At 39.1% G+C, this 120200-nt stretch overlaps 2 protein-coding genes across 2 annotated transcripts; one reads left to right on the top strand and one right to left on the bottom strand.

The window, feature by feature from the left end:
- The first annotated feature begins 15364 nt into the window (after positions 1 to 15364).
- Positions 15365 to 46048, top strand: SLC18A2 (solute carrier family 18 member A2). The gene is made up of 15 exons (XM_050898940.1): positions 15365 to 15485; positions 17210 to 17561; positions 25261 to 25319; positions 27282 to 27365; positions 30176 to 30268; positions 30710 to 30799; positions 30908 to 30951; positions 31027 to 31087; positions 36923 to 37018; positions 40284 to 40362; positions 40609 to 40660; positions 41114 to 41177; positions 42305 to 42424; positions 42989 to 43122; positions 45740 to 46048. The coding sequence occupies exons 1-15, from the start codon at positions 15365 to 15367 to the stop codon at positions 45845 to 45847; spliced, it is 1557 nt and encodes a 518-aa protein (XP_050754897.1). The 3' UTR covers positions 45848 to 46048.
- A 3215-nt stretch (positions 46049 to 49263) lies between these two features.
- On the bottom strand, positions 49264 to 115875 carry PDZD8 (PDZ domain containing 8). The gene is made up of 5 exons (XM_050899198.1): positions 114971 to 115875; positions 95192 to 95314; positions 89448 to 89550; positions 56216 to 56378; positions 49264 to 53873 (listed from the first exon to the last, which is right to left on the bottom strand). Exons 1-5 carry the CDS (start codon positions 115873 to 115875, stop codon positions 51676 to 51678), a joined length of 3492 nt encoding a protein of 1163 aa, XP_050755155.1. The 3' UTR covers positions 49264 to 51675.
- Positions 115876 to 120200: the final 4325 nt, after the last annotated feature.

Raw genomic sequence — 120200 nt, 5'->3', positions numbered from 1 at the left:
AATATTCGCTGGTGTAGAGCCATAAAGCTCAGTAAAGGACCTGAAAGTTGAAGGGAAGACGTTATGAAAATGGCTCTCCCTTAATTTAACCAAATGAAGTAAACAAACCTTTGGAAAATGAAAATGAGGAAATCAGATAATGAATAACTATAAAGGCTCATTAGAACTTAGACGTGCTCCCCTCAAATATAATTATGCTTAATATGATTTCATCAAATGTCACTGAAGAGCTGGAAACTCATAATGATGAAACACTTTTCGTTCCTTCTGCCCTTCAGTGAGAAGGTCTCATCAGGCTTTATAAATATTGACAATGACTGACTCTTCCTGCAGGGAAAATCTGGTGACTGGAAAACGTGGATACATAATCTAATACACAGCCCGGCCAGCGTCACACGCCGGGTGCAAGATCAGACTCTTGGCCCCACGCCGCACGGCTCAGCTGTGGTGCCTGCATCCCACACGTCTGCAGAAAGCTGCTGCTGCCTGGCTCTCGCTCCAGCACCCCAACTTCAGCCATAGATGGTTTGCAGGGTGACCTGCCGTACCTGGCACATGAGATCCTGGAGCAGAAGAGGGACAGCGATGCTGCCCCGTGCCTCTAGTAACGTGCTGCTGGCAGGCACTTAAGTAAGTGGGACCTCCGATGATGCTCAGAGGTGTGAAGGTATGTCATCTCTGCTCACATCTCATGTATCAGGATGCTAAACATACATCAGATCTGAATATCTAACTGTGGAACTTCCCTCCCCTAAAACATTTAAACTTTTCAGTGATTAACTAACCTGCATTGGATCAAAACTTCAATTGTGGTGAGCTGCCATGGAAAGCAGAGGAACTAGAGTGATTTATGACCATGGAAGAACTGGCCTCAAATATTTCATATGTGATTGCCTTTGTTCATACATAAAATCTGAAGGGGAAATTATATAAAACTATATAGGTTATATAAAGTTATATAAAGCCAGGATTGTATGACAAAGAAGATATTCCATGTCATGGAATCCTGATTTTACATAACTTCTCTCTTTCCTTTTCAGAAAGGTAGAAATGCTATATAGTAAAAGTTTAATACCCTTGATGTCATGCACAGAGGAATCCCTTCACTCCCTTTGTAGAAACACTCTCCTACTCACAGGCTCGTCCCTGGATAAAGATGGATGTACTGCAGGTTTTTAAATGCAGCATTCAGCAAATCACATTTTTCCATTTCATGGCTTCTATGGTCTTATCCATTATGTTGCATTCTGCTATATTAAAGAAAAAAATCTCTGGTTGCCAAACTAAGCCTTTTTAAGGCTTTCAGGGAAAGCTCTGGGCTCAGCTTAGTTTTTACAGTTCATGGCTTCTCAGTTTGAACAAATGCATCTTTTGACTCAGCAGTAGCTTCGTTATTTATAGTTAACTTTTCAACATAAAAGGGCTGAATCACTCCCTTTCCTGACTCTGTGGAGAAGCTTGGCTCCCGACGACCGAGTGGAGTCTCACCTGAGAGATCCTGCAAACTCCCTTCTCCATGAGGGCCCTTGCTCAACTCTTTTCCCACCTGCGTTAGGGCTGATAGCACTTTGCTCGCTGATACCACCTGCTTCATACTTACGCAACCCCCTTCCCTACATGCCAGACACAACTAGTCAAGATTTCTTGCCATTATATCCATTAATTACTGGATTGTTAACCATCTGACACCATGCCAACTTCACTCCTCTGTTACGTTAGTATCAATATTTGAATACGATGGCAAAAAGAAAGGCATAAGAAAGTACAAGCATAAGAAAGCATTTTATTGAACTGCTTTCCCCTGGAAGACCCATGGAAATCCTCTCGCCCATGTACCATTGACAGCTCATCTTAGGACTCCTGTGGCCCTGAGACGCTATCAATGACAGCAGATCTAACACCCCGGGAAAGATTTGGTCCTTAAAAGAGGAATCTCACATGAAAATGTGCAGCAAGCTCGCCAACGGCCAGAAGTTTCTTCACTGCTTGGAGCCTTCTGGCTCGTATTTGCTTCCTCTTTCACTGAGTGCATTTAACATAGCTTCTGCTCAGTCAGACTCGGAGTTCATTAATACTTTTGCTCTTTGTGTCCCCATGGAGAATATCAATAAAGACATCAGGGAAAGCTCGGTCAAATATGCTGCAACATAAAAGTGCAGTTGCAATGCACACATTGCATGAGGTTTCACATCTCTCTGTTAAGTAGGGTTGAATATAAAACTATAGAGCACACTTCATATATATGATGTACCCACACATACACATACATACGTTTATATATAAATGTGAAATTATATGTCCATGCTCATGGACCCCTGCACGTACTATGCAAAATTACCTATCACATTGAGACTGCACAAGGCTTACAAAAGCTCAAAGCACTGACAGAAAATAGGAAGTAACACAGCCAATTTTGATGGCTTCCAACACGAAATGGCAACCTTTGTTTTTCAGTTATGTCAGCACAGGCCAGACATTATGCGTACGGGCAAACCCTGCTACAGCTAATGGAAATGTATCCATTAGCAGCACCAATTTATTCTCTTTTCATTTTTTGGTTCTATAAAGAAAAATAAAATAAGAAGCAAAGCAGGCTTTATGCTAAGGTGTCCTGGTTTTGTCTAGGATAGAGTTAATTTTCTTCTTAGTAGCTGGTACAGTGCTGTGTTTTGGATTTAGTGTGAGAATGATGTTGATAACACACTGATGTTTTAGTTGTTGCTAAGTAGCGCTTATCTTAAGCCAAGGACTTTTCAGTTCCCCATGCTCTGCCAGCAAGCAGGTGTGCAAGGAGCTGGGAGGGAGCACGGCCGGGGCAGCTGACCCGAACTAGCCAAAGGGATATTCCATACCATAGAACGTCATGCTCAGTATATAAACTGGAGGGAGTTGGCCGGGAGGGGCAGATCGCTGCTCAGGCATCGGTCAGTGGGCGGTGAGCAAGTGCATTGTGCATCACTTGTCTTTTCTGGGGTTTCATTTCTCTGTTTTTTTGTTATATTATTTTTCATTACAATTATTGTTATTATTATATTTTTATTAGTAGTAGTATTATGTTTTATTTTACTTTAGTTATTAAACTGCTCTTATCTCAACCCACGAGTTTTACTTTTTTTTCCTGATCCCTCTTCCCATCCCACTGGGAGCGGGGAGGAGTGAGCGGTTGAATGGTGCTTAGTTGCTGGCTGGAGTTAAAGCATGGCATAAGGGAAATGCAATTTTGAATTTGAATGCATGGAATCAGTTTTGGGCACTGATCAGGAAAGAATCATTTGCTCAGTGTTTTGGGGGTCATTGGTCTGTAAGATAACGCAGTGCAACCCAGCACAGTCTAAGTTTGCCAGTGATGGTTCTCATAGAGCGTGGAGCTAATTAGCCCCTCTGAAATTCCTGCTTGAGCCCTTGTGGATTTCTTTCTGAAAAACCTCAGAAAGTCAATATAAAAATTCCTCTTAAAGCTTTACGTCTCCAGTTCACTCTTTATTTTTCAGTGTAGAACCAGGAAGAGTATCACAGTCTTGAAGATTATTCACAGCTCGTTACACTTGTAAACACATACGCTATTCTGATCTTTAGTATTGCTGCCATTAATAAGAAAAAAAGTAAAGGGTTTGTCCTACTTTGATTTTCTATTGCTAAAGTCAATGCTGAAGAAAAGAGGATGTGTAAGAACCCCAGCATTTGTACCTTCAGGTCCAGGCTGTAAGCACTACCAAGCACATGAATACTAGCAATGAAAACACCGTGGATTTCAGTGGATCTTCAGGGAAACCAACAGCTCTACTTACAAAAGAGCTAATGGTTGTACACCGGAGTCCTATTTTCTGCTGTTTCCTTCACTTACTGCTTCTTCCTTTCCCCCGTTCACCTCCTGTCCTGCCCTGCTTGCAATGTCCATCGTTTACTTCTGCTACCTCAAAGGCGTGCTGTGAACAACCATTATGAAGATACCCTCTGCCAACTGCAGCCCAGACACGCTGTCTCAGGATCAAGTCTTATACCCACGTTATAAACTCAGACTCTCACAATGATTTTCTTAGCAGACTGACAACATGTTTTCTCTTCGGCTGAGCAGTACCGTCAAGCAGCTGCAAAAAATTACAGGCTGTGAAATCTCTCTGTATTGTTCCCTCTGCTAGTGGTAAGGATCTGTTGGAGCTGAGTTTCCTTCCAAACGTGTAAACTGTGCTCCCCAGGAATACTCTAGCTAACTCCGCTCTAACCAGCCACTGTTGGATTATTTCTAGGCATTGAAAAGATTTTCTTCAAACAAACACATTTAGGATTTTCTAATAGCAATTTAAACCTAATCTGAGACTGTCTGGAAGTGGAAAATGACTTCTACATGCTGAGGATAGTGTTCCATTACCAGTAATTTATTGTCTTTAAGAGCATCACTGGAACATTTATTGACACAACAAAACACAGACATTTCTGGTTTATTGTAAAATCTCATTGCACTCAGCCATTTGTGACTAAGCACAGCAGTGCAATTTATATTCCCAGGCAGGGCTTCCTATTTTTCCAAGTGTGTTTAGACTCACATGAAGATTGTATAATCCAAGGGACAAAAAAAAATTTCCTGTTGAAAACAAATGCAAAACCAGAAGCACTCTTGATGGAAGAAAATCAAATAAGATTTTTTAAAAGGAATTTGGCTGAAGAAATTTACTACAGCATTTCCAGTAGTATATGCAGGTATCTAAGAGATTATGACAGATTTGATGAAGCAGAGGATTTCAGTCATTCTAGATCATAAATCACGTTTTTCTGTGTTAAGAATTATAATTCAACAAGCTCATGTAAGATATAAACTTAGTTTGTATCTATTTACCTGACTCTAGAACAGATATTCCAGAGAAATATAATTTCTATTAAAAGGTTACACAAAAGAGCACTGTTTAGATAGCAACTTTTTTTTTTAAATACGTAAATACTTATTGTTATTACTAGCACGTTTTAGGATCCAGTCCTGCAAAGTCATACCTTGAAGTCAGAGATTACACGTGTGAGTAACTGTTAGGGCTGTCAAGGTATTAGAGTAGAAATCTTCCTTGAATTTCATCCATTAGCAATGGGTGAAGGAAGAAGTCCATGGATGGTTTTAAGCTACTTTATATGCCCCACAACAGCCAAGTTTTTGTTCCAGGTGTCTATGGAGATCCTGAGTGAGTCACACGTGTAGCTGAGAGGTAAGCTCATGCACCCCACATTTCAATGGTATTTTACTGCAATATTCAGAACAAACTCAGAATCAATTTTTGCAAGAATTCAAAGCTGTCTAATGTCAATTTTTAACCTTCAGATCTTTCAGAGACAGTTGTGTGTATTTATTTTGAATGTATTTATTTCTTGGTACCTTTAACCAAACTATCCTTCAACCTGACCTCTATCACCTTTCAAAAGGGAAACCCATTGACTTCATAGGTTTGTCTGGGAGAGCTATATTGCTCCTACTTGCGGAGTTGTACCTCCTTTGTTTTTTTCTGATGTTCATTAGAAATCTTTTGTTGTGTTTGTGGCTAGATAGTTTTAAATAAAAGAAAACAAGCTGGTTATTCGATGACATCCTTCATGGAAGACTTTCAAATATAACTTATATACTTTAACTAAAAAGGCTGCATGAGGCTACTGGAGATTAGGTAAAGAGCATTACACACATTACACTGAGGCAGGAACTGATTATGTCATGGTTTTGTGACTTGTCCCAAATCATATGGGTTAGTGTAGAGAGAGGCAGCCGCAGAGGGCAGTTCAGACCGCAGCAAGGGCAGCCACCCTCTGAAAGCACCCATTGCTTTTCCCTGAGCTCTCAAGGAGCCCAGAAGGGAAAGAGATGGAATCATAGAATGGTTTGGGTTGGAAGGGACCTTAAAGATCATCTAGTCCAACTCCCCTGCCATGGGCAGGGACACCTTCCACTAGATCAGCTTGCTCAAAGCCCCATTCAACCCGGCCTTGAACACTTCCAGGGATGGGGCATCTACAACTTCTCTGGGCAACCTGTTCCAGTGCCTCACCACCCTCACAGTAAAGAATTTCTTCCTAATATCTCATCTAAATCTATACTCTTTCAGTTTAAAGCCGTTACCCCTCGTCCTATCACTGCACTCCCTGATAAAGAGTCCCTCCCCGTCTTTCCTGTAGGCCCCCTTTAAGTACTGGAAGGCCACGATAAGGTGTCCCCGGAGCCTTCTCTTCTCCAGGCTGAACAACCTCAACTCTCTCAACCTGTCCTCATAGGGGAGGTGCTCCAGCCCTCTGATCGTCTTCGTGGCCCTCCTCTGGACCCGCTCAAGCAGATCCATGTCTTTCTTACACTGGGGGCCCCAGAGCTGAATGCAGGACTCCAGGTGGGGTCTCACGAGAGCAGAGTAGAGGGGCAGAATCGCCTCCCTCAACCTGCTGGCCATGCTTCTTTTGATGCAGGCCAGGATGCAATTGGCTTTCTGGGTTACAAGCTCACGTTGCTGGCTCATATTCAGTTTTTCATCCACTAATACCCCCAAGTCCTTCTCCGCAGGGCTCCTCTCAACCCACTCGTTGCCCAGCCTGTATTTGTGCTTGGGATTGCCCCGACCCATGTGCAGGACCTTGCACTTGGCCTTGTTGTACTTCATGAGGTTCGCAGGGGCTCAACTCTCAAGCCTATCAAGGTCCCTCTGGATGGCATCCCTTCCCTCCAGCGTGTCCACCGCACCGCACAGCTTGGTGGCACAAGCCTCTCATCTTCTTCTTCCGTCTTTATTTTATTTAAAGCCTTGTCCTTCCGCAAAACTATAGCGATTCCCTCCAGACCAGGCAGTTAACATTTCTCATTGACTGCATTTATATATAACATATTACATACAGGTCTGAAGAGATTTTATTTATGCCAGCAATATAAATAAGGCCACACAAAAGCTTTTCATCTCCCAGCTAATCTAGTATCTTTGTTCCTGCATTAGGATTGTTTGTTTTCTCACAAGCTCTGAATGTTTCTTTGTGCTCTTATCCCGTAATTATTTCATTAGGATCCATAAGGCTGTTGCATCAGCACAGCACATTCAGCCCAGGTGTTGCTAAAATTATAATCTATGGGAAGCAATCACAGTATTCAGCAGCCTGCAGGTCACGCCTGCTCTGTGTGGTTGGCTTGTTTTTCATTATGAACTTTCCACAGGGTTTAATCCAGGATAATATATTTAGATGTAGGTCTGGCAGGCAATTCAAGGATTTTAGAGTGGATTCACTTTCCACAATGGATGGAAACGTTAATGAACGTTCTTAAACGTTAATGAAGTAGGCCAAATTTTTGGAGCCACTTCCACTAATGATGATTGTGTACTTGGGGGATTCTACTATAATATCATAATTCTTAAACATGGCAAATGAAACCTTGTTTTATTTCATTGACACTCAACTCGTCCTTTAGAAAGACAAAGTTACAGCTTGGTTTAACCTTTTTACACAAGCAGAAGCCAGCTGCGCTAAACCTGTGTTAAAGAACAAAGAATGACTCCACAAGAAGTCCCAGGCATCCCACCACTCAGTGTGGCAGCCCTGACGTGACTGCTGTGCCCTTGTGATGTGGTGTGCCATCAGGTGCCAACAACACCCACCCACCACGTGGGAACTGGAGGTCCCTTTACAACGGTGCATGGATATGGCTGAGCCAGCCAGCAGGTCCTGAAACAGTTCATCTTGGTCATGCTGGAGGATTTTGCAGCACACAGCCTGTCAGAGAAAAAGCAAGCATGAAAATCCCGGACAGGAGAACCCAACAGCCTCCTGGCCAAGAGTTTTACTAAGCCAGGACCCCTGGTACAGCTTTCAGGGTCTTATAACATACTGTGCCTTATCATGACAGCCCAGCAACTGAACTGAAATGCAACCAAGAGGTAGAAGTGCTTCTTCATATGTTTTACCCATCTTTCTCTCTTTGTTTACACATCTTTCTTTGTGCTAAATGAAGGTTTACAGATCTATGGGAGGTATGGAGCCATCTCTTCACTCCTGGCAGTTTCAAAGGTACGCAGAAAGAGGAGAGCCTGCCCTGGCCATCAGCTATTTCCTCCTGTTGGAGGGAAACATTTCACATAACTCCCTTCACTAACTCTTGAGTTATGTCTTGAATGTATACTTGGTTTGGGTTCACACAGAATATTCCCTACAACTGATTCAAGACCTAGCAAAAGTATTTCCCTTCCCAGTAGTCCTGCTTTATACGTTTCCACCTCTGCAGTTCTGCTTTGTGAACTTCTTTGGCTTTGTGACTGTCACTGTCTCTGAGCATTGCCTTTCTTCTACCAATGCCACAGCTGATGGTGAATGCATGTCATACTTCAGACTTGCCTTACCTCACTTTCGGGATCTCTTTCGCTCAGGAAACCCCTGCATTCATGCACTCAGCCTTGGCCAGTTCTGCAAAACTAATCGGTGCTAATGCAGGCAATGTGTTATATGCCAGCAGAAAGAGGAGGTTGAATCCACTTTCTGATGTAGAGCTATGTTGTGGCAAAGGGCTTACGATGTGCTTGAAAGCTGGCTAATCTTTCAACCAGTTGACAAATGTTAAAGGTGAACAACTACTTAAACCAAATAGACCTTAAAGCTTCCTGTACACTCTGAGTTACTGCACAGGCTGATGCCTGAGCTAAAAAAGCAGGAAGGTATTTGCCTCTGAAGCCCAGCCACTGAAGGAAAAGCTATTGCTTCCTTTCCCCACAACCTGCTCACCCTCTGCTTTGCCTTCAGACTTCTCAGGGCGTGTGGCTTGTGCTCCATTACCTGAGTAACTGATGCCCAGGGGCATCTTACACGCACACACATATATAAGCAGGCACACACACACACACACGCACACGCAACCATTTATGTGCATATGTCTGTGTGTGTATAAATACAAACACATACTACATTCTTATTACTAACCATATTTCTTAATATATGGAGTTCACAGTTTGTGCCTGGAGGGGACTGTTTTCTTGCAAAGCCACCTAAAAGGCACCAGTTTCAAAAGACATGTAAAAGTGGTCAATATAAACACAATTTACATGCAATGACTGAATTCCTCTAAGCTCCAGGGATAGGAAAGATTTTTTGTCAGATGCCTTTTAGTTTCAGACAGATTTCTGAAGAAAATAATTAGGTTTGTAAAACTGAGGCCAGCATGTCTACCCATTGATCATGGAGCTAACAGTGGGTTGCCCTCAGGGTTGTGTTCACTGCAAACAGAATGCCAGCTTGGAAAGAAGAGGTAAACCAAGGTGCTATTTAGCCTAGTTATTTTCCAGCTTTTAATGTGCTTGGCAGACCCTCTTTTCTTGTCAGAGCAATGAAACATGTCAGAGCTAGACCTCACCATCACTAACTTATGATCAGTAATACCAGAGTGGTTAGACAAAGCCTGCCACTGAAAACGCTAAAAATAGCTTCCTTGGTGTCCTGGTTTTGACTGGGATAGAGTTAATTTTCTTCTTAGTAGCTGGTACAGTGCTGTGTTTTGGATTTAGTGTGAGAATGATGTTGATAACACACTGATGTTTTAGCTGTTGCTAAGTAGCGCTTCTCCTAAGTTAAGGACTTTTCAGTTCCCCATGCTCTGCCAGCAAGCAGGTGTGCAAGGAGCTGGGAGGGAGCAGAGCCAGGGCAGCTGACCCGAACTAGCCAAAGGGGTATTCCATACCATGGAACGTCATGCCCAGTAGGTAAACTGGGGGGAGTTGGCCGGGAGGGGCGGATCGCTGCTGGGGCATCAGTCAGTGGGTGGTGAGCAATTGCATTGTGCATCGCTGTTTTTTTTCCCTTGAGTTTTCTTTCTTTCTTTTTTTTTTATTTTTTTCCTTTTTTTGTTATATTGTTTTTCATTACAATTATTATTATTATATTTCATTATTATTATTATTGTTAGTATTATGTTTTACTTTAGTTATTAAACTGTTCTTATCCCAACCCATGAGTTTTACCTTTTTTCCCGATCCTCCTCCCCACGCCACTGGGAGGGGGGAGGAGTGAGCAAGCGGCTGCGTGGTGCTGAGTTGCCGGCTGGGGTTAAACCATGACACTTGGCCATCTTGCAGCACGATGGCTCTCCTGACAGATCCTGAGGACAGTCATGTGAAATCCTCAGTATCATGCAGCTCTTGCTAATGTTCACTGTCAGGAAGGAAAAATATTCTGGGTGCAAAAAGCCAGCAGAGAAAACAATGATGTTCTGGGGTGTGGGACTGAAGGGGACTGCCTTTCCCTCCTCTCGTGTCGCAGACAGGCAATAGTAACACAGCACTGGAAGACAGGAGGAGAAATCAGGGCCAGTGCTGATATCTGACTCTCCTTCATCAGTTTCAGGTTTCTTTAGGTTAAATTTTCAAGCAAGTCTAAAAGGTGAGGATATACATATGAGGCATACCAGGAAACCATTGCACTGATCAAGCATTACTGGCATTTATTCTGCCATTACTTTAGCTACCGTACCCATATGTAGCTCAATATTTTCCCATATATAGCAAAATATTGTTTTCATGCTATAACATGCTAGCTTAAATGTTACAGGCTATGTGTTTTCTTCAGGGGTTTACACAGGGAGCAGGGTAAGTGGTGATTTTCTACTCAACCACTTCCCCAACTCCAGAATAGCCGAATGTTTTTTCTAATGTGAACAGCAAAATAGCTTAAAAAGTGAATTTTAGAGGAGGGATGTTGTACTGTAGAATAAAATTTCCTAGTTCTGGAACACTCTGAAAATTTCAAACCCTCATTGAAACTTTTACAATACTGTTCCCCAACCATATCAGCTTTGGGTTTTTTTTTTTTCCAGTGTGAATAGTACAGAGAAAACCTGAAGGGACTGCACCTCAGACTGCTGCTGCTACTGTGGGTCAAGACTATGTGTGAACAATATTTTAGAATAAGTACCCTAACTTGAAAACCTTTACTTTTTTAACAGGTTAAATTATTTACTGTATAGAGGTAGCCTATGCCATTATGTATTGTGGTCCAGGATTTTCTCCATGACACACCTATATGTCTCCTGACGTCTATCACTTCCCATAAACATCACAACAAAGCATCACCTATTTATCTTCATCTCTCCTTCTACTCCTCTTCCACTACAGCCTTCCTATATCTCTAAAAAAATGTCTGCATCTCCTGCCACAGCTTCTTGGTGCATGGGGAAATGGCTGCCCTATGTTCCTACATTAAAATTAACTTTGTTGTTTCTGTGCAAAGAGGAGCAAGTGATGTTTTACTTCTTCTTAGCACAGACACATGAGCTGTGTAATACCTCTTCTTCCCCCGCACACCCTTTCTCCACGCTGAGCCTTTCTAGCTTTAAAGATGAACCCCTCATAGTCTCAGACCTGGATATCACACACACAGTTGTTTAGCTAAATAAATGTCTAGCATTATAGATTAATTGATACATGACCCTCTTAAAAGAAAAATTTCTGCTTTTTTTCTCTCTCCTCTGAACATTACATGCTACAGTGAACAATCATAGATATAAATATACACATTCACACGTACACTTACTGTAGGCTATATGGCAGAAGATTAAAATACAATGCATACCCTCAATGCCTGGAGAAAAGGAGATGCATTATTCAGTGGAACTAACTACCGCACAGTCTTACTACAGAGTAATTAGTAGCATGACTGTCGGGCACAAAGAAAAAAAGTCTTGAAAGAGCTACAAACGTTGAAAAAGCTGACTAAGTATATTACTTGTTATTAGTAAAACATAAGCTGCCAGGTATGTCTTCCAACTTAAATTGTAAGAATTATTTATAGCAGGAATTTTCCCCAATAGCAATAACTGCAAATGATTAATTCATACAGAAAGCTAAGATAATTATGAATTATTGCAAATTAACCCCAAGCACTAAAAATGAATGTAAATCTTAAAAAGAGACAGCTTTAAAAGGGATTAGTTTTCCCAAAGAAGCCAGCAAGGTAGTGCATTTCTCAGCCTGGATGGCGAGAACCAGAAGTATTTTTTTCTAAATTTCAGCATTTAAGGAACCTGTAGGCAAACCAGCAAAATGTCACTTCTCCCCAGTGCTTGTAACGACATCGTGCTGCTTCCCATGACAGCATCCAGGACATCTTGCCACAGAGGAATTTTCAGCTGAGGTCAAAATTTTGACTGCTAATAAGTACTATTCTCCAACTTCGTTTGCAGACTGGTGATCATTTGCAGTATCATTGCCTGTGTGTTTATGGCTATTTTATTTGTTTGCATAGCTCACTTGGCTATGCAGGCTCTATGGCACCACAGAGGTGATTCAGGAGAGCCTACCATCCAGTCTGCCAAAGCCTGAGAGTCAGATACCACATTAAAACAATTTTTTTCATCACCAGCTTTATGATGCTCCGTGCCTTTAAGCCTATGCCCTAATGGCTTAAGGGTGTTTCACTCAGAGGGGAGTATTTGTAAGAAGTCCTCAAAATTTTGATTCCTAAAGTAATATATGTTTTTGGAACTCATTTCAGAGTTTAAAATTATTTCTTATTAAAAATAAAGTGATAATGTTATTAAATCTGGGTATAATAAGCACATATATACTTTAAAGGATAGTTAAAGCAAATAAAAGGTAGAGACTTAACAAAAGAGGTGGAGCTGACCAGCATTTTTCAAAGCATGATATTTTGCTCTACTGTTCTGTTGAAAGCTCAAATAACAACTGGAAAAAATCACACAGCTTTTCTTCCCTCCTTTGTGACCAATCTTAATTAACAGTTATATAATAGTAAAAAGTTCAATAGGAAAACCAAATCATCAACAGCTTCCCAAAAGTAATTGCTGATTTGGCTGTGGTCCTATTCCTTTTCTGCTTGTTCTTCAGTAGACACAAAGATCACTGATTAAAGATAAATGAATATTAGTGAAGAAATCATTATTTGCCTGAATACAGTTTACACCTGCAGAGCTGCAAAACTAGCAGGTTCCTGACCTGCTCACTTCCTAGAGGTAACCACAATTTCATCAGCTATATTAGTAAAGCAATAGTATCCATGCACAAGCAGGCATATTTACATGCAAATAAATGTATTCAAATGCTCTCATGCTTATCCATGCTAATAGTGCAGGCATGATGTTGCATATATATTTTAGCATTATTTATCAAACATTCAATTGGCTGAAGGCACGAGAAACTAGGACAGTAGAAAAGAGGAGTGATGTAAAGTCCGGCAACGCAAAGTGGCCAGATGTTCTCTGTGAGTGTCAGCACCGCAGCGATAGACGGATGAAGAGGAGAAATATTCTAGAAGAAAGGACTGGGAGGGGAGGCGGGGGGATGAGGAGGTTCACCTTGTCACGTAGATGATACGGAGAGAGAAGCAAGTTGCTTCTACAATCATGTCCCTCGTCAGAAATGGCTGGAAAAGCATCTTATTTCTCTCCACATGTACTTTCTGACAGGTGACAGAAACCGCAGCACCGCTGTCAGTTAACTCTCCTGTGAACTGCTGGAAATACAAAATACCCAAGCCCATGTTTTCCTGGTAGAACATTGCTATTGACATTTCACTGACATGCATCCCATATTAATGCTCTTTCTGCTGCTAATGAGAGCCGGTGTTCCCCTTCTCCTTCTGCACTCCACACAAGTTCTCAACTAAACGATGTAATTTGCTGTCTAAGTGCCTTCAGGATCTGATACTTGGAAGATGAAACATTTCTCCCCAGTCCAGTCCAGTAGAACATAGTTTTCTATTTCCTCTGAGTACAGAAGCAGAAGATCTGTTTTGGAAATTCAACTCCAAACATGAATGTGCCCAACTCCTGAAGTTGCTGGTTAAAAAAGTTCGGAAAAGACAAACCATTTATAAGTCCTCATTCAAGAATCAATAGCTTGTTAATAGCTTTGGGTGATATTTGTCATGTACCAGCATAGTAGGTCTCATATAAAAATAATACATGGTGGACATGTCAAATAAAATCAAAGCTACCTGCATGCAAACAAAAGAGAGGTGTGCCATCAGCATATCCTCTCCCACTTTTTATTATTTTTAGAAAAATCTGCATATAGCCAATAACACACTGTATTGAAAATTTACTCCCATTCCCAAGGCCTGTTAAACTTCATCCAGAGATGGATTAAGACCTAAGAGAGCAATTTAGACCATAACCATTTATCTTCTACTGTTACTCACATTGGCAAAATTCCACAGTGTAAATGTCTTTTGTTATTCCTGAAACGGGGTGTTTACAGCATGAAATGACTGCTGCCAGAGAAGCACCAGCATCAGTTTGAGCAGCGCTTCTTAAGAAACCTGCATGAGTAATGAAATCGCATCGCGTTGAAAATGGACACCACTAAACTGGTTAACATACACAGCAGGCAGTGTAGTTAAAGAAACAAATGATTTGCATAGCGGTGATGTCACCAGCCTGTCTGACGTTTGGTTCTGGGAGCGTTGAACTCATTAAGAGACTTCCCTCACCTTCAGTGAGCTTTACTAAAAGTGAAGCTCAGTGAAGACAGTGAAGCAAAGAACAGTTCACAAAGTTCATTACTGGGTGACTGAAAGAAAGCAGTGTATTATGTGATATGAAAGTGTTTTAAAAAAACATAAATCTTTGTTAAAACGTGTTTCTCGATCAGTTCAACGCAGTTAACCTCTTTTCTAACATAGATTGAGAAGAAAAGAAATTGATAATGATGACGACCAAATGCCACAGGCTGGGTACAACACTTGGAATTCCGTGCAGAGCAGACAAGAAAAGTGAGCACTTTAAGTGCCAAACGGTGCAAATTCCTGATTTTAGGAGAAGAATCAATCAGTGGCCCTATTTCGATTTGGCTGGCCGATAGGGCACGCTGCTCGCGCCTTTAAGGGTAGGAGCAGTGACTTTTTTCCCCTCCGCGTCTGTTTCGGCACATCTTAGCGGGCACACGGAGGTTTCGGCGCGGCCCGGAGCTGCAGGCGGGCAGCCCTACCCGCCGCTTGCCCCGCAGCATCGCTGCCCGGGGAGGGGAGAGGAGGGGAGCCCCCCCACACCCCCCCTGCGCCGCTTCCAGCGCTCCCTGGGCTCACACGGGGACCAGAGGTGCCGCCTCCTCCTCCTCTTCCTCCTCCCTCTTCCTCCTCCCCGCTCCTGCCCTGCCGGTTCGCAGCGGGCGGCTGGACGGGGACCTGCGCCGGGAGCGGGGAGCCGGGCCGGGCGGTCGGCGGCCGGGTGCGGCGCGGCGGGGAGCGCGGCGGAGGGGGACGGGGATGGGGGGGACGGGACGGGGGTGTCGCGGAGCGGGGCTGCGGGGCTCCCGAGCCGCCGGCACGGCGCGGAGCTGCCGCCCGGGCTCCCCGCCTTGTCCCGGCGGCCGCTAACGGCCTTTGTCTCTCCGCAGCGGCAGCCAGCGGCGCAGGGACGGGGACCATGGCTTGGGGGGAGTTCAGCCTCCTCCGCTGGCTCCGGGAGAGCCGGCAGTCCAGGAAACTAATCCTGCTGATTGTGTTCATCGCCTTGCTCCTGGACAACATGCTGCTTACGGTAGTCGGTAGGTAGAACGGTTTTTGGTTTTTTTTTCCCCTCCCGATTTATGCCAGAAGTAATCTCCAGTGACAGATGTACTCCCTGGATGCATGATTAATGCTCTCAAACCAAACATTTTCAAGCACTGATTTTTTTTTTTTTTAACACGAATGATATTCTAGGTATTGCAAACACACCGCCATACACATCAAAGTCTTGCTTTATTTCTATGTTAATTGCAGGATAAGGAATGGTACAAAAAGGTCTTCATAATTCTTTTTTTTCTACTAAACGCCACTAATACTTCACAGAATGACAGAGAGCAGTATTTTTAGCTCATCATCGTTTTCTCTCCTGTGGTCACGCAACTGAAACAGCAGGCTAGATAACATTGGAGATGCCTGTTTCCTTGCGATAGGTCCTCTTTCCCCCACATTGGTCTTAAAATGATAGGTTAATAAGAAAACTATCTAACTGGGTTTTAAGAAAAGCACTTCTACGAGTTGGTTTAATAAAATAATCCAAGTTTTGATCAAAGTCAAAGATGCAACTTTTACTGGCTTCAGTGGCATAGTGTCAAGATTTAGGAACCTACTCAAATAAAATGCTTGAACATTTTTCACTGGTAGTTTTAGAATTCCTCATATTCAAATGTGTATATGAATTTAAAGAAAAGGGTTCAGAGAAACTAGTGGTTCATGGATGCGCGCGGACACACATGAATGCACATGCTTCTCTCGGAAGTGAATCGGGCTGTGCAGAGCCGGCTCTCGGACGATGCTGCAGTGTCAGCTTCTGAATCAGACTCCTCAATTTCTTGGGGGAGTTCAGCTTAAAAGCTGATGCCACAGTGCAGACCTTAGCTAAAAACACATATATTTTTAGCAAGTCGATTTTGGATTTTTTTTACGTGAATATACTTTCTTATAAATTTATTAACATTTAATTACTTCTTCAGTAATATGTATGCTAGAAGCCCTAGAAATTATTATTGATTGCAGACTTATTGAAAGAGTAGGCTTTTTCAGGAAGAGATGCAAGACAAGGAGGGGTGATTCTGTCACTAAATTGAATGAACCTGACATATGTTTTTACAAATTCTGAAATGCTAATTTCTGAGATACATATTAATGCAATTAAATTGCAGCTAAGATGCTAAAGCATATAAAGAAGGTCCCTTCTGGATGATCTTTTCAATGTAAATTTTTTAAAAATAATGATACACAAACATCAACACATTAGTTCTGATTACTTAATATAGGAGTGTTACGGTTTTTTCCTTCTTATGGCTGTTTTTATTTAGAAATGTGTTTTATTACATTTTTTATATTTTGGTTTACTAATAGTTTCAATGCTTTTCTCATCTTTCATGTTTTCACAATCTAATAAATGGATTTGTGCAGTCATGTACAACAAAGAGACTCTTTAGACATGGGTTTTGATACTTCTTACGTTTTGCTTTCTGAATGATGTCTGTATAGAAAATCTTATATTTATGAAAGCTGGCAAAAGACTAATGTAAAAGAACTTTTTGTTTTAAACTGCACTTCTGAGTTACGGGTGTGTCTTTTCCCATGAGCAAACGTCTATTTCAGTTCTGTGTTTCCGCCGTTCAAAATCCTTACTAATGTGCTCTGTAGGAAAGCCTTGTATTTCCTAATCAATGGCAAGGCAAACAAGAAAATGTGGTGATTCCATTTACAGATAACCTGATAGTAAGATGCCAATATATTCTATTTGTTTTTCCAGTGCCAATAATTCCCAGTTACCTTTACAGCATCAAACATGAGAAAAATGACACAGAAATCCAGACTACTAAGCCTAACATAGTCTCAACAACGATGGACAACTTTCAGAGCATCTTCTCCTACTACGACAACTCAACGATGCTTACTGGAAATGAATCTGATAAGATACGACCCAGAGAGTTGCATCATACTCAGACAGAACAAATGATAGTAAATGTGACTCCTTCCCCATCTGACTGCCCTAAGGAAGATAAGGACCTGCTGAATGAAAATGTTCAAGTCGGTCTCTTGTTTGCTTCAAAAGCAACAGTGCAGCTAATCACTAACCCCTTCATAGGGCCGCTGACAAACAGGTATGTTATTTCTGCTACGTTACTCAGTTGGGATTTTATATTGACGTTTTAGTCCAGACTAGTACTTCAAACAAAGTATTTTGAATTCTATTGTGGCCCTGGCTTACTGGCCTTCTCACTTTATCTGGAGAAATATTTTAGTGAAATATGTTTGGTGAACACTTCTAAATGCCTACATCCTTTCCAAAATAAATTGGTAAGCTGCACGTGAGCCATCTGATACGTTCAGTATCATACACTTTTCCTCCAGCTCCTGAGACCTCAGGTTTTTATAGAAACTTTTGCTGAAATGGTGTTGAAACGTCTTCAATACAGTTATAAGGGGCCAAAAGACACTACAACGTAGTATTTACGAAGCACTGTGAATTGATGATATATCTGTTACACCTACATTAGGCAAACGTGATACTGAAACTGCAGGCAGGGTTCAGATCCCTCCCTTGCTCTGACAGAGATGCGCAGCTTTTGGTGCGATTCAGTGTTCAATGATTTGGAGTCGTCTGAGGTAAGAATGAGTGGGAAATTCATGTGGACTTCAGTGAAAAATGAACAAGTGTCAAACTTTGCTGATGCCATGTTCATCACCGAGTTCAGTGGATCACAGATTTCCATCAGTACATGATCTAGCCCAGCCTTCAAATTGTTCTCTCTGAATTCTTGCATATATATGATGTCTGGAACAAAATAGGTTTAAATGGTACTTTACAGAAAATCTATTTGAGTCAGGATCAAGGGTATAAGCACCGATATCAATGACTTACAACCACCCCCCCCAAAATCCGAGCACTAATGATGTTTACATGGAGATTAAAAAGTATTTATAATATCATTTAAATTTTTGATGTTAATAATTTGATTTTATTGTTAGCATTTTTGTGTAACTGTTACCCACAGAAGCAGCTGCAGTCCTCCTAAACAGAATATGAGATTAATCTCTGCAGGAAATAAACTCCAAATTGTATTTAGTCGGGTCACTAATTTTCATATTTCTTATTAAAGCTGGTTTTTTGAAGAAGAATTTTTCCTTTCAGAAAATAATATGCAGCAGAAACTTGTCCTTGTAAAACACTTTTGTTTAAGCAGTCAATGCCTATCATATGTGACAATACCCAAAACAACCAACACACTTTAGTGCTCGATATTTCAGGTTTTGAAGCCAAAACTACCTTTCTTAGGTCTTACAGCTTATATATATTTTTTGTCTGAGGGTTTAATCTCAATCTGATAGAAGAGTATCCAACTGAGGGCTAAGCGGCAGTTTGACTCACAGTGCTATGAATTCAAAACCTGTATTCAATCTGTGGAACTGATCTAAACAAAAAAGTTTTAATGAGATAGACAGTTTCATTTCTCTCTCATTTCACTTTGTCTCCTACTGCATACCACCTACACAGATATAAGTACACCATTGCAAAATTACTTTTCCACAAATATTGCTGCAAGTTGAGGAGGAAAACAGATTTTTGTTACCGGGATTTTCTGTATTGTTTTGTGAGGATATGATAGCTCATCCACAGGCAAAGTAACATAACGTCAAATAATATTTTCATAATAGTTCTTTAGATATTCTTCTAGATTTTCCTAAATGTCTAAATTAGTGCTCTATTGATATTTACTTTTCTCTGTTAGTATCCTCATTTCCACAACCTGCCAAACCAGGAGAAAGGCAATAACACGCCTCACGTTGTCGATGACTTTTTCAATAGCACAATTACGTCATACTGTAGATACGATCTCCGCTCTTTCTTTGGTAGACATCTGCCTAAGTAAGAGGGTGCACGTCCCTGCCGATGCCTCTCTGTGTGCCTGCGCATCTCGGGACCGGAGCCTGGTGCTGCCTGTGCCAAGGCACGGGGTAACACCTCTCCCCTGGAGCCGGCTGCCGGGACACGCGTGATACATCCTTCGCTTTAGCAACGGGGCAGTAGAAGTTCTTGTAGCATCTCCCTTTGCTGTTAGGAGCAGGGTTGGCAACACACCAGCGTGAACATTAGTGCTGTGAGCTGAGATTTCCTCCTGGAAACATCCTACAGGTTTTTGCCCTGGGCTGAGTGTGTGACTGCAATCAGAGGGGCAGGTTTGCAAGCTCAGATGCTCAACAAGTGCGAGAAGAAAAATCAAGGAGCACATCATCCCGGTGTCCTGTGCGACAAAGTCTTCTCTCATACAGCAGAAATAAGTGCCTTAGTGGCAAAGTGGCCCTAAATTAGATTTAAGGATTACTGGTTTTCTTTCAAGCGTTATTTGTATCTTGGTACCAGTATCTGCCTTTCTTCCGAGAAATGTTTAGTGGGAAGTATCGGTTAACACATTTATCAATTAACTGTAGAAGTCATTGGCAAAAAAAAAACCCTAAAGTTGACATTTCCTAACAAAAATGTATATGATCAGTTAAAAAGCAGTGTGAAAATTGTGATTATTATAAATGAAACAGAAAATATCTGAGTTATCATTATAAAGACTCTTCCTTACCACTGATAAGCTGTTTAGTGGTAATTGTTATTGCCATTATTACTTCTGCAAAATTTCAGCAAAATATCACAGCTTGAGGAGAATTGGTTGCTTAGTTCAAGATTAGTGTGCTCAGTTTGTTAAGATGCCCAGTGGGTTTCTTTTTCAAATAGGTAGCACACTGTGTTCATGGTTTTTATTTTTCAATCAAATATAGTTGTTCAAGAGTGGTGTAGATCTTTAATTGAGTATGGAGTTACTGGCTTTCAGTAGGCACTGACTTTGAGTGCTTGAGTTTGTACAGGATGCAACAGGATGTTCTATTCATATGAGTCTGTGACAATAATTACTTTATTTTAGGTTTTCTGGAAGTTTTGTGGGCTGTTTTTCCCTTTTTCTATAACTACTGGAGGTGTAGATTTTTAAAAATAAATTTCAAAATTGGTTTCATTCAAGAACTAAGTTCTGCTAAAAATATTTCTTATTTAAAGCCCAGCTCTTTCCGTGGAGTACCAGACAGAACACACACCTGGCTTAGGGAACTGTTTGCAATTCACGAAACAACACAATTTACCCTTGGTCTAACAAAGTCCTAGCAAAGGAAATGCTAAGTGATGGCTTTGCCATAGGATGTCAACAACACACTTCCCACCGTGGCACAGTTTCAGGGCAGAGCTGATTAGATTTTGTGGCTCAGATGCACGTTATGTTTTTCCTTGTAGAGAAATTGGTGAGAAACTATACAAACAGCACAGCAATTGATACAGGGCACTTTGTGAGGAGGATGCACTGGCAAGGGGAGAACGAAGGCTCTGCCTTATCCTTTCCAGTGAAGAGAGTGGACAAAAGCCTGCTGTGCCCTCTGTAACTAACTGATGTGCTCCATTATTTTTTTCAAACTCTTGCCAAGCTGTATGAATGAGGCTGGGCCTGGCTGTGCTAGCCCCACAATCCACTAGAGCCAATGAGTGTCTCCCCTGCCATGTCTCTCTCTCCCTTTATTATCAGTTTGAAAAAATACGTAGTTTTAACCTTGTGCTTATCCATATTGGCCTCAAAAATCATTAAAAAATGGACAGATATTTTTTGTCATCATTTTTACACCAGCCTGACTACAGCTTGGAACTTCTTTGCATGAGAGAGAGAGCAGCTAGGACCATGATATGTTCATGACCAAGGTACACACAAAGAATGAGGCAGAGAAATAAATAGCATTTGTAACTACTTAGTTACAGTTCAGTCCCTATGTAAGCTTTCCTTTCAGGTTTTGGCAGGTGATGAAATGACCAGTTCTGCAGGTTGGAAAAAGCCCCTCTGCCTACCTTGTGCTACAGCACGGAGCATGGAGGTGGAGAGTGCATGGACCACACTCCCTGTCCCTGCTGACCCAGCACGTTCTTCCTTACCTTCACATACATTCAGCAGTTCATTGGTTCATAACCTCAAGGAAAATATTCTTCTTGCCATACATCCTCTCCAGTCTTCACTGGCAGTGAAGAAGGTAGCCAGGCTGCCAACCAGGACAGACTTAACAGCGGGTGCTCACAGTGGTACTGGTGTAGCTGTGTAACAACAAGGTTGAAACCAGTGGATTTGCAGCACTGTAATGGATGGATAATTAGGCTCTAATCATCCACAGCTCCTAACCTGGTCAGTGTAACCTTCATTTTACAGCTGCACAGGACCAATCGATCAGTTGTCTTATTGTAGGATAACCTTGTTAATGGGTGTAATCCACTTCCAAACAGTCCTGCAATCTGGGGCCGACGTGGGACTGAAACGGAGTAATTTAGGTCTTCTCCATCAGTGGCAGCCTTTCCTCTCCCTCCTTCAACTAATGACTCCAGCTTTTTCAGAGGTCAGAAATACTTGTAGGAAGCACTTTTAGCTGCAGGTAGCCTTGGTGAAACATGCTGGACTCTGCTTCAGATTCTCTTGGAGGGTTTTGAAAGGAGTGCCCAAGAAAATTACATGCTTGAGCGTGGTAACAAGAAAAAAGAAGAGAGAAGACAGGCTGTAATATTGTTTTGTGTTGCACACATGCAGAGGAACAAAATGTAGAGATAACTGTGATGGAGTATGCCATGTCATGGCCGAGAAGTAGAAACTGCATATTCACAGGTTTCACACGGCAAGAACATGAATGGCCCAGGACCAAAGGACAGAATCACTGAATAGTTGGCTGTTACAGGTAGTGCCTCTCCTTTTTGTGATCATTTATGTTATATAGTGTACTTGTTCAGCAAAAACTCTCAGTCTGTGCTCTCTAATATCTGTTGGACAGATCAGGGAATGCAGCTGCAGATCGGACATTTGTGGTAGCATAACTGCCAACTAATTAGTGCTGCTATTTCAGGAGGAGGCAAGGTTTGCTAAGAGGCAGGGTTTGCTAAGATTATGCAGGAAAGGACAATCTGCATATCTAACTAAATGTGAGCTGGATGTGGGTAAGACTGTCCCCTGAGCAAGAGCAACCACGACTTCTAGAGGTTCAGCAGTCTCATGCAGAGGCAGCACACTGGAATCGTGCATCTCCAAATTGTGGGTGAAGCTCCGGGCAATTTTTAGCTTTTCAAAGGATTATAATAACTGGTTTAATTCAGCACAAATGCATGTCCTGTGCTGACCTGTATACCTTTGCATCATGTATGATGGATTGCTGGCAATGCAGGCTTTGGCTGAAATGACTAGCTGTGCCCACACAGAGTCTAGTTCTGAAACAATTAGTTTCTGTATGGAGGAAAAGGTATGTGTTAGACCTCGGTATGTGTGATAAAACGTCACGGTCTGCTGGGTAGCAAGAGTAGGACTGAGTTCTGCTCCAGTTCTGCCCTCATCACCCTCTGCTATGTATCTCTTCACACCTTGCTGTGACCCTGTTTGTCCAAGATAAAGGAAGAATAATATCTGTGACTGCAAAAATTAAGAAAAATGCTTGAACAGTATTTCCTTGAGCATTAAAAGTGACTTCCAAAATACTTGTTTTCTTACAGCCTTCAACCACCAGAAACTTTCCAAGTGTAGGAAGCCTATTGGAAGAACTGAAATCTGCTTTAGCTTGATAGAATATCATTTAGAACTAGTATGATAGACCTTCTCTTTGTTTACTCATTAACGTTTATGGAAAATCTCACAGCTCATGTCTCTGATCTAGTGATGGAAACGTGAACGTGGGAGCCAATTTGGATGGCATTTGTCTTCATGCAAATAACTGAATTTTTAACTGAATTTTGAGACAGCAAATTGCTGTCTCATGGCCCCTGTGTCAAGTCTAAGAATTGCTTGATTTCTGTACTGAAATTGGACTTCTCCCCCATAGTGTCCATCCTAGATACCTCTGGGATGGCTTTGAGAGACAGAACCCTACTTTACTTTGCAATGGAAGAAGGCATAAGGACCTTCAACTTTTGCTTTCATACCACAGAGAAAGACAATATCGCTCACCAACAGCAGTAGCCATACCTGCAGGAGGTTTTTTTATCTGTACTTCTATCAGTGCTTTCTTTAATTGAAAAATTCAAAATCAAAGCAATTATGATTAAACTCTCTGTGGCCTGTTCTACCTGAGCCCACTGGGCAGGGAAGTGCCCACTTCAGCTCTGCGGCAGGCAAGAAGTTGATAACAGATAATTTTTTATTTCCTCATGTACATGGAAACGTCAGTGGCAACTAGCATCCCATTGTATAATACCTACTATACACACAGCAAGAGAAGAGAGAGGCTTAGAAAAATCACCCACTTTAAATAAAGCAGACAAAAAAAGGTAGTAGTATTCTCTTACAGGCCAGGTATCAAGGTGCTGAGAGATTAAAATGATTATCATAAGGCCACAGAGATACCAGTCCGGTTAAGTACCACACGAGTAACTGGTCTCTGCTGGATATTTGTAACACTCACTTACAAATTTCAACTAGAAGAATCTGCGCACTATGTTTTTGTCATATTTTAGTGTAGTGATGATATTTAAGGCAAAATTGTCCTTCATTAGAGCTTTCTGTAGCATGTAGAAATGTGCATGCTAGATTTTTCATTCACAAACCTCAAACAAATGTTACAATGAGACATATAATAAACATTGACCCCTGCACTTCAGAGAGTTTTCCAATATTGAAGGTCCTTAATTGTATAAAAATTATAGTAACAAAAAAATAAAGCTCAGAATAATTATTTTGGTTAACCTATGTCGCAACTGCTATTGTTAAAAATTAAAAGGGCCATTATAGACTCTTCCATTATTTGATTGACCTACTTCAGCCAATACTGTCAATATAAATGCCCAATACTGTCAAATCATTGGAAGTTGAAGTCAATCAGTACTCCTTTGAAAAGCATCATCCATTGTTGAAGAATTTGGCCATTAAATAATGTCTTTGCAAATACATTTGAGATGCACAATCCTACAAAAAAAGAAGCCGTGAACAAAGTGTGCTGAATAGAATATACAGACTGTCTTCAGAGCTACCTGGGTAGTGTTTTTGATTCTAGGGTAGACTTTTAATGGCATGAAAAATAGTATATTGCGAAGTTTTTGTTGAAATTTCAGTTTTATCTGCTCAAAAAATGTATTTGCTTTCCAGACAGAAAATTATTTCCTGGAAACTTGAAAATACTTATAGCAACCAGGCATTTCTACAGACTGTTTAGAGCCCTAATGAAGAAACGGGCTGATGACAAAAGCTTTGATCAGCTGCATTTTTACTCCTAAACCCATGGAAAGCAAAAATATTATTCTCAGGCTCTTTGGGACTCTTCCAGTGCTCCTGGCTGAGGCAGAACTCCTAACAAAGCTGATGACAAATTTTTCCAGTAAAAAAGCCATTGGTTTGACCGTGTCTCATTATAGTCATTGTCTCATAAGGATGGAAATAGATGAGCATTGAAACACTACTGCGATATTTCAAAGTTCAGCATGCTCAGACAAATCTTCCCTTCTCATATCCTTGGCAACCCCATGGAGGCCCAGAGGGGTTTTATTGGGAACAATTATGGTGGAACGAGAACAGGGCAATCAGATTCTAATGAGAGAAGGATTTCTTCCAGGGATTTCAGATACAAAGTCTGCTGTGCCAGATGAAAAAGGATTTGTAACATGGACAAATTTGATCGTGTGGTCCACAATAAATAGTTCAAAGCCTACCAAGGAACTACAGGTTGGGGTTTTGTGGTGTGTGCACTCATGTGAGTAAGTCTGACTCAAAATGTCAGTGAGACAATCCCAGAAATGTGAATGTTCATTTTGTTTTCCAGAATAGGCTACCAGATTCCACTGTTTGCTGGCTTCTGCATCATGTTTGTGTCAACAATCAGTAAGTGTCCACATCTTATTTGGTCTGGCCCAGATGCAACTTTTAAATAAATGATCCATAATAATTATCACTAGGAATTCTTCTTGTTGATGTAGAGGGACTGATTTCCAAGGAAAATTTAAGGGTGGCTGCTCCATGTGGATGGTGGTGCTGATGAGATTTGACAAGTATGCTGTTATGAATGTGCTCTAAGGAATTCACCACCTTCCGTCCTACCTCAGCTGGTCTCTTCCTTAGCTGAACCTTTCTCTCAGGTTCTTGTAATCTGAAGCGGTGCTCAGACAGTTTTAAACTGATAGCCATGGGAGGGCTATTTTGCAGGGTCCTTAACAACTAGCTATCGTAGGGGCTTATCAGAAAGATCGTGAGGCTGCAGTGGCTCATGAGTAGAATATGAGTCAACAGTATCATAGCGTTGCTAAACATGTGGGATGTGCAAACAGGAGCATAGCCTGCAAGTCAGCTGAGATCATTTGTCTGCTCTAAATGACACTGATAAGGCCTCAGCTGGTGTTTTATGTTCCGTTTTGGCATGGCACTTAAGGTAGTGGCCCAGATGGAAAGAGTACAGAGGAGAACATCAAGGATCATTAGAAGCCTGTGAAGAACAATGAAAGAACCAGGTTTGCTTCAGAAGGCGGTTGTAAGACGTATCAGAGTCTATGACAAAAAGGAAGGGAACAAACAGTTTTCCATGTCCACTGTACATAAGAGAAGGAATAATGAGCTTAAAACTGCGTCAAAGAAAATTTAGGTTAAATATTAGGAAAATATTTCTAACAGCAAGGGGACTGAAGTGCTGGAGAAGACTACCTGGTCTTAGAGTCTCTGACAACTCTGCATTTCAGGAACATGTTAGGCAAATTTTGGTTGGGATGGAGATAAGAGTAGTAAGCCTAATTCATGACAAAGGGGAGTACTGTTGATTTGCTAGCATAGTTTCTTCCTTTATTTTTCTTGATTTTTCTCTGTCCGCATGAGTAGGGATTTTTGTAAGACCTGGTGAAAAGCCCGAGAGGCACAATGCCACAGGGCGGGTGGGAGAAGTGCATGTGGATCTTGTGTTTAGTTGGTGTGTAACAGCTTCCCCCAGCTATAAGCTGTCTGGCAAAATTCCTTAGGTGGCCAACAGATAGGAGCTGAAAAAAGTTTTTAAAAACTCACTGCAGATTTAATGACACTGACCATGACACAGGCTCTACAAGCAGAGATGTGCTTGGGTTTCTGGGACACTCCTGCTTTCCAGTGTTGTGGATGGGGAATTTAGCTGGACTGATGAGCGCAGCATCCAGGGGCTCTGTCCCAAAAGGCAGAGTGGAGCCCAGGGTAAAATCTCTTGGGGAGAGACAGAGAGGCACCTCCTCAGGTGCAATTTCTCTGGTGGTCTGCTGTTGGGAGGATCAGGAATTTGCTACAGCCCTTGAATGGGTTGAGTTGGCTTCCCTGCACCTTCAGCCAGCTGTGCTGCACAGCATCTGTTGCAGAGCTGGCAACACCGGGTAAAACCTCCACCCATTTACTTATTGGAGGAAACATTGGTGCCTGCATGCATGTGGGTGCATGTGTGTTAAATCCTGCTTTCCCTGAATGCCTGGAGCTTCAGACTGGGCAGCCTTAGATGAAGCGGCGTGGAGGCAAGGCTGGAAAGAAAGGTCTTATTACTTCTTCTGTGTGCAGCTGAATCAGAGCAGGATGTAATCAAATCCTAAGTAATTATTTAAAACTGCTTGTGTGCTTGCATTCTGTGTTACCAGGAGGCTTAGACACCTGAGAGCAATTCAACACTGACACATCTAAATGCAATAAGAGAAAATAATGCAGTTAGCATTGAAAGTGGCACAAGCCACTGTAAACACTTGACTAAATGGTATGAAGTTTTTGTGACAGTTTCAAGAAATCTAACTTTTTAACCTAGTTAGAGTTAACCTGATTTTAAAAATTTACCTCTGTTTTTTTCGGTAGTGTTTGCCTTCTCTGGAAGCTACACATTACTGTTTATTGCCAGGTCCCTTCAAGGAGTGGGTTCCTCTTGTTCTTCGGTGGCAGGTAAGAGAAGAGATGATAGAGTAAAATGCAGATCACTGATTCTGTCATTTTTTGTCATTTTCTGAATTGTATTTTGTCTGCAGTTTCAATAATTAATACAAAAATATTCAATTAAATCAATTTCATGTTTTTTCTGTCCCTTTCATATAAAGTAGCTCAAAAGCAAATGTCTTTTCAGACTTCCTTGGTATTTGGGTTGCAGTAAGGTAGAGCACTAAATGAACTGCACTCTCCCTGGGACTTCTGCATCTGTGTCTTCAACATTTTAAATTCATTTTAGCCATTTTAAAGGTCATCAGGAACTTATGTTGGTACTTATTATAGTAGGGGTAGCAGCTCTGTCTGTTACTGAAATTTCTGTTATAAAATGTTGTTTTCAAGGACTTACCATGCTGTCTGTCAGTTTGGACTCAGTTTACCTATACCAGATTTCCAATACAAGGTTATAATTTTTAAATGAGTAGGTGAAATGGAGTATGGATTTTCAGCCCAAATTATTCAACCATTTCTGAGACTGGAGAAAATATGATTTGTTAATGTTAGAACATTTCACAATCTTTCCTTTGAAAAATTTCCTGTGATGGCAGCAGGAATATAAATTTGGCTTGGGAAGGGAGGTGAAGAGAGCTTGTTGTCAAGAATGTGTCTTTTGGCTTCCTCAGGAAAATTCCCCCTTCCAAGCTGGACTGGTCTATAAGCAGCGTTCACATACGCTCGATAGAAACTTCACAAGAATTTGGCAGCTGGATTCCTCCTAGGTTCCTTTTGCAGGGATTTTGCTCAAGCCCACATCTGGGCAGCACTGCTTGGGGCAGCTGGGAAGATGCAATGCCCCAGACTGAGCATTCGAACTGGGAGCAAGAAGCACCTTATGCTTAAGATGGGTTTGAAGCTGCACAGCAAGCACTAGTTAAGCAGAGAGATTTAAGCCTGGATGAGTAGTGGGAAGAGTGGGGATGTGGCTAACGGAGCGGGCAGGGACTGGGATGAGGAGCCAGGGATGCGGAAGGCAAAGACAAGCAGGAGGGGTAGAGACAAGAAAATCCATCTTTTCTCCTTGTACCAGTTAAGGTTACAAGTCAGGCTTTCCAAAGGGAAGACATGCCAGAATCAAAATTATTGTTCAGGTTTAACTCAGTCCCTGTGCAAGTGTGCACCTTGAGATACAGCTCTTAGACAAGTATGTGACTTTTTTTCACAGACAACCTACAAAACAGAGCAGAAAAGGCCAAGAGACCATCTAGTCCACCCCCTTCCTGAAGGCAGGATCAGCTTTGTATCTGTCATTTCTCATGCATACTTGACAGGCATGTTCTCAGAAGCCTCCAGAAATGCCCCCAGCATCTAGCTTTGTGCTTAAGTACCTTTACTGTCAGAAAGTTTTTTTTCTGACATCTCATCTAAAGCCTCCTTACTGTCATGTAAACCCATTTCTCCTTCCCATACTTGAGAGAACATGAAGAACAGTTTCTTTATCTTTGTGGCTCTTTTTCATATTGCAAGACTATTATCACATCTCACATCGTTTTTCCCCTTTCTAGTTTTAATTTGAAAGTCCTGCAGTTGTCCCTCACAGATATCTTTCTAAGCCTTTTCTCACCCTCATTGCTCTTCTCTGGATAGTCTCAAGTCACCCCCACCTTTCTTCCTGTGCTGCACCAAAACCAGACCCAGCACTCAGAAGCAGCTCTGACTTCTTACAAGGGCCAACGGCAGTGAGAGGCACTTCACGTATCTCACAGGCAAAGGAAGCTTTCTGTAGTATTGCTGCCCATCAGCTCTTTACCCCCCCCCCCGCATTTGTGCACGTAATCATTCCTACCCAAGTGTAAAACTTTGTGTTATCTTCTTTGTATTGCCTCCTATTTTTTTTCCAGAATATTTCTCCAAGTCTCACAAATGCATTGTGAATTCTGATATCGTTCTCTAACTTGCTCTTCAACTGTTCATGCAAACAATTTGATGTCATCCACGATTTTCTAAGCATGTTCATCCGCACAGGACCTCTGCTCTTTTGGTGCACATGATGGATGGCATTCACTTAATGATCAATCATGCAATATTTTGTTTTCTTTTTCTGGCTCACTGTATAGCTGTGGATGCTATTAACTGAGTCCTACTTAAACCTTGATTTGAAAACAGGATTATTAATTTCTATGAGGACTCTTCTGCAGCATTTACCTCTACAGTGTCTGAATGCTTCACAGAAAACACAAATAAATTGGGCTTCATGTTTCCTTTTGTGAAATGAAGGCTTATCATCAAATGCAGAAGTGAAGCATGTGAAGATAAAGGTCAAAAGAATCCTTTACTTTTGGACACTGAACTTGAAATACTCATTTTCAAAGTAATCAGCTCTGCATAATGCCTCATGCCCAGAGCACAGCTACGGCTGGGAGTCGTCACCAGACCTTTGTGTCAAGTGCCCGGAGTATAAATAACAGATAGTGAATACTTGTCAAAAGCTTTGTTTCACCTAGTTGAAAAGCGTCATCTAAAAGCTCTGTGAAAAAGACAAAAAATCTAGCAAATGAGGGCATCATTAAATTACCTGAGCAATACTGTATAATAGAACATGGTCTTAGAGACCATTTACATTCGCCAAGCCTCCTTTTTGCTTCAAGGTAAATTCCACGTGGAGGGGATACATATATATATATATATATTTGTATTTAGAGAGAGAGAGACCTGCTGTCATGTCTGTGTAATGTTTAGTAGGGCTGGCAAATGATGACTATAAACTATAGTACACAGCTGCCTAATTTTGTGTTGTGCTTTTTTTAAATTTTTTATCTTTATTTTTATTTCAGGGATGGGTATGCTTGCCAGTGTATATACAGATGATGAAGAGAGAGGCAACGCAATGGGAATTGCACTAGGAGGCCTCGCTATGGGAGTATTAGGTCAGTGAGATGGAGGCTGTGCTGGCAAGAGACACCACCAGAAACCACCCCCCAGCCTTCCCCAAAGCATGTACTTGTGATCTATGAAAGCAGCAGAAGAGTCTCATCAAGTGCAATGTTATCGTGCCGTCTCCAGATAAGATTCATGGTGCATGTTAAGAATAGTTTTTCCCACAGAAGCACATTTCTTATGCGGATACATGTCAGACAATAATCTCTGAGATGTTTGGGTTTTGTTTACATGGAAGAGTATTTTGGGGAGTGAAGAATATGGTTATTGTCATGATCAATGAGCTTTGTGTTTAGGTTGTTTTTTTTTTAAAAAAGGAGCCTTTTGGTCGCTGAGTGCCAATAGCAGGATGCCCGAAAGCTTGCAGAGAGTGTTTGTTCAGAGTCAGAGATAATGGCTTCACAACTGTGTCCTTTCTTTCTCCCTGGCAGTGGGCCCACCTTTTGGGAGCATCATGTATGAGTTTGTGGGGAAGAGTTCTCCTTTCCTGGTGCTGGCAGCGCTAGCTCTGTTAGATGGAGGTCAGTAAATACGAAGAGTCAGTATCGCCATGTAGCACATCCCTTTCATATTGCTACTATCTAACCCCCTTCTCGAAGAAATGTTACAGTATTGATTTCTTTTCGCAGCCGTTCAGTTATTTGTTCTGCAGCCATCCAGAGCACAAGCAGAAGTAAGTATTAAGGTAAAACACTCTAGGCAATGGATGACAATTAGCCTTTCCTAATCCCAAGCTTTTGTTTCATAGAGTCAGAAGGGGACACCGTTACTGACACTTTTGAAGGACCCGTATATCATTATTGCAGCAGGTACCAGATCCTTCTTTTTTTTTCCTTTAAACCAACTGTTGGTGTTATACCTGGCATCCTGGAATGCCTCAGGCTGAGCTGGTTGAACAATATTGTCATTTGCTGGTTTCATTTACATAAAGCTCAAAGAACCTGTTGGTAATACAGGATGAATATACCAGTAGAAACATAATAGGCAGAAAGTTTGAAATGTAGGTGCTTTTCCAGCTGAGAGGACGCTAATGACTTGCGGTTGCTTGCTAAGGCAATGAGATGTGGCCAGGAAATTTTCTGAGGCAAGTGAATAGGGCCAAGGCTTTCAGAGGGAGAGATTGCCAGCACATCGCAGGCAGGCGTAGGGAATAACACTGAACTTTGTTTCCGTTTGAGGAGGGAGTGTGTTTGGTCTCTAGAGCGTGGATTATATTTCAGAAAAGGTCTGGGTTGAATGGTGAATGGCGTTTGGTATTACATGTATTGTTTGTCTAATGAGTCTTTCTGTCTCAAGGGAAGTTTGCCTTTTTGTGTTGCATTTTGTTGAATGTTTATTCTGAAGTCTGTAATTAAGCCTGGTCCTTTTTAACGTTCATAAAATATTTGAAAAGAGATTGTAATTTTTACAGTTTTGTTCCTTAATCCTAACTTGCTTGTCCAAGAAAGCAATTCTTCCAGGCATTTTTGGGGTTTGCTCTTTCTTGGTGGTCTTAGGGAATGACCATTACCCTAACTCTTTGACTAGACACTTGGTCAAGCTGTGACTGAAGTTACACAAACACTTTTGCTTGAGAAATTCTTGGAGCATTAAAAGACCTTTTCATAGAATAAAAGTATTTGAGGGAAAAGAGTAGCAAAGACCATACCTGTCATAAGAGATCAGATCTATCATTCATCTAACTCAGTACCTTGTCTCACAGTGCTTAAAGCAGGTGCTGCAAGGTAAGGTTCATCTAGCATATAAAGTAGATTTCTGGAGAATAATGTAATCCCTGCCAAGGTCTAATCCATGACAGAACTTGGTTTAGACCACAAAATATGATCAGGGGACTGATTTCAAGGAGTACTTTGCTTGACTAAGACTTAGCTGCTCATACCAAACTAGTCTTAGCCAAGGAAGAGAAAAGGTACCAAAGACCATGGATCCCACTATTTTGACCATGTCCCGTGTCTGCTAAGAGCAGGGATGGACTTTGTTCCCATTTTCTAACACATTTGCATGGCATTCAATTTCTGCAGCCGTTTTCTTCTCTGAAGCTGTTTCAGCTGACGTTTCGGGGCCCTGTAAAGCAGGGCTGCACAAAGAGTCTCAGGGCAACAAAGTAGTGAAAAGATTCAAGGCTGGGTAGCCTGGAATCAGGACACTGTGTGTCAGACAGACCTTACCTTTACTGCCTTGGCTCTTTTTGCCTCTTGCTTCCCTGCACGTGCCTGCAGGCACTGCCAGTGCCTCCTGTTTCCCCTTCCCATCTTCGATTCACAGCGGCTGCGCATGACTAGAGGAAGGGAAAGGACGGATGTACAGAGGGGTAGAAACGTGGAGACCCTCTCTGTTCTGATCCCTCCTGCTCTTGCCAACTGCTCTGGTGACCTGTCCTGCTCCCACCAGGCATCAGTGCCCAGGATCTGAGAAAGTCCCTCCTGTGGGTTACTGGTGGGGTTAGGTACAGCACCCAGGGTCTCTGCCTCCCAGGACAGAGACTGCCCAGCACTCTGACAGTATGGATGATGTTGATGTTCTCTAACCTCAGCCTCTTCTTCCCGTGCTTTATTTCCCTTGCAGACCAAATTTGTTTTTTTCAGAGCTGAATGCCAAATACCAACTAGAACTTCAGCCTTTTTTCTGGCCTACCAGGGCACATCAGTCCAAATGCAGATTTCTTAATGCACTAGGAACACACTGTTTAAATGTTAATTAATTGCTTCAGTTGGGAAGTTGTTGCTTTTTACAGTGAAAAGGGTCTGAAAGTTTCATTTGCTCTCCCTTACCTCAAGGAGTTTGGTATTTTCCTCGCTGTGTTTTCTAAGATGGGAACTTCTGATTCTGATACTAACGGGGAAGGGTGGGTAAGTGGTTGGTTGGGACGGCAGTTAGGTCCGTGCTCTGACACCTTGAGGCAATCAGTCAAGGCGTCACGCCACATTTCTCTGTATGTAAGCCAGGATAATGTCTTCTGCTTCACAAGGATGCTATGACTGTAAATATCCCACACTGTGTATGATGTTCAGATACAATGATTAGAGAGGAGAAGGTTAAAAGTCTCATTGGGTTTGCACTGCTCAGGGAGATCAGAGGTTTTGAATGGCTTTTAAGGCAGTTAACTACCTCATTAAAAAATTGATTGCATCTCTAGTGGGCTGACTTGTTAACCACAAGTAAAAACCAGGGACATTTTAGGTGTGCTGCAAATGGACTAGCAGTTTAAGTGTCTTTTGCATTCTTGATTTAGGTACACTAATTTCACAGTATAAATTCAGATTCAATCTCCTAAGCGTGCGTCATTCATACACTTGAGTCATAGTTGTTTGTATTCTCAAAGTACAAGCACTTTCTGACCAATTTGGCTTATCTATAGCACAATATTACTCTTTAACACAAGGTGTCTTGAACTCAAGCATGGTGCTCCTCTCTCTTCTTTCCAAAAGTGTGGCTTTTCCCTTGGTAACTCATGTTGCCTGTGAGTTAATAACAGTGACTGTCACAACAGACAGGAGGCCAGTGCTCTCACTCGCTGTATATCGCAGTCCCTACAGCCAGTCCTGCTGCCTGGTCACCTTCAATGCCAGCAATAGCTGTTGCAGGATGTGCTGTGGCCATTCCTGCTGAACATCCACTCACCAGTCACGGTGGGGAGGTCACAAAGATGTGGGCATCAGAGGGACAGGACCAGATGATACGGCAAGCTCACATGAAAACCTCTGCAGGAGGAAGGAAATGTGAGCAAATACAGACTGCCTCCTATATGGGTTGTGTCAGAGGTGATGCTTCAAAGTCGGTGCCATCAGTACTCACTGACCCAGGCAAAAGAAACATTACTGACGTTTTTTGCACTGCTGGTAGGAGCTCGATGAATGAAGTCAATGTCATTCTCGCAGCCAGACCTCACTAGCAGGGATTAAAGAAACTTTAGGTGCTACCAGGTGACAAAGTTGCATTGACAGACAAGTTTAAATTATCAGATCCAAAAACCAGAGTTGAGACAGATGTCATCATGAGCACATGGGTTCCTGAAAAGGTGTGCAACAGCTTTTCACTGGTTACCTGCTTTTTCACAGAAAAATACCAGTGTTGTCTATGGCACTCCGCCAAAAGCCGAGGGGGTTCTCAGCTGCAGAGATGGGACCCAGCTGGAAGGTTGCAATTTCACACCTTCTGGCCAACGTAGGCTGTTTAATCTAATTTAAAGAAGAAACAGTGTAGGATTTATGCCTTTGAGATATGGCCTTCTAAAGAGAGGTCAGCTCCATGCAAGACAGAGGAAAAAAATATTTTATCTTCTTTTGGGGAAGCTTTGCCAAGGTAGCACAGTCTTTATTGGACTTTGCCCTGAGTTTGCAGAGTACCAGCTCAGGCTCTCACTTTTCTTTTGGGGCACATCCTCGAGATCTGAAGTACCTTTGTCACCAGGTACCTGACTACTTTGGCAAGCTCTGGTGATGCTTCCTGACCTAATGAGAAATAGATGCAACATATGCGTGCATGCACACCTGTTTCTCATTTCTTTGTGAAGTTTAAGAGTAGAATAAGACCTTTGCTAGCTAAACCACCTCTGTTAGAATGGCCTTGGACTTTGTGTGGCCTGAAATGTTTTTCCAGCGTCGTTCTGGTTTTGGCTGGGATAGAGTTAATTTTCTTCTTAGTAGCTGGTACAGTGCTGTGTTTTGGATTTAGTGTGAGAGTAATGTTGATAACACACTGATGTTTTAGTTGTTGCTAAGTAGCGCTTCTCTGAAGTTAAGGACTTTTCAGTTTCCCATGCTCTGCCAGCAAGCAGGTGTGCAAGGAGCTGGGAGGGAGCACGGCCGGGGCAGCTGACCCGAACTAGCCAAAGGGGTATTCCATACCATGGAACATCATGCTCAGTATATAAACTGGAGGGAGTTGGTCAGGAGGGGCAGATGGCTGCTCAGGCATCGGTCAGCAGGTGGTGAGCAATTGCATTGTGCATCGCTTGTTTTTTCTTGGGTGTTATTTCTCTCTCTTTTTGTTCTATTCCTTTTCATTACTATTATTATTATATTTTATTATTGTTATTATTATTATATTTCACTTTAGTTATTAAACTGTTCTTATCTCAACCCATGAGTTTTACTTTTTTCCCCGATTCTCCTCCCCATCCCACTGGGAAGAGGGGAGGAGTGAGCGAGCGGCTGCGTGGTGCTGAGTTGCCGGCTGGGGTTAAACCACGACGAGCATCAAGGAAGCCACTCGAGCGTGGCTGATTTGGGCTCGGAAGAGGGCAGCCTTGAGGTGTTTAACTAACTGGGGCTACACTACAGACACTACACTAGTGGGAGCTTGCAGCCGAGTGGAAAAGTTAGCTTTAGATATAACCTTTCATCTGTAGGGTAAAGCAGTGCTGAACTGTTGCTCCTTGCCCCGGGAAGGGAGTGAGCCAGCTAGCCTAGAGGTTCATTTTAGGAATTGTGGATACACAGTCTAATATATTCTGACAGGTTTGAGCAAAGAATGACATCAGTGCTCATTTTGTTTTGAACTGTATGATGAGGAACTTGTTCCAGGAGAAATAATATTTCTCTGACCTCAGACAAATTAAGTTTTTGTTGCTTGGTTTTTGTTTTTTTTTAAAAAGAAGAATTTGGATGGCAAATGACTGTAAGAGCCTAGAATATTTTCCTAAATTTCAGAGATTATAAATATTAGGAAGAAAAGTGGGAACACAAGTTTGAGGTTGTCACTTCTAGTGACTCCCAAACTCCCTTGAAAATCATTTTGCAAGGGATTAGCAGAGGGGACGTGTCCTGCTGCCCTGCATTAGGCTTTGATTGCCTTGGGTTTTTTTCAGTAAGTGGGAAAGGCATCTTGAATCCAAAGAAATACCATGGGGTTTAATAATCCCTGCACTAAAGCTGAAGTGCACTACTGAGGAAAGATGAACTTGACACAAACCCACTGGAGTCTCGATCTGCAGGTGGTGGTGTAGGGCAGAGCTGAGCTGGCGGGCAAGACTGAATCAGCACTTCCACCACTTGTTATCCTTTGCGTCTGGGTGACTAAAGGTCCAGAGATTCAAAAGAGATTTGGAAGCATTTGAAATTCATAGGGCTGGGCAAGCTCAGCCAGACCCATGCTTTGCTGCACGGACTTACAGGCTGCTAGCTATAGGATCTCTACACAAAATTCCCTTTTGTAGAGGATAGACATCTCTGTGGTTGTCTCGTGGTATTTTTAGGATCGAGACCTCCACATCCCGTTGTAGTCATTCTCAGGTGATGGAGGCATAGGGTCAGAGCCTGTGCCTCTTACACAACAGGGCTCTGTTTTTGCCCCAGGAGACTAGATGAAGACCAAAAGATTGTAGTTTTAGCTAATCATTTGTACAACAGTCAGACCTCATGAACTTTCTAAATGTCATCAAGCTCACTGCAGACTTTCACATTATGAAAATAGCTTAACCTTTATTGTAGAATTTATAGGAGAATAGAAATATATAGAAAGTTAGTCTTCAGTGATTTTACATTCTGTTCTATTTAACATTAATCAACATTTGATGAATGACAAATAGGACTGTAAAAACACAATGTTTTTTGTAAAGCATCCATTCTTTGCATGGCTTTTTGTTCATAGTCAAAAGAAATAATTACTACTTTTTTTTTTTTTCCTCCTCTTCTTTCTCTAAGGATCAATCTGCTTTGCAAACATGGCGATTGCTATGCTTGAACCAGCATTACCGATCTGGATGATGGAGACCATGTGTTCAAAAAAATGGCAACTTGGTAAAGTACAGTATATTATTTCCATCACTATATTTTGTCTAATGACTGTCTCAGTTCTGGTCCTGTTAATGATGGTCTCCTTACATGCTTCAGGGTAGTCATTTTTTTTTATTATCTCTAAATTGTCAGTGTTATACCCACGCAATTGTAAACAATTTGTTTGGGGTTTTTCCCAGAGGGAATCCATCCTTAGTTCCTAGTTTGAATTGCCAGGAGCAGGCGGCCACAGAAATCTGCAGCAGGTGCACTGTTTGGTGCAGAGCATGCTCATGCCAACACATACTCCTTCCAGGGCTGCTGCTGGTAACATGTGGAAGAAGGATGGACTTTCCTTAAAATGTGGCTACCAAGGACATGAGGAGCACTTTCCCTTGAATTTGATAGATTTGACACCCTTTTAGTGGTTACTTAGTCATCCCATTCAACAGAAAGCAATGGGAGAGCCCCAGCTTGGACTACCTTATAACCTGTAACAGGGACACAGTCTCAGGAAACCAGTGTCCACAGGCAAACTGGGAATTTGTCCCATGTATCAAGTTAGACTAGAGAGTAAAATTGGGGCAGTTACTTTCTCTTTGCGGTGAACAGGAGGGGGTAAAAAAAAAAAAGGAAAATGGACTAACTTCCAGTGAGTGTCAGACTGTGTGCGGGAGGTTGATGTGAATTGTCTTGGGTGGGGGGTGCCTGGCCTTCGTGTGCCACTACGCATAGTGCCGATCCTCTGTATCGATCTGACTGATTTTTACCTTTTTAATAGTTTCTAGGAAAGAGTTACTGTTACAAACCCAACATATATCTATTTGATAAAGTTAATGAAGTGTTCTGTGCTGTGACATTTCATGAGGGTATTTTTTAATATCAATATATGGCATTTGAAAGAAAAAGAAAAATCCTTCATGAAAATGATGTTCGGCTAGCATCCGACTAATATCCCTACTCTATGTTAATGTTGGTGTCCCTACACCATATACAGAGCACAAACCCTAGTTCTAATTAATGCAACTCAGATCTAGGGCAGCCATAGGTAGCAGTCCTTAATGTGCTGCTGTACTGTTGAACATGGTAGTGACTGCTAGCCTGTAATATAGCAAAATTAACCCACAAACTTAGATATTTTAAACCTCACGAAGAAAAAGGAAGATTGCTTATCTACCTCCCTCAGTAGAGTTTCATATTACTGGTGCAACAGAAATGAGATTTACAAATCTCTTAGTTGAATAGAGGTTCCTAGAAGGAAAATACTCATTTTAAATTAAGACTAATTTTACCCCTTAATGATATAAGTAATTGACTCCATTACACTTTGTCTGATTTGACAGCATTAATTAAAGTTTTTAAGCCTCTTAAATTATATCTTGAACTGCAGGGTTTTAAGCAAATGATTATCTTATGCAATTTGGAGATCCAGCAGTATGAAGCATGATCTGAAGTAGGTATAAAGAACCTTGATTTGATCAGTTAATGTTACTGCGCATAAAGCTTATTTAGAAAATCATGGTTCTGCTTCAGTATACCACGGCTCACACACCGACCTGCGAGTCTTATTTAACAAGCCTTTGCAGTATTTCTTTTACAGTTGTCAAGGTCTGCTATATGTGACCATTTGGTATAAAGAGATAGCTCCAAGCAGTACAAAAGTAGTTGCGGTTACACAGGTGAAAATGTTTCCCCAGTATCGCCATTGTAACCCACAAGGATTTTAATCACAGGATATTGCTGTGCTAAAAATTACCTCTTGATTTTTTTCTTATGAATATCAGAGAGATAGGAAGGAAGATGGATAGGCAGGAAATGAGAAAATCTATGTTGCCTTGGTGAAAGATGAGGAGCATATACACTTAAAAGAAATGGTTTGATTGTGCACCGTAATGTCACGGCTGCCGTCTAAATCTGAATTACCTGATTGAACAGTGACCAAATGGAAGGCTTGTCGTGGCATGCACTAGTTTGTCAGACTTTCTCAGGTTTGTCAAGTTTCCCAGTTTTATTTTTGTTAAGAAGACGCAAAATTTAACAGGAGCAACAGAAAAATACTGTGTGTTATTTCTTCCAAGGCACGTGAACCATTCGACACCATTGCACAAGGATGCAGCATTAAGCACAGCCACTCCATTCCTGTGCCTCTCGGATATTTTTCATACAATGTCTTCTCCTCAAGTGCAGTCCCTGCTCTCACACACGCCTGCATCACCCTCCCTGGTGCTTTCCAGGCAGCATCAGCCAAGGCAATGGCACACCATACTATTTATTAGCATTTCTTCTGCAAGGCAGCGGCTTCCTTTGACATTTCCCCTCCGGCTGGGTCCTGCCCTGTGAGTTACATGTAGGGAGAGGATGAATCCTCAAGTACAGACTGTAATTGGCTTTTAAACCAGAGATATTTCTGGCCACCGTGCAGCCAGCATCTACTCCAGCTACAGCCGCTGCTGTGGAAACCTCAAGACTAGAAAAAATTGCTGGTCCCAACAGTATGTTTTTCCAAGTGGATGTGGGGGAGATGGGAGGGTCTGGGTACCCTCCCGTCAGGGTCAGAAGGAATTTACTCAGGTGCTCTCATCTGCAAGTCATTACAGATAATTAGTTTTTAAATTTAAACCAATAACTGATTTTTTAATTTTTTTTAGATTAACTTTTACTGTAAATATATTAGCTAATAATTTCAAAACCATGTTTTTAAGGTTTTTTTTCACCTTTACATTATTGATATATGCTTGACTTCAGTCGCTGCTTGATCAAGGACCATATCATGGCATTACAAACTCGCCTTAACATGAGGCCTCATGGTATTCACAGGCTTGGAGGGGGATCGTGACTTGCAAAGCCACAGCAGCAGTTCTGCTGTCTGCTCCTCCAGGGAGGGATTCACCCACCCCTGCCCGTCCTGGGCTTGCTGCATGTGCTAAGCATATGCTCCATAAGCCATGCAACCGCGAAAGAGTTGCTTTCCTTGACCTATCCCAAAGCTTATTGTAGTTAGATGTAAACTTTTTGCTCTTTGTTGTTCCGTCCCCTCTCCCATACCAGTTCTTGTAGCTGATGCTGAAAAACTCTTTTCAAAGGCATCCCATCGGTCCCGCATTTCATAGATGATGCCCTTAGATTTCATGAGAAGGCTGCAACAAACCGGATATTTGATTCTTCGGGCTATGCACAAAGACTCTATTAGATGTGTTCAAATCAAAATTGCAGTGTCTGGAATTTATTAGTTTCTTCTAACACTTCACTAAAATCATTGCTGATAAAACGTCTCATTCGTATTTTTCAGGCATTGCTTTTGTTCCAGCTAGTATCTCTTATCTCATTGGGACTAATCTTTTTGGGATACTCGCACACAAAATGGGAAGGTATGCTTCATTTAAAAATACTAATAATCTTCCAGTATGTTCATGTACCATTTCCAGTGTTTCGCAGGGCAGTTTATTGGTGATGGAAATTATTAAAGTTTGTTCTATAGTAGCAAAATCACTTTTTTGAACATGTTGCTACTTTGGTTGTGTAACTCGGCACTTCAGACATGACTTCAAAACATTCAGGATCAGCTCTAACATCTCAGTATCACTGATCTCTGAGTGATGTTTCTTCTTTGATAGGTGGCTTTGTGCTTTACTCGGGATGCTAATCGTGGGAATAAGTATTTTATGCGTAAGTAGAAGATCATGTATCTTTCAAACCATCTAAATGTTCGTGTGTTCATCTTCAAGTATGTGCTTTCCCCACGAGATTTTGCTGAAGTTTCTGCTTTATGATACATTATTAAACAATGTGTAGTTAATAGGTTCCAGATCAGAGTTTTGAGTGCTTTCAAATTTCAATGCTTCAATTATTTTGAAGGAAGAATAGCTCTGAAAGGAGGAGGATGATCCTTTTTTTTTGAGCTGTCACTCAACAGTTTATTCTTGCTCATAATAGTAAGTGTGTCGGTGGTTTAATGCACAGTTGTCTGAAACAGTAGCCCCGAACAAGGATCAAACTCTAACTTGCACATCTGTACCAAGCGTGCCATAACTACTGTGAGAATTTATCTTAGAAAAAGAAAACTAACCTCATTAGCATGTGCAGTGTGACTTAATTAACTGCCTGAAATTTCCTTTATAGGTACCGTTTGCTAAAAACATTTATGGGCTTATAGCACCAAATTTTGGAGTTGGATTTGCCATTGGTAAGAAAAATTACCATGACTTCTTACAGTCTGTTGGTTATGTAAAAATGATTTTATATGAAGTTACATGGAAAATTAGTCTTGTTGCCATTCTGATCTGACAGTAGTGAAGCCCGAGCTGTGGCCCAAACTGGTAAGTAAAGCAAGAAGGATTAAGGCACGGTGCTCAGGGCAGTATGAACCAGGCTGCTGTTAGACAAGCTGGATTCTGAAGTCTGTCCAGAATTGCTTCATCGACCTAAACAGATCTTTCAAACTGTCCACGAATTTATATACCTTGTTTTCAGAAATAAAGCCATGCACTACCCAAAACCCACAGCCTTCCCTGTCGTGGAAAAGAATTTAAATAGATATTTTCATAGGGGGGAAAAAAAAAAGTCTTGAATTTTTATTCATCAAATAGGAATTCCCAAGCCCACGCGCATGTACTCTTTTTCAAGTAATACGTGTGAACTTTGCTCGTGCTGGACCACGCAATCAGGCTGGAGTGGGGGCCGTGGCTTGTTTTTTAGCGCTTGGCTGGTCAGCAGATGTTCTGGGACATCTTCGCGCACAAGGGATGTGTAGTTAGGAAAGAAGTTACAGGCACAACTACAAATCCCCAGTATCTCAGCAGTTTTTTCTTGTGCCGTTTCTTGCTAGCAATGAAAGTGTGGCTCAAAAGACGTGTTAAAACCACCGTAATAATCTTCATTGACTGGAAGGTAATGCAATCTTGTAGGCCTACAGTAAATGTAAGTTCATACAAAATAACTTTCCCCTAAATGAAAGCTACTTTGCTGGTAATATGAGGTAAGGGCCTTTGCACGGGCAGTTGCTGGGAAGCATTTGATATGCTTTAAGCTCGCATCTCTCTTGTCCTCTGGCAAGTGTCACATGTACACACCCATGCATGTCCATGCGTGACCTCAGACACTGTAAAGATCATAAAAAGCATGGATAACACAGTTATTGAAGAATAAGATAATACAGGTTTTTAAGAATTTAAACTTATTTAAGAATAAGCATCAGTTTAGTTGCTTTTTGCATCCTGTTTTAGCACATAGTTGGCCAAGACATTAAAAGGAAAAAAACCCCAAACCATCGGCAGTATTTTCCTGAAATACGTTTCCCTCCCTCATGACCAGGAATGGTGGACTCCTCCATGATGCCAATTATGGGCTACCTCGTAGATCTGCGTCATGTGTCGGTCTATGGCAGCGTGTACGCAATAGCTGATGTTGCCTTTTGCATGGGCTTTGCTATAGGTAAGTAAGCCCAGCCTTTTCCCACCTATAATGCATAGTTAAGAAAAAAAGAATATGCTCTGATGCCAAGCGTGAATCCCAGTGGCTTTCGCAGGCTTTCTGAGCGGGGGTTCTTATTTTCTACAAGAAATCAAAGCAGAGGGAATTGTGTTTGGCATCTCTTCCCCTCTGCCGCGATGCCGTGCTCAGCTTCGTTAGCTGTAAGAGGTTGAAGGTGTCAGGCACTGAACACAAATAGGATATCCCTAGGAAAGAGGCCTTGGAACATTTAAAACTAACACCACAGCTGTGCTCCTAATAGTCTGCGAGGGGAATAACTCCCCACTGACTCCCTGCCTCCTTGAGTGCGTGATACAGATGCCCCTAGGAGCATCTCTGCATTTCTTCAATGAATGTGGAGTATAGAGCCAGGAAAGGTTTATGTTATAATTGCAAACATGTCTTTACATTCCTCAAATCAATTTGTAAAGCGGGAGTTTTATATATAAAATTACTGTTGTTTAAAGTGGCTGCTGCAAATTTTGTGTCTGAGCGATGGTCAGAAAAGGTTTTTATTTATACAAGGTCCTTCTGCTGGTGGTGCCATTGCAAAGACCATTGGATTTCCATGGCTCATGACAATTATAGGGATTGTGGATATCCTCTTCGCTCCCCTGTGCTTTTTCCTTCGAAGTCCACCTGCCAAAGAGGAGAAAATGGTAAGCATAACATGGTTTCTTTCTTTTGTTTTTATTTTTGGGTTTTTTTCAGTGAAACAAATGATAACTTATTTCTGCATCTTTGCCTCTAACTTCCACAAAATGGGGCCAGCACAGTTTATTTCACCCTCATCCATCATCTTTGGAATGAACTCCCCCTTCTTTTTATATCCAAGATGTATAAAGAAAAGCTTTTGATTAGTTACATGTTACAAAGTCACAAATTCGATTATCATGAAACAGGGTCCAGCAGACATTAATCTGCAACAGCATCTGCTGTGGTGGAGTCAGTATAAAAGGCATTTTTGTTTTCCTTGAAGTGCCAGAACCATATTGACCAATTTTGGTTTATTCCCTTGTGTGCCTCAACCTATTTTTTTTTTTTTTCCCATGGTCCTCTACAGTATATTTTGCATCATATTTTTTCCTCCTCCTTCTTCCATACAGATCACCTGCCCTTACAAATTAATGGCTTCTCTTAACCTATCTGTACCACGGGTCTTATCCTGACTCTTTCTTTGACTATAACTTTGCCAATGACTTAATTTTCTAGAGCAGTCAGTGCTCCCCAGCCGCTGTATGGTGTGTAAGAAGAATGCTGCTTTGCCAAATCAGCATCTTGCCCAGTCCCCTGCAGCCCGCAGTGGGTATCTAGGGACAAGTCCCAGAGCAGGCGAACGTGTTGTGATACATCCCTAAAATTAGGGGCTAAGAGACCTAAGTCAAAAGTGACACTGTGATTAACAGCCTTTAACAGACTTTTTCCCCATTGATGTTCACATTTGCGCTCTCAGTAAATGTAGAAGTCTGCTTTCCACAAGACCTGGAGTGAGGAGTTTCCCTGCTTATTCGATGAGTTCTGCCCCAGGACACCCACAAATGTGCCTGCAGGAACGTTTCACTCCTTCACTCCTATTGCTCACTGTTTGCTTGGTCTGTCACTCAAAAAAGAAAAAAAAAAAAAAAAGATTCCTGCTTTGGTTTTGGTAGTCCTTTTCCTTCATTTCCCCTCCTATACTGTTCTCATCTCTCCCTTCCTTTCCCATTTCTGTAGCTCAATTTGCTCTTTCATATAACGTCCTTCATCTGCTCCCCCACTCTGCTGTTGCAAGACTTGCTGTTCATATAGATTTATACGAGATCAGGTTCAAAAGCCCTCTTACTGCAGGGGGGGATCCATTGCTTTGCTCACTAGGTTTCCTCTGCTCAGCAAGAAGATGGGAAACTCCCAAAGGAATTACAAGGCAGTGCAGTCAGTAGGCAGAACAATCCCTGTTGTGATTTCCAGGGCTGGGAAAATCCAGGAGAATAAGTACCAATCTTTGCTGCAACATCTGTTACCAGCTGTAGGTCTGGCCCACCCAGTGCTCCATCTGTGCTCATGCTGAACAAGGTTGACTTGGGCCCAAAATGTAGTTGCTAGTTGTTTATTTGGGTGAAAAGAAAGTGTAATTTTGCATGGCCATGGTCTTACTATGCAGTGCCACATCTCTGCAAGGTAAGAACAGAACCTGCTGCGTACGCTGCTCGCGCTTTGTACTGGCATGAGCAGAACAGAAGGTGGAAGAATGAATCTTGCTGAAACAGTGGTGTACATGAGGCCAGGGACCTTTTTGTTTTGCACATATTTGGACTGCAGAATCCCAGAGATTCCAGTTAATCCCTTGTCATGACCTTTACAGAATGCACTGAATTTTTTTTTTTTTTTTTTTTTTACATTGACTAAGGCTGAGGAACAGAAAGGGAAAAAAAAAAAAGCTGCTGTTGTTTGCTAGAGATATGAAGTTTATCCTGTGCTTCCTTGGTCACTGACAGGGTTTCACTTGTAATACAGTAATCACTGAAGGGACAGGATCTCTCCCCACAGCTTACCTTCCAGTGTCTGCCCCCACCCCTGCAACATACCTTTAAATGCAAAGTGACTTTATTGCCAACCGATGTGCCATTTCTTTTGGGCTTGAAAAGAGTCAAAAGGAGGGTCCCTACTTTGTGCTCTTTGCCTAATTAATTAAAAACCAAACTTAATCACATTCAACATGAAATATGCTACACAACTGCTCCGAGCACGGATTCCGATTGTCCTAGGAAAAATTCATCCCAAAGAATGTAATATTGGAGCTGGCCCCTAACTATGATAATGACTTTTAGCTTGCCATGGGTGTCAAGTCACAGTATTTGGACCACCACTCTCAGCAGAGCCCGGTTATGCTCTTCTGGAGCTCCACAGAAAGGGGTGAGAAAAGAAAAGCTAGTAATGGGGACTGAGCTTGAGGCAGTAGGGCTCCTCTTGCTCATTCATCCAGCTTTTAATAGATGGAGATTAAATATAGGAGAGGTAAATTACTATCACTGGAGAGCAGGCAGATGTATTTCAATTTAATACATCGGCTGAAATACTGGTTCCAGTAAGAAATTGGCTGGTGATGTCTACAGGGCCCAGATCCTACCTCATACAGACCTACGGACTTGATTTACTCTAATTGAAATCTGCTTTCAGGGAGGAGAGGTGAATCCCTGAATGGTGGAGGCAGCCGGATGGCTGGGTGGTGGAGTCAACCACAGACCCCAGCTGGATGCTCAGCAGAAATGCCGATATTCACATTCTCTTTTCTTTTAGGCAATACTCATGGATCACAACTGTCCTGTGAAAACAAAAATGTATACCCAGAACAACATCCAGTCCTACCCCATAGGTGATGAAGAAGAATATGAAAGTGATGAATAACGTGAAGAGCCATATAACATATTTTGGTGTACAAAATGCAGTGTTTCATGTGAAACATCTCATCCAGAAATAGGTTTTAGTTGTACTGTACATTTAATAGTGAAATGGTCAAAAAAACCAAAGGTATATTATTCGTCGCCCATGGTTATAAAGCAGACTGCTAACCACCTCATAAGGCGGGGGAAAAGCTTTTATAGAGGATTTGTATAGTGTTAACCTTTATTTTGTGTATTTAATTTTATTGAATATTACACTATATTTTTTATTAAATGTGTAGTATAAATCTGTATAAATGTGAATTTTAACTATTTTTTAAAGTCAACTCATTGTCATACAATACTTCATATTTTGTTTGGAGTCATGAGTTACTGTCAAGAGCTTGGGTCTTTCTTATCTAATTGGAATGAAAAAAAAAAAGCAGAGCTCAAAGAAAACCTATCTAATTTGCATCCTTTTAAATTTTACCCTTGTAAGTACACCAAGAGGAGCTGAAGGCTGGAATTCAGAGTGTGGACATTGCTATCACTTTTTTGATCAACTTTAGGTCATACATTAGTAAAATAAAAGGCACCACTTCTTTGCCAATTTAAAAAATGAGCTCTCCCTGAACCACTCCTGGAATGTTGGGGAAAACAGTATTTTAAACAGATGAGTGTATTGCTATTAGTCAGTACTATTTAATGAAGTTTTAATTAGTTAACCAGTTGTGCAATATGAAGCCCCTAAAACACAGCACTGGGTAAACAAGTAGGTATGAATGTGCACTGTTCCTTTCCCTTAAAGGGAATAAGAACGGCATGAAGATACTTTTTATATTTCTATCTTTTGAATCTTTTATTTTTGACATCTCAACTTTATTTTAGATGCATCTTAAGTGACTGGTTAAGAAAAGCTGCAGTATTACAGTGTTTAGTCTTAGCATGTACTGAAAGTAAGCTGATAACCTAAGCAGTTAAAAAAAAAAGTTTTACATGCATTTGCATACACATCTAGAAATTCAATATATATTTATTTTTAAAAAATGAGTTAAAATATCAACTTTGCTAAAAATAATGAAAAAAAAATGACCAGTTTGTTGCCAGTATCTTAACATTTGGGGACACAGTCTGATACAGGTAAAGCACTGTATTAGGCAGTCCCCATCTGCACTGAGAAAAATCAGACTTTGAAAGAAAGCATTTTAAAACAATCCCAATGTCCTTATCAACCATGGTGTATCTTTTCATTTGTAAAATTAAAATCTTTATGTGCCTTCTTTCATGTAATTGCAGACGTTTTATGTACTACAGCATAGATACTATGTTTACATATAGTTTTGTAAAGCGTATATACTATGGTCAGAAAATATGAAAAATAGTGGATCAGACTTCAAGTATTGCTTTGTCAATCATTATGCATTCAGACCGCATTAAAATAAAAGTTATCTGAAAAGTTCATGATCTGTTGTAATAAAGTAAAAATAATAAAAAAAGAAAGAATCCCCCTCATGATTTGCCTTATGTATTGTGTTTTACTGTATACTGGGGGGGGAAGCTGACAAATATTTCTCGTCATGGGAAAACACTCCTCATTTCTAGGCTATTTGTAACTCAGGACAAACATTTTCACTCCAGGTCATAAATACAGGCAACTTTTTTAAGTAATCATGATAGCTTCCAAAATCAGTCTGCCATGTGGTTGCTGGGCTGAGATTTAACTTTTGGGAAACAGATAAGACCAAAATGTGCAGTACCAGGGGACAGCCCTGTATGTTCTTTAAATAAGGGTGAAGATTCTGAGAAAACATCGTAAGAGGCTTAAATGGTGAAAATGGAAAAAAACACAGATTTTTGTAGTGGTATATTTTCAATTGCATTGTTTTGAATATAACACAGATGGAAATCCTTTTCCTTCAAAGCTGAGAGGTGTTTGGAGACAGACATTAGTACAGCATAAACCAAGATTCTGTCTGTGTTGAGTACTTCACTGCCACTAAATAAGTAACAACTGTACAGGTCGATGACTATTTATATTAGGTTCAGATTTTAATGGTGTAGATCATTTGGATACTTGAAACTTTGCCCCAGGAGAAGTTATTTTACTTGCTTCACTGAACTCTTTTGGTCAACATCAAATTGTTAATCCAAATAAATCTGAAACTAATATACCAATGTTAGAATTCTAAATTATCACGACATGTTCATTTACTTGCCAGCTGATTAACCAATGTATTGCTTAAATTCACAAGTATAAAGAGTAATGCAAACATAGCAATTTATATTAAAAAAAAAAAAGCATAGAATGGCTTGCTTCATGGCTTGGTTTTGTACTTTTGACCACACCAAAATTGAAGAGTTCACGTTAATCTGCAACACAAAACGAGTATGAGAAGACGGCCCAAGGACAGATTAATTGATCACATTCCTCTTCTGCAGATGGAGCCAGGTTTCTACTGGGGCCTTATGGACCAGCATCTCACCACGGTTTGCTCAGTAGACCCACACAGCTCAGTCTGGCTCCCCCATGCTCTTGCTCCACTCCTGGTCCACTAGAAGTTAGAGGAAGACAGAATTAAGAGCCACAGAGACACCCATGTTTGGGCTCTCTATGCCACCTTTTCCCCCCAAACCAGATATTTAACAGTTGTTCTACATTTCGGATTTTTGGAGGAACAATTAGTCAAACCCTTTTTGCTGACAGTCAGGAAGTAACTTTAATCACAAAAAATACACACAAAACACCCCCATTCTGTCCTGGAATAATTTGGGTTCTTTCATGTTCTTTCATGTTTTGTATATTTTGATGTGTGTCAATTTAAGCGTGATAAAGTCACTTAGTTCATTTGCTCCCACTACTTAGTCCTCCCCTGTAGCTGTAAACTTCCATACATGTTTTATTTCAAATTTGAGGTAAAAAACCCAAGGATAGTGAATTACAAGGCAAAACTGATTAGATAAAAATGAGCTAGTAAACAGTAAGGATTTGTTTAGTTATTATTCATTAACATTTTCTGAAGGACAGGGCAAGTCAGAAGAACTGTTCTTGGACAATTTTTTCCCCTAACGTAACTCTGGTGGTAGTCACCATCACCAATACTGCCATTCAGTTATTATTTGTGCAGTGCTTGGAGGTCTTAAAAAACCCCCACAAACATCCTTAGCATTTTATAAGATTCTCTGGCTACATAAAGAATCAAATGGAATCACCATTTTGAAAGAAATCTATGTCTACTACTAAACTGTGCAGAATAAAAATAAATGCATGCGCAGATAGAAAGAATGCATAAAAGCCCAATTAATCCAGCAATCAGTAGTTTTATTTAATGCAAAATGCATGTTTTTCTCCCAAAGATCTTTCCTTTAAGTAGTTGCTTTAGATAATAAACTACTGCAATACAAATGTTTAAAAAAAATATTAACACAATGCAAAGAAGCTGATAATTTAGCAAAACTATTTTATTAAAGCTTATTCTCATGATAAAATAATAGCCAACAAAATCATATTAGGCAGATCTTCTGCAAATGTGTGCAGCTGCTACCTATTCAGATATCATTAAGTCAAGATATTCTTGTTTTCTGTGGTATTCTTTATTTTCAGCTATTTACAGTCAAGCATGAAGCAAAGATTACATCAGGAATGTAGTATTACAATTTTCCCCTCAAGATTCACCGTTTATTGTAATTAATGCCTGATAGGAATTTATGTTTTCCTTCTTATCACTAAAATACAACTATTTTGCCCTTTTCCCATTCAGTATATTTAAAAATATTGCACTACGTTTAATTTGTCTTACAATCATCATTAGCAATACTATACGAGGAAAACTATATCCAGCTTTTCTTACGCACTGTATTACACAAGTCAATTTAAAACCATGAACGTGTTTTTGAAATCAGTATTTGCATTGTTTTCACAGTTCCTTCATGTGTACCAGGGTTTAAATGAAGTACCTGGATATATTTGAAAACCTCTATAGTAGTCCATAAGAGCAAACACTGATGGAGATTGAACGCAGATCACCGCCAATGATAAGCCACTGAGAAAATGGAGTGGGTAAGTCTTAATATGCATCTCAAGCAAGTATAGGTTACATAACCTTTAGTCAATAAGGGAAGCTAATTTTGTGCGATTATTTGCTGAAGCTTAATTTCAGAAGTGTGTCACATGCCTATTTTAGCATGGATAGTGTTTTCCATACATCAACTAAGTAAGTATCAACTGCCCAGTACTCACAAAAAAGTGCAAGTAGTTGCATGAGTGGAAGTAACTGTTTTGTTTAGAAGTAGAAGTATGCTTTTCCATCTGTGAAAACCACAGCTTCTTAATTTTGCCCATCACAAAATAAACAGAAGCAAATTTAATGGAGAAGTACATTACAGACTGCCTGAAAATTTAAATGAGTTACTTCACCATCTTAGATTCAACTCCATTTCCACAAAGGTATTTTTTTTCTACTACCAGTGATAATGATACCAGTACCTAATACAGTACCTAAAATAAAGATGATATTTTATACACCATTTCTATACACAGAAGATGAAACAAAAACATGTTTACAGGAAATAAATAAGAACAACAGCCTTAGCCAGGTGATGCTAAGATCCACAGTTTACACATAGCACAAGACCAGATAGTTCTTTTCAAAAGCTGCTGGCTGAAATTCTTCCTCATCTCTACTGGACTCACTTCTTTTGACTCAAATAAAACATGTTATATACACTACAGGACATTTTTCTGACAAAGGTGATCCTTCTGCTCAGACTGTCTCTTCTGTCTGAGAAGCTGAATGCAACTTACCACTATATGATTACTCAAAAGTGTTGAGAGAACATGTTTAGCTATTTTGTAAAATATTTTGTACCTTAAGCTTTCTGAAATGATAAAGTCTGCAGCAAAATATTAATTTTTTTTTTAAATTACTTAAACCACCATTACATGCTTTTTCATAGAATGCAATGAAACCTCCAACTCTTGTGAAGAAGATTTTTCCTTTATCAGGTTATCAGATAATACAACACTTAAACATATAATTTTGTTCTGGAAGGCAACCAGCCTCTTATGTCAAAAATATTCCCAATTAAATTACTAGGAGATACTGGTATGCACTTTGATATCTAGTATTATTCAATCAGGATACAATAGCCCAAAGTTCTAAGGAGGATTTTTTTTTTTAGCATAGTATTACTATATTTCATGTTAATTACAAACTATGAAAAGTTCTTGTATTTAACAAAAATATGGAAAACAAATGATATGCAATGTTAACTTTACTAAGTATTAATAACAGACAAAATGAAAGACCTTTTGTTTACTTTCATGATATGTTTGGCAAAAAATACACAACTACCTAGAAGACGTACAATAACTGTGATCAACATTTTAAAGCCTGGTCCCTCAGTGACTTCTGTGTCAGTCATCAGCTTAGGCATGCAACAAGGTTATAGTTTTTTTCATCATACAATGGAAACTAAATTTTGAAAATCCTGCTAGTTTCCTGTTGAAAACACTAGCTGGAAAAAAAAAGGGAGGGGGACAAGTAATACATTAAGGACACCACACACGTTAATGTGAAATGGTAAGGTTGCATAATTAGAAAAAATAAAAATAAGTTATTAAAAATAAATTTTCAATATAAACCCCAAAATGTAGTTTTAACCAGCCTGTTTAACAAAATGATGGTGCTGTAGCTGGAGAAGAACCATTATTAGCTGTACTCGTACACAGGCAAATAACTGTGGAGAAGCAGGACATGTACATTATACCAGTGTTTTAATTTAATTTGTGTGTGTTTGTAATTAAGTGCAAAGTATTCTTTTAGTCCATTCCTTCAAAGGCTAAATATGTAAATATCAGTCTACTGATTGAGGTGGATCAACTGGTTCTTCTGATATGATGTTGAATGTTGGAGCCTCTGTCAGACTGACATCTTCGTTATCCATTTCTTCTGCTACATTGGGTTCCTCTGAATCTTTAGTCACTCTTTTGGACTGCCGCTCTAATGACATGTTCTCCAAAGACTCTATATCCTCAATGCCGGCTCTGTAGTGGATCATCAGCAGCGTAAGGGCCTGTAGTCTTTCACCTGACTTAGCCAGCGCAGCAGAAATCAAGGCTTTTTTCCTTGCATCGGTTGTCTCTTTTTCTTCTTTAACGAGTGAATTATTATTTTCCAGCTCCTGGTCTATTTCATTCTGCAGCTTATCCAACATAAATTCTAATTTCTGAAAACGCTCCTCTGTGGGTAAGCTTCTGTAGAGATCACGTCCAATTTCTTTAACGGCAATGAAGACGCTGTCATCTAGACCACCCTCCTTTCGGACCAACTTTATCCCAGTACCTCCTGCACGTTTTGAAGGACTGCTTGGCCCACTGATTTCAGTATCGCTACTTTCATTATCAGAAGTGTTTGGTGTGTGCTTTGGCGAAGGTTCTACCACCTCTGTTCCTTGCTCAGAAAGGCGAGCTTTGGGGACTTGACGAAGGTTTAACAAACGGGTGCTTGTATTGATGATATGCCTGGTCAAACCTGTAGTTCTGTTAACAGATTTAGATTCTGCATCAACACGAGAGGATGCAGCTTGGGGAGCTTCCTGTCCTTCTGCTCTACAACTTCCCACAGTTCGATCAAGTCGCTTTTCAGCTCCTACACAAAAGGGCGTCTCAGTTAGACATTTTTCTTGACATTTTTTATGGCAAACGTAAGCACAGAGCATGCACTGCGAAGCCGCTTTAGTCCATACTTTCTTTTTGCAGTAATCACACCAAGTTGGATTCTGAAACTGAGTATCTTGAAAGTTATGCTTGTTCTCCGTAAGAACAGTTTGTCCCAAGTAAGGATCCTCTTTCTGAACTGCACGAGCTTCTTCTTCCAAGTGACATTCCCTTTCTTTCTCCAGGAGAAAGTTTGAATCATCTATTTCGCCTTCTTTTAAGTATTTGAAGTGTAAAGTTACATCGCCATAACAAAATTTTTCATTGAATCCCTTATGGGTTGTCAAATTCCGCAATGCTGTTCTAGTGACTGCTGCTTTAGGTGTAGGAGCATCCAGTTTAAATGTTCTAATATATTCCATTGATGATGTAGCTATACAATCTAAAGCAATTTCTTCAAGTTTTATGCTTGCATATCCTAAGCAGATAAAACCACCTGCTTTGAAAGGGTCTCTGCACCACAGTGCAACATTAAGGTACTTATGGTATCCTACTACTTCAAATAGACAGGAGGATGTTCTCGTCCTTGGCCATCGGCCTTGCCGGATTTTATAAGGAATTTCTGGTGATTCCCATGTTTGATGATCATCTCCACTATCTTTGTAACTACGTGCGTTTTCTGAAAGTCCATCTTTTAATGTATCTTGTTTTGGTGCTGTTACTACTTTTGATACCATTGGGTCTTCTACTTGATCATTATTCTTTACTACCTTCTCTGTACATTTATCTCCGTTATTTGTAGGTGGAGGTGGCCTCTCTGGTTTTTCAGAAGATACACATCCAGTTTCTAACAGATTCTGAGTTTCACTAGTAGGCAAAATAGGCTTACTTTGTGGCCTAGGTGGCACAGGAGGCTTAGTACTGGATCCTTGTGACTGTTTACCCGATTGCTGTGATGCATCTGAACCCTCATTAGTTTTGGGTGTTGCCACTTTAGCTCCATCTTTTTGTTGCATTTTTGATGTCGTCTGACAACTTCCTAAATGTAGTTTTCGATTCAGAATCGGAGATATAGTTCCAAGTGGTTTAGCAGCAAGTATTACTACTGAACGTTTGGGACTTGGAGTTGTTGGCAGATCTTCTTTTTGGTCAGGTGATTCACAAGCTAAGTCCTCAAATTCTGAATCAAAATCTCTGTTATCAACATCAGCTGATAAACTAGCTTGGTCATCTTCTGGCTGTGTCAAGAAAGCAGTGTCTTCCAATTGTCCAAATCCATCCTGCAGTGCTGAACCATGCTGATTATACCCAACAGGCCTTTCATAAAACACTAAAACTCTGTCCCCAGCCTGTCTAATAAGCTTCAACACTTGGACAGTTGATGTGATTTTAACACCTATTAAAAAAAGACAAAAATTGTTAAAATTTTAATTACGAGAACAATCAAAATGGCCAAAAATAGCTGACAAACATTTAGATCTTTAACAGTGGTAATAATACTGTTGCTCACTAACAGAGGAAGTCAATTATGACAGATGAGCTTAACTGAAAGGTAACAGATGGATCCTGTCCATTTTATTCATACAAATATATCACTTCAGGAGCTGGAAAAGGTACTAACATAAATACTCCAGTTTGCTGTTTGTTATTAATGCTGTAATCTTATAGAGTAACGTTGATTTTATATGCTAACATTTTTAACCATGGTCTTATTGTAAGTTTGGACTTCTCAGCAGCATGCATTTGACAAAGGATTCAAAAGAGATGGGTATCTTTAAATACAGTTATAATTAAAACAGAAGCAGCCTAACAAAGAAAATAGTTCCAGTATGTTAACAAAATACAGGCGTGATTCTCAGCGTGGCTCAACGGTGAACTGAATCATCTTCCTCATCAGAACTTTCAGAGTCATTTAACACTATCTCCAGCCTATGGTAAGATTCAACAAATTACATGCAAGCCAAAATATCTTAATGAACACACAGTCCAAATAGTCATGCAGGGGGTAAAAATTACTTTTCCCTTGTTCAAGAGCAATCATCAATTGCTTGTTTGAAGCAACTCAAAACCCTTTTAAATCACTGGAGCGATGCAATTGGTATTTAGGCAGTACCTAATCACAATAACTCATTGTAGTAGTTAAGTTCTGGTCTGTAAAACCTCTCAGGTAAAAACTTAAAAAAAAAATAAATATTAATGCAACTGTGCTAGCAGGGAGTTTGAGTAGTTCGTGTCGTAAGTGTATAAAGTTCTATCTTCATAGTATTTTACCACACTAACTCTTCTATAGTATCTTAATGACTTAGCAGAACCAAATATAAAATTACTTTACCTCTTATTTATACGGTTAATGTTTGGAGAAGAAATGTGTGTGCTGTCACATGCAGGGATATCTGGGATACTACATATAGCTCATAATTATGCAGTTCTTTCTGCATTTCTTTCTCTACCAACAACATGGAGATAATCTCCATATTCACAACATAACCCTAACGGAATTTCTTTTACCATTTTTCCCGTAGAGTGATTTCAGTTTACATTCTATTTTATCAGTGGTACCTACACTTATTTCTAAAGTGTTATTAATATACAGTGATATTTTCACTCCTTTTTAGTCTTTATAAATCCCTGGACAGTATAAAAACCCCAACAACTTTAAACTAAGCTACTTATGATTCCCACTCCATAATGTTTTATTTAGTCCCACAACATTGAGTAGAATGGAAGACATTGCATTATTTCTTAATCATCATGAACAGGATCCATCTGCTCCTTCCACTAAGTTGATTAGCCACAGTTTTTGTTAACGGTTTATTTGTCCTTCTGTCCACTGCCATATTCTGTAGGTCCCCTTCAATTCTCAAGTTTACAGCAGTAAGATTTCCAGTATCAGTTTCTGATTATGGTTTATTATGATCTAGTTCTCTGTTGGTGACAGGGTCCATATAAAACAGAAGTATTCAAGCTATACCTGAAGATGGTCTAATTTAGAATTGTAAAATATAAACTAGTATCAAGCCACTTCATAATGCCCAGGGATTTCAACAGAATCTTTATCAAAAAAACCCACAGTGCGCTCCCCTGCAAAAGTCAAGGGTAACTTCTTGCCTCAACGCAGCACTTATCTGCCAGTTACAACTTGGCCAAAGTCTTCAAATATGAGAACTTCAGAGTAGATTTCTAAATAATTCTTAGGCTCCCACATGTCAGAGCTGACAAAAATTGATACTAAAAGTATAAAAATACTATCGAACACTCAGCAGATCTTCTTGGGTCATTTTGATATTTCAGGCAATTACTCTATTAGTCAAAAATATGTTTATACTACTTGTTCCATACTCTATTTAGTACCTTTAGGTTCAAAGCTGACTATGCAGGCCTAGGATGTAAAATGTTATGGTTTTCTTTGTAAACTGAGCACATTTTACAACATCACTGGAAGAAACTAAGTAGAGAACGTCACAGCATCACTATTAGAGCAGTTAAAATATATTTACATTCAAATTTTTATTCAACTTTATTTTGGCTTTTACCTAGCAAAGAGTAAATAAATATGCAAGAAAACAAATCAAGTGAATGATAACCTTAAGTGGCCATAAATACATAAGTGTTAGTTTCTATCATCAGTGCCAGGCATAACTGTAACTGTTGTGAAAGGCAGTCTAGTTGAACTGTATGCAGACACGTCCTCCCAGTTTGCAAGACGACACCTATTTTGAAAGCTGACATATTACTCACTGCCAATTGCTAGAAGTCTGTCTCCCCTCTGTAGATCAGCAGCTGCAGCAGGAGAGTTTGGAGTCACAGTTTCAATGACAACATGCCCTGCATCTTCTTCCTTGGATTGCACAAGGCGGAGCGTGAGCCCAACACTTTGCAGGTTCCCTTTCACTAGTTCTGCCTAGAGAGAAAGAAGTTAAGAGTATGTCAAATTAAGCTGACTGCAAGGATTCATGTTACTAATAATTGTTTAAATAAAATTATACAACTGATATTATTAAAAAAATTACATTAGGACATCCATTGACTTCATTAAGCAGATTATCACATAACAGATTAACTGTCTGCCAATCCAGTTTACACCTTTGGAGAAAGATGTAACCAAATGTTACCCGTTCTGAAGAGCCAAATATGCCAAAACTAGAAAGCAGTGCAAGGAATTGTCAGCAAAATAAACGTATTTATAAAAAAGTGTATGTGTGTACACATCTGTTCAATAGTTTATATACAATTAATAACAATACTGAGCTAATCTATGCAAATACAAATCAGCAGGAAAGGCAATACATGGCTCATCTTTGCAAAAAGCCCCAGCCCTAACAAAGCTACAACGAAACACAACTTCATCCTCCATTTTATTGGGAAGAAGTTTTGTTAAAAGGAGCACTGTACCATCAATCTAGGTATCACTTTGATCATACCACATTTGTGTTATAAAACCTGTTACTATGAGTAGCTCTTCAGTAGTCTATACAAAGAGGTGTTTGGAGTGAGAAAACTATTATGTACTTACACATTGCTAAAGCATATTTAGAATAAATCTAAATTAACAATAGCCTAAGAAGTTTCTTCAAAGACTCAGAACTCTTTCCTCATATTTATCTTGCAAAATTAATACAAGATAAAATTTAACTCAATCTCAAATATCTTATTCTTTAAAAAAAAAAAAAAAAAGACTGAGGTGCAATCTCTGTAGTAGAGTTTCCTCCCACACTCATGCATGGATCTCTTATAATTTGGAAGTCTCTATTAAAACACAAGGATTTGGAAATCTTTTTCCAACCTTAATCATTTAGAGCAAGACTTTCAAAGGAACCATCATAGGAAAATTGAGATTTGAGTACTTAGACTCTGTGGCAAATCTCAGAAATAATGGTATATACCATTAGATATAAGAATATATCTAGGTAGTGGTCAATTGTTTACACACCTCAGTGTCTGCGATCTTTGGCAACTTTTTTCTTAATAAATACTGTCCTTAATGAATTTAAAAATACACTTTTTTTTTCCCTAAAGCACATTCCTTCTGGACTGTTTCAAATGACTGTCTACTATCATTCCACCAAAATATATTCTATTTGAAAGGGGAACTCATAGTCTATGTTTCAGCTCCAAGGACAGAAATTTAATTTGCTTTTTTGATTCCCAAGAACAGAGAGACAGACATTGTTTGTAGAAAACCTCCAGAGGAAATTTTCTATTTGGTTTCAATTTACTGAGTTTAGGTAGACAGTCTTCTCCTCCATCCTTCTGCATTTACTTTGTTGCTATTCAATTGTCGATGTTTGAACTGTCTGGAGTTCACCTTCCTCTTTTGAGGATGCATTCGTTTGCTTAGTTTTGTACAATGGCTTTCCACAGATGAAGTGGATTACTTAACTTCAGTACATGACTCTCCTTGGCTGCATGGCTTTCACTCCTTTCCTATAATCTTAATAGCACCACATCTTGGTTTTTTGTTAATTGTTGTTCAGTTCTTTATAGAAATAAAAATGCTACACTACTTAACAGTTTGCTTAAGAACAGCATTGAGTTTGAAGAAGCAGATTTGCATTAACTTTCTAAGCTTTGTCACTAATTTTCTGCATTTCCCACAGTCACTTAAAGATAATATTTTCTCTGAAACTTTGTTAATGCCTATTGTGAATACCCAGTAAGGTATGTAACATTAACAAGACCAAATATAAGCTTAATTGCAGTTCCAAGATTCAAGGTTCTTCCATAATGCAAACAAGTAAATAGTTGCCTACAGAAACAACTGTGGTAGGGTTTTGGGGGTGGGGGTTGTTTTAATTAAGGCCGTTCCCATTTATACCAAAGAAACTCTGATACATAATTAAATTTTAAAAAGTTAAATAATAAACTCTTAAGTGTTAAGAAACAAAGAAAAAGTATTAGAAATACGTGTGGAAGAAAAGAGAAACTTTTTTTAAAGAAAAAAATTACTCTTCTGCTTTAGTCCTTTATTTATATATAACATGGCTTTAAGTTAGCAATTCACAAGTATTGCATGTGCTGTATGGAAACAACATGAACAATTACTACAATTTCAAGCAACACTAGCTGAATATTTTAACTGTCAAAAACACAAATGACATTAATTTGCTGTGGCAGCATACAAACCTGCAACAAAAACTCCTTCCAAAAATCACTTCCCTATGCTATGTAGCTCTGCATATTATTATCAGACAATGAGACAACTATTATTTCTGAGATTTGCCACAGAGTCTAAGTACTCAAATCTCAATGTTCATATGATGGTTCCTTTGAAAGTCTTGCTCTAAATGATTAAGGTTGGAAAAAGATTTCCAAATCTTTGTGTTTGAATAGATAACGAAACTATCATAATGAAGATCAGAAAGTAAATTCCCACTTAAGGAATGCTGACAAACATGAATATTACAAAGGACCGAAAAGCAAACTATAACCATTTTTTGCCCTAATTTTTGTTAGTCCACTGAAGTATAAAGCTCTTTAGTGAGAGAATTTCAGGAAAGAAATGGATGTTTAGACAGAATGGTAGAGGAAAAAAAAACAAAACAGGATGATTTTCCTCTTAACACTAAGTTATTCTGGCCATTTAATTACACTCCTTGAGGGATACATCTATTTTGATATATGGTTTCTTCTGAAATCTTACATTAGTTCCAGATCTTAATGCCCAGAACTGGAGTTAATTAATAAGACAAGATGTTTAAGTCATGGCTCATCCAGGACGGACAGTCTGTTAGTTTTGCATCACTGCAGAAGAAACATTGCTGTAAGTTTGTTTGCAACATGAAATAACTCTTGTACAATCAGTCTTTGAGCAGATCAGAAAAACATCCAACTACTGAAGGAAGCTAGCCATCGTAACACTTTTACAGGAGTCACCTCAAGCAAATCTACTTTCTTTTACAGTCGGGTGTTTTCTCACCCATTCAAAGAGTGGCATAAGATTTCTTAAGACTCGTTCTTCAGAAAGCAATGGGATTTATTTGAAAGAGAATGTCACAAGGAAAACAAGAGCTGGTACTGCAACATCTAGCGTTTTGAAGAAAGGCAGCAATGACCTCTAACCACTGTTAGTACTTGCAATCATGGCAAACTGCGTGATGAGCAGATATGGGGAAAGGGCATAATTAGACAGTAAAAAGGAAAAAAATGTTACCGAAAGCTCTTTCTTGCAGAGTTTGTCAGTACAGACCCTCATCCTCTTGAGCTTCCTTTGAATCCAAGGACTTCTTTGAGCAGATCTCAACAGTGGATGACTTAACAGTGAAAATATTCTCTACTGTAAAAGACTAGGAACCTCTGAGGTGATTCCCAGCATTTCACCCTTTTCGTCCTCCTCCAGGGCAAGGCCACATAAAAGAAACGAGGGACAGCAGGGACTAAAGACACTTAGGTATCTCTGAACACTTGGCTCCCATGCAGGGACACCGACTGCAATGCGTATGACTCACTGACGGCAAGGAGACTTCCAATATTCTAGCAGTATCTGATGGAAAGCTGGTTTTGGAAGGAGAGAGCCTTTGAACATAACAATCAAAGCTCATCTCAACTTTTTATTAACTTTGGCACAGTCACAAGCTTTCTCACGAAGTAAACTGGTTTTATTTATCAACCCAAACCAGATGAATAGTTTCCTTGATTTTTATTTCTAGCAACTCCAAGTTTCACCAGGTAATACCACAATATCTCAGGCTAGCTACAGTGCAGGTAAACACTGTTTCAAGCTCTCAAACACCCCCCACCCCAACAAGTACACTCACAAAACCAAGCATCTTCATGCACCCAGCACAGCTACTTTATGCCTTTCTGCCTCTCCCTCAAATTAAAACTTGATAATAAACATGAAGAGCCAAAGATCTACTGGAACATGAGACATCAGAAGGACAAAAGTCAGCTAAATGACACAGAGGTTAGAAGAAAATTGTTGATAATGAAAGAACATTTATTATCAAGGAAGTTTCCTGCAAGGGAGAAAAATTAACAGCTGTGCCTAGGAGAAAGGAAAATTTTAACCAACTACCTATACCATATTAAAGCAAGTTTATTTTAATTTGATCTAATTAATAGCTCTGGTTTACTAGTTCCTGCAAACCTTAGTAGTTACGTAAGCAAGGAGAAAGCAAAAGCAGATAACACTACTTGCTTGTCAGTGACAGGCATACATTCAGAGTAATCTATACTGAAAGGGTTAGAGCTAAACAATGTCACAGAACTTAGAAAATGTACCTCTTTGTAAAAAAAGTAAGCAAGCCCCAGACTACTTATGAAATACGTGTTGAGATTAAGATGCAACAGAACAGGAATGACTATCTTGGGAAAAAATGAAAAGTAGTAATTTCCTTAGTGTTTTATTATTCAAGGAAAAAAAACCAAGAAGAGGACACAAGATGTCCATCCACTTTAAAATTAATAAAACATTTTGATGTGAGGCTGTGACTGCCTGAATTTTACAGGAAAAAAGTCTATAAGCATCGATTTCACAGTACAGGCTTTAGTTCATTTATATGCATCAGTGTACAAGCCACTGCAGAGCACAACCCCACCACTACTTTCAGTTCAATACTGGAAGTATGCTCTGGAAATACAATGCAGCAGAAAATTATGTTGTTTCTCATAGCCTTTCCTTACCTCAGCCGTGTCGTTCTGAAAGCCTAGCAGATGTTGGATGTCAGTGAAAATCAATTTTTCCAACCTTTTTTAACACACTGATACTGAACTCCACAGCTACACAGTGATCATTCAGAAGTTTATAGCTTGCTAATACCATTTAAATGGCCAAATATTTACACGAGTGTCAATGCAGTTTTAATCTTCAAATGCTTCATTAAATTATCAGTCTGAAAGAATCTGCAAATGCAAAGGGATGATAAATAAACATCCCTCTTATAGGCAACAGACAAATGTTATGCCATCTCATTTACTATTTACTTCCAAAACTGTACCTATGAAGTTAGGTTATTTTTGAATACAGAGGTAAGAATGTCATCAGTAATACTGTCGTCTCATAACTACAATGTAAGTTAACATTAGATATAGCACTTCCATTCAGAATTTCTAAGACAAGACATAATAAATAATGTCCATTAATAAATACAGAGATGACAACATCTGGAACAGTATGTATGACAACCTCTTACTAGCAGTGCAACATCATTCAGTTAAACTTTAAAAACTATTAGATGCATACAAAAATAAAGTCACAAAATTAAGCCACAGTATGATAATTAGAGCATAAGATTTTTGCTTTTAAACCAAAATTACTTATTTTCAGGAACTAAAAAGGAAATTTTTTTTTGAAAGCTTAATTTTACTCTGTAACTAATATTCCATATTTGCTTAACTATTTGTAAGCATTAACATAATAAAGCTTTATTAGAATTTAATAAGCATGTCACATTCTTTTGAATAAATGCTAAGAAAAGCTTGATCACCCAAGCACACATAAAAAAATCTTATTTCATTGACTTTACATCAACGAAAGAATAATATTTTTACAAATATTTCTTATTCCCTATCAGTGGTATGTAACATGCTGTATGTGTCACAAATTGACACCATGTCAGTGCTGTACTGTAGCTAAAAACCTTATTTTTCCAACTCATCAGAGTTACTACAGTGGATCTTAGGTATTCTTGCAAGGTATGGTCTAATGTGTTTTAGGGAAAAAGAAGAGATAATGTCTATGAATATGCCTGTAAAGTATTACACTCTCCTAGACAACACTGCATGCTGAGAGGAAAGGAAGGAATATTTCATGTCAGAAAAAAAAAACATTAAAGTACAAAACCAGGAAGCAGTTCCTTCTATTCTGAAGACTCAGATATTTGTATTATTAAAAAAAGGTTTTTGGCACATATCTTTAAAATATGGACTTTAACTTTTTTCAACCCTATTATTGAATGCAGTCATATATGACCTGCACAGTGAAGTGACTGCTAGATTATTTATACAGGCTAGAGAAGACAGTGAAAAGAAACAGGTATCACCAATCTCACGATACACTCCTTAGTAACACTAGACTCAAAGGAAAAAAAGGAATTTTTTTTAATGCTCTGAGAGGATTTCCATCTATGCTTTAGAGAAGAAGTAGTTTTATTTCTCTTTGTGACACAGCCCCGAAGCCCAAAACTACGGAGCCAGATTAGCATAAGCCCTTTCCAACCTATTCTCCAGCCCTCCTGTCCACGTGGCAGGATAACCCCTGAAGTGTTCTGGGGAAATTGTCAAGAGAACCATCTTGCATAGAAAGTGTCTGATGTAGCCCAAGGAATCCGTGATGACAGAAACACTTTAATTTCCCAGGCAGAGAGAAAACTGCCAACAACAGAAAGGGGAAAAAGTTTTCTGAGCATTTGAGAGCTAGCATTGTTCTTGGGATGCCTAAGTAGTTCAGTAGTCAATAAACTATGTACTGATTAACAATTATAAACTGTGTTCACTATTACATCTTATATGTACGTAGGTGTATTGATACATATGTACATTCACACAGTTGCACAGAAATCCATTAAAAATTTGTTTCATAAACTTGTTAAATAGGCTGGGATTCCCAAGCGACTCCCTGGTTAGTATGCATTCAAATATACTGCAAAAACAGATACAGACTCAAAAAGAACAAACCCAGTAACTGGCTACCTAAAATTGGACATGTGCCTCCATCTCCTTAATCTTTGTATTTCCTTTAGCAGGTTCAGACATGTGAAAACATGTTGACAGAAGATTTAAAAAAAAAAAAAGAAAAAATCAAAAGCTACATTAGTATTTATAGAATAACTAGACTACACAATGTGACAAACAAAGAAAGGAAATAACCTCTGTAATAAAATTAACTCTACATAGAAAATTGACTCTAATATTTATTCTCCTCCCCACTAGAAACAGGCATTAATTACAAACCACTATTAAGAAAAGGTTGAAGGTAATCTAATGCAAAAGATTATATAGTGGCTACTTAAAACATCAGTATACATCACAGCTAGAAGCAATACTGTATTCTAGGAAACCAACATATACTAGGAAAACACATTTACAAACTTGGAAATTAGCTTACTGATTTCTGGATTATTTTTTTTCAAATCATTCATAAAATGTGTTTCCTAAGATTGCTTGAATAAAAATCTGACTTTTATTGTTTCCATGATTGAAGCTAAATCTTAAGATCTAAAGTTGTTACTATTCCAAAATCTGTATCAATACTCCTATGACAATAATTAACATACTCTTTCTTGCTATGTGATGCTTCCCCCATACCAAAGAAACATACACCTTTAATATCAGGCTTGGTTCAAAATTTTCATGTATTTTTTCCCCCATTCCCAGGTTTCATTGATTCAGTTAATTTCAAAAAAACATGTTTATTTGTTTTCCCCTGCTCCATTTTTTTTAATATCTTGCCAAAACATATTAGACAAATATGTTGAATGAACATGTATTTGTTCTAGATATATTAGAATGGGGGGTAAGGTGGGGGTGGGGGTGTTTGTTTTTTCAAAATAACTTAGTTTATAAATATATTTAAACATTTTAAAATATATATATATAAAATAAAACTTTCAATAAGAAATTAAAAGGAAAATAGCGGCTGCTTCTGAAAAAAATTCGTTTGTCAACCAGCTGTCCTGAAGGTCCAAATTATTGTTCTTGCACAATTCATTTTACAGTATACAACTGAGCAACTGCCAAAAGGATATTCTTCTGCCCATTTTGCTTGGAAGAAGAAATTGGATAAAACCATTAAAAACTTAACATGCAACACCAAAATAAGTTTGGAAAAGCAAATAACTGCAGAATGAGCTTTCACTATAAGTAGAGACCACCAATAAAAATAAAACTTCATGGCAAACAGGACTGAGTTACAGTGAATGTAAAAATACGAAAGTTTTATCAGAAATCTGCCTCTACAGGGATATTACGGAATTTATTTAGGTGCATAACCACATTTTCTTAATCCATCCTATACCACTTAGTTTGATAGTTAAGCCATCCCTTGCCTCTACCCAATGTCCACTGTAGAGTTTGCAGTAGGTTTCTGGACCAGGCTGATCCTTCAAATTTTAGACAGTTTTAATTACTTGCTTTTTGCTTTACCTGGTATTCTGGTTTCCTCCACTGCAGCTCTTACTCTGCTCTGAAAACCCATGACTCTAGAGAGGTTTTTCCGTACTCACATAGTTGTCCTCGGCAGCCATGCACTTGCCTAATCTGTCGTCCACTAAAAAGGTCAACCTTTCACATTAATCACCTTTCACACCAAAAAAAACCTCGGAAAAACTCATTCTGTCTTGAAAACAGTCTTCACCAGTAAAACAAAGGAATCACCCAACACTCAAAATCATCTTGAGAATGAATATTCACACAATTTTTCTAGTACAAATATTTGCAATATCAGAAAATACGTCCTTCAGCTTGTTTAGGTTTATTCAACATTGTCAGTTTTGCAATTACTGCATTTTTATATATATATTTGCATTCTATATCATATCGGCTCAAAATGCTTGCAGACTGGAGTATACACAACCAACTGAAACACCAATTACTAACTGGCAAATCAGGTACCGATGGCACTACTGATCATTCATACTGTACGTAGCTTTATGGGACTGCCTAAACCTTTGTGCCTTTTTGGGTGTCCCTGAACAGATACTAAAATCATTAGTTTGTGGACTCTTCATGTTTCCTTGAAAGGAATTTTACAAAATTACCCACTTCTAACACAACGGATTGTCTCAGGCGTTCATCCACGACCACGAGTATCTGTGCAAGTTTAGTGTGACTGCCACGGACTTCTCAAAGGGAGCTTCGGCCACTCATTAAAGCAGAGGAATTACATAGCCATTTCAAAAGGTACAGTTTAAGTTCAAATGCCAGAAAATAAAGCATTCAGAGAGAAGTTAAGAAAGAAACACTGGAGTCCTAATAGCACTGGACCTTTTAAAGGCCTTTTTTAAGTTGTGAAAAACTTAGCTCCAGAAAAAATTTTTTTTTTTTTTTAAATTGTGGTTACTGTTCTCCCACTCAGCAGATGATGCACATGACATACACACCGCTTTCCCATTTCTTCTCCCCTTCGCTAAGAGCAATAAAAACCAAAACCAACCAACCAAAAACCCCCACAAACACACACATGAAACATCTTTGCCTTCAAAGACTTGTTACATTTACTGGCATCTGGAAATGGCCAGTAAGTAATCAGCTCTTATGCTCTCCTGTGACTAAAGCATAGAAATGTATATGCTGACTTTAAACCTGTTAGTCTGTATTCTGATGTCAGAGTAGTCGGCACAAGATGAATTAGCCCACTCTGAGTTTAATGTTGAGACAGCACCAAATCTTAGTACTGATAAGCTGGTACTGCTGAGTTATTTCAGGTAGGTCAGTATTATAGTGCTGTACTGCAGTGCGGACCTACCTTCAGTTGCTTTGAGAGTGTCTAAGATTTTCACTATTCTCCACTGTTTTTAATCTCTTCTTGCCCATTTCAAGTATCTTTAAGCATAACACAGAATTTTCTCCAAGCTGTACCTGAAGCAGTTCTTAAGGGACAGAATTTCCCATGAATGGGTACATCACATTTCAGCCACCCCAATTAATAAAATAATTAAAAAAAAAAATTAAGTGTGGCACACACTTCCTATTTAAACAATCAAATAGCATTATTAATGAAAAAGTCTGTACAGCAAATGTGTCACAGAAAGAAATCAGGCTTATAAGCCACAGACTCACTACCTCTGCTTTCTTAGCAAGGTCTGGAATAGTCACCAGCTTTGCTTTTTGTGAAATATTAGGAACAACAGATTTTTAATGACAATAAAACAGTGAAAAAAATGGAAGTGGGATGTTAGACTTTTTGCTGTTAATTTTTCCAGCTATGTGAATTGTGGTCTGTGCATGGGGAGACACAACTATCTCAGATGAAAGTTGCAGTTTTCATGTTTGGGGTTTTTTTTTTTTTACTTTTAGGAAGAAGCATATTTATGGATAAATTTCTTGAGATTTTTTTTACCAGTTGTCTTATATAGCAAGCTAGTGGGCCTCATTATTTTCTGTTCTACATGATATCTTATAAAAACCAAAAAATATAAGTTACAAAATATGATGGTAATTTCTTTCTGAAGTGAGTTACATATTGGACCAAGATCATATTTAAAGTAATAATTCATTAAGGCCACAATACTGCAAATGTTACACACATGTCTAACTTCACCATCATGGGCTATTTGTCTGAAATAAATGTGACAAGTCATGGTAGTAAAGTTAAACATCTGCACGTCCGCCTGATGAGCACTAAAAACATTTTGACATCAGCAAAATCCAGAACAGGCTAGTTGCTGAACAAAATAAGAAGCTACCTCTTATTTTCCTCAGTACTTCTGACACATTGCAGGTACTCTTCGACTAAGCTACTACTAAAAAAGTGCACCTTCCAACTGTACGGTGAAACAGGTTACATGACATGCAAAAAGTAAACTGTTTGGCAATTATCATGAATTGCTGAGGCATTCTTACTAAACAGCAATTACAGGAGTTGAATGGAGGAGTTAGACAAACAAGGCAGCAGAAAACCTGCATTTAATTTCAAAGCGTCAGAAGCAGGTAAAATGCAGACCTTCAGTTTTACGTGGAGCTCTTTGGAGAGCAATTTAGTACAAACACCAATGTAGCTCTAAGTGCTCTTACTCACTGACATCCTTTTAGTCTTTATTAAACCCAACTGTGATGACTTCCTTTGGCCCTGAAAAAATGGAAAAGATTGATTTTTTTTTTCCAAATCTTATATCACCATTTATGTCTTTGATAGAAGAAAGGCTTCCTCCAATATTGCCTAAGCATGACTCAGTCATCATACAAATATTTCATAAAAAAACAGTCTAATAGCAAATACTGAAATAAGGTTACTGAAACTGGATATTAAAAAGAACAGAGAAAGTTCATTAATACCACCATGTGTGACACCAAACCAATAAAGTTTACCTCATTAATGGTTTTCTTTGTATAAATTTGTTATGAATTGCTGCAATGCAAATTACAGATAGAGGGGATTAATGAGAACATAAGAGTTTATGCACTGTGAATATGTGCACACAAGAGAGGGGTCAACCCAGGGTTTTGTTCATCTCTGAGATGGAAGCAAAGAAAATGAAAAAAAAATTTCAAGTGTATATATTAAAAGCAAACCCTCTAAAACAGCTACTAATTACTTATACTTATCTTGGAAGTACCTAATTAATAGTGATAAAACAGTTACTAATAATCTTCAGGTAATAAATTCAAAATATTAGACTATGAGGTAAAAGTTCTTTATAATGGAAACAATATTCATGGTGAAGAGTTTTCTTCTCCACACAGAGAAACTGCTCGGCAATTTTGACTATCACACCCAGCAGCATTAACCACCTGATTACTGACATGGATGTTGCCATCAAAACTAGAAATATGAAAAGCTATTATTCACTGTAGTTACAGTAACATGCATCACAGATGCTAGTTTTCATGGAAATAAAATACACAATAGTACTTTCTAATGCATATAAATCATAACTCTTAGATCTCACTAATGGGTTTAAGAGTCACATTTTAAAGGGCTTAAAAGTCACATTTCTGACGGAAAAATGTTGATGGAAACGATAAGTGCATTATTTTATTCTGGAGCAGAAGTGTCTTCTTTAGAGCAACAGCAATGCTAATTGCAGAGTTACATCTGGAGTACATTGCATCTTCTGAAATGAGCAGGAGCTTCATAAATACTCCTTGCCCAGGAATCTTCAGCAAAACCCCTGGATTTGGGAGGGGAGCAGAATCCCTGCTGTAGCTCTGCTCTGAGGAAGAGCTTGGTGCTGCCAGAGCCAGAGGCAGTGGCAGGACCGGCGAGTACCAGCAGTCCCAGGAGAGGCCAAAGCAGCAGCAGCACTGGTCTTCCCGGCTCTCCCCCAGCCCTGCAGCCTGGCTGACCGCTTACACTATCCTCAACTCTAACAGGATTATCAGATTAAGCTTCGTACCAAAGTTGAGGAAATGAAGCAGTGTCATTTGACTTATTAAAGATGCCACATATTTAAACAGTTACTTACACAAGAGTGTGCAAAAAGTATGTAAAAAAACTATACTCTTACAAACCAACCATTACAATTCCGGGTAATACAAATTACACTCTTAACAACATAGTCAAAGCAACAGGGACCTCACTTCTACCTAGAACCAACGTAATTATACAATTCGAAATATCATAGGACTTAAGGGAACACAGTTTGTTATTTCTGCACTGCATAAACATACTATCTTCTTGACAACTTGCATTTCTCATCAATATTAACAGCTAGATGGCTATTAAAGAAAAGCACAAGCCTGAATAATATCCTGCGTGACCCAATCAGTTTTCAGACTCCTACGTTCCCACAGAACTAGCTAAACCCAAAGGATCTAAAGCAGATGTAGTAAAATGATTCATCATCATAACAGCTCTTCAGAGATTAAATAGAAGATCTGTCTGTATCAAAACGAAGCTCCTGTTGCATACAACACCCCAGCCCCACCCTTTGTGGTAAAACCAGAAGATCACTTTTCCTCTGAAATTCTACGTTACCAAGGCCAGAAGAGATGAGGATTTACATGTAGCTTATTCCAAATAATTGCTGTAAGAAGGCCAAGGTTTTGTACGTAATAATCTTTCTCTACATAGAAAGGCAGCCAAACCACATTGAGTTGTTTTCAATTAAGTTCTGGACAAAACACTGCAGTATAAACACACAACTATAAAACAGTAAAGATTTCCACAACCATACATCTATTTCTGGTTATTTTGTTGAACACATCACATCAATTTGTTTATGGTTATAGGGCACAAGTCGCTGCCAGGCAGTGAAACAGCAGCTCAGTGCCACATCTAATTAGTAGCACCAAGACAACAGCACACCTAGAAGCCAGATTTTCATACTGTTACTGCTCATCACTTATAAAAATTGCCACAACTATTAAACTGAAAAAGATCTTTACACCAAGTCAAATACTGACGATTCACTTTGCAGAAGAAATCAATACTCAGCTATATTTGCTTTGCACTTGAAAAATATTCTAATTTTTTTCCCCAAACACACATAAAGATCACTTCCAAATATATCTGAAGAATGATTTAGAAACTGAACATTAGCTGTAAATTGGAATCAACATGATATCCAACTTTGCAACCTAGCTTCTATGAACGCTTCATGCAAATCCAAAGGTCTGAATTTTTCATAGAATCATAGAATGATTTGGCTTGGAACGGACCTTCATGTTGCAGCTTTCTCTCCACATAATCAATGTGATCATAATTGGCTAACAAAAAGTAGGACTTTTTTCCCCTATAGTTAGATATCTGAATGACAAGAAAAAAGAACTGGTATAACTACTTAGACAAAGAGCTGAATATCCTCCATTTCTAGGCTATGAAAAAGCTTTATTACAATGGATGTCCAAAAAACAAAACAATCAAAAACCACTTAGCTATGCCACAAAGATTTCTGTTGGACGTTTGAGACTGGGATTGTGCATTATCACGAGGCTTAGTCATAATTCTGGCACAAATCTCTCCCATAATTTACCTCCCCCCATTATTTCTGGAGGTAGCAGAACATACGAGCTCTCCAGAAACCCATTTTAGACCCCAAACCACTAACACTGAAGCATGCAAAAGTGCTAAAAGAAAAATACTCTTCCAGAAACAGCTTATTAGGAGTCAAAAAAAAAAAATTACAAGAGGAGCAGGACACTACCCATAATGGAAATAAAAGTTCATTCATTTTGACTGGGTTTTTTTAAAGTATTTTCTGGCTCAGGTATGTAATATATACCAATTCCTCATCTCCCTATCACAAGGTAAGTGAAAGAATGAGTAGGAAATTATGTCAAGCTTAAAATCTTCTTCTTTTACTTCAGCACTCACTGTAACTTCATATACTCTGGTTTTATGCTCTATTATTTTTAAATTAGCAACAGATCTTATTGATAGCTGGTAAAATATATAAGAAAAATACCCAGCAGATTTCATAACACAACATCTTTCTATTTCCCTTTCCCCCTTCTCTCCTCTGCCACCAGAAACAGGGCTTGCTTGGGACTGCGACCAATTACCTTTCCCAAAGAATTTACAACTCACTCATTTAATTTAAAAATGAACAAAGAATTAGTCAATACCATAGAATGCCTGATAAATAAATATATTTCAAAAAATAAGTCATACTGAACAAGGGGGGGGGAGGAGAAGACTGTCAAATGCACATGCATGACAGAAGCTATCCTTAAGCAGATCTTACTTGTTTACTTAAAAGTGGTAAATATTTGTAAGGTGGTAAATATCTTTCTACATATTACAGGGATGGTATCTGCATCAGTTCTGAAACTATGAGTTTTTTGTTTCTTTGATTTTTTGACTTAAGTATGAATAATTCAGTTTACTTAATAATTTGAATGAGCTTTATCAAACAAAAAATGGAAAATTGCATCCAAGAAGTTGATGAAAACATTCTGTGCGATATAATTTGAATACCTGGTTACAGGCCATGGTACTACACTTTCTTGACCATCACTGTAAGGCTGTTGGTAGAGCAGCCCAAAAAAAGTCACTGTTCATAAATGGCCCATTCAATACTAAGTATTCAAAGTCTGAGGTTTCTCTTTTAAATTGATACTTTTTTAAATATTTGATTTGAAAACCTACAGGTTTAAGAGATTAGAGCTCTATAGAAAACCAAATATACAATATGATGAATGATATAATACCTTATAGTAAAAAAAGTTAAAAACATGAAATATCTTATAGCAAAGCTTCAGGATACAAAACTACAAATGTAATCATTAACTTGCTCTCAATTTGTTACACAGTCACTTAACTCCCACCGTAGTTCATGAGAACAAGAGATGTGTTAACTCAAAAAAATTGTTTGCTTTTATAACCTCTGCAACACACTAAAAAGCCCAAGAAAAAAGTACCCGAGAAATTATATTCAGTCAGTTGGGGGGGGGGGGGGGGGGGGGGGGGGGGGCGGGGGGGGAAGGGGGAACGGGACGACATGGGGGACGACGACACGGGGATGGGCCGGGGGGGAGAAGGGTAAAAACACTGCATATGTAGAGATGGGGAGGGAAAGGAAGATGGAGGTAGAAAAAAAATTAGATCTGGATTGGAGAACTGGGTGCGGTATCATGGCAAAACACTCCTAATTTTCCCATTCCTATGACCTCTGTCTATTAAAACTTTATTAATTTACACCAACTACCAAGAAACCCATAGCTTAAACTCAGATTTTCAACTACATGTTGAAAACTATTTGTATACAATGTTACACTTGGGTACTGACCGCCATACACATATTACAATATATTCTACCAGAAAAAAGTATGAAGTTGTCTTTTTTGCAAGACAAAAGAGACCATTTGGGAAGCTAAAAGAGCAAAACTATCTGTACGGTGCTTTATTTTTTACTTTGGAGTCTGTTAGTCTGCAATACCAGAAGAAAATCGTAATGAATAAACATGTGTGTTCATCATGCACAGCTTGCCCTTCTTGATGAACTCTCAAGGTTCACAAAAATAGCCTTTGACTTACGTAATTCAATACCATTTGAAGAGCAGCACTGCGAGAGAATTAAAACCGAGGTAATTCTACACTTTAAGTCATACAAATACCAAAAACGGACTGTAATTTACGCGTTTTTAGCAGAAGCATCATTGATTTTTTTTTGCCATTTTCATACAAGCACACATCTGAGTTGAACTGGAAACAATATTTTGCATACAAAGCAAGCCAACATTAAAAACAACATGCAAGGATCATGACTTATGTATGATGATGAAATTAAGTAATATATTGCTTATAATTATTGAAAGACCTATGGCTTTATTACATAGAGAGTGAACACGCTTGCTTCCATGGAGAATATATGGTTTTTTTGTAAGTGCCCTTCTCCATGGCAGCTGACAGTGCTGTGGTTCACAGGGATAAACACAACCCTGATGGGAACAAGTGGCAAGATCCACCCCTGCCCAAAGGTAAGTGGAGAGGGACAGGGGTGGTCCCACAGCAGCACCCTTGGCACTGCCGTGGCTGCCCTGTTGGGGTGGGTGACCCCGCTGTGGTGTGGGGCCCAAGAGCCAATTCACCCCTACAGAAAAGCAGAGATGTTGACCTGGGCTTGTTGCAGCTGTACATTGTTGGGGGAATGTCAACAGTAAAGCTCTAACAATGACGCAGGGCTAACGGAGGGACTAGAGCCAAACTGCATTGCCTCTTGGTTTAAGTCTCTGCCTGGTTAAATACTTACATTTTTTTTCAAACAGCAGTTCAAAAACCACAGATTTTGAAGAAAGCACGGTGATTTGTAAAAAAAGTGTTATACAGGTATATAGATACTCATAGGGATATACAAAGAGAGGTATCTAACTGCACATGAAAATGAGACTCTTTCAACAAATAATGAGACACTTTGAAATGGATATCAAACTTCTGTCTCCGGACTTAAGTGACACTTACTGAGTTGACATAACTACCTTAATACAGTATAACCAAACATAATTTTCTGAAATTGTTAAATACCAAAAAATTGCAATACTAACAATGACCAATTAAAAATTGTTACATTAGCTAACACCCCTAGCTAACAGTCATATTATACCAAGTATTCAAGATAAATGGCAGCAGTACTCAGAGAAGGGGACTAAAGGATAATGTTAGGGGAAGGGGTGAAGCAGTAGACAGATACTAAAAAGAGCATGCCTGCATGTACAGTCCACTCATTCAGGTTTTGCACATCAGCCATATGCTCTCTTTTACAGAGGGTATTGCTTTAAAGTGTTGCTGGCCAACTGATAGTCACTAGCTGCCTGCTTATTCAGCATTCTCAACTGCTATTCTTTGTTTAATAAAATATGCAGAAACGTGTGATACCTATAGATAGATAAACGAATGACTGTCATACAGTTCAAGTTCACGATCTACTTGCAAAATCTGCTGTGTCTTAAGTAATGGTTGGCTAACTATTGCTTTCCTATTTTGGATTTATGCTGTTGCCTCAACAGAAATTCCACCTTTAAAAAAAGAATCAGTTTATTCTACTGACAATAGAATTTATACTCCTGCACTTTGCATTTAGCAATACGTAATGCTTGAAGCTTACCTAGTAATTTGTAGGACTGCTTGACACCAGCCACCAAGAAGCACATAGCAAGAAAAAAAAAATCTAGCTTGAAGAATTCCTTTCAGAAGTTGGTAAAGTTATTCTCCAATAAAACTTAAAAATAAGAAAAAGTGCCAAGTTTCAATGTCAAAGATTTATTTTCTGATTTGATATAGATGGAAGAAGGAATCAGCTTGCACCTCTCCTGTTCTACAAGTGCTTTGCTGAAAAGGAGGCCCAGGATACAATCAGTCAAGACCTATATAGCACCTTTCCCTAAACTGTTCTTCCTGCAGCCACAGCAACATTCCTTGCTTCTCCTACTGTAGCTTTAAAATATTTATTTCAGCATCTGAAGAGTTATACAGTGGGTTGGGGGTCTGGCAATATCAAAAAAGATCTCTCTGCTCCACTAAATTATTTTTTTTGAACATGCAGAAGAGAGTGCTGTCCAGGACACATTTCCAATGCCTTTATAGGTTTCCACTTCCAGCTGTCAAAACAAATCCAGAAATGAAACGACTCTCTGTAAAAGTAAATTGCATGATCTTAGCTAGAATCAGATTCTTTACTTTCTGGTAAATCTCGTTTACTTTCATTCCAATTACTAGACATGAGAGAATATTGCTCTAATGACCTTTTACAAAATTACTTCCTCCTAGTGGCTATTTTTAAAGCTCAGGAATTAATTACAACTCTTGGTTATCTCAGTCATATGTAACCAAGACCGTGGTTCCTAACGCACTTTTGTACATCAGTTGGCAAGAACCTGAATGCCTTTGCTCACAACAGCGGCCAAAAGTTCATTCCTAGTTATTACAAACATATTTTTAGAATACATGTTATTTCAGATTCTCTTCCAATAGCTACAGCTTCAAGAACTATAGTGGAAATAGAAACATTTATCAAACGTGGCAAAAAACTCAGTTTGAAAAAAATTCACTGCTCAAATTTTGTTCGCAAGCAATAAAAATCCATTATAGAAGTTCCCATGGTTTGGCTAAACACCCATTGTAGCCAGACTACAGAAGTTTAATAAATGAAACAAAAATATTACATATTTATTATTTTCTCTCTCCAGCGGGTCTGTAAGCCCAGGCATAGCCTTGATGCAATTTCGTTACAGAGCTAAAAACTGCCTCCTGCTTGGACTGCCTGCAACACAAAGAAATTTTACTCCATCTGAAGCCATCCCTATAGAAACAGTCCTAGACTAGTCTCGAGACTAAATTACTCTTTTTATCAATTATTTTTAGGTAACTAGTCGAAATGAGTTCAGATAGCTCTGCTGTCCTCCCTCCCTGTGTAACAGTACAGTCTGTCACATACTATTTAGTGAGGAAAAAGATAAAATCTGAAGAAAAAGACTTTAACGACTAGCACTGCCTGTCTGCCAGGGCCTCTCTGAACAGGGTCCTGAGAAGTCTGAGCCAGCTTAGTCCTGACCTAGGTGGAGCTGGGACCAGATTACCTCCAGAGGACCCTTCCATTCTAAATTACTCTGACTCTAGTCTAATAACCAAACAGATACCTTGTCCAGATATCATTTAAATCCTGTTTGGAATTATTTCATATATATATATACACACACACACACACACAAAGAAATGCTTGAAAAGCAAGCCAATTTTTCTGCTGAAGCCAGCTGTTTAATGTTTCTGATAGAAACTCTCAGGAAACTTGTAGTTGTACTATAACATACAGATAACGTACATTAATCAGGTATTTTAAGGATTCCACACTAGCCAAATATTTACAGCTACTCTACTCCCATGACCTTACTACTCCTATGACTTTGTTGGTAATATTATTCTGTTAGACATCCTCTGCTCTCTGTTTATGCGGCTGAATTGATGCAGTTATTCATCATCACACCTGGTCTCCTGCACCAAGCTAATAGTCATTATTTGCTCTCCCTTACTACTATGCCTGCTTTCTCCTTTAATAATTAACAGATATTACATCTAAGTGCTGCTTAGAGAACTGGTTTAAGTAATACAATTCCTAGCACCTAGGGTATTTTCCATACTGCAAGCTTTCAAAGAAATTCCGGCTAACTGAACTCTTTTTCCCCAAGCACCTTATTTTTCCTTGCTGACACGGCTGCTTAACTAGCAAGGCTCTTGCCATGGCCTTCCTAAGCTCCCATGCTCAACACAGAGTGCAGTATTTCAAACCTAACACATCTTACCCCACCTAAGTGGAGAGCCTCCTTCAGGGCAAAACTGCATCCCTGCAATTCAGGCACATGCCTATCAGCCTTGAAACAACAAAACCAACCCTAGCAACCAACAAACTCACCCCTACCTCTCCCCTACTAACCTGTACTTTAACAGGACATCACAACTAAGAAAACTCAGGAGCACCCTCAAAATTCTCATCTCATCAATACTCAGCACTAGACTTCACACCTCCAAAGTAAAGCAACAGTTCAAAGACATAACAAATGACTACCAAAGTAAGTGTAGCTGCTTTGTTTTGGGTATCACAAGAAATCAAGTTACCTAGACAGCAGAATACGTTCACCTGCACATCATCGCTACCTGTTTCTTTTCCATTTTGAGCTATTTTATGGGATTTGAGTCATACATATTGGATCTATCCTGTCTTGCCCACAGTTCCCCCCCTCCCAAATACTTAACATACAGGCAGCTAGAGCCGTCCAAGTTTTTTTCCTCCTATGCTGATATGTGAAATGCTTTCTCTCCACAACCTCTAGCCCTTTACACAAAATGACTTCTGCATCAGCCTCACTGCATAATCTAAATCCATCGACAAGCAACCCACCTCCCTGCCACCCCACAGGAGGTAAAGTTTAACCCAGGCTTCAACAGCCCCTCAGTTACGTCTTTACTATGACCCCCATGAAGAGAAAAAAATAAAAGCTTGATGATCTTTTGCAGATAGACCTCTGTGCCATGCACAAGACAGTGACAAAACAAATTTTATAGGTTTTTTTAGCTCATTCGAGAGACAAAAGAGGTAGGACCAGCAAGCCAGCCAACACCGAAGACAGGATTTGCAATTTAACAGTTGCTCAAAGCATATGCCTACATCCGCTTTTTAGTTCAGATCAGGTGTGTGCTCTTGAGGCAGAACTCCAAGATCTCCGCCTACTGTGCTTTGATTTGCATTACGAAGCGCTCCTGGAACACACAAAGTGCATTCCCTCCAGAGAAAGCTATACCCAACAGTGTGCTCCTAACTCTAACCCGTGGTCAGTCCAGGAGGACAGAGCAGAAGCAGATCCCCGTAAAACCTCCACGACGCATACGGCATGGAAGTCATGTCCTCAGCCCCCAGGCTGTACCACTTACTAATGTAGGGGCAGCCTAAGCATCCTACTGTCATAGTTTGTTATATGCACATGCATTTTCCAAACTGTCTTTCCTTTATTTATATATACACATGTCCATAGAGAGGACAATTTTATCTACAGTTTATACATAGGTGTCAGATCCAAAAAATTATGAGTATACATGAGTTATACATGAGTATGTACAACATCTATCAACACCTTCATCACATGGTGTTTTTCATATTCCCTAAGAACAGGCTACATAAATCTATTTTGACTTCATATTTCACAGAAATACCATGTGACAGAATAGTAATTTATAATTTAAGCAAGTTACTTGTCATACACTTAACTAGTTCAAGGAAGTCATATATACTGTGTAGTTTTGTCTCTATCACAAATGTGCACCTGATTTAGACCAGTGGAAATCACTGGTTTGAAAGGGGGAGAGATTACAGTAGAGATCAATGACGTGTTTGTTTGTGTTATAAAGTTACGAACACTGTAATCCTTTGCTCACTTCACATGTAGTTCACATTGTTATGTAAAGTGATTGTATTTTTAGTTTACAAGCTGCTGTACAGTGCATGTATTTATATATATGCACAACTTATGTATATCTAATGTGTGTATAAATATATTTATACACTTGTTTAGATGTGAAAAACTTTATGGCTGTTTTTCTAATTAAAAAAACCTTTCTGCATATCCAGCTTCAGATTTCTAAGGGATTTTTTTGGTTTTGTTTTCTTCCTTCAGCTAGGGAAAATATATAGCTTCAATTAACATCAAATGGATCTGAGGGTGCAGAGACATAATACTTGTTCCAAACTAAGTACCTAAAAATGGAAACAGATGACATAAGTATAGATCTGAAGATACTGACTTTTGGTTAAAATATTTGTGAAGATATTAATAGTTCAAAGATTCTATTTATCTTACCAAAACTTTAATGCAGGCAGCCTTTTAACAGACTGCATTAAGGGAAATGCTCCATTTTCTAATGATGATTCACTACTGATTACTTCCGATACGTAGGTGTCCTTTGCAGAGCATCACTCCGCTGTATCTAACCTTAATACACTGGAATAACCTTTTAGTCATTTCATTTGTATGACGGGAATCGGCAATTCCATTTTTGATCCCCAAGGCTTTTCCAGAGCAATTGCTACGCTGCCCACTCATGTTACTTTCTCACTTCTATCTGCTGTCATTATAGAGCATTTGGAGAAAACGCACTGCACTTGCATTACAAAATGCTTGCTTATACTTTTTTTTAGTTACGGAAAGTATTTTTAAAATGCTTGGTCACCCTTAAGAAAAAGCAAGAATCACCACTTATCCTGCACTAATAATTATCTTAACGTGGACTTTTGCCCACAAGGCAAGATTTCACTCCTGCTGTTCTACAGACGTAGAATAGCCACAGTATTGTAACTAGTGAAAATTATAATGACAATATATAAATACTCCAAACACCATTCTCATTCACTCTGTGTTGCCTCCAGGTGTTGAGCTTCACCCTACTAGACCCAGAAGAGACTTGTAACACTGAGACAAACATCTAATTTCTGCTCCAGCTTGTGACTGAAGAGGGAGAAAGGAAGAAAAAAAAATGAAGTAATTTTGAGATAATGTTCAGTTAAATAATTACATTCTAGGAAGGTAAGACATGACACATGTAACAACACTGCATTACCTTGAGTCCAAGAATCCAAACTACTTAACTCATTTGACTTCATAAAAATAGCTACATTACATAAGAATGTACTCAGAATAAGGAATTCCTCCCACAAAATTAAAGGCTTTCTTTCAGTCACTCAGCAGGTTTTATGCCTATATTTTGACACTTGAACCACAAAATTTAAGACCACTAGATATCAACTATTTGTGTTGTAGGAAAATTCATTTCCATCCCATTGAAGGGCATCAAATATCTACATTAAGAACAGTGGGTTCATTAGTTAAATCATTAATACTAATAATTATTATCAGACTATATATTATTAATTAAGGATATTCTAAGAAATCTCCATTCCAAATTTCTTCCTGGTATTTAACCTGATTATGCTTTTGTTTAAGCTAATGTAATTGTTAATTTAGCTGGTGTAAATACAAAAATAAGAATCAGAACCAAGCAGCTGAGATTTATTCTACTAATGAGAATGTTTATATACAAGCCATTTTGTGCAAAGCAGAACTAAGGAATCCAATGCACTTTGCCCTATAAGCTCTCCTCCACCCTTCACACACTCTGTGAGAGAAGATATGCCGTGGCTCACACCAGACTACATTTGTGCCAGGAGTTACCAGCTTCCCACACGGCCTTAGCACCAGCTTTCTGCCACTGTTTGCCTTGGAGATGCCATTTTCATATCTTTCCATCTCTAGCTCTTTGTTTTCAGGAAAAATCTTTATTTTTGAGACTTAAACCAAGTTCAACCACACTTGAAAGAGGGGTAAACCATCTAAAATATTACTGGGTACAAAGTCACTTTCAAACAGACAAGCAGAGCAACTGCATAAATCAAATGGAACCAAGAGAAAATACATTACTTTCATCAATTTCTCACTAAATTGCAATGGACCAGTATGTCTATTTAATTAACATATACTTAACGTTCAAGAAGAGTTGAATACAATCTCTTCTAAAAACTCATCAGAACAGAAGGGTAACAGATGAAATCCTGACAGGAGCACAGATACATAGGGCCATCACTAGGTAAGAAGCCTGAATCATACAGAGAAGCAGAGAGAGACACACTCACACTTCTGATTATTTTTAAAAAAACCCAAAACAACGCAAACAGCTGCACTTATGCAACTGTAAGTGTAAATCACACTTCTAAGTGTATAGCATGTTGCAGGCCACAGCAGATGCGTAAAAAACCACCATCTTACGCCAGGTGCCTACAAGTGAGAGCAGCTCTTGCTGACCAGGCGCTCAGGACAGATAGGAACAGAGGCCTTGCAGATATTAGCAGATAAGCAAAATACATGCTTGTCCAAACTATGATGTGGCCACAGCTTTCACAATGCATTCCTGCTGGCTGCCCATGCTATTCATAATCCTCTTCATGATCCCTAAAGACTTGCAGAGTAACTGGATACCTTGTCCTATTGTCATCTAGTGTGCATTCTGAGTGGGGGGAACTGGGATAAAGATGAGAACACGAATGCCGCAATGCCACAAACTCTGATCAGCTCTCAGGGTGTCCATTGACTAAAAGCAAGCAGTTGTTTTGGGTACTTTGATGCATCTATGGGCATTAAAAGTGAGCAACAACAACAGCCAAGCAAACTTCTGTTACAGAAGTGACAGATGACCTACCAACAAAAGGACATCTTCAGTGACACAGCAGCCTGTAATAACCAACCTGTTCAGGACCCCTTCATTTCATACATCCATCTAAAGCCTATTCTTAGTGCTGAAAAACCCACTCGCCTGGTGACGAACACCAGTTAGTAAGCACCAATCCATCTACCTCTCTGCTGTCTCCATTTGCTCCCTGTATTACAGTTTATGTCACCTAAAACATCTCAGTTTCAGATGGCACAGTTCAGCAGCCAAACATATGCCATTATGTTTCACTCTGGCTCTTTCATTTTGCCAAAATGAGTTGCTAAAGAGTTGATATTACTCCTATTCTAGTTATGCCTTTTTCAGACTATCAAATGAAAAGCTGAAACTTTCCAGGAGGCCAATCTGCAACAGGTTTACTTCACTTCAAGGAATGTCTGCCATAGTTATCCGTCATTTTTAGTCATTTAGCAGGAGCTAAAGACTCCATCAAGTCTCCAAACTCAATCTGCCAACTTGGGTTAAAAAAAAAACAACAAAAACACCACAAACAACAAAACACCCCCGCCCCCCCCCCCCAAAAACACCAAAACAAAAACCACCACAAAAAACCCACAGAACACCAACAAATGAACAACATAACCAATTTGGGCAAAATCCTACTAAAAGTCAGTTAACTCCTCCTGGACATTCATTTGGACACAAACTCTCCCTACTCCTTCTCTAGTACAGCCCATAGCAGCAGTAAACAGTGTAGAGAACAATGGTAGATAAAACTCAGTAGCAGCATTTGACATACTGCAGGCGAGCATGGGAAGGTGTCAGACAACCCACAGAGTAAACCCAAAATTAAATGCAAGATCTAACTGCAGGCTCTTGATAAACTTCTAGTAAAAAGCTACTCAGTAGCTTTAATTGCTCAAACTTTGAAAACTGAACAGAGCAACTGAGTAAAGTGGTATTCAGAAGAGGAGTCTTCTCAGTAGTTGTTACTGCACTTCAAAGTCTATAAACAGGTAAGTTCTTTATACTTGGAACCAAGGGCAATACCAGATTATTGAAGGCACTAATGGGTCAGGAGTTAAACATCAGCTGTTCTGCAATAACTACAAGCACTTGCCTATCCTTTGACAATCTGCAGAAACTACAATGTAATTTTCTCTTACTTAATTGCAAGAGGAACTTCCAGATGATGAACTACTTGTGGGAGTAACTCAGACAAGTTACCACTGAGCAACTTGCAGTCAGAAATGAACACCCCTACACTTTTGTCATGTGTCAAACCCCTACATGTCTCTCACAGATTTTAGAAGTTAACTGGTTTTAGGAGAGCATATGAGCACCAAGTGGCAGTACCTCACTATTTCTTAACAAGTATTTTTACTCACAGCCACGGGCCCCTTTTCTGAGACTTTCTACCCACCCCCAGGCTTTCTTTCTTTGTGTTCTTACAACCTGGAAAACACATTTTTGTTCAGTAATTAAACATTCGAACACAGGCTCCCTCCTTCGTTATTTTGGGAGACGTATCCGTTCACCAATGGAAGGAAACAGCTTTCGACATGCCCAACAGTTTACTTGGTGAGGTCCTGATTTGGTAGGGAAACATTACAACATCACTAAAATCCATACAAGTGGGTAAATTAGTTTAAATCAAATTACTACTTCCTTAGTAGGAACAGATCCCAATCTCTCAATCTGAAAAGAAAAAACCTAGTACATTAAGAAGAGGTTAACTTTTATAAAGGTGCTCTGAGAAAACATATTTAAAAAGTAAACTAGAAGACCGAAGAGGAAAACAAACTACAAACCAATAAGAATGAAAACAGCTTATTTTTCCAAAGGTGGCTGTGGGTATCTGTGTTTAAAAGTAAGTCCCTCCCCTTCCACTCCAGCCATGTGCAGCAGCCTCCAACCTGAGCGGCCGGCTCATCTGGCCATACAGCTTTGCAATAGGATGTAACAAAATAGTTTAGAAAGTAATTCCAGAAATATACTGAATTACCCAGAAACCACTTTGTTTACTCTGGTCAGTAAAACACTGTTATCTCTCTTACAATAGGCCATACTGTTTATACAAACAAAGTTAGCTTTCATGCATCAACCATCTATTTATTTAGCAAGATCAGCTATCACTGTAAATCAATTTCTTTGCAAATGAGAAACACAGCTGCTGTAAAACCTACTTAAAACTCTTTTGTGCATCCAATATTTGGACATGCAGCAGAACAGATGACAAGAATACAAAAAAAAGTCATCAGCACCACATCTAGTGACACACTAAAACAGTGTGCCCATCTTAGCTTTTACAAGCATTTTTAAGGAAGAGGTATCGTTTAGTGTTTACTTAATTTTGTATTTTAAATACAAAATTGTAAGTTAAAGAGTATGACAAGAAAATCTTACAATTGCTATTCAAACTGGTTACTATCAGGAGGATATGGAAGACAGGCAACTAAAAGGTAACTCAAAGAATCTGTACTACAGGTTGGCTATTACATGAGTAACCTTCAAGGAAAAAACACAGTGAAAATGAATGTTGTTTATCAGCTCTGTAAAAAGCATTAAAAGAACAGAACTAATCCCTGATCAAGCTTGAAGTTTTATATAATTTTTGTCCTAGAACAGTCATACAGAGAGGCCTTACAAAGGTGAATTCACCCAACACAGCTTGTGCCTCTTTCATGACCCTTTCTGATGAATCAGGAGGAGGTCACTGCCATGCTTTCAGAGAGTACAACACCCTGCAAAACATCAACTTGGAAGACCCCAACTGAATAGACAGTATCACCAATAGCACCTGCAATACAACTCAGTTACAAAATCTAATGGAGATTTAGACTGGAATTAAATGGCTTCAAAACAGACTTATTTCACTATACAAGTATCTGGCTGCAGAAGAACTTCTCTTCCTAAGTCTGAGTACCATGGATGAGTTCTGTTGGCAGCTCTTAAAGTAAGAGTTAGGGATGGGGAAGTGCAAGCACACACAGAGCATTAAGCCCTGCTCATTATAGATTCTTCTCACTCAAGTTACTTTATCCATTAATCTTTTCATCTGGTATTTTAAATTTGAAACTCAGCAAGTCAGATTCATTGCAAGCAGTCAATCTCTGCAGCACTCCAGGGCACGCTGGGAAGGATCACAGCTTCAAGCTTGGACATAAGGAGAAAGAGGTGCATGTAAGGGAAGCTACAGGCTTGGTTGCACATGATGCATTTAGTACTGTCTGCTGCCAAATGCAAAAGTGTAGCAAGCTCTGCTTTCTGCCTGTCCCAGGTGAGGGTATGCATGCCCAAGGATGCAGTACATGATAGCTTCTGAACGATTTAAAAGCAAGCAAGAAGTATCAGATCAGGCTGAGACTAGAGCAATGACATCTGGTTCTAAACAACTATCTGAATATGCACGCACCAAAAAAAAAAGCTGTTAGTGGTTTTTTGGTTTTGGTTTTTTTTAATGTTCATATTCGATAGTCTCTGAACAGTAAAGAACTACAGTGCATGTTCACAGAAGGTGTCTCATTAAATCACAGAAAAGCTTTCTGAAGCCCCAAGTCAAAAAGCTTAAATGTTTAGGATGAGACCGAAAAAAATCCTGATGGCCTTCAAGTTTATTTGAAAGACGGATTACAGAATATTATGTAAGGCACAAATCTCAGAACTATTCCCCATTGTATTTACAAATATTATCAAATTTTACAAGATCATGAATTTTCATGAAAAGTGACATTTTCAAAAAGCTTCTCTTGCTTTAATCCTCCTCCTTTCTTTTGATAGGATTAAATGCTGAAATGGCAGGCTGTTAAATAAGCACACTGAAATGCCAACTGTGAGGCATTTAACTTCATGTATTTACAAATTAACGTTTCACAGTTGCTTTAAATTTTGACATTATAGTTTAGTATCTTCAGGCAACTCATTTCAGAAGGTGCTGGATTTGATTTACATTATTTCTCATTTTACATTCATATGTTACGGTACTGGAATACCTTTAAGTTTTCCTTAATCCCTGATAAAGGAAATTTAGTTTTATGAAAGGCTGAGAAATATTGCTTTGTTTTTATGAACAGGTACCAACCAGCCTGCCTACAGCAATTTCAAAGTTACCATTAAATCTACCTATAAAAGGCCATATCCATCAAGATAACCACACCAAAAGAAGCGGAGATCATGACCTATATATGTGTATGTATAGACATGCACCGAGTGCGATATTGAAAGACAGTGTCACTGGTCTTCCCCTTCAGTTACTTCAGTGCTGACCACAATGTTCAGAATGAACTGGAGAAAACATCAAGCAGAATTCCTAAAAAAGTTGTGAGATGCTTATCTTAATTCTTTCTATTATTAGGTTACCTCAGAGGATATTTGTGTGGTCCTGAGACAACTACTGCAAAAGTAAATCCTATGGGCTACTAGATGTGGTGTTTTAGATGGAAATTTTTACTTTGCAGAATATGAAATGCAGTTTCTGTATTGCTAAAGTTAGTATTTACAGAAGAGGTTTCCAAAAAAATAAAAAAACCCCACCACCAATAAAAAAGCCCCAACACTTACTACCTTTAGGAATACGAAACTGTGGCTATTCCTACAGTACCACCTCAGGCAATGTATTAGTTGAAACCAGAATTTAAAGGTATTTCCTCATATTTTTCTTTGATTATTTAACTTGATTATTTCAAGATAGATAGTGATTCTCTTGTGCTCCTGAATTTCTATAAAAAAGAAAGACTTAAGATAAAACTTGGAATGGATACATTTTGTTTTGCAGTTGAGCACCTCTACCCCATTACTTTACATTCATACAACCAATAAAAAGCACAAGCCATTTAGAGTTTGTACATGCTTCCTGGGTATAAAAGTATCAGAAGATACCAATCTATTTGCAATGGTTTCTACAATTTGTAGAAAACTAATTTATCTGTCAGAAAAATCAGTACCTAAGGAAAGGCAACATGACTACCAAGACCTGCACAGCAGTTCATAAGAAACAAGATTCTCATTTCAATACAACTATACTCTTGATTCATTCTTCTCTACAGTGCTGGAACCAGAGGAAAGTGCCAGCGCTTGCCACACTCAGGACAGCCAAGCATCCATACAGCAGTCAAGGCATTGCATAGTCTATGTAAAGGGTACTTACAGCTGCAAAGCTACCTCAGGTCTCTGTTACTAATACTTCAGGATCCTTTCTATGTCCATTCTTCTGCCACTTTTAAGGAAGGCAGACTATATTTTCCTTTTCGTCACAGAGCAACTTCAGTTGCTGCCAAAAAATTATGTTATTCTTTCACAACACTATACATGAAGTGCTGGCACAGGTAAAGTCAGAAGCAAGATTCTCACCAAGTGTAACAAAGCCAGGGTCCATGCTAAACAGATGTGCTCCAAGGAAAAATAGAACAATTTTTGTTTGTAGAAATCAATCTGGTATTGCTAACTGGCAGTTCAGTGGACATAACCATTCACATTTATGACACAGCCTCCATTTAATATCTACATATATCTAATTATTTAGACATATCTTATTATTTAGCCATAGAACACCTGTCTAGTAATCCAGTGCTGCTAATGCTAATTACTACATCCTACCCATACATAATTTTTACATAGCAATGCAGCGATTAATGTTAATTCCAGCAGCATGTACTACTAATTAAGAAATTTAAGAATGTTTACACGGTCACATGGGAATGTGCCAAATCACCTCTCTGAAGTCTTATTGGTGTTTCAGACTGATTTGATAAACAGAAGCCTGAGACACCTTTGTATTATAACAGACACTTCAATAATGCTCTAGATATGTTCAGTAACACAGCATTTTTTCAAAACCAATTTTGACACCTACTAATATTCCATAAATAATGGGATCAGATTAAAGTCTTGCCAAAATTCATTATGAAGTATTAAACCTGTCTAATCTTATCACTACTTCTAACATAATAAAAAGAATGAAAACACCAGGAAGTATAGAAAGTTATGAGAATTTTCCTCAGGAGCGTTGTAGAACATAGGCATGACAATACATCCTCTGATTCAGACTATGTGAGATTCTTATAAATTGGATGCTTTTAAAACACAACATATCTTTCTACTTTTCACTTCAACTTAGTCTATCATTTCTCCTCCATGGTTTCTGAAGTTGTTATTCATTCTAACAACTTCATCTCAAATAATTATTGCACATGTGAGCATTAAAAGAAGGATTTAATATTAGAAAGATATTAAGTATTGTAATCAGCTGCCTTGTGGTTAACATTGCATTAGAGCTAAAAATCACAATTAAAGATACAAGTAAACTTTCTGTTTGGAAAGTATCACAATGCTTTTTCTTTATAACTTCCTATTTAACTATTCACACAGTTACAATTTCTGAGAAAAATAACTAAGTTCCAGTGTTAAGTGTGTTGTTAACACTTCTTATTTTGTTGAGGATCTTTGGCAATACTTGTGCCGCCCAGTGAGATGTCCTAACGTTTTGTAACTCAACTTGCATATTTAACCTGATTTCCTAAGGAAGAGAGACTTCCATGATTTCACTACATCTGTTGAATATAAGTTGAGAAGCAAAAAGTAGTTCTGCAAGTTGCTAATTGTCAGTTTCCATATTCTACCATATCAAGATTTTCAAAAGCAGGATCTTAAAATTAGGCCGCCTATCTAGTGGCCTAAAGTTTAAGGTGATAGAGCACAGTAAATTCTTCACACTGACAGCAGAGCTAGAGATGCAGCAACTCAGATCAAGGAGTGTCTGCTCTTTGGCAGGCAGTGTTTGAATGATGCTTAATGAAGGACTGCAACACAGATGCATAGAAAACCCTTCTGTACGTTGCAGGCCAGATTTCCAAAAGCTTAAGAAATTCTAAAAACCTGCCATTTCATTTTAGATGCTGAAACAGAAGATGAGTTCTTGAGAGTCTCACCCTGAGTACTTTTCTGTAGTTTTAAAAAAGAGCCGTTCCACCCTCCATCAGTTTAGTCCTACTGCCATCTGCTGTCACAAACACACTGGTGCCACGCTGCCTGCATAGTGTTTTTTCTTTCCTCTTCTGTTGTTAGAGCGTAAAAGAATACATTCCAATACTGCTACTCGAAATTATCTAAAAATAAGCACAAATTAATTTGTCCAGAGAAGCGTAATGGTAAATCAGTGTACTGCCACCTTCATCATTAGAGCATCAACCTGCAGATCCGTGCAAGGTTTCATACACAGCTTATCCCAACAAAAGGGTCATTCACATGAGTAAGTATTAGCAGGATTGGGTCCAGATCCCAAAATTGTCCGGGTTTTTTGGTTTGGTGGTTGTGGGTTTTTTTGAACACCGGCAGTATTGCTTGTTCCTTGAAAATTTTGAAATATTTGTTGTTAGGAAAGGGTTAAGACTACGAACTGGCCAGACTATTAAGGCTGAATTGCTCCTACCTTATCGTTATGTGATCATGCAAAGAGGCTTAAACCTTTAGATTAAAACAAACTAGAAAAAGTTAAGCAAAATTAAAAACTGCTGCATAAAACAGATTAAACAAAAAGGTCTGAAAATAAATTACTCAAATCACCTCCTGCCTAGTGCTTCACTGAAGTCTAGCAACCTCTAGAGTTAAGCGAAATCAGTAATTCCTCTCAGGACCACTGGAATGCTTTATGCTGTCACCTCTGGTGGTGCTGTGCTTCAGCAGCTTAAACCAGCTGAAGCTGCTGCCATCCCACCCTTCTTTCTCCTTTCCACCGGCACTGGAGCTGTGATGCAGCAAGCCAACTCAGGGAGTTGACATGGCTAACTCGCAACCACATAAACACCACTGACTGCGTTAGGAGCAGGTTGAGAGGGGGCCAAGACAGAGACAACTCTGCAGAACATAGTCCTGAGCTGCCATCGGTTTCTATGATGTCTAGCTGCTGAACCATGCTCTGGGAAAGTTCTTCTCTGAAGTGTCTTGGTCTGCACTGCAGCTGCAGGCTCCCCACTTGTCATTTCCCTGCCACACACAGAAAGCTAACTGCCACCCAGTGTTACAGGTTCCTAAGACAGCATAGCTGAATCTCTACCCTCCCTTCAAGTTTTTCATTTGACTAAGAATACAGCAGCTAATACAACAAAAAGGCTTTCTGTCTGTTGCTCAGCCATACACTCTTTTTGGCGAAACATAATATACAGTAAGCTAAAAACAAGTATCATAACATTTGTCACAAGGAGTTTTAAAAACAATGCAAAGCGGAATTTAATTGCAGAAACTGAATGAGATGCCGAAATTCTGGATTCTTGCTGCTCCAGTGGAAAAACAATGCTGGTCTTCAAACACAACTCCAGTCAGATATAACAAAGGCACAGGGCTTAAGCTAGTTGCACTCAGACAGCAGAGGGTAAAATACAGGACATTGATTTTTGTTCCAGTGATTTCTTTGCATGAAACCAATTGTTAATATAAAGTCTTTTTAAAGCTTCTGGGTTTTGGTTTGGTGTTTTGGGTTTTTTTTCCAATAAGCACATTACTTATTGCTCAGCATAAGCCCAATTCAATTTGATGACGACCACAATATCACTCTAATATGAAACTGAAAGGGTCTTGCATACATTGCACCTCTTGTTTGAAGAAAAAAAAAGGTAACTGTCATCCTCACACACACAAAAAAAAGAAAGGCAATTTGTAGGCTGTATGCTGCTAAACTCATGCTACCAAGTATGATAATTAGGAAAAGATTAACTTACAATACCACCACTACTACTACTTTCTATATTTGCCAACACTTGTAAAAGTGTTTTTCTTTAGCAGACAGGGTAGGATTCATATGCTCTAGAAAAAGTTAGAGATCTATGGCAATTGCCTACATTTTCACAAAATGCAGGGGAAAAGGAGGAAGTCAGTCACTGGCCAGTGAAAGACAGGTGAATCTTACGCACCATTTTCTAAACCTTGCCCCACCAGCCCATAACAGGACTATAAAAATGCATAATTTACACTTTGTTTTAATGCAGATGGACAATTGACACTATTCAAGCCAGGTACATTTTCAAGCACAGTTGGGATAACTGAACATGATGTTATCTATACATGTCAATTTGACAGTGAAATACTTTGGATTAAAAAGTAAATAACTGGTCTGTTATGTTTTGGGGTTTTTTTCCTGCTATATCACCCATTTGATTGTCCAAAGATATGCTCTTAATACATCGTCTAGAAAGAGTGTAAGACATACTGCAATAGTGCAAAGATTATACCCTTTTTTACCGTTTTAATAGAACTTCTTGATTTTTCTTCCCAAACGTTACTGCTCAGCTCCATTGTGCAATGAACATTTGTTTCTCTTTCATAGGATCCAAACATAAGTAACCTGAAATAGAAAAGCCTATAGTAAGAATTGTAATACTACTACTACATATATCCCAAATATCATATTAAATTCACCATTCTTCATTTATACACTCTATTATTATTATCAATGTGTACACACAGAGAAGTCTACACAGAAAAGATTCCACAGGCACAGCCTTACACCAAAGGAAAGACACTGCCACCCTCTAGTGGAAGAACTCCATAAATATCAAATAGAAGTTAAAATTTTTAGCTAGGGGTTTTTTGTTTGGGTTTTTTTTTCCCCCCCCTATTGTGTTTCCCTTTTTCTTTTTTTAAATGAAGTGTTCAATCAGCAGACTAGTATTTTTCCATAAAAGAATAACTTTGAGTTTTTTTAAAAAGCAACAATAGCCACAAGAGTCTTCTATTCTAGTCCTAAACTTCACAACATACTGCAGCTCTTCTTGTTTCAAGAGTGTTACTGTAGATTAAAGTCACAGTTTACTACTGCTTATGGTTCTATTTCACTAAACTGGGATCCTCTCATGTCTGTAATTTTTTTAAACATTCATAACAAATGAAAGAGTGGTTCTTCATGCATGATACCCCATTCCAGAAGGCTATAAAGCTTTTCAGGTAAATATCAGTACTATAAAAGAAAAAAACCAAACCAAACCAATAACTTTTAGGCTATAGAACAGCAATAAAATTGTACACAGCTTATCTCACAGTAGCTGGAAGCAGATCAATATTTTGGAATAAAAACTTCAAACAAATCTTACTCTTTCAAAAGAGCTATTAGATTTTAATTCCCCCCCAAACTTTCTATATAAATTTGACAAGGACAGTTTCTAAGCTTTCATCCAAAGTATCTTATTTGTGATTGGGATGTGCGACACAACTTTTTAGACAATATAGACAAAAGCTGTCAGAAAAACACATCAATTTTCTCTGTTTATCTTGATGTTGTTAAATAATGTTTCTAGGTTAAACATTTATGATCAAAAAATGCCTAGCTTTCCAGATGTGGAGATATGTAGTAAACATACTTTGAAAATTAAGTAAAGCTATTGAGAACAGCTTTCACCAAAACTTAGAATTGGTAAAATTAAGCCAGTCCCAAGGGAAAACACCTCTCTGGCTATGACAGCTCTCTAGCTTGCACTGCAGCAAGGAGAGGTAAATAAATATTTCTTTTCTATGTCTATGAAGAATTTGTTTAACCGGTTTTTAGCTGAGTACATGAATGCATGCGGATGACAACAGGGGAAGATCACATTTGGGTTGGTACCCAGCACACCTGCTTTACAATGTGTCAATTGTTTTTGGTTCAGAGTTAGTGGCTGTATCCTGTAACCTCATCTTCAGATGGGAAGTTTGCATGCTCTAGCAAAACACCGCAAACAGCGGCTGTCAACCTCATTTCCAGCTTGACCTTCAGCACTCATTTGTTTAGACACTATTGATTTGATTACTGTAAGCAGAAATCCAGCCTCAGAATCAACTGATTAGGTACTTTGTCTGGACAAGACTAAGTTTGTTCAAGGTTACTTGAACTGACAAACTCATGTCGTCTTTGCTTATTTTTAAGCCATCCCCAGCAACCCACTGTGGCTTTTCTGTTCTGCTTTTAGCAGTTGCTTTTGAGTAACACAGGTTTTCCTCAGTGTCTCACTGATATCAGACAGTTCATTAAAGCTTTTCCACAGCTGATCATTGGTTGCATACATTTCATCTTCTGGTCACCTAGATACAGTCTCAGGAATTTTTCCAGGGGTACTTATTGTCCCTCTAAAATATCAGCACAGTAACTATTTAGCTGTCTTGTACTGGTGGCAACTAAGATAGAAGAACAAAGACAGGAGGTAGCCCAAAACAGGAATAAAACATAATTTTCAGCCAGAATCGTAACATAAAAGTCACAAGGAAAACAATGAGCCATGAGATTTCACCTTACATTAGGTTACCAACATCCAACTTGAAGAAACATATCACAAGACAGCAAAACTACACATTTAAATGTTAAAGAGCTCTTCATTCTGGAGTTTGGAAATCCATTTCCAATTTCAGAAAGACAATTAACTTTTTAACTTAAATTTTAACTGCTACTACACTAAGGAAATTTTTGTTTGAATAATACCTCCATTAGCAGGCAAACAGATGTACTGTATTCTATAACACAGCTGCAGATAAAGACCAACATTAAGATTGTGTCACAACTCACCCAAAACAACTGGATATTGAGGAGGTATCTATATCCTACAGATTGAAAGTTTGTAAATCAGTATGAAAGGATGTATGAAAGATGTATGAAAGACATCCTGAAACAAAGTTTACAACCCCAGCTATAATTAAATCAATAAAGAATGTGATTAAGTTACCACCTGAGTAATTAAAATATGCATACAGAAAGTGAATTTCTATTCCTTCCCCAGTTGTAAATTGGATGGTTCCCTGCAGCAAACGAGCAGGAGGTAGAAGAAAGTGATTCAACAGAGTAGCTATGGATACGAAAACAGTTGTTTGTAGCTGTCCTGCTTTCCAGTCTGAGAGCTACGAGGACTCCAAGACACGAAGTGTTTGTCCTCTGATACAGAACAACAGAAGCGCATGGAGGCTGTGGTCACCTCAACTCTTAGCTGAGCCAAGCCAAGAACTTCAGCAAGTCTTTATAGTCTTCCGGAAAGGAGGATGAGTAACAAGGCTGTCAAGTTTCCTGCTTTTTGTAGGATGACGCTGAAGTACTGATCTGCAAATCTAACAAGAACCTGGTATGGGCAAGCAAAGTACACACCAATCTTTAGTAACCTGTTATTTATTACCACGTACATAAAAGCAAGCCGAATTTATTTCCTTTAGAATCCTTTCCTAATTTTTTTAATTTCAACTGTTCAATTTCAACTATTTGCAAGTATTTTAGAAGCTGAAATAAGCAGAATATTTCCTAAATTTTAAGAATGTCAAAAGCAGATTCAATATTCACATACTTAAAGGTGCCACTGCTGCACACTGAAGTCCACTTGAAGACAAAAGGAAAAGAAACCATAAAACTCCAAATTTGACAAGTCAGTCTCAGGTACACTCTGCAGTATTTTACTAAATAACTATCTTCGGAAAATTTTCTTGTCCACAAAGGTTATCTATGGAAACAAATGCTAATTTAGAAAGCCCACCTGATGACATAGTTTTAGAAGAGTATTCTCACCTAATATAATCAGAGTTTATAGGCTTTAAGACTTTCTTCACAGTGTATCTTTTAAAAAAATTAATATAGCAAAATTTAACAGCATGTTGCTTTGTTTTTCCCCTTTTCCTTAAAAATTTACGGTAATGACAGATAACAGCATTTTTGCAACAATTGAGTTCCGTGAGGGCATTGCACTTGTACAAGAAAACTTACATTTTCAACAGGTCAGACAAAAATCTGCAAAACATATTCCTTATTAATTTTAAAAATGTGCAAAATTTATTTTTTCTTTCAATAGCATGACAGCAAGGAAATTAATATGGTCAAGCCTGCAATTAGAAAAGAAACAAGTGCAAAAAGTGCAGCTGTTTAGTCATGTGAAGAATATAATGAAATTAAACTAGACATTTATAACATACAAAAAGCTTGCTAAATGTTTTATCACTATAGTTTCACCACTGTATTTCAGACTTAAGCAGGAGAAGTAGCAGAACTCTGTTACCAGACTAGATGGAATGCAATGTCAGTGGTCAAGAATCCTGCTCCAAATTCTGTACAGAAGTCAAAGAATAGCTACTGTACTGAGAGAGAATATAAAAACCTTCTGGGGCACTGAGCAAAACTGAAACACACACAGAATTTAAAGTGATCATTCATTTCTGGAACGAGAACGATCGCCAAGAAAAATTTTCCGGTCCCTATGGCAGACATGAGTAAAAAAGCTCTGTATTTCAGCATGCAGTCCTGCACTGCAAATGAACCATTGAGAATGGTCCCAGGCAACCTTCACATCAGCTCACATACACTGGTGATGAAAGAGAGAAATTTTGTCATTGTTACTTTCATATATATTGTATGTTTCTTCTTTTACTACCAAAATCCTCTATGTGTCTTCCAGCTTCTACCTTGTCAATATCTTCAGGTGCAAAGTGAGCAAGAATATTTACTCATAGGGGGACTCTACAGACAGCAGTTGTAGTTCTTTAGTTCAAAAAAGATGCGACACCTGGAAGATCTGAGGAATTACTATGAAACCAGGAGTCAGACATCTAGATTGAGAGGTGTCTGTTGAGACATAATTTTCAAGTGCATGTTGAGAAATTCCAAGCTGCATAAAACAGTTGGATTAAGTCAGACCTGAAGCTTAAAAGACCTGACAAGCCAGCAACTGCATCCTCTCCCAGCCATCTGATAAGCATCTGTGACAGCTGAAAATACTGAGAGGTCAGATGATGATGTCAAACTGAGCAATCTGGCTTCTAAATGTAATGGAAAGAAACACAACACTAGTGATATGTTGGTGATGTTATACAGTGTTTCAGATTCAGGAAAGACATAGTATTTAAAAGATTACTTTCCAAACCAAGAACAACTGCACACAACTCAAGGTAGTTATTTTGAGCCCTCTTATAATAAAAATGAATGCACTACTGGAGTTTCGCTACTGAAATCGGAGACTGCCTATAAAGAGAGATCATGAGTTCCCTTACTCAGTACGGGTAAAGAGGAAATGCTCCTAGCGGCCAAGGAGTGCAGAGTCATTTAGTATTCTTGGATCATTCACAGAAAACATATCACAAAGCTAGGGAGACAGGTAAGCAGCAATTTTATTACAAAAAATAAATCACTGCTGTGGCCCACACAATCCTTAGAAGCAGAAGAATATCTTCTGGGAATCCATGGCACTGATAAACCACATTAGTACAGCAAATACAGTTCAAACAGTTGTACAAGGCTACAGAAAAAAAAGTGCAAAGAGGAGCTCATATGGTAATACAAGCAATGAAAAGAACAGGTTAAAAAAAAAGTCTTGCTGCAAACCAGAGTTTAGTTCATAAAGAGCAGAACGGCACATGACTAGATCAAAGCCTAAGCACTACTTGGATAAGATCTAACATAAACCAAGAACTAAGAGGTCTGACAAAAAAAAACCAAACAAACAAACAAAGAGCCCACACACCTTTTCTCGAGCTTTAAAGAGAATAATTTTCTGTTCAATGAATGAAGTAGATTTTATTTCTTTCCATTGTTTTGTTCAAGACAAAGACAATAAATAATGCCTTATAAAAGTTATTTGGATTAATCTAAGTAAGACTGAGTGAAACAATTATTTCCCTTTGCTTACAACATAATACAATAGGATAATTACAACATTTATACTGTCCTGGAAAGAGAGTCATAATTTGGTGTGCCAAACAAAAAAACCAAACAAACAAATAGCAGGAGGCACAGATTAGCTTGTAACCAGGCAAAATGCAGAAGAAAGGCAAATGTATGCGCCCACACAAAACACAGAAGTGCCTCAGAAACTTACTGCAACTTTCATTTCTTCATTTTTACTTAAAAAAAAAATACATTTCTTGATTAGAGCGCAATCACAACACCAAAGCTGCTACTTTGTGAATCATAACAGGCCTACAGCTATAATTACTACAAACTTAAACATGGGTACTTGCTGAGTCAAGAATGAGGAAAAGACCACAAAACATACCTTGTACATTCAATTAATGTGACTTTTAGTCGACCTTCTGTCAATAGAAAATCCTGTATACAGAGGTCTCTATCTTCATATTCATCAGGTGGCAATACTTGAAATGGAAAGAATGGCTTGAACCTGCAAAATAGAGAAGAGACTTATCTTAATTCAAATGACGTAACACTAACACACAGAAATAAAAAAGGTAACAGCATTAGGATTACAATGAATCTTTAACACTCCTAAAGCGAAATATTACCATTCCTACATATTCATTGGTCAAAAGGAAGAAGTAGAAGCTACTAAAGCTTTTTGAATGCAGAAGACTGGAGAATACATAAACAAAGATTGCTTCACAGGAATAGATTTGAGTTATATTTACTAGTGAAGATATTTTGAGAAAGTAGGAAGCTGATCAAATCACAGAATATATTTATGATTGCAAACATGATTTAACACAATAGTCGTTTTGCAGTAAATATCTTACCAGGTCTTTTAAGTTTTAGGTTCATCTACATAAAACATCACAGCATTGAAAGGCAAAAAGATACTACGACCCTAAAGCATAAATTTTTATGACGTTGCTGTACTTAGAGGACTGACGCATCCTAATAACAGTACACTTTAGTTACACAGATGGATAATTGTCTCATTTTGTGAAAAACATTCAGCTGCTCTTTTCAGCCAGTCTTCTTGAATTAAAATAAAGATAAAAGTATTCTAAATATTTGCCCTTGAGCTGTATTTCCCTCATCACAGCATGTGATTCACAGGAAAAGCAGTCCATGTTCAAGATACTAAGTGTTTTACACACATTATTTCACCACATAATTCTCTCTCTGATTAGAATATGCCGAGTTATAAATACAGATTTCATTTTTAAGTGATAGTGCTTCAGTGTTGGACACAGCCATGATCTGAGGGAAGGAAGGAGGGGGAGAGGCCGCACAGCTGCAGCCCCATCACATTGCAGACACACACATGCAATCCTAACAGCAAGGGCCACAGCCCTGCACACAGAAAGATATCATGGCATCTGCACCAGCATTTATATAAAGTATTTGAAAAAGCACTTGCAGGGTATTCCTTCTTTCTGTTTTTATTTATTGCTCTCATTTCCTAGCACTGCCCCATGCCTTGATTTCAATCCTCTGTCACTGACACAGCCTCCCAGTGACTTTTTCTGTTGAGAAGGCTTACAAATAGCAGGACGTGAGCACTACTGCCTGCAGGATGTATCTGCCATTTCATGAGAAAGTAGTCTTTCATAAGTGCTGTTTGCTCAACCATCAGAGGCATCTGCTTGTCACATTCGGAGATCACAATATGTTCAGGAAACAGTCACATGGATCTGAACTGAAGAGTTTCAGAAATTCAAATAAATAATTAAGCACCCTTTAACTGTCAGCACACTCTTCAGGAGGGAGCTCGACGCTCTGATTCGAGACACTTCGTTTCTGTATAAGCATCAGCCTCATACAGAGCCATAAGAAAGACATTTCTTTTGTTCTCCTTGTGAATAAATACAACTCAACACTCCAGCTATTTTCCTGAAATCCAATTCAGTGTCTAACTTTAATTTGGTTCCAAGTTTCTCCCTCACTAACTCCTTCAGGAAGAAAACAGTTTTGAAATTGGTCAAGTAAAAAAATTCAAGTTTAAATACTTTATTCCATTTTTTAAGTCTGTGTACAAAAAATATGAAGCTATTAAATCACACTGGCCATGGTTTAGGTTTATGAGTATACCATATACAACCAACTCAAAATATGCCTTGCGCGTGTACTATCTGGTCTGATATTTTACTCATAATCTTCCTTTATAGTTCTTGAATTATTAAAGAAACAATAAGCGTCACAGGGGTAGGGAAAATACCACCAAGACGACCCCACTATTTTCACTGTACAAGATTTACTGCCACTTCAGGGCCTGGCCACCTTCCCACACAGAGCCACCCTGAGCCATCACAGCATGCACCACCCCACACGTTTCTCACTTTAAACACAAGCAAGGGTACCCTGTTCCTTTTAGGAATGATTTTTACCCCCTCAAAATACAGATTTAGCTCAGATTTTGTTAGGCAAAATGGAAGAGTTAGGCAAGCACACTGGAAAATAATGCCAAGTTTTGAGTGAATAAATACTTACAGGTTTGGGGTTTTTTCAGCACAAATAAACAATTTTTCAATTAGTACCAGCAACTGCCCATATACCTTCTCCCAAAATCTACTAAAAAAAGATAGTTTTCCATGAGAACCTCAAACTAATGACCACCATCAGGAGCCTCAGTGAGCTACTGAAACAAGATTTCTGGGAGGGAGGAACAGACAAAGAAAGAGGATCCAACAGGTTACCATCACCTCTCCAAGTTTCTGCAAGTGCCAGGCTTAAAAGTGTTGGTATTGATAAGGTCTTTCCATTATATATAGACCATAAAACAGCCTGCAGGCTATTTAACAAAAACACAAACCTGGATAAATCTATTTTCAATACTAAAAATAAGAACAAAACAAAAAAGCAAAATAACAGACTAAAATATTCCAGTAAGGATGCAGACCTATCTACCTACATATTCAAATCAAAAATGTCATCTCTCAAGTAACTTCAGAACAAAGTGTTTACAGCACAGCACACGCACTGCAATCTTTTGCTGCTGCACGGCATGATGAAATAATCCTCAGAACAAGCCATTTTTCTTGGTAGATTAAGTCATAATCTTTACTATAATTTTGATTTCTATTTACAAAATACTTTTTTTTTAATTAATACAACAGTGAATTAAAGAGGAAAAAATTCTAAAATACCAATGCAGTTACATACAATAACATGCAAAACACTTAACAGTGTATGCTGGACTTTGTGCAGCACTAGTTAAATTTTCTACAAATATGGGATTAAAAAGTAGTCTCAACATCATTTTTAAGTTACAACAAGCGCTTATGTTCACATTCTTACCACTGCAACTAATTTGCAAAATCCTTAGCAAAAAACCTAACATATTACCTGTTTCCATTGGCATTAGCAACGTCCAAAGAGCTAAATATCCCACATTAAATGCATTTCTAATGTTTAAGTGCTGCTCTGAAGCCTTCCAATTTTATAACATAGCACTTATCTATTTAAGGTAATTACTGAGAGTTTGTACATTTCCAAAATTAAACATCGGACAAATTACTATTTCAAGTAGATTTCAATTATATATTAGTTAAGTGACCTGTTAACAGACTATTTAACTACAAGATAACCCAAATTTATTCAGACTTTTCTACTGGGAACCGATGAATGAATACCGACCCAGACGGCGACAGTTGGTAACACAGCAAGACTCCGTTCCCTTGTGTTGTAAAACCACACACAGGCAACCTGCAATTCACGCACGTAACAGAGTCAGGCATCACAGGTTCTCCCATCTTTTTCCCCTGTGGTAGGGAAACCTATGAGCTACCCCACCTTTTAAAAACACAATCGCCAGTAACAACGGGCACTCTGAGGACTGCACTCTGCTGCTCCTCTGTTCGGTCTAGCAGGAGTGCAGCAAAACAGCAATGGGTGTTCTCCCCTCTGCAGAGAAGCCAGATTCCCCACGTCTGTACCATCTCTCTAACTTTCCTGCTTGATAACAGTCACAGCACTACACAAAATGAATTCTAAAGTTTGTTTCATAAAACATTTACAGTAGGGACAACAAAACACACTTCTAATATGAAAGCAAAGCTGTCTTTCATTGTATTAAAGTACCAACAGTAGGCTTTTAGCCAATAGTGCCAATAACCCAATTCAGTGAAAAAGACAAGAGATACGAACTCTATTCCCAAGCCCTGCAGACTACGGTACCTTTGGTGATTCAGTATCTTCCTGTCCCAAACTTTCCTATGTAAAGGAGAAATAGGTTTCCTGTCATCCTGGGTTTGTCATTATAATATAGAACTTATTTTATTTAATACCTTGGATAAATAACCTTGATGTAATTTCTGTAATAGCTTTAAAAGTGTATTTTGCTACCCTCTAATATTTAGTCCATCTTTAAAGAGCAAAAGTCCACCAATAAACGCCTTAGAGAAAATCATCACATTGACTAAGAAAGAAAAAAGATTGTGTACCCTACCAGTAAGCCTCTACTCAAAAGGTCTATAAAGAAACCTTGACAGCAAACTAAATGTCTCAGTTAATCTCAGCTGGTCTTTGCCCTCATCACAGCAGCCATCCCAGGATCTGGTCAGTTCTGGTAGGTTGCTTTTGTGAATTCAAGGCGCTCACTTTGCAAACTCTGAACAAGAAAAAAAATTTGGTTTCTATTTGGCTGTCTAGATCTTTAAACACTCATCCAGTATTCTCAGCTCCCTTTCTTAACTTTAACCGGTAACCAAAAAAAGTTAGTGGATCTCCATCAGTGGAGAACAAGTCCATTACAAATGCTTTGCAATCGGTCCATTCACTGCTGCAGCCCAAGAAAAAGGTTTTAAGCCGTGACAATTGCACAGGGAAATCTAGGAGTTGCTCTTGACAGTACAGTTGAGAAAATGTTACCGAAAGGTACTTACAAGAAATATAGTACCTTTCTAAACACTGCTGAGCTGTTACCAGGTTCTCCAAGGGAGATTTTCATTGCAACTATATCAGACCCCTTTCAAGTGGGGTCTAATGCTGCCATCTCCTTATTCAGCAAGGTCAACAGGCAAAATTCATGCTCATGTCACAAATCCTTAACCTACAAAGTAGGATTACACCAACTCAATCCATATATCTGAAAGCCTCCTTTTCAATTCCAAACCTGTGAAATGATACTAAACAACTATCAGAAGGTAGATTTTGTGGGGGAGAGATTTTACTGTCTTTAAACTGTATTTGTTAAACCCTTGTAAACTTTTCATCTTTTCCAGAGGAACAAAATAGGCACATCGTAGCTATACGAGAAAACAGACACCTTACATCCCTGCCCCAAAACCCTGCTTGGATATGGCATGCTATTAAAAAAAAAAAAGTCTTTAAAAGTGCCTTATATTAGATGCTTAGAATTTAAAAACAAATTGAAAACACATTATCAGTCCCCCTCCACAGATTTATCATCTTATTTGTCCAGAAGTCTAAAATTCAAATAGCACACTACTAAGAAAATTTTAGTTAAAAACCAGCATTTTAACTTGACAATATGAAGAGGAATATCCATCAATTTAACTTCATGTGAAATTTTAGCAAGTGAAAAAAAAAACTATGAAAATAATATTTAAAAGAAGCTGTTGAGCAGCAAAAGTGTTTCTCAAATACCGCAAGACACAAACAGCAAAAAAAGTCATATCACATGAGGAATTAGGTCAGATGACTATACTGAAAGATAATTAAAACAAAGTTACTCAATTAATATACAGGATTAAAGTTATACTTAAAGTAGCATAATACTGAGCTCTTCCACACACACAGCACAGCAAAAATGTTTCCAGACACTGCACGCAGTCAGTATGTCTCCTTCATGGGAAAAACTTCTATACTTCATTCATGTCATATTTCAGAGTCACTTCAGTGGCTCATTTGCTCTCATCTCATCACCACCTCACTCAAAGTCTAGATCAAAATTGCATCTGAAAAAAGAAAAACCAAGCAAACTAATCAAGTTTGTTCCCCTCATTTGGGGTGTTTTCAGCCCCCGAATAACGCTATTCTTCCTTCCAGTTGCCACCTGGAACAAGACTATAATTCAGTGGTTTAGTTCTAGAAATGTCTGACCTATACTCCCATTAATTTGTATTCACTATTCTGTGATGATTGTTTTGTGGTCATTCAGCCAACTTTTAACAGAGAAGAGGACAGGAGTCTTTCACACCTTAGTTTAATTAACCTATTACCTAAATTAACTGCTCCCACCAGCACAATATTTTTAGTTGCATGAGGAAATCTATTAAGAACTGGGAAAAACACATCAATTTAGCTGGCCAAAGATAACCATGCGCTTATGCGTTTCTGTTCATTGCATCTGTTAAGAATATCCAGAATCACAGTAAAAAAGATAATTCTTAAGAGCTAAACACAGACAGGAACAAACTTCAAAAGCTCTCAGTACTCCATTTCCTACTTGGAGAAGCAGAAAGACTTACAGCTTCATTTGTAAATGCAGGAGGAAGCAAGGATTTTGTAGAGCTTTTGCTAAGAAGTGAGAACACTTTTATAGAGTAAGTTCTGGGAAAAGTTTTAAGTTATTCTCTGGTTTTATAAAGGCAGTTTGATATCTAAAACAGTGGTCTAAAAATTACTGGGTATCTGTTTAAGACCACATTAATCACTTGTATTATATGAATTCCAGTGCTACTCTACTGCCATAAAGATTAAACATTGTCAGGTTTATGAATTTTTTAATTGAGTTACATCAACTGAACACTTAAATCTTAATAAAAAAAGCAAAAAGAGACCTTAAATCTCAGAAGAGCCCACCAGCTAAAAATGCAAGTACTTTTAGCATAAGGCTACCTTGTATACCTTGCAAGTCTTAGAAATTTGTTTACCATTCTAAGTAAAAATTAAATCAAAATCTAAAGTCGGACTGTGTTTAGTAAAGCATCAATTTACTTTTGTAAATGCTACTGTATTTGAAGATTCTAGTATCTAAACTATTTTTGAAAGAATAACTGCTGAATTTATTTTCAGTTTTGGGAGTACTCAAAAGGTTCAACTAACTACAGAACAGAACTCAGTCATTTTTAGATTGCCTTTTTTATCTGATTCACAGAAATACGAGTCATGCACTTGTAAAGCGTATAAATTTCAAAAAGTGACTGACACCAGACATTTTAAGTCATAAAAAAAGTCCTCTATTCTCACATTGTGTGTAATTTAAGATGAAGTTTACTTCTACAAAAATTCTAAAATATTACAACCCACAAGGTTGATCGGCATGATCACACTAATAAGATTTTAAAAGTACTTATCAGCTAACTTTTAAGATTGCTAGGTTAGGTATTATAATGCAAACAGCTTATATCATTCTTCACATTGAAGATATAAAAATGGAATTCATCCTTATTTTGAAAAAATTAGTAGCACTTTTTTTAAAAAAGTTTTTAAAAAGAAAAGTACCACCACCGTAGATTTTGCAAAAGCAATTCTCCAGCTTCCACTGGCTTCACAAGGAACAGAGCTATAGAACTGTGTCAGCATTCATATTCAGGGAACTTTAGTAATTCAAACTATACTCTTGTTCAGTATAGAAATCTACTAATTTCAGCTTTACCCACACCCATGAAAATTTGGCTTACAAACAACGTGAAAAACATTGCAATAAGCGAGTAGGTTTATTTTCTAGGAAATTTTATGGAAAACTGCAAATCAGTTCTAGCACTCCACCCACTGTGTTACAGGATATTCTGCCACAGGCATGTGGGAGGCTCATACACATAAGTTCTCAATATATAAACAGCCACTTTTTAAATCAAGACGTCAAAAAAAAGGCAAGGATTTTATTTTTCGGCTTTTTTCTTCAAAAATGTTTCACACATTTCCAGATTCTTAAACTACAGTCTTCTTTCTTACAGGGATATCAGTACCTCTGAGGTATATCTCAAATCAGACACTCAAGATAAACACTTTTAAAACTTTAAGACCCATTCTACAAGAACAAACTAAAGAACAAATGTAAATAGTCAAGTAGCTCCTTCCAAAAAGATAGATTTTTTTTTTCGTGCTTATATGACAGAAGTCATTGTAAATACGGCAAGGACAGTCTGAAGGATTTGCCATTGCTCTCTGTACTGGAATAGCCACGGGTAAAAAAGAAATCTCGAATCAGGCTTATCAAAACTACTGTCTTACCAGCACAAACAAGATCAATTTGACCATGCACAGACTTTTTTGCATTTCAAGAATACTAGTTTCCCAAATTCTAAATTCCATAAATACTGAAATAGCTTAGTTAATGCAGTCAATGCCTGTTTGATCTCTGAGTTTTCATGTGGTTTTGTTTTTTTTTAATTGTATGTGACCTAGCTGAAGCCAATTGTTGGTTCAAATTAAGAGAAAGAGATCAAAATCCTGCTATATTTCAGTCTCAGACAGGACAAAGACAAAATTTCCCTGTCTAACCAGAAAGCCTGAATCATCGTGGCTCTGTTCCAAATGGGACAGAAGATGCAGAATATGCTCTTATTCACGTAGAGCTGGAAGAGAGGCAGGTGTGGTTTAGCAACCAGCTTTTAGGCATTCGAGGAGAACAGCACCAGGAAAAAAACACCAAAAAAACCAAAGAAATAAATCCAAACCACCCGAAAACTCTACCTTTAGCCAGCTGGATTAGAGATCAGTTCCAGTAACTGATGCTAGCAAAATGCTAGCTTTTTCTCACTTCAGCAATATATTCTCTCATAAGGAGGTCTCAAGTCTCTCTACAAACATCATCTCTCTGCAATCCTGGTCAGAGGAAAATGATGTTGATGTTCTAATAGAAGTCTAAGCTCTGTACATGATTCATTCATTGAGCTCAAGACTTAATCCTCTGTTCTAAACACTAGCCTATGTCCATATGAAAACTAATAACATCCTCTTAGACCGCTTAGACAAAAAGTGACTGTCTCATTGCTGAAAATAGTCTCTGACAGTTGTAAACCAAAAGTGAAAAAATATTTGTATCTGTTCTGAATTCTAGACATGATAGCTTTCCAAGGTCTATCCTCACTCCTCCAGTTAGTTTTAAAAATGCTTGAACTACAGAAGCTTCTCCTCAATCTACATTTATCTAGTCACTTCTGACAAGACAGAAGATGGTCCAATTCACACCCTTAATGTCTTCCAAATTGGTGGAGATAGTCTAGCTCTGGATTAGTAGTACCATTTTCAAAGCTGAGATGACTGACAGTTCACCTTAAAATTGTAAACAGCAGTGATTAAGGACTGGTTTTACAGACAGCTCAGCTATTCAGACTGCAATGGTGGGGAGGGCACTGATGGGAACCGGGGGAAACACCATGGCACACACTTGCCAGCTGTCCCCCAAGCAAGGGGGTCACCATTTGTGAGTCACAGCATTTTATTAATGGGCCCGTACTGTAAACAAACAGGATCAAATAACGCAGAAGCTCAGTCTGGACATGACCTGTGGCACCACTGTTGACAATCAAATACAGGAGGGCCTTGCGAGATTAAATAAGAGGAAGGTTTCCTGCACTTTGCAAATCCTGCATCACTGATGGCAAGTTACAGTTGGGACTTGTGATTACATTTGAAAGAAGCAGCTGCTCAAATTACCATAATCTTCTCCCACCATCCCCATAATGAATTTGGATATTTTCTCTAATTTGCCCTTCTTTCAGAGGAACAGGGAAAAAAAGAAAAAAAACACTCAGTTTTTGTAGTATTGTTCTAAAACAATACTACTCACTAACATTGCTGTTCCCACCCCACCTCCCCTTGTAATCCACCGGGCTCTTTGCTTGGCAACATTAGAATGTTTTGTTTATTCTACCATATTGCATTAAGTTTTGTTAGCAAGTATGCAGAGTTATTCTTAAAAAATAATAAAAATTGTTGAAGTTTTCAGAGTTACACTGCATCATTTCCACTGTTTAATTACTTAGGAATTATTCACCAAGCCAGATCATTCACAGCGGTGATTCAAACACCACCATGAAGCCTTCTGCCATGTCACTGCAAGACTATGATCTTCAATTTCTACTCCTCCTATTTCAGCTCAGGCAAACAGGAATAACGGTTTAATTCATTTACTACACAAGTGATATTCACGTAAAAGTCCATTTTAGTTCTTACTACACAATGGCTTACATTTAAAATACTATATAAAAAGCATATTTGACAGGATATTTTTCAAAGGTTTTAGCATCATTTAAAGCATTTTACATATGTGGTATTAGTTATTGTAAGTATTAGTATCTTCATTTCAGTGACACTGGCAAACAACACAATCTTGTACTGAATGCCATTACAAAAGCAGATTGTAATATTTGTATGCATTTCCTTCTGAATGGGCATTTTTCATAACTATGTTGCCATTAAAACTGATGCAGGAAAATATATTGAAGCTTAGCATTAAGACTGAGTTGAGAAACTCAGGAACAAAGTATAACTGTTATGACTTCCATAATATTTAAAATTTAAAATTTTGGACAGAAATGAAGAAATAATTTTGTAAGTTTACATCTCAAATTATTCCTCTAAGTTTTACAGTTAAAGCAACACAAAATTGCTAAAAAAAGTATTCCCAAATGATTATCCTAATTTAATTTTATGCTAGTCATATCTGGCAATTAATTATTGTCTTTGAGTATGCGTAACAGTCTGATTAACTCTATCATCAGCTGATCTCTGTAATACACTCTTTATTGCAGACAGATTTCCATGACATCTGGTAAGTCTCCAAAAATGTGAAAACTGTACTGCTGTAGTAGAATCCCTGTATTTTCCATTACACAAAACAACTTTAACAGAGAGGGCTGGGTGCACTGCTCCTCACAGACTGTTCTGCTGTACTAGAGTGTAGCTGCAAGCTGAACAGGGGAATTAAGAAATTATAAAGGTAAATTGTTCCCATGTAGTTTTAAGGCTAAAATGAATTACAACAGCTAGTGGGGGAAAAACAATAACAAAGTAGCTCTCCAGACCCCAACCCAGAGTTGAAAACAATTTCTGCCTTTCTCTCATCTCACAAAAAATAAGGTTTTCCCTCGCTTTCTTTTCTTCTTTGCTAGACCTAGCATCTCCTTGGCAGTTTTCATAGCTATATACGGCCACAGACAGGTCTAAAATGCTGCCGGGCTCCAGCTGGGTCCTGCAGTGACCAGAGATGCACTCGCAAGTCCCGAGAGGGCTTATCAACCCGGGCAGGGCTCCACAAGAGTAAGAGTCCTTCCAGAAGGAAGAGTGCTTAGGGAAGCAGATGCACCCACATGGCTTTTGGCAGGTGTGATGCAGAAGTCCGAGCTACCAAACCCAACACAGCATACACCCAGCTTGCTGGGTAGAGCAATTCAGGAGCACCCGCATCCATGACACTGCATACACAACCATCTCACTGTTAGCTGGGCACTTTAACTGTACTGTAGAAACTTCGTTTGCAGCACAAACGTATCTGTCAACTGAAGTCTTCATTGCAGATTTTTTTTCACTAATTTACTAGATATGCTGGCTGGGATCACTGAATATCTTGAAGGTCTGAATTCTAGCCTAGATTTGATCGGCTTGTGAAAAAACTGCAATTCGTTGAACAGTGAAGGTAAATAATAACAGGAAAAGCTTCCAAAACTCGTGTGGATCTTACTCGTGTCTCTCAAACAAGATGAACACCATTCCAGCAGTAAATTCTTTAGTTTAACCAGAAACTCAGTGACTGCAGCAGAAACGACTCAAAGAAATTATTTATAAATTCTGTGTTCAGCTTAATATGTCACAATTAACATGAAAAATGTTTATAAAATAATGACTCCCAAATCCCCTTCACACAAACTAGCATCCACACTCATTTCCAAATGATAATTTATCCACTGTTACGAACAAGCCTTCTTCAACCCTTGAACATCAAAACAAACACCTTCAGTAGAGCATTTTTTCTTAATTATATAAAATATTGATATTCATGTATCACACAGAATGGAACCTGCTCGAAAAGCTAATTGTTCCCAGCTAACATTTATAATATTGGATCATTGCTTTCTTCTGGACAAAAGCACAGTTTGATATCATCACGCAAAGGTTTTTGTAGTTCTGCAATTAATGGATTTTAGCAGACTGGGGAGGCAAAAATTATCTGTTAAATTAACAAATCACATTGGTATATAATATTCTCTCCATACTCATTTTAGACAATAAAGCTTATTAAATTTAAAACTTCTAGAATTAAAGTCTTTTACTATTCTCTAAGGAACAATAATATCAAGAATAACCAAACAAGTGTGAACATGAACTGTAAACACAGGAGCACATCGGGTGACTTCAGGCAATCTCTGCAGGAATGCAGAATAAGCAGTTTCCCATAGAAACCCAGTAACATGAAAGGACTAGCTCCAATAGTGAAGTCGGCAGCCTGAGACTAAGCTTCTCCGTCACTGGAGCACCATACTGTTCCACCACACTGATTACTAAAACCTACTGTCCTTACCCAGGCTGCTTATTTAAGAACTTTCTCATCAAGTATCATTTGCTAATAAAAAGATTAAGTATTCGACATGCTCAATATATATAAAATAGGTTCTGTAAGAGACTCATACATTCTGACATCAAATGAGCTACTGAGAGCTGTATTAGCTACTCATTTTTACAGGTAAATTCTCTGCCTCTGTTCCTTGAAGTAATGTCCTTCAAGGAAAATCCAGTGTTCAGTTTTGTGTGACAGATAGGCAACATCAGTCACGCTATCTATCCACAGAAACTAAAAATCATAACACAGCCTGTAGAAGGTGATTCAGAATAGCCCAACTCTAGTGCTTGAACACACCTACCTGCTCCAACAGACAGGCTCAGAGCCAAACTCAGACATTTGTTAGATGCCTACAGTTCGGTAATGTGATTAACTCCTATATGCCCTATATTTATTTTGAAATAAGTTACCTTTCAAAAAATAAGAAGTCCTACTGTTTATTTCATATTTTATCTAAAAGAACTGAAAGCTATACAAATTATGACAACTGAATAAAAAGAAAAGTATTTGTTCTCACTGTGCAGCAAGATCAGCTTAAATGTTCAAGATCAGAGTTCAGACGAACAGAAATGCAAAGTCTCAATGCTAGTGCATGCAAAACACCATGAAATACCAAAAAGATCTTATCAGACTTCTCAGAGCCTTCATTCACTATCCACATGAAAGAAGTTCACTGCAGGACTAAGATCTAGTAATTTTTAAATACAAGAGACCAAAGGTGTTAAATAAGGTAATTTTCTTTTCATTACTATTGCACAAAGAATCTTTTATAAACTGTTTCAAGTAAGAGAAGTTGAAGGAGCTTTTATTTTCCTGTCAGACCAATTAACCTTAATGCTTATTGGATTGCTACCTGCAGCAAATGCAAACAGTAATCACCCAAACTTATTCTTTTATGTCTTCATCCATCTCTCTCTCCAACTGATTTTTTTTTTTTTTTTTTTGTCCCCAAATATACCTCTGGTCTCCCAGTTTCTTCACTAATCCACCTCAGGTCAGTGCCATATTAGTTCCTCACCCTTGCAGGTAAGAAAAGAAAACATAACATTTATGGACTAATCATAGGAAAAGGCTCACTCTTAATCTGAAAAGAATGCCACCTGTATACTGGGAAATGTCCAATATGTAGCTGGTCATTCATTAAATTTGACTTTATAATGAACAAGTTTCAAACTGGCATTCTTTCAGAATTAGATCTTTCCAGCGTTAAAGCCCATGAAGTGCTGGAGCTGGGGAAGACGACTAAAAGGTTTCAAAACCCCTAGAACCAATAGGTTTTGAACTTGGTATCTACATAAGGAGATTTACACGCATACTTTGTACCACAAACTTTCATTTAATCTGAAGAAACATGTTTTTAGTGACCCTCCAGACACAATGTATGTCTGAGAGAAACCACTCCCAAAATAAAGACAGTAAAAAACTGCACTACAAAAGCTTCTTTCTACACATGTAGCACCCTTGAAGAAATGAAAATATTTAATGTTCTGGGTTCGGTTTTGTTCACTGTGTGTCAGGTTGCCTACAGATCCATTTATCTAACTCCTGTATGAGTAAGAAAAACTACTTGTCCATGCACTACAAAGATAATGTTCCAAACATGAAACTACTGTCTACAGACAGATCTACTGAATCCAATTATCGCCTCTTTGCCATTAGCAGAACATGTCTTTGTGCTGGCATCATTCAGATCATTACCTCTCTGGAACAGTCTGAAAACCTGCAAGTATCACAGTGCTGCTTTACCATCAATTTTTGCAGAGTAGAAAAGGACTCAGCTCCTGGGTTGGTTGTTTTTTTTTTTTAATACTTCTGTATACTAGAAGATTTTTGCACCTAGAATAGGCACAGAAAAAGAAAAAAAAAGCCTCCTCTTCCCTTTCAGCAGCAACAGGAATGAGAACTTCAAACAGGAGTGCCTTATAGATTTAACTAGTAAGAGAGATTCATATCACAACTACAGTAGAAATCCACTCAGGAAAAGAATCTCCATATCCTCTCCCTTTGCAGAAGCTGTAGAGAAAGTAGGTATCTCTACTGGCTGCTGATTTCTGAAGTTAAGACATGTTCACAGTCCCAATCTCTACAATTATTTCTGGTATTTCTGAGTATAACTTCATCATATGAATAATATATACTTCTTTAAATTTTATACTTTTTCCAATACCTCTATTACCATATTATGAAGTCATTTCTATTATAAAACACACTTCAAATCAATAGCTACTTACATTACTTCTTAGCTTAAGTTTTGCCAAAAATAAGAAACTGCTGTGTAACTCTCAAATTGCATTCTATAATGGTAAATTAAAATAGGCTTGTCTAATGGTACTTCCCAGTGAAATTCAATATAGCCCCAGCTTCCAAGTAAAGCATAAAACTATTTAACATGACTAACTATATTGCAAATGATCAGTTCCAAGGATAATTCATGTTCAAAGGGACCTCAGGAGGTCATCTAAATACCTGATATAGAACTGTTAGAAGTAATCTCACAAAGGATTACTTCTAAAGAAAAGAAAGTTACTCCACTCTGTGGTAGCATGCATTAAAATAAGGCAAAGTATAGTTTCTCAAACAGGCTAGTATCAATACAAAATATTAGCTTTTTTAATGTAACAAACTGAGAAACTAAGTGTTCTTAAAATATACAGAACTGACTCACAGCTTAAGCAATACCTAATCTGCTTAGAAGCTAAATGGATGAACTTGCAAGACATTAAATTTAGGAAAAAAAAGCAGCTGTCAGATTTTTTTTATATCCTTGATTAAGAAATACCGGGAAATCAAATTCTGGAGGGAGACTAGACTGCAAGTACTTCCTCCTCACCCTTTACATACACACAAAGGGCTTTGTATCTTCATTATGGCAAAGTGTATTTTTATTGTCTAGACAGAGCCCAAAACCCAAAGCTCTCCAAAACTTATGCAAAGCGAGATCAGGACCTGTTCAAAAGAACAAAACTACAGCTGACTGTTAAGAATAGGCTAGACAACACAGCATAATTAGTGTACCTATATACCCAACATGATGGGAGGGAATATCAAGGTTGCCACCAATAAGCAGCTTAATAATAGGTTAATGAGCAAGGTACAGCTCATTAGAGAACTAACAGAGATGAACCCGTGACCACTGCAACAGCACAAGCAAGCAAGGAGGCAGACACCTTAAATAGTCCTTACTATGTGCCTCTAAATACTAAACATGCTATGGCAATGCTAGTAACTACAGCTTAGTGTTAACCACTTTATCCTACCATTAAAAGGACACAATATAGAAAGTTAAAACCAACATGAACAATGTCTATAGTACTACTTTTAAAGAACTGTTTGAGTACATACAATGAGAAACCAAAGGCTGGATTCAGGCCACTAGATAAACTCCACTTTGTGCTGATAATTAGTACCTACCATCCTGCTCTAGTAAAAGAAGCCTACATGAAAAATACAGTGTCGAGTCAAGCTATGCCGACAGGCAAGACTGACTGAATATGGTTCCTGAGAGTGCCAGCATTAGAGATTTTGGGACAGCAAGACACAGCTGGTGGGTCAGTGGCTGCCCTGCGGAACACCAACAGTTGACATCACAGACAACCAACAGGGAAGTCAAGGCTTTCCATGCTCATTCTGAAGCTCCACCCACTGGCCAACTTGTCTTAGAACTAAAAAAGGTATCATTTAAACAGTCAATTCAAGTCAAAATAGAGCTATGGAGTATGTAGAGCCAAATAAATGATACCTACAATTCTTCATTACCTTACTGAGGTTAGGGCTAGTTATAAAAAAAAAATTATCTTGACTCACAGTTATTTAGTTTCTCAAGAGTGCACCAGAACACGTGTATATTACAGAAGAAAAAAAAAATGGTCATTTTAGATCTTCCCCACATCTGAACAAGAAACTTCTGACAGACCACAATGTTTTCAGAGCAGCTGTTTGCATTTCTATTACAAAACAACAACAAATACATTAAGATTAAAGTTAACTATAAAACAGTAGTAACTCTTGCTACTATCAATCAAATTGCACAAATCCTTTATCAACGATGAATAAAAAAAAAGAAAGAAGAAAGAAAAGCCTACCATTCACTGAATTTTACCAGCAGCCTTGCTTCCAGAGATTTAACCAGATTCTACTATATGAGATAGCAACTGCCATTCAATGGCACAGCAGCTTCAAAATAGGGTGTTTTGCCAGACACAAACACATTTCTTACAGAGCCAAAAAAAGTGATTACACACTATTAGAATAAAAGACAAATTACTACTTATTTGTTTAGACATAAAAGTGCATCCCTCCTTTTTCAATTAGTAGACAATTGCTTTTATGGAGAAAATTGTACATTAAATGCTAGGCAAACTTTAAAATGCACTTACTAGTCTACATTGCCTCCCCTCATAGACACTTAAGAGTGCATCAGGAATGCAAGATGCCTTCTTCCACTTTCAAGCTACAGTTATGCACATCACACAAAGTCACTCCTAGCAATAGATGATACAAAAGAAGATGATCTTACTAATCACTGCTTTGCTGCATAAAATCTTGTACATAACTGGAAAGAATACAAGAGTATGTGTGTAGTAATTTGGCTGTAGCAACAGACAGTACATGCGTGAAGACACAACACTTTTTTAATGCAGTACTTTACAATTAAGTAACAGAGGAGTGGGGGATCTACTTTACACAAACTTAGTTGTAGGATGTTCAAAATCAACTGTTGGCTAAAGTTCTCTTCTTATACCATTCACTACCAAGTAATAACCTCTAGAAGTTGCCTACTACAAAAGACAAAGAAAATGGCATATTTTAATTTTTAATGCTACTTAGCATCTTGAAACAAGATAAAACTCCTTAGTGGACTTCAATCTGGAAGCTAGCAAGGTAACAAAGTACCCCTTTTAACCAGCTGAAAAGAGAACAAGAGAACTCCTCACACTCCAAGTGCTTTTGTTTACAAGGTTGTAATTACTGCTATTCAAAGTTTTATTTACAAAGTTACTTGAGCAAGAGTAGGGAGACATCAAAAAGGTTTTGAACTACACATGGAAGCAAACACTGACTATGTGCTTAAACAAAATCCATATAGGCCATATAAAAAAAAAAATGGCGAGAGGATAAGCACATTCCCTGTAGATGAGAAATTGTTAAGCTTTAAGTAAGGTAACAGGTTATTAAGCAGTTGTGAAACTCTCCTGACTTCTTCCTATACATTCTTTGGTAAGGAATATATTAACATACCATAATCCCAAGCCAATGTATTCTTACAAATTCTATTAAAAATACCAAGTTTTGCATCTTATCAGCAGGGGGCTTGATTTTCCAAATCAGTTCTCCATACAGTCTAAACTGTAATGTCTCAATTCGCAACTATGCCACTACGTAAGGGTGTATTGTTACTGCTTGGCTGTTACCAAGCTTTGCTGTCTAGGGATCTACCTGCATAAACTCATCTGAGACACACTGGTGGAGAATACATGTTTTCAGTCTGCGTTCCACAAAACCTTGGGCAACTGTGGACAGCTAAAGGTTCACAGACAGCAAAAGGTTCCCATGCAGTGGTCTGTGTTCCCACTTGAAGCTTTAAAGGCAAAGTTCTAGACAGTTAGAACACCAATGACCCAATCTTCCTTCCTTAAGACAATTTCATTAATGCACATTAAGCTTAGTGTCCTGCCTTCCCCCTTCACAAAACAGTGGGTCAGAATGACGTGTTCAGAACATGGCACAAAATTTAAAGGTCAAAAGCACCATATACAGGGTTGGACACTGTTTCACTGAACATTTGCCACCCTGTGCTACCAGCCTACCATCTAGTGTGAAAACTAGCTATGATACTGTATTTCCCTCTCAAGCATTCACAAATTCCCAACTCCTTATAACTTAAAAGGGAACATTTTAAACTAACAGTTCATTCTTCTTAGTTCTATAACAATTTATGCTTCCTATATTGTTCTCAGGGTCAGTTACCTTCTATCCTCACACTTCTACTCATTTCTGTCCCAAACACTGCACTCTGCTTCTTTCCTTATTTTCCCCTCCAGTCCCTGTAACACGTCAGCAGCTCACACATGCCTCATCCATTCTTTCTGGCGCAGAAAGTTTGAGAAATATGTGGAAAATTCATTACCTCTAACTAAATGATGAGAGCGCCCTACTGCCCAGGTGCATCTCCCAGAGGAAAAATGAAGATGTCTGTCTTCCTCTGCTGAAGGGGAGGAGCACATCATCACTGGTTCCACAGGCACCCTAAAAACTTGTCTAGAGAATGTAAAGACCATTTGCTCTACTTGTTCTTTCTAGGTATGCCGAGAGTGCTCACTCCACACCACAACTGTGCTATCCCAGCCTCTCCTTCAGGCTCTTCTCCACAGTTAACAGCTTCAGTCTCTTTCCAACAGAGTAAGAGAATGGAAGCAAACTTGCTCTTGACAGCTTCCCTGCTGCCCAGGGATTGCTCTCTTCTGGAGAGTAAATCACTACCTCAAAATCTGAGAGGACCACCACTTTACTAGAAGAAACTACTTATTGCCCTGTCAGGGCTTTCCAAATCTTGGATATTTTACACATCCACTTTCATGAGAACTCCTATAAATTCGATTGCAGAAGAACCGGCTGAAAAGGCTTTAAAAATTACATCACTGCAAAGCTAATTACACTTCAAAATTCAAATAGGCATTTTCAGTTACTCATCTCTGATGAATTTCAGACAAAAGGCTTACTGCAGAAGAATGTCGTAAACAAAACAAAACAAAACTCCGTACTTAACACATAATACAAGCTACAAAGAATAAACACAAGAGAAAGGAAACATGGTATCCTCAGAGTGGTAAGACACATGACAGAAAGGGTACATGGTACCTGAACAGTGGTAAGACATTCAGTATCTTTTAATCAGAAATGAGGGTGAAATCAAAGTAAAGATGCCACTTCTGCTACACAAGTATCACTGAACATTTCATTATATTCACTACGTAATGCAGTCTGTGCTGCAGTGTGTGCATTTATAGAAGAATACATACTATCTTACAAAAAAAAATAAAAAAACCCCAAGAGGTCCCCCAAAGTTTTCCTTACCACAATAGTGGCAACACTTCTCTTATCAACTTTTAGATTTCCCCAAAGTTATTGAAAAAATTCAGCAAACCAGAAAGGAAGAGGACACCATGTATCATGGGATCTCAAAAATATTCCCTAGAGAGTGAACTTTATCCTTTCTCACATTAAGTAACAACCACCTTGCCTCTATAGCTAGGCATAAGCCACAAGTCTTGCCCAGGTAGCCCACCAGTGGCAGAAGCTTGGGAGAAGGACACCCCAAATCCACACGCTGCCCACAGAGCCATCCTTCTACCTTTTCCAAAGAGGTATATCATGGTCCTGTCATTGGACACCTGACAGGATCCCAAAATTTTTGATACCTACTAATTCTGCCATTTAGTTACACGTAGTTCGGGGCATGTCACAATCTCACTGTGCAATGGCTTCTTCACCTATTATGAATGGACAACGATGCTTACCTTCACGGAAAGCTTTTGGTATCAGACAAGCAATGTACAAGTACCCCTACTGTAGAAGGGCCAACAGAAATCTCTTTTTACCTATGAAGAGCAAACCAGCAATTCTAATGCACACCACCCAAAGTAACATTGAGGACGCAGGACATCTTACCTGATTTTATAATTGGGTAAGGTGTGCTTGCGCTTAATAACTTTCTTGAACTGGTTCACAATGATGGAAGTGAGCTGAGGCATGGGCCTCCCTTCAAACTGAGACTTCACCTCAAAGAGTATCACAGGGTCATCCATAAAAGAGAAGGACCAGTGCGTGAAGGGCAGGCGCGTGAAGACCAGCTTCAGCTTCCCCATCACCCGGGAGATCTTGACAAAGAGGTAGGCCGACTTGCCAAAGACCAGGTCAGCATCGATGGCCAAGTGGAAGCCACCGTTGTACTCCAGGTCTACCTCAAAGCCCAGCTCCTCGGGGCAGCCCTCTTCGTTGCAGACTACTGGCCGAATGAGCTTGACAGCTTTGAAGACGGGCAGGACGTTGCCAAGAGAGACGTCCCTGAGGCTGAGCCCCTCCAGCACCTTCCCCGTCATCTTGGCCTGGAGCAGCTCCTCAAACTCCACCTTGATCTTCTTGGTGACCCAGTTCCTGACCAGGGCCGTGTCCCTGAGCTCCCTGAAGAGGAAGAGGAAGATAGCATTGAGGAAGTGGCACGTCTCCTCGCGGGAGGAGGGGGCCGGAGGGGGTTCTGGCTGCTGCTGCTGCGGCTGCTTGGCGCTGGGCTCCGGGCCCGGGGCGGCGGCGGGACCCGCGGCGGCGGCCGGGGCTGAGGCCGGGGCCGGGCCGGGGGCCGGCTCCGGAGACGCCTGGTTGCCGGCCGGCTCCGAGCCCTGGAGGTAGTCCCTGAGGCTGTGGTCGGCCGCGACGCGGGCGTAGACGAGGCCGTCGGAGGCTCCGGCCGCCCCGGGGAGCTCCGGCTTCTTCCTGTAGAGGAGCAGGAGCTGGAGCAGGAGCGTGAGGAAGCAGCCGGCCAGCGCCGAGAGCAGGCTCACATAGACCAGCAGCATCCTCGCCGCGCCCCGCGCCGCGCCCCGAGCGCGCTGCCCTCACCGCGCCGCCGCCATGGCGGGGGCCGCGCCCGCAGGCCGGCGTTTAACGGCCGCGGCCGCCCGAGGCCGCCTCATCCGGGTCCCCCCACCGCCCTCTCCGCGGCGGCGGGAGGGCAGGGGGCGGGGCGGGGGCGGGGCCAGCCAACGGCGGCGCGGCGCGGCCCTCCCCTCCGCGCGGCCTCGCTGGCGGAGCCGGGACGGCTTCGCCGGGTACGTCACGGCGCCGCGCGGTGTGGCGTCACAGCGCGGCGGGCGCATGCGCGGGGGGGGAGCTCCCCCGCCCGCGCTGTGGGCAGTCCGGCGGGCTGAGGTGGTTGAAGGGCGGCGGGGGCGGGCTGGCGGGGCGGCCGGCGGCTCTCCTCAGCGGCCCGATCCCGGGGCACACGGGAGCGCACAGACACACGCACAAAGCGTGCGAGCCTGCGGAGCGCCCTCCAAAGCCCGTCCCTCGGCACGGTCGCTGGGGAGAGGGGCTCTGCGGCGGCCGACCTTGCCCCCCCGCCGCCGCCGGCTGTGGACGGGAGGGCCGTGACTGCGGCTCGGTTCATTTCGGTGCTTGGCCAGAAGAAGGCTGGGGTGGGGATTTCACTTGAGCGCCGTTAAGCGTCAGTCGCGGGGTGTCTGGGACGCTGTCGCCCGCAGCGGTAGTTAAGGCATCACCGCTGAGCGGGGGACGGAGAAGGAAAACGTCCCGCCTGTGGGCACGTGACCGGTTTCGTGGGGCACTTCGTTGCCCTGGGACCGTACGAGGAGTGATGAGAGAGAAAGGACATTTAGTCTCTTCAAAAATAGGCAGGTGGATGCTGATTGATGGAGTAAAATTGCTCTGGAGAGGAGCAGAGAGACAAAATCTGTTTTCGTGGGAATTCTGTGACTTCCTAGAACCTCTTCTGTTTCCTGCTGATGAGAGATGCTTTTAGCAAATTTTGAAAATACTACATAGATGACATTTTATCAAGCTCTGCTATTATTGGTGATAAGATACAAATCTGTTTCCGTCCTCTTCAACTATTTATTAATGCGTAAAAACTGTCATTGAATAAATGGAGGTAAAAAAACCCAAACATACGGAGGAAAGGAATATGAAGAAAGCTGAGAACTTTGCACAACATCATGATATTTCAGCCTGTGATGTACATGAGATCGCTGTTGTGTTGTGTGTAGGACTCAACTACTGCGACAGTCAAAGACCGGGGTTTCTTTGTAGGACAGACTGCGGCTTCGTTGAAGTCGGAGAGATAAGGAGAGGAGGGCATCTCGCCTCCCAGAACGTTCATAACCCTTTCAGAGGAGGCAACAGATACAATCCGTGCAGTAGGCAGGATGAGTGGCAGCCGATCAAACTGAGGACCAGGAAGAATGAACATTTATAAAAATTGCTCTAAAAGCGATGAACAGGGATAGAAAGAAGAAACATGACACGAGGCAGGGCTACAGTGAGTGGGAAGAACATGTGTGGAGACTCGTCAGAAAGAGTCGTTTTGAACATTTTGAGAGACTAACCCAGAAGATCCATTATATTCAAATTTGGTTTACAGAAGTGTCATATAAAATAACCATATTTTTACTGGAAAATATAAACATACTTCCAAAAAAACTGTTATTCTGATCCAGCAAACTCACTTAAAAGCCTGATCAAAGCTGTACGTACTGCTGGAGAATGTACTATGACAGCTGCACATTGTTTTTCCAGGTGCTTCCCTGTGTCAGGGGTAGTCTTTTCTTTCAATCTTGAAATAGAAGTTTTACAATTTCTGAAGGACAGCCACAATTAAGACAAAAGTTACTTAAATGATAAAGCTTGGTTTTTACGCCTGTTTTAGTTTTTAGTTAAATAGCTAAAAGATTCTTAGATAATGTTATATTTTAATAGAAGAAAAGAAAACTCAGGCTCGCATTGTTGGTTGGTTTTTTTGCCAACCTCCAGAGCTACTTAAAAATGCGAACAAGAGGAGAAGAAAATGTGAAACTTAAATGCCAGGAAGATAAATCCCTCTTCCCATTCCCCCTTCGTGAAGTGTGTGGGGTGGGAGGATTGAAAAGCTCTTAATGATGCAGCGCTGTGGTTTGAAACTAGAGATTCAGAGTATGAATTTTTTATAGGTCTTGTGACTGAAAGTTGAAATGCCTGGGTGTTTAACAGAGCATTTCTATAGAAATACCAGAGAGGTCATTAGTCCAACATTTGAACTGCTCTGTTACGGGCCTTTACCATGGCTAATACAGGCACATGTGGTAAGAATGGAAAGGTTTTGGATTTGCAACTAAATGGCTTTTCAGATAAGGAGTAATATATTCAGAAAGGCAATAGCAGCCTTGATTTTGGGTCAGGAGGAACAGCAAGAGGAAAAAAAAAAGTCATGTTGCAGATGTCTCAATTATTTTCTTCTGTTAAACAAGCAGAATAGGAAATTTGGCACATTTTATGCAGCTGATGGCAGCTTAAGAGCCTCTAAAATGTTCAGGTCAGTAATCGCTTTTCTCCTCTCCCAGGAACATTTTTAACAGGAGCTGTGTTATCTTAAAGACACGTTATGAAGCAAGAATCGGGTGTGTTTTAGCATTTTCAATGAGAATGAAAGAATAAAGGGAAATAGCAGCAAATGCGTTAACATGAATACAAAAGGATGGGCAAAAATGTTATATAACATAAAATAGGATTGAAATAAGAGAGAAAAAATTATTTCAATTTGTCAGGTGGAGGAAAAAAAAAGATTCATCTTAATACCATCTAAAAAGGGCCTTTAAGAGCATGTTTTACTGTGGCTTCAATTTGGAAGTTGCTATTTGCGTTTTCTGGAACTCTAGATAAATAGAAAGGTGTATGCAATCTCACCAATTTCCACCCTGGTTACACAGAGCTTTGTAAAACTGTGTAGAATGTACTCAACTATTTGCACTTTGAACAGCTGGAAATTATTAAATAGGATGCAAGACATGGAAAAAAAAAAAGACCCTATATGTATATTTGATTTTTTTTTTAAAGTACTAGGGGAGAGTTTATTAAAAGGGATATTTCACCTATATTTAAACAAGGAAAATACTCTTTTCTTTTGCAAATCAATTTCGGACATGATGGCAACAAACCTGTAAGTGTAGAACTTCAAAACCAATTTTCAACATTTTGCAGGAGATTGCAACAGTGATAGTGTACAAAGATTGCAAAATATGTAAAGCCCAGTAATTTAATAGAGAGCAAGTAGCATAAATTCACAGAGGGGCCATGTGTTTGAGCCAGTTCTCCTGTTCTAAGCAAAGAGTAGCAACACCCTGGGAACATTTGTCTTGATTCATCTCATTCATGACTGATCCAAGGATCTTTGGGTTTAGGAGCCTTTTTAGTTAAGCCCAGACAGTAGGACCAGTCAGAGGCACGCTTTAAAGTTCATGTCATGGCACCGAGGAGAGAAACACCCATATCACAAGCTTAGAAAAGCGATTACAGGTGGGTTTTCTTTTTCAAAACTGCTAAGTAGCCTAAATAGATTATTTTTCAAAGCAGGAAGTGCTGGGTTGTTTTGTAATGAGTGGTTTTAGTAATTTTCTTCATCACTGGGCTGGAGTCGTTGCCTGCTTTTGTAATATCTGTTGGCAAAATGATTTCATTCTTTCCTGAGCCTCCTGTTGTTTTTGTATTACATCTCTTAGAGACCAAAATTAGATTATCATTCTCATGGTGCTACATGAAACAGGATTTAGAAAGTGATTAGGTAAATTCATGAGGAAAAAAAAAATCCATTGAAGGCTATTAAATACAAAGATTGCTGGAAGTTACACTGGTGACAGACTGCTGGGGGCTGTCCTTTTCATTTGACTGTCCTCAGGCATCTACAATTTCAGACAGGATACACTGCACAGAGAGCAGCTGGTCTGGTCCAATGCTGAAGATACATTAAAAAAAAAAAAGACAAGACATGCAGTGGTCTGGACTGCTTCCAGTTCTAGTTCTGAACTCTGCCGAGCACAATGTCATCTTATTATCAGGTGATCCTACATTTTATTGGAGTGAACCTCTTCAAAAACACTGAGGCTTTAGATTACGCGAGATTTCCTTTGATGCCATCTAAATTCCTTTTTTTTTTTTTTACTGCTGCCCTTGAAGGGGCAGGTTGCAGTATGAGTCTGCTCCCAGTGCTGGCAGAAAGGGCTCACCCCTGTTCCAGCTGGTCCCTGGGAAGACTTCTGTTCAACTCACCCGGAGGAACTCGTCTGTCACGACCCCTCTGAGGCCATTCCTTGCACAGAGGACGGTCCATCTCTTGTGGTCAGTATTCGTTTCCAAA

This window comes from Gymnogyps californianus, chromosome 6 (assembly GCF_018139145.2).
Source record: "Gymnogyps californianus isolate 813 chromosome 6, ASM1813914v2, whole genome shotgun sequence".
In the NCBI taxonomy this organism is placed as follows: domain Eukaryota; kingdom Metazoa; phylum Chordata; class Aves; order Accipitriformes; family Cathartidae; genus Gymnogyps; species Gymnogyps californianus.
The sequence above is the reverse complement of the archived record's forward strand: the minus strand, read 5'-3'. Positions and strand labels throughout refer to the sequence as shown.

What these genes read in the sequence shown, in the direction of transcription:
- PDZD8 (XM_050899198.1), bottom strand. Translation starts at nt 115,875, where the DNA reads ATGCTGCTGGTCTATGTGAGCCTGCTCTCGGCGCTGGCCGGCTGCTTC. An exon ending in TTACCCAATTATAAAATCAG is followed by an intron (nt 95,315 to 114,970) that starts GTAAGATGTCCT and finishes TCTATTTTGCAG; the next exon opens with GTTCAAGCCATTCTTTCCAT. An exon ending in CAGACTTCTAGCAATTGGCA is followed by an intron (nt 53,874 to 56,215) that starts GTGAGTAATATG and finishes TTTTTTTAATAG; the next exon opens with GTGTTAAAATCACATCAACT.
- SLC18A2 (XM_050898940.1), top strand. Translation starts at nt 15,365, where the DNA reads ATGGCTTGGGGGGAGTTCAGCCTCCTCCGCTGGCTCCGGGAGAGCCGG. An exon ending in CCTCGCTATGGGAGTATTAG is followed by an intron (nt 30,269 to 30,709) that starts GTCAGTGAGATG and finishes TCTCCCTGGCAG; the next exon opens with TGGGCCCACCTTTTGGGAGC. An exon ending in CATCCAGAGCACAAGCAGAA is followed by an intron (nt 30,952 to 31,026) that starts GTAAGTATTAAG and finishes TTTGTTTCATAG; the next exon opens with AGTCAGAAGGGGACACCGTT.